Below are 144,179 nucleotides of genomic sequence, written 5' to 3'. Positions count from 1 at the left end.
GTGATAAACTCTTTAGTCTAGACTAGGAGGTTGGGAGGTTTAGAGGAAACAATATGGTTAATTTGTATGTTTATATGTGTGGCGACCCCATAAATTTACTGTGTATGAATTCAACACAGTTCCCTGACCCACTTACGCTTCTAGTTACTAGAGAACTGGCAGGCACTTGCTCACACACACACAAAGAGAGAGAGTGAGAGTGAGAGTGTATGTAAATCAATGCTGGAAAGGAATTAAAGCTTTTATTTCTCTCTGGCTTCTGTCCAGAGAGCAGTTGTTTCTCCTGACAGCTGGCTATAGTTTCAGTGTGTTGAGAAGCAATGAGATTGCATCCACTGTTGGCTTTTCAGCAAGGTCATCTTTGTATTTCAGTTATCCTCCCGAGGCTTGTGTTGTTAACCAATCCTACCTATTTCCATTAGACTCCGATCAGAATTGTAAATCACAAACCTGTACAGTCAAGGCCCTATTGCTGGCTTGTTTCTTACATAAGCTTTGGAATGATTAAACCTTTTTTGATTAGTTCTTTCCCAATCTGGGGGTGTCTACTTTATCCCTTCAACCAGGAACGGAAGTTGCTATATGACCCTACATGACCAGAGATAAAACAGTTTGTGAATAATCAGAATAAGTGGTGGTAGTGGAGACTGCTTTTTTTTTTTTTATGAATGGGATTTAAAACCAAATTATTTTTTGTTACGGGGGAGGGAGATCTTCCATTTCCAATTACTACATCTTTTTCATCAGTGTTGACCACAGCTCATACTAGCACAAGGGAAAGATTTGTAGATACTGTACTAGTTTATATTACTGCCTCAATTGAATTTCTTTGTCTTTAAAATGGTTGTCTCTGTGTTCTGCTCATTCAGTTCTTATACTGTAAGCAGGGGGAGCCACTGACTATGTTGATTAAATACAGTAACTTACATTTTTTTCTACACATAGGGTTGCCATACCTGAGGACCTCCAAACCGGGAAAAATGTAGGACAAGGTTTAAAAATGTAGGACCCTTTTCCCTTTTCTTTTTAAAAAATTTTCTGGCCAGGAAATTAAAAAAAAAAAGTCCTACATTTTTAAACCTTGTCCTCCTTCCTGGCTTGGGAGGAAGCCTCGGCCATTTCCACGGTGGCAAGCGGCCTCCTCCTCCTCCCAGGCCCCGGCATGGCCTTGGAGTACTCCGCGATCGCGCAGCCGCCTCCAAGGCCTGGCTGGGGCCTGGGAGGGAGCGTCTCCGCGGCCGGAGCTCTTCATTTAGACCCACAGCCATATTGGGAGACAATTCTGAGGAAACAGTGATGAAATATTGATAGTGTAAATCCAGTTTTCAGGATGCCTGTGTCTGGCTATCTATCTGTCTATCGATCTCCCATTTAGGAAGCAATTTAATTTCTCTGAGGTAACAAAATCAGCATAAAGCAATTGAGACTGTGTTGGCAAGGACAGCCAAGACAACCCCTCACTGCTGCTGCCAGGAATACTCCATACACCATGCTGCTTGTTTCCTGCTCTGTGTTTGCCCCTGGAAGATGAAAAATTATAAGGGCTCAAGCTGAAAGCATCATTAAATGTTAATCTGCCAGGGCTTCCTTAGTGCCACTGAGGTCAGTTTCGGTGGCTGAATATAGTGACAGATGGAGTGTCCTCTGTGAAATAATGCAGCTTTGCCAAAAGCTGTCAGGACATGAGCTGTCTGTCATCCTGCACATGTTCTCACCATGCGCCCCAGAAGCTGGGTATGTGAGCTCAATGGGAAAGTTTAATAAGGGATCACCAACAGAGCTGGATTGTCTCACCATGGAGCTTCTGATTATGCAAACAACAGCAATAAAAACATGTATTTGGGATTTTGGAGGAGGGAACGTCTGCAGGAAGAAGGCAAGCTGTTCCCAATTCTTAATCCTTATCCCCCTGCAAAAATTACAATGAAATTTAGATATGTATTATTAATCTGTATTATTACACTTCAGGGTAAATAACAATATCAATTTCTACTGCTTCCACTCTTTCCAGAAACTAGGGTAGGATACCAATTTATTATTTTATTAATTTAATTTCTATCCCACCTTTTTCTCAGGCCTGGGAAAAAGGGGGCATATAAACAAAGTAAAGCAAGTGAAATGAAACAAAGTGCAGCTAAAACCCTATAAAAAACCAATTAAATAAAACATGTCTATTAGAAACACTAAACGAAACAGTTTTTAAAGAACATGAAGGTTTTTATATCAGCAGACTCCATCTTAAAATAGATGACTTAAGATGTAGAGGCATTTGTGCCCTGAAAAAGAGGAAGCAGACACTCATTCTTGGGTTAGAAACTGGACCATAATCTTGCTTCATTACATATACTGAAAATAGAGTTCTCAGATCTCCAAGCTTGGCCCTGAGTTTCAGGCCTGGAGCCATTTTTCCAGTCCTCAGAGTAAAGTGAGGAAAGAATCAAAGGATGAGGGCATTGCTTTGAAATGTGTCTGTGTGTTCTCCTTTGATGGATTTGTTATTTAAAAAGAATCACTTATTCTGTGCAACAGTGTTTGATGCTTAATGTGTATCACTTAGTGATATCACAAGGGCCCACCACTGAGTTACTTCATAGGTCTGATCTCTTCCGTGGCTGTATACATGGGTCACGATTCTTCCCCACCAGCCGTATTCTCCTTTAAATTATGTTGTTGTTATTGTGTGCCTTCAAGTCATTTCTGACTTACTGTGACTCTAAGGTGAACCTATAACAGGATTTTCTTGGCAAGCGTCTTTAGAGGGGGTTTGCCACTGCCAGCCTCTGAGAGTGTGACTTGACCAAACTCACCTAGTGGGTTTCATGGTTAAGCAGGGATTTGAACCCTGGTCTCCAGAGTCTAGGGTTGCCATACCTGAGGACCTCCAAACCGGGACAAATGTAGGACAAGGTTTGAAAATGTAGGACCTTTTCATAAAAAATTCCTGGCCAGGAAATTAAAAAAAAGGTCCTACATTTTTTTTAAGATAATCTTTATTAAATTTTCCATAGATTCATAAAATGCATACAATTAAACATACAAACAATACACATAATACAGTACAATTACTACAATCACTAAACTTACAACATCAGACAACACCATACCACAATATACACAAAAGAGTTGAACTTCCAATGGAGGTACTGGGTCATTTTTTATCTTTGCCCCGCTCTCATCCTTAATACTAAATACAAAAGCAATATCCCTACCTTGCGTAGAAAAAAGGTCCTACATTTTAAAACCTTGTCCTCCTCCTCCTCCCCGGCTTGGGAGGAAGCCTCGGCCTTCTCTCAGGCTGGGAAGGGGCGCGGGGGGCCGCCCATCATCGCAGCCATCGCCACGGTGGCAAGCGGCCTCCTCCTCCTCCCCGACCTCACGGAGGCCTTGGAGGACCCCGCGATTGCGGAGCCGCCTCCAAGGCCTTGCTGGGGCCTGGGAGGGAGCCTCTCCACGGCCGGAGCTCCGACTGCGGAGAGCCCTCCCAGGCCTCGGCAAGGCCTTGGAGGACCCTGCGGCTGAAGCTCCGATTGCGGAGCTGCCTCCAAGGCCTCGCTGGGGCCTGGGAGGAAGCGTCTCTGCGGCTGGAGCTCCAACCGCGGAGAGCCCTCCCAGGCCGCAGTGAGGCCTTGGAGGACCCCGCGATTGCAGAGCCGCCTCCAAGGCCTCGTTGGGGCCTGGGAGGGAGTGTCTCTGCGGCTGGAGCTCCGACTGCAGAGAGCCCTCCCAGGCCTCAGTGAGGCCTTGGAGGACCCCGCGATTGCGGAGCCGCTTCCAAGGCCTTGCTGGGGCCTGGGAGGGAGTGTCTCCGCGGCCGGAGCTCCGACCACGGAGAGCCCTCCCAGGCTTCAGCGAGGCCTTGGAGGACCCCGCGGTGCGCGTGGGGGTGGAGGTGGCCGCGGGCGGTGCCATCCCGGTTTTGGCGCCAAACCAGACTGGGACCGGGACAGCACCGCCCAAACAGGGATTGTCCCACCTACAGGCGGGACATGGCATCCCTACCAGAGTCATAGTCCAACACTCAAACCAGTACGCCATGCTGGCTCGCTCCTTTAAGAGCCTCCAATGATTTCTAAAGCCATAACAAATTATTATTGTTTATTGTTTTGGTGAAATATACCTTAGCAGTTTCAGTGTATGCAATATCAGGCTATACAGTACCTTGTGTAATGCAAGGGTGGTCACTGAGAAAAAGATACATGTGGACCTACTGGCAGCTCTCTGGGTCATTTGAAGTAGGTCAGGAAGGATTTTTGACGCTCCAGTTTAACAATGATAGCAACAAAATACCCTCTCCATTAAATTCTGCTGCTAAAGTAAATGAACTAGTTTTGGAGGGAAGTCTTCTTACGGGATGCATTCATCAACATGAGAATTTCCAACAGAAGCAGGATTGTTGACTGTACCTGTGAGCTATTACTTGGGCCTCATTCTCATTTGCAGATAAATTGGTGTGTGATCTGAATTGATGGATCAATTCAACATCAGATCGTTGTTTACACTACACTTGCCCCAGTCACATTTTCTGTCATTTTCTGGCATCAAAATAACCGACTTATGGTTTGCATTCACGAATAAATCATAGCATTATAAAATCATACTGCTTTATCACACTAGGGGGCAAACAGGATTTAAACAAGAGTTAAACAGGAAATGCCTGATGTTTATCACACAACATTTCCTGTTTAACTCTAGTTTAACTCTCGTTTAAATCCTGTTTGCCCCCTAGTGTAATAAAGCAGATAGAGTTGGAAGAGACAACAAGGGCCACCAGTCCAACCCCATTCTGCCATGCAGGAACTCTCAATCGAAGCACCTCCTTTGACAGATGGCTAGCCAGCCTCTATTTAATGACCTCCAAGGAGGGAGGCTCCAGTACACTCCGAGGAAGTGTGTTCCACTGTCGAACAGCCCTTACTGTCAAGAAGTTCCTCCTAATGTTGAGGTGGAATCTCTTTTCCTGTAGCTTGCATCCAGAAAACAAGCTTGCTCCCTCCTCAATATGACATCCTTTTAAGGATTTAAACAAGGCGCTCATATCACCTCGTAACCTTCTCTTCTCCAGGCTAATCATTCCCAGCTCCCTAAGGTGTTCCTCATAAGGCATGGTTTCCAGACCTTTCACCATTTTAGTCGGCCACCTTTGGACATACTCCAGTTTCCCCACATCCTTTTTGAACTGTGGTTCCCATAACTGGACACGATATTCCAGGTGGGGCCTGACCAGAGCAGAATAGAGTGGCACTAATGCTTCCCTTGATCTAGACACTATATACTTGTATTGATGCAGCCTAAAATTGCATTGACCTTGTTAGCTGCTGCATTGCACTGTTGACTCATGTTCAACTTGTGGTCGATAAAAAATTATTTGGCTCCAGCAGGCCGAAGGGCAAATTTGAATTGATTCTGATCCACTTGTGGCTCACACTTTCATTGAATCAATTTGGTGAAAAAGACGTGGAAAAAAACCAATGTCAAAGAGATGCAGGTTAAATGGGTCTGGTGCATGGCCCCTCCTCACTGAATCGCTTCAATGAATCGATTTAAGTGAAAACCAGGGTCATTTGAACTGATTCAAACCAAATTGCAATCCGGTTTAAAAGGTAGTGAGAATGAGGCCTTGAATTCTGGTTGCTTCTGTACATCTCATGCTATGTTGCCTGATATTTTCCTGATCAGCACCACCTTTCCTTTCACATCTCTTTGGCTATAGGTGCATTTCTCTTTCTCCCTTCTTTCTGCCCTTGCCTGCCAGAGCCAGTAATGTCATGGTAGCACTGCCCACTAAGATATTTTGTTCCCATGTTGGCTCATGGCTTCCATCTCATTGGTGCAGCACTGGAAGCCCCATCTGCATGCCTTCAGCTATTCCTCTCAAGCCTCCTAGCCATTCTTCTTTCATGAAGAAGACAGCTATGTATCATATGTAAGACTCTCTTGAACCCCCAAACCTGTATGATCCCCTCGGGTGGAGTGGATGACTCTGTCCCATTCCCAGTGTTGAAGTAAAGTTCATTTTCCAGTTGAGTCAACATCCATTCATGGGATGGAGGGGGCACCATTTTGTACTTTGCCTTGAGCATCAAAATATCCAGGGAAACAAAGCCACTGTGTCTGCTTTGATGGGTTGGGGCTAATGGGAAATGAATTTGTGACTTTAATCTTTTCTCTGTGTGTGTGTTGGGGTTTTAAATTTGGATATTCTGCAGTGAGAAAAAATTGCTATTCATTGTTTTTAAACTGGTCTAATGCTGATCCCCTGAGCTTTTATGCTGTGGCACACTAAGTATATTTAAAATTATAATTCTTCATATTGTCTTGTCCTGCTTGAAAAGAATACAAAGATATTTGCCTCCAGCAAAGTAATTGTGAGTCTGGTTCTAAACCCCAGCCCTGATTTGAAAAAGTGACTGGCAAGCACAGATGGAAATCCCTGATAGGAAAGAAGAATAACGGTTGCTTGGCAGTTATTGCCTCACACAAGGTGTGAGAACTTTCCGGATGGAACTGCTGTGCATGTGAAGATATGATGGCATGGCGTTTGAAAAGGAGCTCTTATTTAGAGTTCAAGAGTTCACATGCTATCAAGAGAACCTGGTAATTCTCTTTTCATAACCACTCTCAATTTATTTTTGTTCAAAGTCCTGTGGCTTTTGGGCAATCCTGATGGAGGGTATTTGCAGATAAGTAGGTATTGCCAGAAAAAGGAGGATTTGCTATATAAGGATTTTTCCTCCCAGTTAAGCATTAGTTCTGTTTGGAACTGGATTAAGCAAGGGCTGGTAAAATCAACTGAGTGTTTGATTCCTTCCATAAACAATACGGTATATTATTTCACCAGTTTTAAAAAAGATTACCTACTGAATAATTTGACACTAATTGCTACTCAAATATATGTTTGGCCTCTTGAAGGAAAAGCTGCATTTCTACTTTTTATGTAATGTCTCTTGCTACAGATTCCATTGTATGACCCTGCTTTGAAAAAGGCTCACATTGTGTGCTGTTAATAATCTAGCTTTTGAATTTGTTTCCATATAATATTTTATATTTTTATTGCCTTGAATGACATGGCTTGTCCTGATAAGCATTGCATATCTATCTATCTATCTATCTATCTATCTATCTATCTATCTATCTATCTATCTATCTTTTATCTATCATCCATCCATCCATCCATCTGCATTTCTGGCTGCAATCCATCCTGCTCTTTACTTTTGCTGCAAAGAGAGAGCCAAATTGCTAACATAACAAGCATGAAAACTCCCCAAGGCTTATTGGCATGGAGGATTGGGGACTATAACCCACACAGGACGTATGCATCAAATGTCACCTTAAATGCACTGACTATTTTAATTTGCCTTCTCTCAGTTTTGTTGGGAAATCTGAGAAGGGTGTGGTCCAAATATCTGAAACCTTAAACCACACCTCAGAGATGGTAATAGTTGATAGCTCAGAAGACAGACTTGGTACTGAAGATGATCCTAGCAGACTGGAAAGCTGAGTCAAAACAAACAAACAATATGAATTTCAGTGGGGATATAAATAGATAGATAGATAGATAGAGAGAGAGAGAGAGAGAGAGAGAGAGAGATTGAAAGAAATTGAGAGAGAGAGAGTACTGTATTAGGACAGGAAAAAAAATCAGCAATAAATATAAGGATGGTGGTATGTAGCTGTGTGATGCAGCAGACCCAAACAAAAACAAACAATTGTAAGTCTAGGTTGCATAGATATAACTCTAGTGTCAAGATCAAAGAGGTAAGAGTACTACTCCATTGTTTTGGTTAGATTTCATTGTAGGATTACCATATGTCCTACTTTCCCCAGATATGCCCTCTTTTTCAGAGCTAAATTTGCTTTCTGAGCAGGTTTGAAAACAAAGATAAAATTGCTATTTAAATACAATGGAGGTTAGGAACATTTCTAGTAGTAATTATTACAGCTTATGTAGTAGAGGTATTTAAAATGAGAGCCATCATAGTGATTGCTGATATGAAGTAACCAGTTGGTAAATGTGGGCCTCTCCAGACCGCCCCAAAGGGACGGGCTGGAGGCACCCAGTTTCCCTCTGGAGGGACGCTGCAGCAGCCAAACTGCGCGGTGTCCCTCCAGACCAAAAAACCCAGAAAAAACAGTAAAATTGGCCCACGGGGATGATGTCATCAGTGCAGCATTGGCGCACTGTGACACGTCCACAACACAAGTGCAGTGCCCAGAATGTAGACACGGTGCTGCACTTGCATCATGCATGCGCACCTAGGCTTCCCATATCCCGCCTGGGGGCGGGACTTTCCCGATTTGGGGCGGGTCTGCACGGTCCCGCCCCGGTTTGGCCCCGCCCCCGGGACTCCCCCCCCCCCAAGCGAGTCCTGCAGGCTTGGCTGGGGCTTGGAGGACGGCTGTCTTCCAAGCCCCAGCCATGCCCAGGGGGCTCCTCCGCAATCGCGGAGTCCTCCAGGCTTGGCTGGGGCTTGGAGGACGGCTGAAGCCAAGCCCCAAACCTCTGCCTGGCTGCCTCCGTCTCTGGGGGGGGGGGAGGGAAATCCCGGGGGTGGGGGCAAAACGGCGACGGAGGCAGCCAGGCAGGGGTTTGGGGCTTGGCTTCAGCGAGGCCCCATTCCCTTGCCTGGCTTCCTCCGTTGGTGACCGAGGCAGCCAGGCAGGGGAAAGAGCCTTTCCTCTTTCTCCTCCTCCTCTTCTTCTGCCTCCTTTTCTTCCTCCCCTTCTTCCTCCTCCTCTTCTTCTTCTTTCTCCTCCTCTTCCTCCCCTTCTTCTTCATCTTTTTCCTCCTCTTCTTCTTCCTCCTCTCCTCCTCCTCCTCCTCCTCCTCTTCTTCCTCCCCTTCTTCCTCTTCCTTCTTCCTCCTTTTCCTCCTCTTCTTCATCTTCTTCCTCCTCCTCTTCTTCTCCATCTCTTCTCCTCCTCCTCCTCTTCCTCCCCTTCTTCCTCCTCCTCTTCTTCTTCTCCTCTTCCTCCTCCTCTGCCTTTTCCACTCTTCCTCCTCTTCAATGCCCAAATATGCTGTTTGGAATGGGGGGGGAGGTTAGCCAGAAAGGGAAGTACATTTCTGCCATCTGTCTAGGAACAATGCCAAAATGTCCTCCATTTTGATCATGCCTAAGAAACATGCATTTATATTAACATTTTTTAAAAAATAATCAATTTTTTGCGTGTCCTCCATTTTTATAAAATGTGTCCTACATTTGAAAATTTTGTCCTACTTTTGTCCTACATTTGTCCCAGTTTGGAGGTCCAGAATTATGGCAACCCTATGCGCACCACATATGGATGGCACCATGTAAAGATGGTGTCAAACCCCTTTATTTCTGCAGTGTGGCTACACCCAAGGTCATAAACTCAGAGGATACCGTGATGCTAGTTTTCAGACAATATACAAGATCTGAGGTGCTGGCCTTGAATGTGCTGAAGCCATTAAGAATGTAAATAAAAAAAATTAATTGAAAGCATGGGGTGGGGAAACAAGTGCAAAGTGTCGACCAAAGACCCACATAGAGTGCATCTACACTGTAGAAATAATGCAGTTTGACATCTAGCACCATCCTATGGAATCCTGGGATTTGTAGTTTTAAAAGGCCTTTAGCCTTTTCTGCCAAAGAGTGTTAGTGCCTTAGAAAACTACAGATCCCAGGATTCTGAAGGATGGAGCTAGTTAAAGTGGTGTCAAACTGCATTATTTCTACAGTGTGGATGCACCCTCAGCCATGGAATCCTCCTTGCCACACTCTCTCTGTCTCTTGCCAAGAAAAACTGCTTGATAAGTTTACCTGAGGGTCACCATAAATTAGAAACAACTTGAAGGCACACAACAACAACATTCTGTAGTATTGAAGAAGGCCGTGTGTGTGTGTGTGTGTGTGAGAGAGAGAGAGAGAGAGAGACAGAGAGACTTTGGCGCGTTACAGACCGCTGAATTGCGGCGGTCTGCTGCTGGCACCACTTGCAGCGTCCGGGAGCTGCAGCTTCTAAACCGCGGGACTCCCAGATGCTGTGAGGAAGGAGCGCGGAAATCGCACTCCTTCCTGGGCCCCGGAAGTGGCGCCGCAAAGCGCAAGGCACGCTTTTGCGGCGTCACTTCCACCGCGACACGTCTGGATGCTAGGTGTCCAAGACGTCAAAATGGTGGCGGCCGTGTGGAACGGCCGCCGTCATTTGTTACGGACAGAGTCCATAGCAGGAGTAGGGGCGTCTAGAAGAGATGCCCCTTTTTTAAACTGGGACGTCCTAAGGATGTCCCAAATGGCGGTCTGTAACTCACCAGAGAGAGCAAGATAAGCCTCCCTCAGACTAAGGAGTCTAAGGTAGTTTGTATTGCCTGTCAAGTTGCCTGTCCACGTGTGGTGACTTCAAGAATTTCATACTATTTTCTTATGCAAGAAATACTCAGAAGTAGTTTCCTGCTGCTCTTTTGTGTGAGGAGTTATTCATTAAAAACCCAAGTTGGAGCAATTGTATTATTTGCTAGCAAACTTATTAGCTTCTAGAAACTATTATTATGGCACTGGGCAACCATACCCCCCACCTCTTCACTGGACTTTGTTCCACTTCTTTTCATGTTTTTTCTGTCTATCCTTTAATGCTTATGCTAGTTTAAACAAGTCCACCTACAGTAGCCTATTTCCTGTGTTTGATTTTGTAGGCTGCTGTCCTTTGTTTTAGAGACCATGGCAACAATTTATTTTTTGGTATGAATCATGCTCAATTTAATGTTACTAAGTATAACTTCAAAGTTTTGCAGTTTCTGGGATTTAATCCAAGTTTTTATTTGCTCTTTGGGGATCACTTAATGCATTGCAGGGGTTTTCTATCAGAAGTCTATACTCCTCTTTAAAGGCTCACTTGGGAACTAGCAACAGTGTCCTTGCAAAACTTCATGTACTTCTCTGTCTAATGTATCGGGGGGGTTATCTTTATTGTTAGCTATTCTCTCTTCTTGCTGCTTGCATTCTTAACTTTATTGCAAAACAAACTTCCATTTTAAAAAGATACTACTTTACTGGCACTGACAGGTGTCTCTCATGTTCACTACATGACCCAAAGTCTGTTTCATCTGGAAAATTCTGAATTGATTCTCATGAGAGCAACATGATTTATCTTACTGAACTTTTCAAATGTAATCTGTTTCAGTCAAATGTACTCATTAATCCTATGGTGCTAGTAAATAATAATAATAATAATAATAATAATAATAATAATAATAATTTATATTTCTTGCTTCTCCCTGCGGATTGAGGTGGGATTACAACATAATAAAATACAAAGTCATAATAAAAGTTTACAATAACCCCAAACCCTCCCCCATTAAAAATAATAGAAATTCAACAGTTAAAAACAGCATCAATAACATAATATAAATTAATCAGAATGGAATGGACCACCTTTAAAGGCGGATGTGGCTATCTTTCTTCGGGGGGGGAAGGGTCAGTCTGGGAAGGACCGCCAGAAGATATATGTCTTGTTTATCATGTTTACACTTGTCTTGCAGGTTTTAGTCTTCCAGTCTGCAAAGAGGGATGTTGGATGCTGGAGATGAGAACATTGGACACTAGCAAACAAATTAGAATACTCTCGGTTGACTGTTGACTGTGCTGTTTCTACAGTGTTACAACTGATCTTACAGTAGCACTCATCAGATATGGCTCCTGAGTTTGGCCCCACCATTAGGCAGAACAAAGTGGCCTTCTCAGGGAACTCCAGCTGGGAAGCCGAGAGCATGGGGAAATGGCTGGATGACAAAACTGCATGCCCTGTGTCCTCTAAACTATTTTGTTGTTCTCACTGTGCAGTGGAAGATACTTTCCCATTGTTAATATTGAAGGAAGAGTCAGTGGGCAGTTTCGTTGGTACTTTGTACACAGAACAGACATTTTGTCTGATGTTACAAATTGCTGAAAGCTCTAATCTTTCAGCTAATTCACTACTGCAAGAGTGGTGATCATGCAGCCCTCCATATGTTGTTGTTGTTGTTAATGACCCTCGAGTCGACATCGACCCAAGGTGACCCTGTGGATGAGAATTGTAAGCCGCTCTGATAGCCTTTAGGGCTGAAGGGCGGGGTATAAATACCATTTATATATATATATATATATATATATATATATATATATATATCCATCCCCAGGACTTCCTGTCCTCTATTGTTCTGCTTAGTTCCTGCAAAGTCATACCTGTGACCTCCTTAATAGAGTCCATCCATCCATTCTCAGCACTCTTCTCCAAATGAACTCATTTTCTTCCTATTGTGTTTCTTCACTGTCCAGCTCTTACATCAATACATGGTAATAGGGAATACAATGGCCTGTATGATTCTAACTTTTGTGCTCAGTTGTATATCTTTGCATTTTAGGATCTTTTCTAGTTCTTTCATAGCCACTCTCCCCATTCTTAATCTTCTTCCAATTTCTTGGCTGCAATCCCGTTCCTATCAATGTTTGAACCCAGGTATGAAAACTCATTTACTATTTCTATATCTTATCGTCTAGGTTGAATTTGTGAAGATTCTCTGTGGTCATTATTTTTGCTTTCTTTACGTTGAACAGTAAGCCTGCCTTTGCACTTTCTTTTTTGATCTTCCTTAATAGGTGTCCAGGTCTGTGAGGTTTTCTGCTAGTATTATAATGTTGTCTGCATATCTTAGATAGCTGATATTTCTTCCTCCTATTTTCACTCCTTTTTCTGTGTTCAAGCCTGCTTTTATGTTTCTGTTCTTATTCCTCCTGCTTCTCTGTCCAAGCCTCCATATGTTGTTAGACTGTAAATCCCAACAGCTTTGGCCAGCTTCATCAGTGGTTAGATATGCTGGGAGTTGCTAAATGCTTTCACAATTCAACATTGACTGATGATAAACCTATAATACATTTTTCTTAGCAATATATATTCAGATGAGGTTTGCCATTGCCCTCCTCTCAGCCTCAGGAGTTTATCACATGAGGCCAGTAAAGCACAATTATAGTAGCATAATAATAGCAGGTATTTATCACATCTCCTGTTAGTCCTCCTGTCTCTTCTGTTACTGCTTTGCATTTCAGTTGTTATAGAGAGAACCTTTTCTTTGATGGTGGGAACTGTCAATGAAAAGGTGCTCTCCACCAGTTATTGAAATGCGAAGCAAGAGCAGGAGAGACACAAAAGTACCTGCCATGTACATGCTATTATCCTACTGTAACTGTGCTTTACTAGTCCTGTCTAATAAACTCCTCAGGGTGTGTAACTTGTCCAAGGTCACCCACCCAGTGGGTTTCCATGGCTGTATGGAGATGGTCTCCTAGAATCCCAATGCTTAGACTACTATTCCACATGGGCTATCATTATGATAATCACAAGATAGTACATGACTTTATAGTGGGAAATGCAAATGATTGTCATTGATCATTAAGGTATGCCAGGATGATGCTAAATGAGAGGAGTGGAGAACAAAAGGATGCCAACATTAAACATGAGCTGTGAGCTCAATTGTATGCCACTCCTAATTACATTAATTGATTGTAACAGGCATTTATTGGAAAATAACTATGAAAAAGCCAGTATCATAGCACAGATGCTAGCGAAACATCAGGAATAAACTCTTCTAGAACATGGCCACATAGCCCAAAAAACCCACAAAAAACTATGGATGCCAGCCATGAAAGCCTTTGACTTCACCTGCAAGCATATTTTGGAACTGGAAGGATGCATCATATTTATCTTCTAGTAACCAAACCATTCTTAGATAACCAGTCAAAGCACACTGCACCTATTCCTGGCCACCCAGAAGTTAAAACTCTTATCGGAAAATAGCTTTAAAACCCCCAAAGCTTATCTGAAGAAAAATACTTTTGCCTGCTGGTGGAAGCACAACAAAGGAGGAACTTGCCTGTTTCCCCTTTGTATCCCAAAGCTGGGATGCCATCATTGAGAAGGCCCTTTTTCATGTACCCACCAAATATGGATGCAGTTGTGGCAGTGCTCAGACAGAGAGGAGTTCCTCTCTCATACAGGAGAATGTGATCTTTGAAGCAGTTTGTTATATAGCCAATTTCTGTCTTATGCCTATGAACTCCTCTCCTGAGTGCTTTGGAACCCATAATTGGTAACATATCTTCAGTACCCTGTGATCGGTCTGAATTACACAGCATATATAGCAATATACCATAACTTCCAATATATCACAAGTTAAAACTAGGATACATGTGCATATGTGGTAGACTTGTGAAACGGTGAAGAAATTTTGGGTTAAAATTCATCATATATTGTGTAAGATTCTTCAGGTAAAAATAGAATTTAAACCAGAAGTATTTCTGTTTAATATGCTAGACACCCAATTAGACAAAAAAAGCATGGCAGAATATTTTTCTATATGATTTCCACTGTCAGAATGGTTATAGCTAAGGACTTGAAAGTAGACATATCACTATTAATAGAGGATTGGATAGTAAAATTATTAGATGTGCTTGAAAAAGATCTGTGCAATACGGAGAAATACTTGGGATGTTTTAAAAGCAGCAGAAAAAGTGGGATGATGGAGGATTAAGTAGGACTGTCCTTGCCAAACTGGGTTAGTTGGAAGGCATGAAACAGCTTGGCTCTTAATACTGAGTTTATTGTTTTGGCCACCCAGTTCTAAGGAATAGCAAGCAAACATGTCAAAGAACATGACTCACAACAGAAGACCAGATGGCAATGTGAGGTGAGAGTTCATTATTTTTTATCAAGCTTATAACAGATTTGACAGATTTATTTCTTTTCCCCAGTACATGTCTACTCAGATAAAAGAGGCACTGAGTTCATTAGAACTTACTCCCAGGTAAATGAATAGAGGATTACAGTGTACATGCAAGCATGCATTTATTTCACATTGTCACATTTTTAATGAAATGCTCACAGCTAGTAAAAAAGTAAAAAATCACTTAAATAAAAACCCTCACATTTGGACAAATAAAGAGCTGAAGAAAGAAGACCAGTTTAATCACATCTCATCCATAAAATGCAAGCATAATAAAGCCCCATTTTAAAAGAATGCTCAAATCCTGAGTGCTCATAGCTATCTCAATAAAATGAATGCAAGATAGAAATTTTTATAATACAACCTTTGACATAAAATAAAAACAGTGGAGAGTCCAAACACAGTCTCCCATGTTTTCCCATCTATTTTCTAAACAGAGGGAGAAAACCCATATCAAGAATGGAAAGATGTAATAGATATCAAATTGCCTTGGAGTTCTCTGTCTAGCAAGTATCTTAAACTCAGACCTTTCTAAAATGAAAAAGGATTTACTATACAGGATGAGTGGATAGATGCAAGAGAGAACAATGCTCCTGCCACTTTTGTACTTGTCTAGAAGGTGGAATTTCAACATGTGTAGCTTGTAATGCAAGATGTAGCTGTTGAAATCCCATATTCAGTACAAATGTGAAAAGGATAGTAATGCTGTCCTCGTATCTGGTCACCTTATAATACTATGGAAGGCCACGAGAAAGAGAAAGATAGATAAGCCTCCCTTAGGTTAAGGAGTCCAAGGTTGTGTGTGTACCTTCAAGTTATCTGTCAACCTATGGTGACCCCCATGAATTTTACAGTTTTCTTAGGCAATGAATACTCAGAAGTGGTTTCCTATTGCCTGTCTCTTAAATACAGCCTACAGTGCCTGGTATTCTTTGGTGGCTCCCCATCTAAACACTACCAAGGCATGGCCCTTGGGGAGCACTGAGGTGGTATATTAAAGATATTTAGATATAATGTATTAGAATGTAAGAATGTGTGTGTGTGTGTATTATATACTGTATAAGAATATTAAATAAAAATGTTATAAAATTAAAAACAAAACCCACTACCAAGGCTTGTCCCTGTTTAGCCTCATATCAGTAGTTTAGATCAGACGGGATATGGTGCCTTCTGATTTTGGCCTTAATCCAAGGTTACAGATTATTGTAATTCAACTCAGCAAAGGATACTGCTTGAACACACTCTTTGAATATTTTGGTTTACCTATATCTTAAGCTCATAAACCATTCTTTATGTCCTCAGCAAGCTAATTTATATGTTAATGCACACAGCCAAAAGCTTTTGCCGCAGCATAAAATTGATCTTCCAATTATTAGGTCTCACCTTTTATTGCTCTTGTGTGTCCAATATTATTTGCAAATAAAATTGGCCAATGCATCCTGTTTTAGACAGATATGGTCAACCACATGGCCTTGCTAATCAGAGTTGTTTTTAAGCCAGTATTTAGGGGGGAGGGAATGTTTATACATGCAGGTGAGGCATTGTTTCTTGAAGTTTCATTGGCCTCGTTTAAGTCTTATTAAAATGAAATGTATTTGGGTGTGATCAAAAGATGCCACCTAACATTCACGCTTTTTGCAAGAGAAGGTAATGTTCCAGTGAAATCTTCAGCACAGCCTTGGATGGTGCATGAAATAAAAATGAGTGAGTGGAAACATTTGTTTGGTTATCAGGTGGTGTAGTGGTTAGGACATTAGAAGGGAGGTGGGGAGACAGAAAATTTCAAAAAGTTACTTTTTTGGACTACAGCTGGCCACTGACCAGGGATTCTGGCAGTTGTAGTCTCAGTTATTTTCCAAGCTCTGGGGAAGCCTGAGTTCATATCCCTAGCTAGCCAGTTTGCTGGATGACTTTGTCCACTTTTCCTGTAAGACACACAATTTTGTATTATGGGAATAAAATGCATTTCATTTCATTTGTATGTCGCCTTTCTCCCAAAAGGGGTCCAAGGTGGCTCAGAGATAAAAACATTTTAAAATATTCAATAAAATTTAAAACAATAAAAACAATAAATTAAAAGAAATTTAATTACAAATTCTAATCTCCTGTTTTATCTTCTTAATCACATTTTAAAGGAAGGAAGGTGATAAAACAGGTACACCACTCTCAGCTCTTTAAAGAAAGGGCAGAATAAAAATGTTATAGATAAATAAATAGATTTAAAAGTACCAGACTCTGGGGAAATATCTTTGAAAAGTGGCTTGTAGCACTGGTGGATCACATGTTTTGCAAATGTAAGATCCCTGTATCTCCAGGTAGAACCGTAAAGTTAGATGTACATATCCATTTCTGGAGAGCTGCTGCCAGATGGAGCAAATAATATCTATTTTATTGTTGTTTGCCTTCAGTTTGACTCTAACTTATCTTAAAGTTTTCTTGACAAAATTTATTCAGAGGAACGTTGCCTTTACCTTCCTCTAAGGCCCAGTGTGACTTGCTCTCAAGGTCAAGTAGGTTTCCATGTCGGAGCAAGGATAAGGAGTCTCACAGACCCGTAGTCCAGCACACAAACTGTGACAACACACTGACTTCCTTAATTCCTATTCAAACACAAGCTTATGAAGTCATACCCTCTGTGGATCTCCTGACAGATAGGTAGATGTTGATAAAAAGCAACACTTTCTTCTAGTTTTGATTCATTATACTATTTTCTACTTAGGTTCCAGACCTAACCGGAAGTGCTCAGGTTACTTAAATAAGGCTTAACTGACCTGGTTGCTTGCTTTCACATGTGCTTATTGCTAGTTTTGGATAAAAGGTTTGCTGAAACATGTTGAGCTGCTTTTGTTTTTCACAGAACAGGGATCTACCCCTATTCTTTCCATGTTATTTCTGCTTTTGGCACCAAAGTAGTGTCCTGGAATATATCTACTTGATTAAATATCTGTAGTGCCTCTGCTGTCGCTGCCTGGTCCAATTAAGGTAGTGATCCAAGATCACTTCTAGCTGGAGCTGACACTGTTTTATTTTCTGTCTTTCCTAAAGCTTTCTGCACTTACAGTTAGCACTTGGATGATTACTTCTGAAAAACAATTAGTTACAATTATTCCAATGGCACAGAAATGGTTATTGTTACTTTTTTTTTTTTTTTTTAAAAAGCTAGTACTGTATTTACTTTCACATTTTGTGAACTTAAATAGTTACTTTTAAAAACATCAGAATGCACAAAGCTTATGGTCTTTGAGTTCTGCAGGTACCATAGACTGCTAAAAAAAAAAACACAAGTTCAAGAACAAATCAAGGTAGAACTTGCCCTAGAAGTGAGGAGAATTAAACTGAGGCTGTTGCACTTTGGACACATCATGAGAAGACATGACTTACTAGAAAAGACAATAATGTTTGGTAAGGTAGAAGGTGGTAGGAAAAGGTAGAAGACTGTAGGAAAAAGAAAAAGATGGATGCGCTCAATCAAGGAAACTACTGCCCTGAGTTTGCAAGTCCTGAGCAGAGATGTTGATGTTAGGATTACTAGGTGGTCTTTCATTCATAGGGTCAACAAGTCAAAGTTGACTTGATGGCAGTTAACAACAATAACAAAAGCTTCCCCTTTTCACATTCATCTCATCATCACTTCAATATCCACAACACAACACAAGCCAATAGTGTAAGACCCGTGTTTTGGGGCATTGTTGACTCAAGCCATATTTATCACTTTGGACAAAGCTCAGCACTTTGACCAGCTCCTTAAAATATCATACAGTCATTCCTTGGTATCCACAGGGGATCCATTCCGGACCCCCCCCCCCCCTGCACATAACAAAAAACATAGGACCTCAAATCATGTTTTTTACTATGGTTGCACTTGGCCACGAGTGGGGCCATGTGCACATACCTCCATTAAAAACAACAGGGATTACCATCCACAGACACTCAGATCTGCAGATGGCAAGCCTGCTGATAACAAGAACCTACCACACCAGAACCTGAAGCAGCTTCACTGCTGCACTGATATTACAGCTACCAATTGCTGGAAGAATGCTTATACCCTGCCTTTTGTTTTAATTAATCTCCAAAGCAGCTAAGATCATTTGTAAAGGCCTGCAGTAAACCTCAATATAACAGATACCAATCTTTTGTCTTTTGTCAGCTTCCAGAATGGCCTTCTCCAACTTGTCACCCTCCACCTGTGCTGAACAACAAATCTCATCATTCCCAGTTAGCATGTCAAATGTTGGCTGGAGATGATAAGATTATTATCTATTTTCATGCATGATCTGGGGAGAGGGAGAAAAGTAGTCAGCATAGACATACTGTGACTTGCTGGAAGAATTGCATAATCCAATTGCATACAGGTTCACCTTAGGGTTGTCATACGTTGGTAGGACTTGAAGGGACATAATAAAAACAATACCCCAAAACAGGAAAGACAACATGTGGATTGACTCCAGACTGTGTTGGATGAATGCTTTATCTTTAAAATGACACTTTAACATGGCAAAATATTCAAGACTGGAAAGGTTTCTTTTAAAAATGGATAATTAACTAGATATTCAGCATATTTTAAAAAAATAAACCTTAACAGTTTTTCATTTTTCTAGGTTGGGTTTGCTGTAATTTCCAATCACTCTACTTGATTATTTTAATCTTCCATCATAAATAGTATCATGGGGAGGGGTCTTTTGTATACATAGCAATCTTTCTACTGCATTTCCACCTGGTAATGGGTTTTGTTGAAGACTTAATTTCTAAATTTCTAATTTTAATTTAGTGCCTTAATGGCACGATTATTGTAGAACTGTAGCCCTCCCCCCGGATTCAAGAATGGGTTGCCTTGCTCAGATTTCACTCTAATATTCCCTTTTTGGGTTTGTCTGTCTATTGTTCTTGGCTCCTCTTTCTAGCTGCAAGATGTACTTTTGTGCACTTAATAAATCATCAGACACCTGATATACTTAATGTCATCTTTCGGTCTGTGAGGGAGAGAATAGGCTGGCCCAGTTCCACCAGGGCTAGCCTGAAGAAGAAGAAGAGCCCTCCCTCCAGTCCATCTGCCTTGGTCCAGGCCTCAGAGGGAGAGAAGAATGCTAGACCTGATCCACTCCCCCCTTCACCATTCCCTTCTCCTTTTGTGTCGTGTCTTTTAGATTGTAAGCCTGAGGGCAGGGAACCGTCTATTATCCCCTCTGTTGTAAACTTCTCAGATTCCCAGTGATTGGGCGGTATATAAATAAAACCTATTATTATTATTATTATTATTATTATTATTATTACCAAAATCAGAAAACAACAGAGGGTAAAGTAATGAATTACATGCAACATAGCTGCATCTGAAAAGTAACTTAGCTAACAAAAGGAAAGCTACTCAATGGGTGTAATGAATAACCTTTTCTCATTACTTTTCCAGGGTATTCTGACAAGAGGTTTTCAAGTTTCATGCCATTCTTCTATCAATCATAACTTTTTCTCAAAAAACAATAACCCAATGTGAACATTACATCACCTCACCTAATGAGTTACTGTTTCAACTGTGCAAGGCGTAATGGGTTATTTTTCAAACATGGTAATGACTAGCAGGAACAAATTATTTTTAAAAAGTGATTTTTTCCAAACTCTGGAAATTGAGATTTCCCCATAGAAAAGGAGAAATTCTAATAAAACAACCTGAGAACATGAAAAGTACTGATTATACAAACCAGGTCCCCAAAGTGCCAATCCAACCCTGCCAAGATTCTTTGTGGTATTGTGTGGATTCTCATCAAGGGATTTATCTAAAGAGTACATTTCTTATTCCTTTCCCACAAATTGGGCCAAGCATTAGCCTCTGTGGTACAACAGGACTATAAATATTACATTTTATAGACTTCATATCTGAAATGTTTCTAGAACCTATTAAAGGGCTTCAGTCACAGTCATATGAATCATATTCCTCCATTAAAACCAGAAATTTGGGGAAAGGAGAAGCATTTGGGTATCCAGCTCATATTTAGAAAATGGATTTGCTGAATATGCATGATCTGGGGAGAGGAAGAAAAGTAGTCAGCATAGACATATGCGTAATTTAGCAATGTGGGAGCTCAGTCTGAGAAAGGCCTGTGTTGATTTGGCTGTATAAAGGGTAAGAAATTAGTTCTCTAGAGGAACCTATAGAGTGACCTCTAGGTATCTGACAGGTATTTTATTGGTTTCCCCCCCCCCAGAACCAGATTTTGGCACCCAACCTTCCCATATGTACAGTATCTTTCAGGAAATGGCTGTTGTGTTAGAGGGCTGTTGTGTTAGCTGTCTCTCAATTCTGCTTTAGCTGTAGAATAAAAAAAATAAAATGCATTTCAGAATAATATAGACTGTGGAGTTCATAATATATGTTCACTAAGCATTTAAGTTATCTGGGAAAGGCCAAAAGAAAGTGATTATATAATGGCAGTGAATGTGGTTGGTTACCAGGGATACATGAGAGATTTTGGAGTGCACCTCGGATTTCCAAAGAAAGCTGACTCTACCCCATCCGCAGTGGGTTCTAAATGTATGAAGAGTGACTGGCTGTTGTAGTCAAAGGATATTAGGCTCAATAAAGCAAAGAGAAGCAAGTACTGTTCCCCCAGAAAAGGAAGGAAGGGGAAAAATATTTATCTCTGGTGTAACAGTGACAAAATGTAGACATGTGTGGGGCTCTCCTGTGATTTCGCTCCTAATCTACCAACCTTTCATGACAATTAAGTACATCTAGCACAAAAGAGTGCACTAACAATGGTTCATGCAGTCAAAATGGAACACAGAATTGATAGGCGTGAATGGTCTTTCATTGAATCACAAATGCACAGGAGGTTGATTATGATATGGAATTATACTGTCAAAAAGGAGAATGAGCAAAGTGACTATTAAGCCTTTGAATCTGAAAATGACCTGTGGACAGATGTCATCCTGCATGACTTATAATGAGAGACAACATTATCTGGCCATGAAAGAGGGGCAGAGAGTATCTTCAGAACATTTTTTTTCCTTTGAAAAATAGACAGTGTTTTAGTCTCATTCATAATATTGAAGATTCTGAAGTAGTTCAAAGAGCAATGATCATTGCCTTGGTTAAAAATGGAAAACCTTAAATGCATCTTAATATAGTGACTTGGGAATATATTGCTCACTCTGGTGGCCAAATGCTAACTGTTGACTGGCAACTGCAAGGTGATTTCTCTTTAGGATTCTTTTATCCTTAAATTGGACTTCTGTCAAACAGCCCTTAAAATAGGGTTAGGCAGCTGTGTCAGCCTAAGCCAGCAGCCCAAGCCTGTAGAGCTAATGATGAGGGTTCATGGAGTTATGGGCCAACAGCATTTGGAGGCCACAGTTGTCTGCTGTGAAAAGAAAACAGAGGTACAATATATGCTAATTTATTAAATGTAAGAATGCCTCATTGAAGGATGCCTTCAAAGGAAGACATGTCTTTGGATAGCCTTTCAAATAGAGGGGCTGTTACTTATAAAGTAGAACATATGACCAAGACATGGCACACTTCGGCCTGCAGCTATGTCCAAAACCATCCAGGGAGGATTTACTTTGATGGCAAATTAGAATCTTTCTCTTTCTCCTTATCTCATCCTGGATGTATATGAAGTACTGTGCCACTACAAAATAGCTAGGACTCAGCTTCATTTCCAGTTTGAAAAGTTTTACATTAATGAAAAGTGTTTTCGTATAGTTAAACACATACAAATGCAACTATAAACCAAGATTCTCTTATATGGGTGTGTAATACCTAATATGCATAATAATAATAATAATTATTAACTTTTATTATAAAGCACTGTAAATTTACACAGCGCTGCACATACAATCTTTTTAATTGGATGGTTCCCTGCCCTCAGGCTTACAATCTAAAAAGGCACGACACAAAAGGAGAAGGGAGTGGTGGTGGGGAAGGGGATGAGGGCCAGCAGTTCTTCTCTAACTCCGAGGCCTGGATCAGGGGAGATGGACTGGAGGGAGGGTGTGGCTTCTTAATGGATGGTTAAGAGGCATAAGAGGAAATGTATCCCCTGCTTCTGTGTTTTGTCTTCTCCTGCAAGTGAAAATGTGCATTATTGAACTGCAAATGTTTGTTTTATGGGCCCAAACAGACAGGCCAAAACAGAGCTGCTTCGGGTCACTTTGGAGGTATGCTATTTAAATGACACACACATCTTAAGAGGCCAGAAGCTGCACCAAAGCTGTGCTTCAGTCCTTAGGACTGGAACACGGCTTTGACGTGGCTTCCAACGTCTTAGGATGCATGCATCAGTTAAACAGCATACCTCCAAACTGACCCAAAACAGCTTTATTTTGGCCTGTCTGTTTGGGCCCTATATTTCCTCAGAAAGTAGTATACATGGGGCTTTCCCATATAGATCCAAATATCCTAAAGGCATTAAATCCCATCTGATCTTGGAATCTAAACAGGATCAGCACTGGTTAGTACAGTACTTGGATGAGAGACCACAAACAAAAAGCAGGTGCTGTAGGCTGTATGTAAGAGGAAGCAAGTGGCAGAACCACTTCTGAGTATTGCTTGCCTAATAAAACCCTATGAAATTCATGGGATTGACATAAATTGACAGGTGACATGAAGGCATATACAAACACATACATTTACATGACAGTTATTTTCTCATGTAATTTTGTGTACTATTTCTTGCACTATATGTCTACTACATTCATAATATAAATTTTGAGGTTACTGACTTCTAAGGCATACATCTTTTCATGTTTAAATACTATGGTTACTTAAAGTAAATATATTAAATGTTAACTTATTGTGCATGGATGTACAGTTAATGAAATCTTAGCTCTATGGAAAAAAGAGAAAATAGCAATGCTTTTTGTTATGCATAGTGACATTGCGGTAGAGGGCATCAAATATCTGTGTGTATAATGAATACCGTGTCCAGTTTTATTGCTTACTGTGGATTGAAAAATCTGTTTTAAACACTACAAGATTTAAGGCCATAATAAGATTAGCATCTAATGAATAAAAAAAATCAAAAGTTCTAGATTATTTATTCTGGGAATGAGTTTCCTTGGCATGGATTTGGTTGTGATGGATAATATATTAATAGATCACCCTGTCCTTATCACACCATGCAAAGACATGGGAACATTTGATTAAACTAAAGGGCAGTAAATTTAAAATGCAATAAAAAAGAATGTTGCTTTAAGTTTCATATAGCAGTGGCCCAGTACCTTCTCTTATAAAAGGTTGCTGTTACTGTAGCTGTGGCTTAAAGTGTCTGTAGGGAAGGAAGTCAAGAATAATATGATAACAAGACAACAATGCAGCTCCTGGTCTTTCTTTTCCACTCAGCCAGGTAAAAGGACCAGCTGTTTTATAAGATGGCTCATATGTCACATGATATGAAAGAACTCTGCCTGAGATTCTGATAAGAAACAATCAATCCAATCAAACACAACCATCACCACCACACTCTGATGTTGGTAGACTGTGATGGTGCTGTTTAGATTGCTGGAGATATGAAGGTCCTACCTTTTCTTCTTCTCTCTCTCCTGATGAAAAAAATCCCCCAACGTGCTCTAGGAGACATGGAGGCATGTTTGCCATATCCCTCCCCCCTGCTTTTTTAGACCCAGGAAGCCTTTCTTTCTACATCAGGAAGTGACCTGGTTCCAAGTCACTTCTTGTCCTAAAATAGTCCAGGGAGACATAAAATATAGGGGAAAAATGTTGTTGTTTGTTTTGGTGGGGGGGATGAAAATGGAGATGCAATTTACTCACTAAATTATGGAGATAGTATCTATATTTATGAAGCTGGTATATAAAATCATATCCTGTAAAACACCTAGGAAGAGAGAAACATTTTAACTTGGAAGTGAAAACTAGGATATTGGCTAGCTTAGACATGCAAATTGTGCAGACCTCTGGATGTTGATGGATCACAAGTCCCAGCACTTTTAGCCAGCATGGCCACTGGTTGAGGAATGCTAGGAGGTGCAGTTCAAAAACATCTGGAAAGCTACATGATTCCACCCTGGTACAGATGAACTAATCTACCTGGACCCCTTCACTCCTTTCCCACAAAATCTAACCTAGTGGATGGCAGCTTCCTAAATTTCCTTCTCTCTTCCCAGATTGGTAGCATGTCTCTTTGGAATATGGCTCAGGTGACACTATGCTGTCCCCTTCCCTTCTCCTGACAGTAATACTACATCCACTTTGCAGCCTGGACATCACCATGTTTTAACTTTATGTGGTAATGTATGGGTGTGAAGCACTTGCAGCTACACTTTGATGCAGTCACTCACCTGGTTCAGGCCACCTAAACACAAATGTCTACATTATATATTCCAAGCAAGACCTGATGCAACAGGACATGCCAAAGGCTCGGATACGTAAAATCATTAAATTCTGAACATATACATATACTGAACATATAGCTCGGCTATTCAATTGTCTTCTTTAAAATCTGATGGTAATTTGAAGATGGAGATGAAACAGGCAGTGGGCCAGAATATCCATTTGCAATGCCCCTGTGTACTTGCCTTGTCCAGTTACAGCAACAGTTACATCATTTTTGGAAAAAATTGAAATATTTAATGTGGTTGTTAAACTATCTTGCATGCACTTAATGAGGAAGCACTGTGGTGTACATGAAAGATGATATGACAAGAAAGGTAACTTCAGGAGGTAACAGCAAGTCATATTGGCTCATTATAATTGGCAACAGATTTTAAAAGCTATTAGGATATCCCCCCTCCGCCAAAAGCAATGGGTATCTTCTTTTAAGCTTTAGTTTTATTGATTAAACCAAGATTATGAATGGAGTAATAACCAGCCTAGCCCCTGGCAAAGAATTTGTGACTACCATTAAGAGATTTTAGGATTTGCAGAGGTCTTTCTTTTAATATGTCTTTCTTCTGGAGAAATGTTAGTCTGTTTACAATTTTAATTACTTCTGGTTTGAGATATTCATATACTATACATATATAATTAATAATCATTGCCCCCTCAGTGGTGGACAGTGGTTTCCAAATCAGGAATGTGGTGAATTTGCTCTGGATTTTATTTTATTCCACATTTTAAGGGAGCTGTCCAAGGAGCTGAATTTCTTTTGGGGATATGGTTCGGCACCTTAGACAACTCTTTTAAAATCTGGAATAAAATCTAGAGCAAATTCATTGAGATGCTGACATGAAAGGCATGGGACACCAGTGCCCTAGGGTGATATACAGTTTTAGTGTTAATTGCCTGTCAAAACAATACAGTTAAGAATGAGATGGCACTTTTTCCAAGCAACCAGAAAATGGAATAAAAGTATTTTTACAAGCTGCCAAGAATCTGTCAAAAACAATAGAGATCATTGAAACATTACCAGTTGTCCTTTTGCTCTTCTCAAGACAACCACTTTGTCCCACTGCAGACTCTCTCTTATGATGATCTCTCTTGAGAGTATCATCTAATTACTGAAAAATATTTTCTGCAGCCTATGAGATAAAACACATGAGTTGGATCAAAGATTCCTCTTTGATTAAAGTACATTAGTAAATAACTGGCTAAGTTTAAACCAGTGAGACCACTACAAAAAGGAGACTTTTTCTTGTGTCTGTGAAGCACCTGGGCAGAAGAGGGCTAGCATGGATTGACAAACTGTTGTATATCTCTGTGTGGCCAATAATCTATGAGACCTCACCACTGTTAGAAGAAACTGTTCCTTTGCACTGAAGAACTGTAAGAAATTATAAAGCAGATATCTTTTTGCCATCAAGCTGTGTTTTTTTTTTGGTTATGCCAGTGCCTCTCCACCCAAGACAATTCCTTATTGAATTATTACTGTTTTGTATATCACAAAAATATCATGCTACACTGTTATAGTGCTATTATTCCATTTAATGTTATGCCTGACTCCTGTGGCATTCAAGGGTTTGTAGGTCAGTGAGGCCTCTCTTCCTGAGAATTTTAAATGCCCTTCCCTAAATGGCAAATCCCAAGATGCAGCAGTGGCAGTAAAAATGTAGTGTGGTGTTGTCCTCAGTGTGTTTCCTGTACAATACCACATCATCAAGTGATGCCATGCCAACAAAGTATTCATCCTGTGGTGAGCCCTTGTGTATTGCCAGAGGGAGACGGTGAAAGTAGTTGCAGATTTGCATATAATTTGAAAAAGCTCTTCTGAGAATGCTCTTTTTTATTGTTAACTGTTTATACAACCTGAAGTCAAAGGTTTTCATGGCTGGCATCCATAGTTTTTTGTGAGTTTTTCAGGCTATGTGGCCAGATGCTGATGAAATGTCAGAAATAAACTCTTAATAGAACATGGCCACATAGCCTGAAAAAACCCAGAAAAACTAAGTTCATACAACCCCTTAAAACTATCATGATGAGTACCCATGGGTTACATCACTGGCCATATTACATATCTCACTCTTAGTGCAGATATTTTGTGCTGAAGTAGAGAATGGCAAGGATAGAGATATCATAGGATCCACATTTCCTTGCATGCTTGAAATACTCTAGCCTTGAGTACATGACATGGGATATAGAATATGGAGGAATGAGCTCCATTGGCCCTCTCTCTGACCTCTGTTCAGCATGGTGTGCTCATAACAGTGTTGGATCTGGGTTTGGGATATTCAGTTCTATCACCATTCAGTCATGAAATGCACTGGGCTTCATCCTGGGCCAATCAGCCATGCTAGAGCTTGACCTACCTCACTGGCTTGTTATGAGGAAGTGGAGAAGAGAGAGCCATGGATGCCACCTAAAACTTACTGGAGGAAAGGTGGGATATAAATATAACTGCTAAATTATAATAGCAATTACATATTTAACTGGAACTTCTGAACAAAGCCTACAGTGTGTTGCAAATTATGTGCTGTCTTTCGTGGGCATTCAGAGTCCATGTGGGGAGGTCAGAAATGTGGTCTGGGTGCATCATTTCCCTCTCCCCTCCACATTCATTGTATACATCCTGTCATGTGATGAGAGCTTACTGTTAGCTATCCTTCTGCATTCAATATATTTGGCATAGTGATAATAAAAGTATGAACTTATGGGGGGGGGGGGGGGAAGCTAGACAGACAGAGAATGTATGTGTTGGCATTATGATAAGCAACAATACAATTGTTCATAAGAAACAAACAAACAAAAATCTTTCTCATCTGAAACTACTGCTGTTCCCCTGCCTTTCATATTCACATTTAGAAAACAATTTTAAAAGGGCATCTGCAGCTCTTGACAGATCAAAGGCAAGAAGGATTACATCTGCTAGTGGAGGTAAAGCAGAAGTATAAATTACATCTTTTCCCTTTATCCACTGCTAATTAATGGTTCAGAATCTAGTCCTTGTTCGATGCCATGAAATATTCTCCCTTGTGCATGACTGTAGAATCCATGCTACTATGTAATTATATGCATCAGATCAGGGTGTGAATTCTATGCTTCTTTAGATGCTGTAATTGGAAGAGCACATAGTCAGCATGTTTGGGGAAGGGCTTTCTCCACAGGGAAGGGCTTTCTCTTGGGATTTTATCACATGAGGGTTGAAAAGTGGAACTAGAGCAGGATTGTAGTGCCTATGGCTGTACATTATCACATGATCACATGACGCTGTGTTTGTCCAGTAGCTGATCCACAATCCATCCATTGCTGCAGTGCTTTTTCTCGTTGATGGACAAAACCCATAAATGCTTTCTAACCCCATTGCTTTTCAACTGTTGATGTATATATGATAAATTCCTCCCATGCAGTTCTGATATGCAAGCAGTCATATGATGCAAGTGGGCATGATCATGCTCCTCTTCCCACCTCCTGTCTCTTGCTTTTCCCAAGCAGGCTGTTCTTTTAAAAAAAATTTTTTTCTTTTCTTCCTTTATTTTTTATGTAATGAACTGCCATGCAATTGCACTAAAATAGATACATAACTAAAAACAGACACAAAGGCATGCTGGGAATGGGTTAGGACAGAGAGGTAGGGCTTGGACACAAGTGTTCAGAAGACAGAGGTTGGGACAGAAGCATCACTATAAGACTTTTAAAGAGCTGTGCAATAATTACTGTCCCCAACCTGGTATGTTTGTATTTCTTGCACAAATACTATTGGGAAGTCTTATGAGCCTGTTGTGATAAAGTCCTTGGTCTCACCACCATCTCAGATCCATCTGGTGAGACATGAAAGACAGCCTTCTGAGTGGCTGCTCCCAGGCTGTGGAATTCCTTCCCATGGGAAGCTACACTGAACAGCACTCTACTCTCCTTTCTTCATCAGGCAAATACCTTTCTGTTCATAAATGCATTTAATGATTAATTGGTTTTAGGGAGTCAATTTTATGGGCCATGTGTGCTTTATTGTTAACTTTATTGTTAATTTTAAAAATGCTTTTACATTTTTTAAAATCTAATGGCATTTTAATATGACAGCTTGTTACTTTCTAATTCAACCTTTTATTATTGGATTTATAAAACCCTTTTCTTGTTTTAGCATTTTTGTAAGCTGCATTGGGTCCCATGCAAGATGAAGGCAGGATATAAATAAAATAAAATAAAATAGATGTCTATTATGCAAAGGATGACTTTATTCAATAAGATCATTGAAAAGCATGAACATGAGTGCCATTATGCAGCAGCACAATCTGTGCTCTTCAGGAAATTAAACTTTAGCAACACATATCACCTGTCATGGTGCAAAATATGGTGCTATCCACTGGCTTGGTTTGGAGGTCAGATTAAACCATAGCGTAGTATGATGACAATTAGTGACATGGAAATAATAATAATAATAATAATAATAATAATAATAATAAATTGGTAATAATAATAAATTGATAATAAATTGCAGCTAATCTGGTTTTCTGTGTCTGGCGTAGATTATTTCCAGAGGATCTGAGAGTCCGGGGTAGATTATATAGGGAGAGGCAAATAACCAAGCCATGCAGGGCTTTAAAGGTGATAACCAACACCTGCACCCAGAAGCTGATTGGCAGCCAGTGAAAGATTTTTAAAACAGGCGTTATATGATCGAAACTGGATTTGCCAGTGACCAGTCTGGCTGCCATGTTTTGGACCAATGGAAGCTTCAGAATGTGGCACAAGGGTAGCCACAAGTAGAGCGTATTGCAGAAGTCAAGACGAGAGGTTACCAGCTCATGTACGGCAGCTTCTAGGCCCCCCTAGTCCAGGTAGAGTCACAGCTGGTGTATCAACTGAAGTTGATAACAAGTGCTCCTGGCCGTCGCATCCATCTAGGATGAAAACTGAAGGGATGAGTCCAGGAGCATTCCCAAGCTGCGAACACAGTCTTTTAGGGGAAGTGTGACCCCGTCCAGAACTGGTTGGCAAATCTCCGATATGTTTCACCTGTTGCCTCCTCCTCTGGCACAGCTCTGAGGAGTTCAGAAGCTTTCTCTGACAGTTTAAACTGACCACAAGTTATTATGCTGTTTCAGCTTGACCAAGTGTGGCTGTTTCAGCTTGACCAAGTGTGTTTCAAAGGGAATGCAAATACATCCATAACAATATGCATCCCTATTATCAGATCTCCCTTATGACTGACCATGAGAATCTCTATCTTGTCTGGATTAAGCTTCAGTTTGTTCATCTTCATCCAGTCCATTACCGCCAGCAGACAATGGATTAGCACTAAGACAGCTTCATTTGATTTATATGCCAAGGTGAGGTAGAGTCGAGTGCCCTCATCATACTGGAGATTCTGAATTCTCAAACTCAGGATAACCTCTCCCTGAGGTTATAGGTATTGAATGGTATGAGGGACAAAGCTGAGGCCTGACTTAAGCCATGTTGGTGTCACTCAGAAGTTCAGCACTTGTGAACTATCCAGTGCTGCACCTTCAACAAAATGGATGCACACACCAGGAGTTTCTGGTCTGATCATCCCATGACATGAGGCATCCTTCCCTTGCTCAGACTGTAGGTATCAATACATGTGGAATTGGCCCTCAGTACCTGAGTAACAAAATAATCTCTACTATATCTCCAGACTTTGAGAAAGAAATCTTCAGAAGGACGAGAAAGACAGGCACAGCTTCAGGAGGAAGAACAAGAGGACAGAAAGCAGAATTCTATGCTGCTATGCTGAACCAGTGTTTCAAAAAACCAAGGCATGAATTACTCTACAGTTTCAAACTGTGCATTATTTCAAATGACTTCCTTTATTGTGTTCTATCTGACAGGAACACAACTCTTTTCAGAGTGCTGTCTGAGCTCCACTAAACAAACTGCTGAACCCCTGAGAAGAAAATGAAGAATTATCCCTGTAGGTACCCATCATGCTGGTTTCCCACTGTTTCACTAATAGAGGCCTCTGAGTTGGCATGTGCTGCTGCCCAGACTGCCACACAATGTTTTTCCTTTAGAATTTATATAATCTGTTTCAGTTTTCCTGAGCAGGATTTGTAGGGTGTTGAGGAAAGTCAGAGCATTATCATATGTCCTCTTCAGGTGGTTTTATTTCATCTCTGTACCTCATCCCAACTGTAAGTAGGACTTAACCATCTTTTTACTCAATGCCCTCCTCCTTTTCTCTTTTTCTGCTAAAACTGTGCAGCGCTGGTGATGTTATATTATGGGACAAGCATTACGGTACATGTATGGTGACTTCCCCCACTTTCTAGTTCATGTTGTAATGAAAGTGCTTTGCAAAAGTCCCTTAGCACATAACATCATTTTAAATGGTGCTTTACAACTGGGGAGCTAATCATATGGTCTGCTGCATTTCCACATTATATACTTTCCTGGTATTATTCTGTAATGCCAAGACCACCGTTGCAGCATCAACAGCACACAGGGCCAGCCCAGTACACTTTGCTGCCTAAGGTGAAGCAGCAGTCACAACTATCTGCTGCCCTTTCAGGACTCTGGTGGGTAAGTTACCTCATGCTGTCTCACAGTAGCAGTACCATCTCCATGCATATGCTGCAGTGTTCAGAAGGGTATAAAATGTGCTTCCAGCCTTATTAAAAAGCTTGATATGTCTATATTTTGTTTATTTTCTCAACATTCCCTCTTCGTTTGGTATTTAAGGGTGGATGACATTGGTTATGTAACTACCACCCACATGCAAGAGGGATGTATCAGCAGGCCTGGAGGAGACCTAGGAGTTTATCGCACTGCGTTCTGAGACCGTTCTCATCACGTGATGAGAACGGAACGCATTTGAGTATACCGCACAGTATGTGTTCCAATCGGGTTCTCAGAACGCTTTAATGCGTTCCAAATGTGTTCCAGGAGGGTACAGATATGAATGTGTTCCCAGAGAGCTGGAACGGGATGAGAACGTTCCAACAGAGGTGTGTGCGGTATTCTTATGTGTTCTCAAATCCGTTCTCGCATTCCTCCGTCTCCTGATTGGCTGAAAGAATGACAGGCAGGGAGGGAGGCAGGCAGGCGAGCGACTGCAGTGAGGGAAGCTGTGTGTGTGTGAGGGGGGAAAGAAGGAGGGAGGGAAGGGAGGAAAGTTGGGACAAGTGAGAGAAGAGGAAAGAAGGGAAAGAGAGAGAAAGAGAGAGGGAAACAGGGGGGCCAGAGCAGAGATCAAGAGGGAGAGGGTCTGGCTGCTTCTGCGGGGGGCCTCTAGTGTCATGTCCAGCGGGGCTCCTGTGCTGGCAGCCTGCAGGAGGCAAGGATGGCAGGAATGCCCAGGACCTTCTCCTCCTTCCCTCCAGGAAGGAACCCACAAAAGCTCCTCTGTTTGGAGCAACACACAAAAGCAAGCAAACAACTCCCAGAATTCCATAGCAAAGAGCCAGACAAGAATTAAAGCGGGGAGGGAAGCTCACAGGCCCCACCTGGAATATTGTGTCCAGTTCTGGGCACCACAATTCAAAAAGGAGCGTGTCCAAAGGAGGGCGACTAAAATGGTGAAAGGTCTGGAAACCATGCCCTACAAGGAACGACTTAGGGAGCTGGGGATGTTTAGCCTGGAGAAGAGAAGGCTAAGAGGTGATATGATAGCCCTGTTTAAATATTTGAAGGGATGTCACATTGATGAGGGAGCAAGCTTGTTTTCTGCTGCTCCAGAGACTAGGACCCGGAGCAATGGATGCAAGCTCCAGGAAAAGAGATCCCACTTCAATATTAGGAGGAACTTCCTGAGAGTAAGGGCTGTTTGACAGTGGAACACACTCTTTCCTCAGAGTGTAGTGGAGTCTCCTTCCTTGGAGGTCTTTAAGCAGAGGCTGGATGGCCATCTGTTGGGGATGCTTTGATTGTGATTTCCTGCATGGCAGAATGGGGTTGGACTGGATGGCCCTTGCGGTCTCTTCCAACTCTATGTTTCTATGATTCTATGAAGGCACACATTACATGCGCACACACACAGGAGGCAAAAGGCTGACAAGCAGCCAAAATGGGGAATTGGGATGACAGCAGAGGACTCTTCTTTTCTAACCGGTTTAAAGAGCTTCTTTTCTAACCGGTTTAAAGAGCTGCTATGGCTGCCGGGGCTCTGCCATTGGCCCAGTCCCTCCCTGGCAACTTGCTTTTCTTCGGCTTGAAGAGACCTGCATGGAGCTCCTCCTTCTTCCCAGCCTTGCAAAGGTTTGGGATGTAACTTGCAAGGCTCATCTCTCCTCATTTCTCTTTCTCCCTGCCTTCCTCCCGATCCCTCCTTCTTCCCTCCCTTCCCTCCCTCCTCCTTTCCCCCCTCTCTCTCTCACACACCCCCCTTCCCTCACTGCAGTCGCTCGCCTGCTTGCTTTCCTGCCTCCCTGCCTGTCATTCTTTCAGCCAATCAGGAGACGGAGGCGGCCTTGGTGGAATATGTTCTCGGAACGGTTTCAGGAATCGCTGTGCGGTAAAATGCAGTTCTGATCACGGTCTGATCACGTTCTAGTTTACTAATGCAGTAATATCTGTTCCAGGAAAGTTCTCATCACGTGATGATAGGAACGTTCTCAGAACGCAGTGCGATAATCTCCCTAAAGTTTGCAGAAATGCAAAAAGTGGAATGCGAAAGCCCTCAAGGATGCAGGAACTGACTGAAATAATCCAGTATAGGCCACTGTATGGTCAGCTGTCACAAAAAGCTGACTGACTGTTGAGGAGGAAACAGAAAACCAGGTGGGAAATATGGAATGGAATATTGTGGAAGAGAGTATGACTGACTGGAACAGTGAATTGGAGTACTCCACACTACAATATTTTGCTGCAGTATCTTCCTCTCTGTTAATGCTTTCTTTTCGGCATATTGAAATGGGAAACATGCTAAAATATATTTGTCAGTAAGCCTACTTTCAGGAAAAGAGAACATTGCCAGGGCTACTAAATGAAAGAGGTGTCTGATGAACAAAACGTAGGTCATGCTTATCTCATAATGTATTTATTTGCATCAAAGAGTGTTACAAATGAAAGAATCTAAAAAAAAATCCCTGTGCTTTAACTTGGCTGTTCTGTACAGAACTTTAAAAACTGAAGAGCCTCTGATTTACCCCTTTTAAACTAAGGGTGGGCAAGGCGCAGCCCTCCAGATTTTGTTGGATCATTAGGGAGGGTCACGGTGGATGTGGACCATGCTGGCTGACACCTCAGAGGGGGCATCACTCAGTGTGTTGATGAGAAGGGACTAAGGGTCCAAACAGACAGGCCAAAATAAAGCTTCTTCGGGTCACTTGGAGGTCTGCTGTTTAAATAACACACACATCTTAAGAGGCCAGAAGCTGCACCAAAGCTGTGCTCCAGTCCTTAGAACTGGAGCATGGCTTTGGTGCAGCTTCTGGCCTTTTAGGATGCATGGATCATTTAAACAGCATATCTCCAAAGTGACCCGAAGCAGCTTTATTTTGGCCTGTCTGTTCAAGCCCTAACTTCTGGGTTTGGATGCTCTTCTGGCTGGGCAGTAAAGAGAGTCTCCTCCCTGTCCTGCCTGGCCAGCAGTTCTGCCAGACCTGGAAAAGGCTATTGAAGAGAGGAGAGAGGGTATTAAAAAGATTTAGAGTGGGTGTCAAATATACTAGATACACTACTGACAGCAATTCTCACTATTCTCACTAAACTTCATTAGTAGCTACTCTGGCTAGTGCTGATGGAATTTGCTGTCTGACAACCTCTGGAGGGCTGGACTTTGCTCACCTGTTTTTAAACACATTTTAATGGTTTGTATTTTAATATATTATATTTTAACTTGTAATTGTGCTAATCTTTAAAATTGTTTAATTGTTTTTAAAATTGTATATTTATGTATTTTAACATTTTGTATTGTTCTTAATTTGTATTGTTTTATACTTGTTCACCGCCTTGAGTCCCTATATTAGGAGAAAGGCGGGATATAAGAAAATAATAATAATAATAATAATAATAATAATAGTAATCACTGCATTTAACAATGCATGTGATAAGTGTTTCTTCACTTAGTAAAGAGCATAACTTTTGAAAAGGAGATGTATATCTCCATATACAGAATAAACACAGGATTCCATTTGGAATCTTGAATTTCAAGTAGGAAAGGATGTAAACAGTGGAGTTTATCAGACAAGGGAAATTGGAAGTATAATCCAATGGCAATCTGAACGCAATCATGGGGTTTAACGTTATTGCATGATAACCCACTACATGCAAATTTGGGCAATGGGAAGTCAGTCCGAACGCAATGATGTGGTTTCACATTATTGTGTGATAGACTGCCACACGCAAATTCGGGCAATGGCATGCTATTTTTGGGCAATGGGAAGCCAGTTTGAACGCAATGCACATTCACGTAATTGCGCTAAACTAGCGACTTTAAGTGAATGTGTTTTGGCCCCACTTTCTTTTCATTCAAATTTAAGAGAAATTCCTCCTGTTTGATAAACTCCAATGTCTTTTTCATTTGCAAAAGAAGTCAGTGCTATACATTATTTCACCTTAAATGTTCCCAGTGGTATTACAGTTTTATTTGAAGCAAATCTGTTACAGGTTAGTGGAAGAAAGATTAAATAGCTGAAATAATCTGATACTTAATTTTTCCAGTGTGCAAATGGCAAAGCTCTTTGATTGTAGTGAAAGCCTACTATACAAAGCTACATAAAAACACTAACATTAAATCAGCAAGCAGTTGAGAATTCCATTGTCTGTATTTAAAACAAAAATGTACACTTGTTGGAACAGCGTGAGACATCAGTGTTAATCATGGTGGTGACTGTTTTATAGTAGTCAAACTGAATGATCTTACTCCTTTCTTAGCTCCAGTCTATATTAACTGGACAGCTTGCTATAGTGCCTTTGTTTCACCTAGTGTTTAAACCATCTGTGCTCTTGGAACAGCTATTTTAGCTGCTGCATCACACTACTGACTAATGTATAACTGTGGTCTACTAGGTCTCCTAGATGATACCTTTCACATGTACTTTTGTCAAGCCAGGTGTGCCCCTTCCTATATCTGTGTATTTCATTTGCCCCTTCCTGTATCTCTGCATTCCATCCTGTACTCTGGGGTATTAGCTACTCCTCCTAATTTGATGTCATCTGCAGATTTCATAAGCATACCCTCTATTCCATCATCCAAGTCATCGATAAAGATGTTGAACCGCACTGGGCCCAGAACAGAACCCTGTAGCAACCCACTGGTCACTTCTCTCCAGGATGAAGAAGGGCGATTGCTGAGTACTCTTTGGGTCTGGCTGGTCAATCAATTGCAAATCCACCTAACAGTTGCATTGTCTAGCCCACATTTTACTAGCTTGTTTGCCAGGATATTGTGGGAGACTTTGTTGAAGGCGTTACTGAAATCAAGATATGCTACATCCATAGCATTCCCTTCATCTATCAACGTGTTATATATTATAGATTAGTCTGGCATGACTTGTTTTTGAGAAACCCAGGCTGACTTTTAGTGATTATGATGTTCCTTTTTAAATGTTTACAGACTCTTTGTTTAATGATCTGCTCTAGAATCTTTCCTGGTATTGATGTTAGGCTGACTGGGCAGTAATTGTTTAGGTCCTCTTTTTTCCCTTTTTGAAAATAGGGACAACATTTGCCCACCTCCAGTATTCTGGGACTTTAGTTCTTCAGGAATTATCAAAGATTATTGATAGTGGTTCTGAGATTACATCTGGCAGTTCTTTTAATACTTCTGGTGTGCCTGAAAAATGACGATACAGCTGGGGTGGTGGTGGTACAAGTTGACCACCACAGCAGCCCACCCTTATATTATAACAAGTTTTTTTTAATCTGCCCCATTATAATAGTTATAAATTGAAAACTACAGCATACTATTGTAAATTTTGTAGGCTATTATTTGAAAGGATACATTAGCTGAAATTAAATTAATCATAATTAATTTATAATTTACAATTTACAATTTACATTCTACGAGGGCCTGAGTCAGTGTAAGAACTACTTCCATGCAATGTCTTTTTCAGTGATATAGATTGTATTTATCATATTGTTTGATGAAAGAAATATGTTTTGAAGACAGTCTACAATTTAGGGGGGGGAATCAATCAAGTTTTGAGCTGGGCAGAAATCTGACTTACCTCCCCCACTTTAAAATAAATTCAAATTTTAAAGATTTGTAACATGTTTTGAATAGGGAATTTGAAATGTGCCTGTTTAAGATGTGGAATTACTGGCTTTTGCATTTTGAAGAGAGACCAAATGTACAATATCAACATGGGCATTACTTTCATATTATAAAGAAACCAAACTGCTCTACTTGTTATTACTATGAGGTTTAGGGAACCCTATGAGGCTGCTTAAGAACACTATTAATAAGATCTCATCTCTGCAGATAAGAACAGAACAGTGTACAAGATATTATGCCCATAGGCCATGAAATCATTTCAAAAACATTCCTGTGTTTGCGAGCCAATAGTTAAATGCTCAAAAAGAGCAAGTGACAAACTAAGTCAAATAAGGGAAGCTGCTGAGCATAATTGTAATTATTTTTGTAGTTCTCTTGTGTATTGCTGCTATTTAAAATAATATTTCTCATCCTTTTCATAGCATGAAATATGAGTCAGTTGTCCATGAAATTAAATCTAACATTGTTTTTATTGCAAATTAAATAATAATTGGTTATTGATCACACTTTTTGGCATCTCTCCATAACCATCAATTTTTGGACATGACCACCATATAGGCATATCATCGCACATCTTCAACACTTGTAACACACATCTTCAACACTTGTAAGTACTGAATGTTTATCTGTTTGCTTATTGTTGTCAAATGCCATTAGCAGTTCTGCTTGTACTAATCCTATTGAAGGAAGACTGAGTTTACAGTTCTTCCAGGATTAAGGAAAGGTTATTTTGAACCTTTATCTTTAAAATAACACCAGTAGATTCCCTATCAGAATTAAATTATTTTGATGCAATAGAATACAATATTTCAGAAGGACAGTATTTAGAACAAATTAGAAAACAATGATGGGGTGAAAATCAGTGAAGGGTGGTGTTGGAAAAAAGATTTTTTATAGACAATTGATCTACTATATTTCCCAAAAAGACTTGCTAAATGTATAGCACATTCTTCAAATGTGGTTTAGAGTTTGCTGCTGTCATCGGACACTTGCAGATTAAAGAATATTGTCAAAGTTATAGTGGCTTGTGGTCTGTTGGTTTTTAAATTGTATGAGTATAGGATATATATGAATAGATTTGATCAATGGTCTACCTATTTCATCATTCTGTTTCCAATGAAGGATAGCCAGATGTTCTCAAACTGGAGATGCTTATTTCCTGATTTGTCCTCAACATCTAATGATAAGAAGGAAACGACTTCTGAATATACAGGTTCTATATTTAGCTATGATGGCTGCTAATAGCCATTAAGATCTATGCACCATGATTTAACTCTAATCCTCTTTCAAAGATATTTAGGTTGGAGGCTGTCACACATCTTGTGGCTATTTCATAAGTTATGTGTATGTGACATATGGTGAAAAATAGTTACTTTTGTTTGTACTAAAACCAAGGTCAATCAGTTTCATTGGGTAAAGCCAAAATTCTGGGGTTTTTTTGGGAAGAGAATAGAACTGGTCACGCAGATTATTTTAGTTACGTGATGTGGTACCTTCTCTAGCTGTACAATAATCTTGTTCATATGGAGTGATTAGAATTGTACTGCATTCTTACATGTGGGTGTGCTATAGATTTATATAATGGCATTATAAGATTTGTTTTGTGTTAAATCTCTTCCTCAGTAATTCCCAACACCAAATTTCCCTTTTAAACTGCCACATCATACTGAGCTGTAAGGGTTCCCCTCTTTCCTGAGTACTGAGTGGCAGTTTTGCCCGTCAGGATATATGTGCATTTAAAATGCAGCTGAGGAATTGCTCCCATATTTTCCATTATACTGTAAAATCATCTGAGAATACCCCCTTTTATAATCTATATTGCAAGGGCACTGTGAAAGTTATTCTTCAGGCTAGATCCTCAGTTGTGGCTTTCTCTCAAACTGGGTGTGCAATCTGTGGCCCTCCAGATACTTTGGGTGTATGACTTCCATTATCCTTCACCAATTTTAGTGCTGGCTAGTACTGATGGAAATTGCAGTCTAACAATATCTGGAGGGCAGCTGATAGTTTTGGCCCAATTTGCACATGTACAGGCATTACTTGCTTTCTGTAACTGGTAGATATGTGAACTGGTACCACTCATAAGCATTGTATTTGAGGCAATTTAAGGTGATAAGAAAGTGATGTATCTTTTGTTGATATATCTGTTACGGGCCATTCACGTATGCTAACAATTATAGTAATCATTACATGAAGAACCTAAAAGTGTGAACATTTCCTGGACAACAGAATATTATTCTATTAATTATAGACTACTGTAGTAGTATTCTAACGATTATGGATTAGAGGAATACAATGACTATAGAGGACAGCATAGACTGATTTCAATTTAAAATACTAGGAAGCTTTATATTTTCATCAATATTTTATGCAATTGGTTTATTTTAAGAATGTGCCCCATTGGAAGCGGTAGAATTAATTCCTTCTGAATTAGTTATAAAAATTGTTATCAAACCCTTGCTCTATCTTGGCTGGCATTTCTTGCTTGCCTGACCAGCATCAAAAAGCTTCCTAGACTCTACATTATGAAGTAAGTAGGGAAATTAGTTTTATAAAGGCTTGTTCTCTTAGCCTCAGAGCTAACTTTGATATTCATTTTTCACTGGCACAGTTAGCTTTGAAGTTTCATGGTCACCAGAATATTACAAATGTCCAATCTTTCCTTGAATCTCAGTCTCCTGATCTCTGAGACATTTCTTTGGTAATGTCTAGTGTCCACTATGCATGCTTTGTGATCAGTCTCTTCCTTTTATCAGTGCTGAATCTATCACTTTTCAATTTCACTGGAATAATCTCCAGTTCTTCCGCTGAAAGATAGAAAGAATTGTTTTCTTTGTGTTTAGAAAGTTGTTACATATGCATTCAGTTTTTGGCTCAATAGTTGATAAACTGCTAATTTTGCCATGATACTTTTTATGCCATTAATAATTTTTGCTGACTTTTGGTTCTCTTAACAAACTAAGAAATAATCATTCTTTCTTTCTTTCTGAAGTAAAATATATATTAAAAATACTGTTTATATTCTTACATTGCAAGCCTATGTTTGAATTACTGCTGGTGGATGAAATCAGAGTTGCTACTAAATTGCCTTATGACAGAAAACCACAAAAATATGTTCACTTAGTAGATTTATGGACAGTCCGATGGTACCATGGGTGTCAAGGGGGAAATTGAAAGTATTAATAGGTGGAATTGACAGTATTTGAAGGTATGGTAGAAATACAGGGGGCAGATCCCACCCTCCTAGCACTCTGTGTAATATTGTAAGCAAAGCAGGAGAAGGCCTGGTTATTACCTGGATGGATGATTGCCAGGAACAACCAATGATCACTAGGTATTTTGACGGAATGATTATGATTTATTACTATCCAACCCTATATCAAGGGGATTCAGGGTGACAATAACGACAACAACAACAACAAAATCAAAATAAGATAAAACTACAGTGGTACCCCGGGATACGAATTGACCGCGTTACGAAATTTCCGGGGTACAAAAAAGTTAGATTTAAAAAAACTGTTCCGGGTAACGAAAGATTTTTCGGGTTACGAAATTAATTTTGGCGCGTTTCGGTGCGAAATTCAAATCGGAAGCGCGGCTAGCGGCTTTCCAGCGGCTTTCCAGCGCCTTTTCGGGTTGCGAAATTTATCGGGTTACGAACGGCGCCGCGGAACGAATTAATTTCGTAACCCGAGGTAGCACTGTATTTAAAAACGTAAGGCAATAATCATTGGCTGGATGGTCATCTGTCGGTGGTGCTTTACTTTTGAGTTCCTGCATGGCAGGGGGTTGGACTGGATGGCACTTGTCAGGTAGGGCTAGGAACAAAATTGGTTAATGTCAGCAATACTGGACTTGATGAACCAAAAACCATATTTCTGTTTCACAGCCAGAGTGGTGTAGTGGTTTGAATATTGGACTACTTTGGGAGAACAGGGTTTGAATCCCTGCTCAGCCAGGATCTTGCCCAATATCACTGCATGGTCTTGGACAAGTCACTCTCAGCCTCAGATTAAGGTAATGGCAAACTTCTGAGTAAATCATGTGAAGAAAACCCTGAGATAGGTTTGCCTTATGGTGGCTGGATTGAATGACTTGAAGGCACACAACAAAAACAGTGTTTTTTTGTACCATGAACTTATTTCCATATGGAGGAAGACACAAACTCTGATTTCTAAATTTCACTATCCACATGTAGTTTGGCTTAGATGGTGATCCACCACTGATGATAGTGATTAATGTATGAGATGCGCTACTTTATCCTGGTTTTCCTTGTTAGACAGGACTCAGAACCTGCCTCAGGCTCCACTTTATTGCAAGCCATATGTTTTCTTCAGTTAGGTCAAAAACACTGCAGAAATAATCCATTTTGAGACTGCTTTAACTGCCCTGGCTCAATGCTTGGGAATTCTGGAAACTGTAGTTTTTTGAGATATTTAGCCTTCTCTGTCAGAGAGCACTTGTGCCACAACAAACTACAATTCCCAGGATTTCCTAGGACTGAGCTAGGGCAGTTAAAGCCATGTCAAATTGGATTATTTCTGCAGTGTGTTTTGGACCTAAGATAAATTATTTTCCAAACACCACATGCATGATACAGATTTTTGCTACGCCAAAGTAACAAGGATGAAGGAAAAACTATACAAATATTGTAAAGTGAGAAGTGGTAGGCCAAGACCATGAGGAAAAGGATAGTAAAGAGGCTAGAAAGCTGTATATTGTAATGTGGGACCATTGCAGTTTGCTTTGTATGCCAGTTATTATGAAACAGAAATACAGAAGGGCAGGAAGCACAACTGGCAATCACATTGAGTTGAACTCAACAGAATAAACTATTTTATATTTCAAAAAGCTGTTCATTCTGCTTGCATAGTTACAGGCATGCCTAAATACCCTAAGGGCATCAGATCTCATCTGATCTTGACAGCCAAGCAGAGTCAACCCTGGATGGGAGTCTGCCAATGAATACAATATGCTGTAGGCTATATTTCAGAGTATGAATGTGGTCAAACCACCAAAGAGTATTCCTTGCCTAAGAAAACCCTATGAAATTAATAGGGTTGCCTTAAGTTGACAGGCAATTTGATGGCACATACACAGCACACATCAGTTACAAGTAAGGGCCTGTACAGATGGGTGCTGGATGCTGGCCTGGGCCCAAACTAGGGTTGCGCAGTGGCTGAGCGTTTACATGCTCAGCAACCCTACTGCACACCCTGGCCGCCATCATGGTGTGCACCCATCCATATGGGGCATGCCATGATGACGTCTGCGTGGCGCAGTGCCCAAACAGCGCCGTGCCACGCTGACATCATCATGGCATGTGAGTGCACCAATGGTGCCCTGCACGCAGCCTAAAAACAGGAGGGGGTTCTTTTTAGGCCTCCCAGAGGCCATGGCGTTTGGTTGCCGCAGTATCCATCTGGGGCAGAAAGGGGAGGTGTCTCGCTGCCCCTTTATGCCAATTTGTCCAACCCCTAAGTTGTCCTCTGCAACATATATCCTTCACTGATTTTGGGACATGGTATCTCAAACTAGTCAGCTTCTGTCAATATTTAAAATCAAACAAACTTCTGCCTGTGATAAGTGTGTGAAGTACAACAGTAATTATTTTGTGTATTCATCTGCACTGTTACCATTACCATTTCACACACAAGTGGCTCTTCTGCTTATGTATTCTAAAGTGTTTATTCTCTTCCACCTGCAGCTTAGTAAACATTTTTTTCACTGAATATGCAAAATAACCCAGCATGCATTTTTGTATGGCCTGAATCTGTAAAATAGTTGCTTGGTCAAACCATCTGCATTTCTGCTCAGAAACAATTTTAAAAAATCATTTATTTTTTTTAGTTATTCTCATCTTAGCCTCAGGTGTTTGTTGGCCTAAAATTTCAAGAATATGATCTTGTGCTGCCTTATATTGGTGAATAGTATGGCTGCTCACTACTGGATACAAATATTTCTGGTGCTTCTCGCAAAGGACATACCAATTTTATTATCCCATTGTTCTGGTGCTACGAATGTAGCCATGATCTTATGCACTCTCAACAGCAGAGAGACAAGCACAACAATAGCTGTAGAAACAAGAGATGACTTAGAACCAGCAAGACATTCCAGTAATGTTCTGGTGGCATTCTTGCAATTTCAGTCCATTCCTCCTCCCCACAGTCAGTGTGCAAACATGCTGTCAAAAGACCCATCCACAAAGCACATTCTCTGTTAATGGCCTCTAAGTCCAGCAAATAGGTAGTCAGCCACTGATAAGTATAGGGATAGGTGTTCAGACATCCTGGCAATTCAAATGCAGTCAGCATCCGTCTGAACAAAAAGAGTGTTCAGGGCCACAGATTAAGTGAATACTTGAAAAGGTGTCTGCCCACCAGCTGATACTCTTCTTCCATATGCCCCTGCCTCCCTCCTGATCAGCAATCTTCAAGTGTCAATGTTGGCTGCTATAGGACATAATACAATAAGTAAGAGCCGTTATTTAATTGATTATTGTGCTTTGATCATTCTGCACTGGATCTAGTTTTGCAATGAACTATGGGTTGAGTGTTTGACCAGCAGTATTAAGCTTCAGTGGAATACTTGGCACTTACCAGGGTACTTAGAGGACCGCCTCTCCCCGTACAATCCGCCCCGCACACTCAGATCAACTGGGCAGCAATTGTTAAGGGTTCCAGAGGCCAGATTAGTTGCCACCACTAAGAGGGCCTTCTCCATCTCAGCCCCCAGCCTCTGGAACGCGCTGCCCTTTGAGCTCCGCTCAGCCGCCTCCCTTACCCAGTTTAGGAAGGGGTTAAAAACATTCTTGTTCGAGCAAGCTTACCCCTGACTCCCTGGCCCCTAAAGTATTCTCTCCTCGCCCCCTTCGTCAGCATGTCAAGCTGGCACGAATTGTGGTACTTATTGTTTTATTGTAAAAGGTTTTTAATGCTATGTTTTGATGTTTTTATATTGCTGTATTGTTGTATGTATGTTGGAAACCGCCTTGGTCTTATAAAGGCGGTATACTGTATAAATAAACTTTTACTTACTTACCAACTATGGCACCCCTACTTTTCATGCTCTTCAAAATGTATTATGGAAGTACATCTAAATTTGGAGAGCTGTGCCCAAAAACTCTCTCTCATCTGCACAGTGTGTGTTTTCTCAGTTTAAAATAAAGAAGAGATTTCTGGGATTTTGGCTTTTGAAAGATTGTACACAGTTTGGGATAATTTGGAGGAGGAATGCTGTTTAGGAGACATGCTCTGAGCTACAGGTTTCCAGCTATTGCTTTCTGGATGTAATTTCAATTTCAGCTAGCTTGTTTGTTTTTACTTAACAGTCTTAAACTGCCCTCTGGCATAAGCCTCTAAGAGTAGTATACAATTAAAGCAGTAAAAACTAAACACAATAAAAATTAAAGGTATGTAGTAGTGGAATTGATTTGTGTGTGTGTGTTAGTTTCTCCAATCCTACACTACAGCCCCATTCCCACTGTGCAAAAAAAGCAGCTTATTTCACTGCGATTCTGACTTGGATTCTGACTCGAATCTGACCCATCGTTCCCATTAAAAATGAGTGCAAACAGACCCAGGGTTTTTTACCCCTGTTTTTGTTCCCATTGGTATTTTCCCTGTGGTCATTTGAAGTGGTTTATTTTGCTCTCCGTTCCCATTACCCTTCCGGAACCTCTTTTTTTAAAGCAGCTGTCAATCAAGCACTTAAGAGCTTGACATCACAGCCAATCAGCTGCTTAGGCACTTTTCCCCTCTGGGAGCCTCTATTCCCCTCAAATCTATTCTCTGGAAGAGAGAAGGAGCCACTATTCCTCCTAAAGCCCTCTGCATCCAAGGCTATTCTGTGTCTTCCCAGACTCTCTCTGGAAGAGAGAAAGAGCCAATATTCGTCCTAAACCCCTTTGCATCCAAGGCTATTCTGTGTCTTCCCATAATTCCTCTGGAAAAGAGAAGGAGCCTCTAATCCCCCCCAAATCCCTTTGCCTCCCCCATCGCTCCCTGGGCTGTCTGGGGGGCGATCATTCAGTCATGTACTGCAAAGCCCATCTGCTGCGCAGGCGCTCAGGCAGAGGCAAAAAAAGAAAATAATAATAATAATAGTAGTTAAAAATGGGTCTGCTCACACATTGGTCTATGAATGTGGAGCAGAGGGGAGGTTGCAGGGGGAGTAATGTGTTTACTGCGTTTGGAGCTCAATGTAGTGCGATCGCCTTACCCTGCTCCTAATCCACTGGGGGAAGGCTATGCGAATGCAAGAAAATGGTGCCGGCAATGCAGAAAGAGAACAAAGAGGATGATACCCCCAGGCCAGCCCCTTGAACGCTGCTCCTCCCATCTCCAGGTTCCCGAATCAGACACCCTTTCGTTCCCATTCATTTGCCCCAAATCAGACTCAGGAGACACAGGAAAACTCGCTTTAAAAAACCTGTTTTTTAAAACCGATTTGTTGACCTATAATTCGGGTTTTCCTAGATAAATCAAATCAGATTCGAATCTCAGTGGGAACGATATCAGAGCAATGCGGGTCGGATTCGCGCTCAAATGGAAATGATGCACCCATGATTCGCATCCAGACCCACGTTATAGGCCAGTGGGAATGACCCCTACACCGGTAAGCATTCTACAAGAACGATTGCTCATTGGCTGATGTTGTTTAGATGACAACCTATGAGGAATGACTTAGGCAGCTGGGGATGTTTAGCTTGGAGAAGAGAAGGTTAAGAGGTGATATGATAGCTTTGTTTAAATATTTGAAGGGATGTCATATTGAGGAGGGAACATGCTTGTTTTCTACTGCTCCAGAGAACAGGACCCGGAACAATGGATGCAAGCTACAGGAAAAGAGACTCCACCTCAGCATTAGGAGGAACGTCCTGACAGTAAGAGTTGTTCGACAGTGGAACAAACTTCCTTGGAGTGTAGTGGAGTCTCCTTCCCTGGAGGTCTTTAAACAGAGGCTTGATGTCGGGGATGCTTTGATTGAGATTTCCTGCACGGCAGGGGGTTGAACCGGATGGCCCTTGTGGTCTCTTCCCACTCTATGATTCTATGACACTTTATTCATGCAGAGTTCCTTTTTACCAAAACTTCCACTTGGGAGAAATGTGATAAGAGTCCTATGCCATGTGTCTTAGTGTATGATCTGTCCATTTTGTATGGCCAAATGTCTGACAACTGTGTCAATCCCTTACGTGATTGTCTACAAAGACCCAAGTGACAACAGATTCTGATTAACACATAACCAATTGCAGTGTACTAAAAAGCACATAGAAGGCTTAGAAATGGAACTGAGATTTCAATATGTGTTTAACAATGGAATCAAAATTTCAACACATTAAGACGTATGCCATAGGACAATATCACTTTGTCCCCATGATTTTAGAACTATGGGCACACAAACATATTCAGTGATATAACAGTACACAAATACCCACCAGCCAGGAGGCATTGAGGAGGGGAGAGGATGCTCAGATAAATAGTTGTTTCCTCATAATTGTTACAATTGTCCTGTCTCAGGACTTTGGACACAAACACCCACCGGGAAACAACTGACTACAAGGTCAAAGCTAGACTAGGGGAGGAGAGTTCATCAGAGAAAGGGCTCAAAGTAGGATTCCTGCATGCTCTCTTCACCGGCTCCCAAGAGGAGAGATGGATGTGAAGGACAAACATCTCTGGGCAGACCATCCATCTCTCTCCTGGAGAACTGGTGTATTAAACAATTATCCTTTATACAGCAGGTTGTAACTCAGACAACTTTACATATAGCGCCCTGGTGCAGAGTGTTTGAGGACCTCCTTGAAGCTAAAGGGGGAAAGCTTGCCTGCTTGCTGCTTTACCACCAAACCACCTGGAACCCTCTGCAAGTGCTTGCTTGCTACCTCTTCACAGGACTAAGACACTGATGTTCCAGTCTCTGCAGGAACCATCATCCATCCCCACCTGGACTGAGCTCCAGGGGGGATAAACCTATGCCTGGTGGGGTTGCCAACAAAGGGGAAAAACAAAAGGAGGCCTCCCCTTTGCAGGAGCCACTCTGATGCAACATGAGTTTGTGGTGGCCCCGGAGCAGAGCAGAGCCAGGTTTTTTTTTTACAGTGTGGATGTAGCCTTTGTTTTCCTTTCACCTCAGGTCAAGACTTTTTCCCCCCTGCAAGCTTTTGGAAACTAATTTTAACAAAAAAAGGGGGCTTCTGTGTTGCTGTACTGTTTTAAAGTTAACATTTAATTCTTTTTAATTATGTTATTTTAATGTTAATATTAACATTCTATGTTTTTAACTACTTGTTTTAATGTATTCTCTGCTTTTGTTGGCTACTTTTGTGTCCCAGCCAGGAGGAAAGGTGGGATATAAATACTGATAGATGGATGACATATGCATGTATAGAAATACAGTGTTGGCCAGTATACTCAGCTTAAGCTTTCCTTATGCACTGCTGAAATGAATGGACAACACAGGTACTTTCGCTTGTGATAAACAAATGGTGCACTCCACTCTGCTACATTCACTATCCTAAGAGATGAATATCCAAACAGAGACAAAGGAGGAAGTACTCGTGGGAGAGGTAAAAACTGACAGTGAGGCTTAGATACAGGATGCCCAAGTGACAGCACTCTCTGTCTCTTCCAACAATGGGGGGGGGGGGGTAGTTACCAAATACTGTATTTTCTGGCGTATAAGACTACTTTTTAACCCAGGAAAATTTTCTCAAAAGTCGGGGGTCGTCTTATACGCCGAGTGTTGTCTTATAGGGCTGAAACTTCCGAGCCGGACTGGAGAATCTGTGGTCGCCGCATATGGTGGGGGGAACTCAAAAACGGCTGCAGCCGCATACCCTCCATATGTGATGACCATATGAAAGCAGCAAGGGCGGCACTGTATAAGTACAGTAGAAGAAAATCTTGGCGACAGGGAGGGCTGGGCAGGCAGGGAGAGCTGACCAATCCAAGCAGGCTTTGTATGCAACAAGTTTTCCTGCTAAGTACCTGCATGTCATAAGCATTTGAATTAGAATTACCATATTGAAATCAAATCTGATGTTTTTTTAATTTTTATTTGGTGTGTGTTGGAAGAGGGGTAGTCTTATACGGCGAGTATATCCCAAACTCTATATTTTAACTGGAAAAGTTGTGGGTCGTCTTATACGCCCAGTCGTCTTATACGTCAGAAAATACGGTATGTTTCCTGTAGCTGCTGCTTATTATTCACACCTGTCCCAAAGTCTCTTGTCTCTTTCATCGGCAACAGTTCAAGATACACAGAAGTATACAGATGTGATCTAATAACTACATATAAAGGAACTCTATGAGTTGGATTCCAACTACTATACATGCTTATGAGTCACTAAAAATCAATGGGAGCAAAGTTAATCACGACTAGCACATGTCCAACAATTTCAGTGGGTCTGCTCTAAGTATAAGTTAGTCAAGATCCTAGTCAATGTTTGGGAAACCCTTCATGTTTGGGAAACTTGCATTAAGAGAAAGGCAATTTCTCTTAATGCAAGTCTTAAGAGTGAAAAGAATAGGGAAACAAAACTACACAACTGGAGTCACCAGATTGTGGCTTGTTATATACTTAACTGACATAGTTGTAAGCAACTGCGTCAAAATGGGGGAACTGCATTCAAGTTAAATAAACTGAGAGGATCATTATCACCTGCAACATAGCTAGGCATTGTATAGAAGATGGAACTGATACAGGTTTTCCAACAGAACTACAATTTAATTAGAACTAGAAAATGACAAGGAAAAAGTAAATAAATTTTGAATGGTATCATATTAGACAAATAAAAATGAAGGAAAGCTGAAGTCTGAACTGAGAAACCTCATTACCAATTATTTATTTGTATTCTACATATATATTTTTCACCATTACTCATTATGATATCCTGTGATTCTCCCTCCCTTTTACTGTAATATGGAACATAAATTCTACTATAATGTAGAAAATAAGATTAATCACACATAATGAGAACAGTATTTAAATAATATGTACATATAAATGGGGAACAAAGGATATTTGTTCCCTTTTACAAAGGATGTGACTACCTTCAAGTAATAGCTACAGAATTTTCAAGGAAGTGGAGTTGGAAGAAGCCTCAAGGGTAATCTAGTCCAACCCCCTGCCTTGCAGGAATACACAATCAAAACACTCCTGACAGATGGCCATCCAGCCTCTGTTTAAGAATCTCCAAAGGAGACTCTACCACTCTCTGAGGCAGTGTGTTCCACTACTGAACAGCTCTTACTGTCAGGGGGTTCTTCCAAATGTTTAGGTGGAATCTTTTCCCCTGTAGTTTGAATCTTTGCTCTGTGTCTTAGTATCTGAAGCAGCAGAAAACAAGCTTTCTCCTTCTTTAATATGACATCCTTCCAATTTTTAAAACATGGCTATCATATCATCTCTTAACCTTCTCTTCTCCAGCTCCAGCTCCCCATACCCAACTTCCATAGCCATTCCTTCTAGGGTATGGTTTCCACACCTTTTACCATTTTGATCACCATCGTCTGGACATGTTCCAGCTTGTCAATATCCTTCTTGAGATGTGATGCCTAGAATTGTACATAGTATTCCAGGTGAGGTCTGACCAAAGCAGGAGAGAGCGGTACTATTCCCTTTATCTAGACACTATATTCCTATTGATGCAGTCTAGAATCCCATTGCCTTTTTTAGCTGCTGCATCACACTGTTGCGTCATGTTCAGTTTGTGGTCTACTAAGATTTCTAGATTCTTTTCACATGTACTTTTGTCAAGCCAGATGTTGTCCATCCATTTCAAAATCCTTCAGAACTGTAGGCCATGAGGAAAAACAGATTTAAACTGAATCCAGACAAAACGGAGGTACTCACAGTAGCGGCCCTGAACCAAGGTTATCGGGATACAACCTCCAGTCCTAGATGGGGTCACACTGCCCTCAAAGGTTCACAATCTGGGGGTGCTTCTTGATCTGTTGCTCCAGATGACAAATCAGGTAAATGCGACAGTCAAGAGAGCCTGCTATTAGCTTTGGCTGATATGCCAATTGTGCCCTTTCCTGGAAGTTAGGGACCTTGAAACTGTGGTGCATGTGCTGTTAACCTCCCGTCTCAATTTCTGTAATGCACTCTACATGCAGGTTACCCTTGTGCTTAGTTTGGAAACTCTAATTAGTACAGAACATGGCAGCCAAGCTGGTCTCAGGTAAAACTAGGAGAGACCATATTACACCGATCTTAAGATCCCTCCACTGGCTGCCTATTAGTTTCTGGGCACAGTACAAGGTGTTGGCTATCACCTTTAAACCCCTAAATGGCTTGGGTCCAATTTATCTTCGGGTCTGTCTCCTTCCATATAATCCACCCCATGCACTCAGGCCCCCTGGGAAGAATCTGTTGCAACCTATGAAAATTAGACTGTCTGCAACCACCCAGAGGACCTTTTCAGCAACCATTCCCAGATTATGGAACGGCCTGCCAGATGAGATCCATCACATTATCACCTTAAACAGCTTCAAAAAAGCTGTTAAGATGCATCTCTTCTGGCAGGCCTTTCCCAAATAAGTTGAACCTGTTCTCTCTCCCACAGTCATTGCTGATCTGATTTGTTTATTATTTTAAGGTTTGTTTTAATCTGTAATTGTTTAATTGTATTTTAAGGGGGGTAGGTGGTTTACTGGGATATGGGATTGAATATTTTAACATGTAAGCTGCCTCAGTTGTGTTACACAGACAGGCGGGTATAAATAAATTTGATAATGATGGTGATGATTTCTTTGGGATGAGGGCAAGGAACCTATTGTTCTCCAGAAGTTAAAGTACAACATTACAAACATATCTATCACTTGTCCAGATACGTGGCTGCAATTTTTCAAAGCTGAGTTTTCTGTTCAACCGGAAAGCATAGACAATTAATGGTTTAATGACACACTGCATCACCAGAGTTGAGCTCATGCAATGTGAATATCTGAGTCCTTTCCTAAACATTGTGCCATTTCCTAATTTTGTGGGCTTAAACTGGAAACTGGGACTATGCTCAGTTGCACACTAAATGGTAGTCTTCTCACCCGTTACAAATTTTACTTGGCCACCTAATATTAAGAGTATGAATGAATTCCAGAATGACAATGTTACTGTTCATTTTAAACTAATATAGTTGAAAAGATCTAAAAAGCTACATAGTGCAATTCCTTCTAGATTTATAACTTCTTGCATTAATCTGTACCTAGCTTTTTCATACAATTATTTTTCATTTTCCTGAATATTTGTTGTTCTTGTCATCATTTATATCCTGCCTGTTCCCCAAAACAAGGACACAAAGGAAACTCAAATTTAACATGTGGATTGTTTTTTTTATCTTAAACCCTACAGCCCAAAATATGGAGCAAGCAGGACATGCTCCATCAGCTCTGCTGAGAGGCTGACTGGAAGGATTTGACTGCTCTTCTCCCTGAACACTTGCTATTCAAACTGGTCATTTTAAGTTTTCAACAACAACACTTTTCCATCCCAACCTTTTTTTCCTTTTGTCATATCTTTCAGGCTGCAAGTCTCAGGGATGGGACTTTGTTATTTTACAAATATCTATCACCATGCATGGCAAAGAAGAAAGCACTAAAATATTCCCTGTAGCACAAGTGAGTCCTACTTAAAATGTAGGGGGGGAATGCTGAGCTAGTTATAATTAAGATCCTTGGTCTTTGTAGAATCTTTTAAATGGTGAAAGGTTGCTGGATGTCAGATATCCAAGTCCTATACAAGAAGCTCACATTACTTTTCATTTAAAAATAAAATCCAGAGACAGTTGCCACCTCATCTACAGGTTGCCATGGCATTCTCCAACCTGATAGCTCATACTTGGGGCACAATGAATTATTTGTTTTGTGTAAATCTTAAACTGCCATCAGAATATAATCTCGCAAATCATATGTCTGTTACAAGTGAAAAAAGACACACCTTGAGAACAGTAATATATATTTTTAGTGTACCTAGTAATGCCTGCATGACAAACTGCATCTGCAAAAACACTGGAAGAGGTTTTCTGCTGCTATAAATTAATTGTGCCAGTATGAGAAGCATCTTGACAGTCCTTGGATGAGCCATGTGAATCTATAAACCTGAATAACCCTCAGTCAAATGCAATAAACTCGTGTGTGTGTGTGTGTGTGTCTACTCAGAAGGTCCGCTGAATTTAAAAAGACTTGTGCCCAGGTGTGGCAATGTCGCTATATTTCCTCTCTTCCATGTTGGCAAATGAGCAAAAAGTTACCTATGCAGCACTAAATATTGGTGTCTCATTTAAGGTGGGCTGCCTTGCTTCACATGGTGTTACAGCATACAAGATCTACAGCCCAGGCAGCTTCCAGACTGGAATGCTATTACTGTACTACATACAAATTGGTTACCAGTGCAATTCTTAGAGATGAACCAATTGTAGTAGAGGATTAGGTACAAACTAAATCAGATCTCAGAGGGCTATAGGCAGAGCATACCTGCCAGTAGAACTAAAAGGGATGGAGGAGGGGTGGGACAAAGGAATTACAAATCAAGTCCATGATGCAGCCACAATGCCTAGTCAGCTAATATAGAGTTGTCTCAAGTAATTTCCAGCATCCCTAGACATGATAGTATTTAGCCATACTTCAGCAGGACTAGCTTTGGCTCAGCTCACTCTTTGCCAGTTGAAACAGCATTCTAAATGCCTAGTTTAAATGTAGTATCAAGATATGTAATGCTGTGCAAAAGCATACTCGTATATACTCGACTATAAGTCGATCTCATGTATAAGTCGAGGACAGGTTTTGGGGCCAAAATTATGGATTTTAATATGACCCTTGGATAAGTCGAGGGTGAAATTTAAGGACATTCAACAAAGGATCTAAATGATGAAGCAAAGGAAAACAATGCCAAAGAACTCACAAAATTCTGGCAGGCATAACGGTTTTATCTCACACTAAATGCTGGATGGAAGAGAGAACAGAGGGAGGTCAGTGCCTCTAGGACAGATTGCACCCTTGCCTTTCACCAGGGCATGGTTCCCTTTTTAATAAGAGTTAAAGTATAGTATTTACATTGACCTGTGGATAAGTTGACCTAGGTTTTTGGGGGCAATTTTTTGACTAAAATTTCTAGACTTATACATGAGTATATACAGTATTTACACTCACTGGCAAAACTGTTTCTTTCTTTCTTTCCCAGAAATTCTCCAGGGACTTGCAGTTGAAGGACTGTGGACTGGCACCAGCTCAGCTTTTAGCAGAACTGGGCTAGACTAAGTGAGACTTAAAATTATTTCCATAAGCTTATAGTATCCTGAGAAATCTGAATATATGTATTCCACATTTTTGCACCTTTCCTCCCTTGAACACACTGCCAACGCTTTTGTTTCACAAGGGAGGGGGAGCAGGCTTACTTTTCTGAAATGCAAGTATGCATCCCTCAGCGAGCAAAACACTGTGTTTAAGTTTGCACCAAAAAGATCCAGATTCTTAGCACAAAGAGCCCTACATGAGTCATGTGCGTAAATGGGAAGCTACAGGTCTGCAATTCAAAGACACCCCATGTGCCAAAAGGACACACAAACCCCTATGGGGAGGGAAGTTATTACTGTGCAGGAATTTCATCATATCTGAAAAAGCTTCTTTTGAGGGGCAGGTTGGTTTGTTGTTGTTATTAACTGCCTTCAAGTCAACATCGACCCATGGTGACCCTATGTATGTGACACCTCCAAGTCACCCTATCCTCAGCTGCCTTGCTCAGCTCCTGCACTCATAGTCATGGTTTCCTTGACTGTCTATCCACCTGTAATGCGGCCTTCCTCATTTCCTAGTGCCCTCCACTTTAACAAGCATTATAGTCTTTTCTAAGTGAGTTCTCTCTTGTCATGATATGCCCAAAATAGAACAGCGTCAAAGAACCTGAAAGATTTGTGCTTCCAGGGGGCATTCAGTGCAGGTTGGTACTAGTTACAAAAGCAGAAGAGATGCCTCCCCAGTCTTTACTACAGCTTCATCTAGCACAGCATGCTTCCATTATGGAGGTCAAAGTCTGTTCCTGTTGAACTCCTGCTTCCCTCACAAATGTGAAAGTGTCCTCCTCACAGTCTGTGTGTGTGTGTGTGTATATGTGTACACACACACACACACACACACACACACACACAGACAGGATGGCTTTCCAGTTGAAGTCATTTCCTCCTTGCAACAGGGTCATCAAAATTTGGTGGGCCCTGTCACTCCTACCTGCATCTGAGTGTATTGAGAGCCAGCATAAAGGAGTGGTTTGAGTGTTTGGTTACAACTCTGGAGACCAGGGTTTGAATCCCAGCTTGGCCATGGAACCTACTGGGTGACCACTCTCTCAGCCTCAGGGGAAGGCAGGGGCAAACTTCCTCTGGACAAAACCTTGCCAAGACTGAGGCTGCATCCACACTGCAGAATACAGATGTGAAATACGCTTTAACTACACTCATCCCTCCACATTGGCTGGGGTTAGGGGCACAGGACCCTTGTGAAGGTGGAAAAACAGCAAACAACAAAAGCTCCTGCAGTCATATTATCCACATTACCACACCACCCTCTTATAGTGCTGCTGTTCCATTGTAACTGCTCTGGCTGCCTCCCGTTGCATTCTGGGGCTTGCAGTTCAGTGAGGCCTAAGAGCTCTCTGGCTGAGGATTCTAAATGCCTCTTCTGAAACTGCAAATCCCAGAATGCAACAGGAGGCACCCAGAGCAGTTTAAAGTGGAATAGCAGCGCTATAAGAGTGTAGCGTGGTAATCTAGTATCTTTTTACACCTCTAGGAACCTCTAGGTCCTCCAGTACAACTCTGTGGTCAACATCTGCCAGACATTGAACATAGAATTTGCTGGAGGAGCTACAAATGCCTACTGGAGTGTCCTTTCTAGGTCTTTCAGTGCCACTTTTAGTTAAAATTGACCACAGAGTTGCGCTGGAGGACTTAGATATTCCTAGAGAGGTGTCCTCTCAGGTTAAGAAACCATGGTGTTCTTGTTATTTGCGTTTCTTCCCCCCACATTCACATAGGGGTCTTGTGCCCTTAACCCTAAAGAATATGGAGGGACAAGTGTACTTCGGTTTAATGCTATTCCGAAAACTGTTTGAAAATTCTCTCTGAGAGAGAGAGAGAGAGAGAGAGAGAGCGAGCGCTCTGGTGCCACAATAAAAACTACACTTCCCATGATCCTCTAGCACTGAGCCAGGGCAGCCGAAGCGGCCTCAAAAGTGGGTCGTTTCTTTTCTGCAACAGCTCAGGTTCTTTGAACCCCACCAGCCGAGGGTTTGCGTTTGGGTATTAGTGTGCCTGAAAAACAATGTCCCTCCCCGGCCTCCGTTTCCCCCGGATGTCTCAGAGCCTCTTCTTGGCAAACTCCCACAAGGCCGCTCGCTCGACGTCTAGGCCGCGGCTCCGTCAGGAAGAGGAAGGAAGGAAGGCGGGAAGGAGGGAGAGGAGGAGGAGCGGGCCGCCTTTCTCTGAGCGACGGGGAAAAGAGGCGTTTCCAAGCCGGCCTACCGTTGCTGCCGGACGGCGACGGCGAGGTCGCGGCGGCGACGGGGTCAGAGGTCAAAGGTCGCTCCCCCAGCATCCTCCGTGCGGGTTGCTCAGCCATCTTGGATCCTCGGGACAAGAAAATTCATGCGGTGAGTGCGGCCCTGTCCTCCTCCCTCCCTCCCTCGCCTTCCTTTTCTCCTCCTCCGCTTCTCCTCCGAGCATCTCCCCCGACGCTCCAGGGAGGCCTCTTCCCGGACTCAGGCGCCGCCGCGGGCCACGCTCGGCCCCCTTCGCTTTTGTCTCTCTCTGGCTCTCTTTCTGAGCCAGAGATGCGCCCAGAGGAGGCCTGAGGCGGGAGACCCTCAGCCCGAGCCGCCGGTGAGGAGGAGCCCTTCTCGGCCTAGTCGATGCTGCTGCTACTACTACTACTACTACTAGTCTTTATTTGGAGGCGCCTCCGACTAGGGATGCATCCACACTGGGGAAATAAGCCGCTTTGGTCCCGCTTTAACTCTAGCTGGCTCTTTGCTATGGAATTCTGGGAGTTGGAGTTTGTTGTGGCTCCGCTCTGGGCCCCACAACAAACTCCAACTCCCAGAATTCCATAGCAAAGAGCCAGACAAAGTCTTAAAAGCGGGGCCAAAGCGGGTTATTTCCCCAGTGTGGATGCATCCTTGTTATTAGACTGCTTTTAACTGCCCCTGGCTCAGTGCTGGGGGATCCTGGGAATTGTAGCGTCAGACAGAGAAGGCTTGAATGTCTCACAAAGCTGCACTTCCCAGGGTTCCTTAGCACTGAGTTTTTAAAGCGGCCTCGAACTGGGATCATTACTATTATCCCTGGGGGGTGTTTTGGGGGGTGTGCAGTTTCCCAGGATTCCCCAGCCATGAGCCAGGCCTCTCGGAGCGGATTCTTCTTCTTATTATTATTCCTGCAGTCTGTTTTAGACTTAACAGTTTCCAGGAAATGCGGCGTCAAAGCGGTTTATTTCTGCGGTGGGGAAGACTAGGGACGCGGATGGGGTTGTTGTTGTTGTTGATGTTGTTGTTTTGGGAGCCTTGGCTTTTCTGTTGATGTTGTTGTTGTTGCAGAAGAGGACGAGAGGCTCTGGGGCCTCGAGGTTTTCCTGGCGGGCGGAAGAGGCAGAGAGAGGGAGGGAGGGAGGGAGAGAGGGAAAGAAGCGCTGGGATCCTTTGTTTGCGTCGGAGATGCGTGTCGTCGTAACGCCAGGAGCCTCGTCCTCACGTTTTGGGGAACGGGAGTCATCCGTCTCGGGGAGGGACTTGGGTGCCCTGGGCCCATCCAGGCCCACAAACTGGGCTCAGAGTTGCCTTGACTCAGAGGTTTATTCTTCATTGCCTTGCGCTTTTGTTGTTGTTATTGCTATATGTGCCTTTTAGCCCAATCTGGTCGCAGTAGAACTACAGGAGTTGAAACAGTGGTCCTTGGAGTGTGCCCTTTGAGAGATGTTGGACTCCACAGGCCTCAGCCATATTGGGTCATAGTCTGGGATTCTCTGAGCTGAAGTCCAAAATCCCTTAAAGGGCACACTTCAGGGACCACTGATGTAGAGAGAGATCTTGTAGCACCTTTTCAGACTGACTGAAAGAAAGGAATTGGCAGCATGAGCTTTCCTAGACTCAGATGCATTTGGATATAATAAATAATAATGATGATGAGATCTTGTCACACCTTTGAGATGAAAGGAAGAAGTTGGCAGCATCAACTTTCCTAGGCTTCGGTCTATCTATTTCCTCAGATGCATTTGGATATAATAATAAATAATAATGGTGATGTAGAGAGAACTTGGAGCACCTTTGAGACTGACTGAAAGAAAGAAGTTGGCAGCATGAACTTCCCTAGACTTCACTCTGCTTCCTATCAAATGCATCTGAGGAAGTACAGTGAAGTCTGGGGATGTTCAGGCTGCCAACTTCTTTCTTTCCGTCAGTCTCAGAGGTGCGACAAGATCTCTCTGTGTAGTGATTCTACAGACCAACACGGCTATATGTTTGAATTCTACCACTGTTGGCACATCGCTATACAAAGGGATCTTGTAGCACCGTTTGAGACTAAATGAAGAAAGAAGTTGGTAGCATGAGCTTTCGTAGACTTCAGCCTACTTTTTGAAATGCGTGTTTTTGGAGTGGAGATCCCATCGTTTACATTAGGGTACTGTATCCAGGGGTAGTTGGGTTGGCCATAAAGCAAAGTTCAATATTATCCAAAATCCACAAAACAGTGATAACTTTATGGGGCCAACCAAATTGCACATTATACATTTTGTAACCTTTAGAATCTCCATTGGCTTCTTCATAAGGCAAAAGGTGTTAAAATCATTCAGAAAGTAAGTGGGATAAAAACATTGACATGCTAGTCATAGCCTTGCATTTGGTCAAGATGTGCCTGTTGTCCTCAGTTCAGAAGGGTATTCATGCAGGTGCTGCTAGGGTCCTAAAGGTAGTTTCTGGCTTGGGCACAGTCCAAGCTGCTTTTATAGAGATGCGCCTAATTTAGGAGACTGGACTGTGAACTCCTGACACACAACCAGCTTTCCTTCACCCCAACAGCCTTAAATCTTAAATAACAGTCTTACATTAGACTATTTCCAAAATGTGCAGGGGGAAAATGATTTGAACCCAGCTTGTACAGTTATGAAAACTCTACAGTTGTTGATTATTTGGGAAAAGAGAGCAACAATGACCCATAGTCCTAGTAGTGGAATTTGAAATTACTCTTTGAACTTGAAAGTGTGTTGAATGTATGCAGAGAATTCATTTTACTGTGCTATTTTTCTTTAGAAAATTTGATTTTAGACGAAGTTGTAGATATTTTCTGTTTTTCTAGCCACAGTATTAAGCGGTAGGATAAATGTCTGATAAAGATGGTTGCTGCCTTCATTAGACTTCTCATGTGAACTAAAAGTTAAAGCAGGGTGTTCTGTACTAGCAATGGTTGCTTCTTTCAGAAATTTCATCTTGAGATCTGCATCTTTACAGAAATTCACACTGTATTAAGTCCTAAATGTTGGTCATATAGCTGTAGATATAAATGGTTCAAGGAAGGAAATATATAGCGTTTGTGTATTGTCACAGAAAATAGTTACTTGTTATTATCCAGTACATTGTACCCTTCCCATTCTCAGTGGTTCAGTTCCGCTCCACGTCTCACGTGGATGGGGGAAAATGTGGATGCTCAAGCCCCATATTATTCATTGGGCAGCAATGTGTCCACATCCGTGAGCATCCACTGCCATTGAATAAAATGGGATGTGGCGAGCTGCGGATGCTGCAGTCCGCTCATAGCCAGCCTTCTAATGTGGTGGGCCCACTGTTCTTACATTCGTAAGTTATGCTTTTACTCTAATGCCATTGAGTTTTTATGTAACTGAAGCTATGTTTTTCTGATGTCTTCAAATGTTTTTATGCTCTACATTTTGATTTACGTAGGTGAGCCTTGTGGCAGTAGGCACAACGTTTTGAGCTGCTTCCCTAACTATGGCCCCATACAGACAGGCCAAAATAAAGCTGCTTCGAGTCACTTTGGCGGTATGCTGTTTAAATGATGCATGCGTCCTAAGAGTTCGGAAGCTGTGCCAAAGCTGTGCCCTAGTCCTTAGGACTGGATTGTGGCTTTGGCTTGGCTTCCGGACACATAATAAGCATGCATCATTTAAACAGCATCTCTCCAAAGTGACTCGAAGCAGCTTTATTTTGGCCTGTCTGTCTGGAGCCTCTATAGGAAACCATGAAGTTTGTATTGGAGAAACTAAAAGTTACCTAATGTATGATAGTTGTCTTGGCATGCAAATACTCAAAAGTGAAGGGTGTTGGATGCAGAGTCAGTGATCAAAGAAAAGACTCTGGTCTGGTTGAAGCTCTTGTTGGTGGCAGTTGGAACGATTTTTCACTGATTTCCTATGTAGCCCCCCATGTACTTGCCAGATTCTATACATGTGCATTCAAAAGTAACTGCTTCTATGTCCCATAGAATTTATTTCTGGAAAAATGTATGAAGGATTGAGCAGATGTCTCAAGTGGATCCCATCCAACATTATACAGTGTGCGTCTAACCATACTGCTCCCCTGGTAAGAATAGCTACATTTCCCAAAAGATAAATGCTAAAAGCCATGTTAGCACAATACCTTTATTAGATCAGCTCAGGGGTTGCAAACCACTGTTCTTTAGAACTTTTCACTAATGGATATTATTCAAAGCAGAGTTGTCAAGAAGGGAAAAAAGTGGAGGTTGTTCAAGCCATGGCATGTGTGTCTGATTGCATCCTTCATACTGAAAGTTGGAGAAGTCTGCAGACATTCAATTCAGGCGTGACCTGTTTCAGTATACATCTGGGACCTTTCTAAAGATTGCTGAGGAGGAGAAACAGACAATAATAATAGATACCATTTTAAAAAAAATCTGACAGTTTTTTCGATCATTAAGCAAAACCACAGGTTCCTTGGTTGGTGGAACCAGTTGCAGAGAGACGTGCATCTGGTTTTGTAGTGACAAATTTAAAGATAATTTCAGTTGGTGTGCTAAGTGACGTAGAAGTCATGTTGAACTCAGTGCGACTTATATTTGAGTAAACATGCACAGAAGTGCATTGTATTTTCACTAAAGTATCTGAAGTGTAATTGCCATGTATACTCAACTATAAGTCAACCTTATGTATGAGTACAGAGCAGGTTTTGGGGCCAAAAATTACAGATTTTTATATGACCCATGGATAAGTTGAAGGTAAAACTTAGGGGCATGTAACAAAGGATCTAAAGGGTGAAGCAAAAGAAAACTGTGCCAAAGAACAACTGTTTGTGTTCACCCTAAATGTTGGATGGAAGAGAAACTAGAGGGCCAGTGCTTCCAGGACAAATAATGCTCTTGTCTTTCAACGGGATGGTTCCTTTCTAAAATAAGAGTTACGGTACAGTGCTTAATTTGTCACATGGATAAGTTGACTCAGGTTGTTTAAGTCAATTTTTTGATCAGAAATTTCTAGACTTATATATGCGTATATACAGTACTGCTGATTAAAAAAATACTTCAGAATAGGATATGGCTTTGGGACCAGTACTGTCTCATCCACTGCATTCAGCTGTAATGATAATCCAGGCCTCTTGGTTTAATAAACTACAGTGCATTGCATGCTGTAGCAATAGCAGCTTCATTTATATGCCGCTTCATATCGCTTAAGCAGTCTCTAAGCAATTTACAACTGTAAGTGAATTGCCTTCAAGAAGCTGGGTACTCATTTTAGCGACCTTGGAAGGATGCAGGCCTAAGTCGAGCCTGAGCCCTTGGCTAATATTGTATTTGCTACTTTATGGTTTGTGAGTGAGTGGCTGCAGTACAGGCATTTACTCTAGCAGATACAGCCCATTTGCACTTCTCTTTACCTGACATGGGGATCCTGGATTATGGTTACTTGTGACAAGACATGCCAATCAGACAACAAACCAAGATTAAACCTAGTTTGTGATTTTGGCTTGTTTGTCTGCATTTAATCATAATCCTAGGTTCAGATGTTACATATCATACTCTATTCTAGTTTGTTTGTCTGATTGCAAAAAAGGGAAAATATGAAAGTTGATCACATAGTAGTTTTTTAAGTTAGCATTTCTAGTTTATTGTTACATGGAAAGTGTGTGTGTATTTTTAGAAAACTGGTAGTAATTTGCAGCTAATATAGATGTGATTTTTTTTTTAAAAATGAAAGATACTTGTGCAGCTAAAACCATAATACACAGTGGTTGTTTATAATGGTGTCTAATATATTGTAAGTTATCTAATGTTGGCAGTTAAGATAAATCAGTGTACACTGATGGGCAACTGCTTCCCAGAATGTGCTTATACAATCAGCCCTCCTCATAGGCGGACTTGCCTTCCGCAGCTTTGAGCTTACACGGAAGGCAAGCCCCATTAGAAGTAATTAGGTGTGTACCCGTGCCATGCACCCTGTGCGTCGCCATGTGCACGCGCCTAATTCTTTCCTATGGGGCTTGAGCGTATGCTATTTTTCCCATACGTGGGGGAGTCCAGAACGGATCCCCCGCGTATAGAGAGGGCGGACTGCACAAATCTACTGTATAACCATTCGCTATTGTGAATTACAAGTGACTTTGCATACTGCAGCTTACATGGTTGTTCTTTTTCTTTTTTGCACACAGTAGATAATGTTTGATGCTTTCTCTGTCCTCTGAAACTCTCTTACACTTCCTAGTTCAATATCCTAGTACACATTCCGATACACTAAATATGTGTCATGAAACTGAAAGAAATAAAATAGTTTTTAAACTGAGATTTCAGAGAAATGAGGAAATACTATCAGAATTACAAAGAGTAGGCTAGTTAATTGATGATCATTGTATTGTGATGATTCTGACTACTCTCACATAATAGTGTAGATATTTGCATGTCTACTCAAGTGTTTTATTTTTATTGTTCTAGCTGAGGGGTAGAACTGGTCACTGATGGGCGCTGCAGTCCAAAGGTATTTGGAGGGGTGCAGTTTTAGCTTTTCATTTATTTCTGTGCCCTTAGCAATATACTGTGCGATCCTTTACATGGCATGTAGAAGTAAATCTCATTGGATTCAGTGAGACTTAATTTATATTACCGGGTTGTAGGATTGCAACCTCAGATATTGTTTGTATTATCAAGTTGTTTTAGTGAGAAAATAGAAATATTGCATGATATTGCATTATTAAACTCCATGGTGGATCTGAGTCTCTTGCTAGTTTAAAGAGACATATTCATTGATAGTCTATAGAATTGATGTAATTCAGAGTTTTGCGTGGGAACTGCTGTACCCAAGATTTCATGTGGGAGAAACAGTTACTTATTCACTTCTAAATAGTGAATAGTCTGCTGCATAGGTGATAGCTTCTATAGTGGACCCTAATATTTCTATAACTTGGAGGTCTTCTAGAGAGGCCCTTCTCTCTGTCCCACAACCTCAAGCTTAGTGGGAATAAGGGAGAGGGCCTTCTCAGACTTTCTACACAAAAGTTCAAACATTCTTGTTCCATTAGGCTTTAAGAAACTGAATAGAATGGACTTTTAATTATGTGCTATATAATTTTATCGTTTGTATAATTTTAATTAATTTTAATTAATTTTAATATTTTTAACTTTATAAAATGTTCAGTTGTCTTTTTAAAAACTTTTTTTATTTTTATTGAAGCACGTGTATAGTTTAAAAAAAAACCTATATTGTTTTAAAGAGGTTGTAAGCCACCTTGCTCTGTTATTGGGAGAAAGGCAAGATATAAATGACTATAATACAAATAAATATTGTCTTTTCAGTTCCACTAACATTTTGGCTGGTATCAGTATCGGTATACTAAGTACACTAAATCAGAGGGGCTAAAAAGCATTCTTCCAGATGCAATAACTTGGTTTGTTTGTTTTTAAACACACAGTTCTAGGACTTGTTCTTTTAAATGTAACATGTTACTTCAGAAAGAAAATCTGAGAGATTTATTTTGATGTTAGTAACCATGATTTAATTATTTAAAGAATGTATATACCATCGTTCTGCAGAAACTGCAAGACAGCAGTTATGATGGGACATATTTTCTGATCTGAAAAACTGAGACTGAGCTGCACAAATTGTTAATACTTTTGTTCTTATGGAGGTGTAATTTAAAGGTTGGACTTTTCTACTTTGCATGAAACATATAGACTAACATTCTTATTCACAGTTTATTAATAAATGTATTACAGTCATTTCAAGAAATCAGTGGAAATTGTTTTAAAGGTGATTTTTGTGTAGTTTTTGAAAATGTATGTTATGATATACACAAGTACTCAAAGGTTTTTTAAAGCTAAAACCTGTCAAAGGCAGAAACTATTTTTAGGATAGACAACTATTACAAAAGTCTGACTATTACTATGCAAGAATCAGCAGGGAAACTTTTCACAAAGGTAAGTACTATTAGCTGCTAAAGCCTGCACACGAGATTGCTGTTATGAAGGACAGGAAAGGACTACCTATTGTGAGTGATTTAGGTTATCTCTGTACAAGAGATAAAGGTCACATTTATGAAGATGGCACTATGTGTATAATACACAGGAGCTTGAAATTGTTTGCACTATTAAGTTGCATAAGGATAAAGAGAATAGACTCAAATATCAAATAGAGAGGGCAGGGCAAGTAGTATCCAGTAACATTTAGCTAGAGATTATTGTTCTTAATGGTGCCTTGGAAAGCTGGGTAGTTTTGGGCCAGGTGATAGTAAAATATGCTTATTACCATTGAAATGTTTAACCAGGTGCTATGTGTATCATCCATGCCATTGTATTCCCCATCACCATATGGATGTGAGAGCTGGACAGTAAAGAAAGCCAGCAGAAAGAAAATAAACTTATTTGAGATGTGGCTCTGGAGAAGAGTGCCAGCCAAAAAGACAAACAAATAGGTCCTTGAACAAATTAAACTTGATCTCTCCCTGGGAAGCCAAGATGAAAAAACTGAAGCTGTTGTATTTTGGCCACATTATGAGAATGTATGACTTATGAGAAAAGATAATAATGCCAGAGAAGGGAGAAGGCAACAGAAAGAGAGGAAGACTGCATGCTAGATGGATAGATACAATTAGGTTGACCATGGGCCTGAATCCACAGGAGCTAAGCAGGGTATTGGAGGATAGGGGGTCCTGAAGATGTTTTTTCCCACAAGGCTGCCATGAGCCAGGGCCAACTTGAGGACAGTCTAACAAAAACAAAATGTGTTTAAATCTCATTAATAGAATTAAGTTCTTATCAACATCATTTTACATTAGTAGGATTATAACCTGTAAGGTATTGTGGTGCCTAAAAGCCTTTTGTCTTCCATTTAAGCTGCTTCAAACATGTTACAAAATTTTGTGTATGTGCTTAGCTTTCTTAAGCATACTTATACATTTAAACACATTCAACTTCAGTAGTTTATACCCTCAGTTGTTCTAAAAATGTATGATTGTATGTAGGAGTGATTAATGGAGTCTTATTGCAGCATCAGCTAAGCTTTAGATCAGTTTGTGGGGTAAAACGTGGCATAGGCGCGGGACAGATGGGCGCGATAGGGCGCCCTCATCATGTGCGAGGGGACGACACTTCCAGACGCCCTTTGCACGTGATGAGGCGTCAAAATGGCAGCGCCCTGTACAAATGGGCGCTGCCATTTTCACATGGTGGATGCTTAGCGTCTGCACGTCACGCGCCATAATGATGTTACGAGGGCACCATTGTTGCACTGTGGCATCATGGCGCTGCAAAAAAACCCCTGCTTTTTGCAGGCTCTTTTTGCTGCGTGAGGAAGCCACGGGGTTTGTCCGCTGCAGCTTCCTTGCGCAGCAAAGCAAGGCACAGGCAGACTGTCCATTTTGGGCGGTCTGTACCAGGCCATAGTTAACAAAAGTAACCTGCATCTGATGAAGTAGTCTGTACTCCCTGAAAACTTCTACCAGTAAAACTTGTTTGTTTTTAAGGTGCTGTTAGAACCTTTGTTGTAATATTTAAAATGATATACCCCTAAGGCTATGTTAGAAAATCCCATGATAGGTTCACCTTAGGGTTGTCATAAGTCAGAAACACTTGAAGACAAACAGTGATAAAAACTATGTTAGAAAAGGTACCATTTATTAATAGACAGTGATCTTAGCACTTTTACCTGGAAACAAGCTTTATTAAAGGGATTCTTGAGTAAACACTAAATACATGAGAAACAGGAACCTTCCCCCCCCCCCCCATTTTTATGTCTAAAGTGGGAAAAGTAAAGGAGTAGCATTTCTGAACAGCTTTTAAAAATAGTGATGTGGATAATATTTTACATTGCTAATTTGCAATTCTGCAACCGTCCTTGTTGTTGTTGTTGTATACCTCCAAGTCCTTTCTGACCCTAAGATGAACCAATCATGGGATTTTCCTGGCAAGTTTCTTCAGAGTGGTTTGCCATTGCCTTCGCCTGGGGCTGAGAGCATGTGACTTGGCCAAGTTTACCCAGTGGGTTTCCATGGTCTCAAGAATCAATAGTCCAACGCTGAAACTATTACGCTATGCTGGCTCTCAGTACAACTGTCTTATCAAGGCAGTAATGAAATGTAAGTGATGATACATTTGCTACTGTGTAAATAAACATGGAACACTCTTGGAACTTTATGATAGGAAGGTTCTTTCTAATGTTGCAGAGAATAGTAATCTTTGGGTTTAATGCCCCAGTGCCATCTAAGAATCTCCCCCAGGATCTTGCTCCTGCAACATGGTGGCAAGCCACTTGTAAAGTAAATTGCTGCCACACTGCAAAATCAATTCAGTTTGACACTTTTTTAATTGTCATGCTCCTGTTAATCCTGAGTATTGTATTTGTTGTGGCACCAGAGCTCACTGCCAGAGAAGGCTCACTATCTCACAAAGCTACAAATCCCAGATTTCCATAGCATTGGACCGTGTCAGGTGTCAAAATTAATTCTGCAGTGTAGATGCAGCTGCAGTGTGGAGATGCCTCTTGCTTTTTACTTGACTCGTTGTCCTCTATCTTCTGTATCAAATAAAGAAATGAAATTTTAGAAAATACAAAGAACAGGTTATTTGTTCAAACTAAGTTTTCAGAGGTCTGTGGAAGCTCATAGTAAAGTTTAGAATTGGAAGCAAGGGATTCTGATTAGAAAAGTTTCAGCACTGTGACTAGTACAGCCACATCATGATGCTTGCAGTGCATCATGTATAACAGTAATAACTGTATAACAGTATTTTTTTTACTAGTTTTATAAAGGGTATTTGAAGCCCAAACCACAGTTAGTCCCAGTAGACTATGCTGATTGAATCAAGGGAAATTGAGATCCAAAACACATTGCAGAAATAATCCACTTTGAGTCTGCTTTAACTGCCTTAGCTCAATGCTAGGGATTTTTGGGAACTGTAGTTTTGTGAGACATTTAGCTTTCTCTGTCAGACAGCTCTGGTGCCACAATAAACTACAATCCCAGGATTCCCTAGCACAGAGTCAGGGTAGTTATACTGGTCTCAAACTGGGTTATTTCTGCATTGTGTTTTGGGCCCAAATCACTGTTTATGTAGGTTTTGTTAATTTACAGTAGTTGGGAATACACTTGAATATAAGTCCAAGTTTCCATTGATTAAGTGGATTTGTTTTAGCTGAGGCTAACCACTAGATTTAAGTCTGAATATTTAGTGTTTTTGTTATTAATTCCAATTTTTAGCCCCCCCCCATGAGCTCTGCATAAGAATGTTGCATTCTAAATATCGTTTCTAAGCTTTTACAACTTTCCCTTTACTTGTTTCTGAGATCTTTTTTTCATTTTCATTTTATTTTCATAGTGCAAAGTTTAATAAAGACTGAGTGAGTATCCCTTATCCGGAAATTTAAAATACTCAAAAATGGATAGCTAAGATAGTGAAACCTTTATTTTCTGATGTTTAAGTGGACACAAACTATTTCATGCACAAAATTATTAAAATACTGTGTATAAAATTGCCTTCAGGACATGTGTGTAAGGTGTATATAAAACATAAATGAATTTTGTGTTTAGACTTGGATCCTATCTCTGTGGTACCTCATTGTGTATATGCAAGTATTCCAAAATCCCCCCCCCCACACCAAAAAAAAAAATTGAACCGCTTCTGGTCTGCAGCATTGGAGATATTCAATCTGTATAAATATTTAGGTATCATGGATGTACAATAGCTTGTGCCTCTCTTAATAGTACTAGATATGCTATTTGAGAAAATTTAAGTACAGTCATCCCTCCATATTTGCGGATTTGATATTTGCGGATTTGATTATTCATGAATTTCATTAATATGTTCTCTCTAGGACTGTCTAGGTCCTCCAGTGCAACTCTGTGGTCAACTTTAACTAAAAGATGCACTGAAAGACCATTTGTAGCTACTCCAGTGCCATTCTATGGTCAGTGTATATTGGACATTGACCACAGAGTTGGACTGGATGACCTAGAGATTCCTAGAGAGGTGTTCTCTCAGGTAAAAACAGTGTTTTTGTTATTTGCGGTTTTTCCATTTTCACGGGGGTCTTGTTCCCCTAACCCTAGCGAATATGGAGGGACAACAGTAATTATGTTACCAAATACCATACCAGTCCAACTTTATATAATAGTTTAGACCCAGACTTTGTCATGCTAGAACCATTAAAATCAATGAGATATAAGTTAATCCGAACAAAGTCTGGATCCAACTCAGTACATTTCATGTTGTTAAACTACTACTAAGTGCTTTGGCACACTTTGGTGTTGGCCCCTTTCTACTGTGTTCTTCAGAGAGGAGTGTGCAAGAATATGAGATACCATGTAATATTTGTGGTCTTTTGGCTCCTGAATGTATTTGCTTAAATTTTACCATTAGTAAAATGGTACTTTGAATCCCTAGTCAGCCATGGAAACCCACTGGGTGACCTTGGGGAAGTTGCAGTCTCTCGGTCTCAGAGGATGGCAATTGCAAACCCCCTCTGAAATAATTTGCCAAGAAAACCCTTTGATAGGTTTGCCTTAGGGTTGCCACAAGTCAGAAATGACTTGACAAACAGCATACACACGTCACTAAAGATTTCATTAAAGTTTTCACTTGAGATATGTTTTTAGGGTAGTAATAGAACAGCCACTTCATACTTTGTTGTATTGACATTAGTTATTTTGGTTTGCTTGTTATTTGCAGACCATCACATTTCTTAAGCTTCTGGCCTCACGTGGGTGTGGCAGGATGCTTGAAAGCATTGAGAATTAAAATTCCCCTTCTGAACTTCAGGACAATTGTATTTGCTTCAGAAAAGAAAATACATGTGCAAGTGAGGGGGAAGAAGTTTGCAGATGAGTGTGTATGTATGCTAGCTTGTAGCCTGACCAAAGTAATTAATCCTTACTATATACTGGGTTTGGGTGGGTGGGAGGACTTTCCTCAAATATCACTTTGCTTCATCTCCCACCTCCCAAAACAGGACTGTGTGAAAAACCTGGAAACTAAAACCCATAGTGACTTATAGTCACCTCTGGGACAGAAACGTCATCAGCTTACAGCCAGTTTTGGGTCACTGTGGCCCACTGTAGAAGTGCCTGGGCAAGATTTGGGTTCCCTGGAATTGGCCATGCCACTATAGATAGATGTCACAGTCCTTCTGATGAAGTCCAGACTGCTGGTGTATTGATTCTGTTTTCATAAAATAATTGCTCATCTTTTCTTCCCATTAGAGAGAGGTTCTTTTTAGATACTCAAAGTTACTGGGAACTGCAAAAACATGTGCACCACTACTTGACAGAAAACACAATTATTAGATAGTTTGTTTTATTCTCAATCAACAATGCCTCAAATTGAGCTGTGAGTCTGCTGGGGCTATATCCACCCTTGTTAACCCCTATTGACTCTTTCACTTCATTGAAATGAAACCTTATTTGACTGCTTTCCTTGGTTTTGCCACAGAAATCCTGTAGAATGCATTCCTGACACAAAAGCCAGTTTACAAACCTGGGGACACCTGGAGTAGTCTAGGATAGTTTAGTCTCAGTTGCTAGCAGCTCTGGAGGCTTAAAGCTCTTTTTTCCATTATAGAAAATATGGCCTTTAGGAAGAGGCACATTGGTTTTATGGACTTAGTCCTGCAATGTACCATGTCTGTGCTTTTCAATCTAGAATCTGATTTTCTTCACTTGGTTGCATTTTGAAGTCCTTTCATTCGTTCAAGCTTGCATGGCAAATTGAAAGATATCACTGGTGCTTTTTCTTTTATTTTTACCACTGAGTGCATCTACACTATAGAAATAATGCAGTTTGGTACCACTTTTAAGTGTTGTAGCCTATTAAATAATGGGATTTGTAGTTTTACAAGGTCTGTTGCTTTCTCTACCAGAGTGCTGTCTGCTTCACAAATCTACAAATCCCAGGATTCAGTAGGATGAAGCCATGGCAGTTAAAGTGGTGTCAAACTGCATTATTTCTATAGTGTAGTGCATTTGCTGTCTCAGATAGAAGGTAATGATGTAGGCTTATGTGTGATGCAAGACCCATTAAGTTAAGTGGGACTTATATCCAGACTAGTGTGCATAGGAATTCCTGAAGTAGTATTTCTGGTTCCTGGATCACAGTTTAAATAACTGGAGTTGCAGAAATGTTTTTAGAGAAAACCAGTGTAGAATTGCTTTACAGAACTTTGTAATACTGTTATAGCTTCCTTCCTTCTGTAGAATTTGAGATTATTTCCTCGTCATTTGCAATATCTTCTATTATTGCCCTTCATACACTTGCACTGTGAGAAAGAAGCCTAGCAGAACACTTCTAACCTCCTCTGACAGCAAGAGAAATCCATATGATTTTAATCTTGTTCCATTTGTGTGTTAGCACTAATGTATGTGTTTTTATTTTTAAACGTAGCTAGCTAGGTAAAAACATCCTTTCACCCAAAATCTGTGAAATTGGTTTGGAAGAATATGGGTTAGCTCTTAATTGTCCATGAGAACATTAAAAAGTGAAAGCATTTTAAGCATATTCTGAGAGATGGAAATAATATTTACATGCTGAGATTTCAGAGCCCTTGTTTTTGAAATCCAGAAGCAGAATATCTGATTTTTAGTATCCTGTTTGCATAGATACTCACTAATCTTGTACTAAAAGTAAAAGTGTCTATGAATTAGGTGGAATCAACTTCCTTGAAGTGCTCTGACATTGCAAAAAAAGGTTACAATTTTTGGGAAAGATTTAGTATTGTAAGAAATGTTCACAAAAAAGCACCACTACCTTATCCTATATAGGGGGGAATATACTTGGATTGTTTTATGAAAATGAAATATGAGTTTATGTTTTAATTTTCAAAAATAATATATATATATATATATATATATATATATCCCAAATTTAAAGAGTGTTTAACTTTGAGACACATACAACTTATTCTCCCCCCCCCCCCCCAATAATGTGCTTATTGTAGAACAGCTATTTTAAAGGGTTTCCTTAATGCTAACTCCTAAAAGGCATAACACTAATTTGTATAGGGGAATTGTTCTGAAAAAACCCCGTTGAGAGGATGGCTAAGACTGTGTTAAATTGTGACAGCTGTTGATTAACATCATTTCTATAAAAAGACTATGGCGCGTTACAGACCGCCCCTTTGGGGCGGCCTGTAGTCGCGCCTTTCCCCGGTGTATCGGGGCCTCAGCAGTCAGAACGGCAGCCGCTGAGGCCCTGATCCGCCGCTTCCCTGCAGCCTGGAAAGGGGTGTCCTTGGGGCTTCAAGCCCCAAGGACACCCCAACGGCACCCGCTCGGCCCCTTTCTGATTTGAGTCGCTGGTGCAGCCTTCACACGGCTGCACCAACGACGCAAACCAGGAAGGAGCTCCGTTTCGTCCTGAAAATTGAGGGCTGTATTTGCTTTGATTGAGTCTATCCATCTGTAATGTGGTCTTTTCCTTTTCTTACTGGCTTCCACTTTTACTTTACCAAGCATCATTGTCTTTTCTATCCATAGAACTCTTCTCCAGCACCACATCTGAGATGAGTTTATTTTCTTCCTGTCAGCTTTCTTCACTGTCCAGCTTCCACAACCATACAGTGAAATAAAAAGTTTTAAAAATAACTTTAAGAGCTGCAAGATTTAAAATACAATTCACAAGTAAATTACTTGCACATTACTAATGAATTACATCAGAGAATGGGTAACAGTGCAGATAGAAAGGACTCAGGCACTTCCATAGATCTTAAAGAAACATTCATTATGGAGTGCTAACATTTAAAAGAAAAGAAATTATTTCTCTGAAAGCCTGGCATTTTCTACCAATAGCTTCTTAGATGACATATAAGGACTATATTTAGTGTCAACTCTGGCTTACATGATGGGATGATACACTTAAATCTGTTTGTTCCAAGTGCAGTAGACCTAATGAATCAATGAACTTACAAAAAGGTTGATTTACCAAGTTCCCACTGATTAAATAAGTCTACATTAGCTGGGACTAACAACTGGAGTCGGGTCATAAAACTATGTTACAGGGATATATAAGTCACATGTATGTGTGACATACAGTTATGTCACATAATCTATGCATAAGGGGAGGGAGAGAAGGAAGCAGTCTTGTACTTTTTATACCACAGTAAGCCAGTATGCACTATGTGATTTTTGGCTCAGTTCAAAGAGAGTACTAAAGCACAGTGTAATGTTATGAAAGGAATTGTGGTGAACTTTTTTTTTTACTTACGCACTTCCTTTCTTCACATTCTAGAAGGAACTGACAGCGTTGACTTCTGTTATACATACCGTATGACTAAATTAACTAATTCTCACTACAGTTAGAAGAAACAGGATTCCAAAGTTCAGACACAGTGAGAAACACAGTGAGAAAGTTTTTTTTTCAAAACCAAACATGGAAATTTTCTATGTCCTTTCCTTACTGCAAGTGTGTAAACCTGAGCCCTCTGCTATTCAATCTCATAATGCAGAACCATTGTTTAACCAGATTTTTGACGCATTAGAACACAATTGCTAGGACCTGCTTGTTTTGCAAATTATACTCAATGAAACTACTTTCTAATTAATACATGCTATAATTTTTAGATTAGGGTTTTGTTTTGTTTTTGGGTTTTTTTGCTTACACTTTAAAAGACACAACACAAATGGATAAATAAATAGAAGCAAAACAAGCAAACTTGGAGTGGTAACAATTATTAAAGCTACAATGTTCTTTTAATGCCAGCTACAATTAAAATAGTTCTGGTACCACATAAGCCAATCTCTCCAGTGAAGTTGATAATTCAGCTCTTACTTTCTTTTCCTTCCCTCCACTGAAGCTTGATGGAGTAACTGCTATAAGGTAAAACATATGAAGGGAAAAGCCTAAGAAGCTGGTCTCATCAACAATGGAGTAGCCCTGCTTGCCATTATTCCTGTGCAGTAACCATAATTTCCCACTTACCTGGTAATAAACCCCACTGTACTGAATGGGATTTAATTTTGAGTAGACATATAAAAAGGTGTATAATCCAGTGAATATAGAAACATTTTGGTTTTCACTGTGAATCTACTGTCTGAGCATGTTTGTATGGACAGCAATTTCAGTTTAATTACAATCCTTTAAGGGCTTAATAGTATGCTGAGTACTACAGTCGTCCCTCCCTTTTCGCAGACTTGGGATCTGCGACCTTGCTCTTCACAGACAGCGAGCAGGCCATTGAAATGCATGAGACCCCAATATTGGCAAGTTTTCAAATCTGTGGGGGGAGGGGTCTGGAATGGATCCCCATGAATCGGAAAGGATGACTGTAGTAACAACGAATAATTACAAGCTGCAAATCCGATCAACAAAAGAGCTGACAAAGGTTCACTCAGAAATAAGATCCTCTATGTTAAATAGGGTCCAATACTAGGTAAGTGTGTACTGATTTGCAAACTCAGTTATATCACTATTTCTGATTTTAGAAAAGTAAATGAAGACCGTAGTCAAGAAAACAGAATAAGACTACTGTAAGTCTTGGAAAGGCAGCCATGAAGAAACTAAATAAGATCTTCAAGTGTAAAGACATAACTTAAAATACTGAAGTCAGAATCGTCCAGGCCATAGTATTTCCAATTTCTATGTATGGATGTGAAAGCTGGACAGTGAAGAAAGCTCGCAGGAAGAAAAATCAACTTATCTGTAATGTGATGCTGCATAAACATTCTATGGATGCTATGGCCCGCTTAAAAACAAATGAACAGGCCTTAGAGAAAATCAAGCCTGAACTCCCATGAGAAGTGAAGATGACTGAACTGAAGCTGCTGCTGTACCTTGGACATATCATGAGAAGTGGAAGAAAGCAGGGAAAGAAAGAGACTGCACTGTACATGCACTGATCCAAATCAAGGAAGCCACAGTTCTTGAGTCTGCAAGACCTGTTCAGGGCAGCAGATGACTGGGGAGACAGCCCATTTAAAAGGTCACGATAAATTGGAGTCAACTTGACAGCTAACAGCAAAACAAATCTTGAAACACAAGTTTTTAAAAAAAAAATATTGATACCTCACATCAACAGTTTTCTGTGAAATACTTGCCAAGAAAATATATTACAAGAAAAGGCTTTGCTCTCTACATAACTGTTAGTGGATGTGACATTGACATACTGTATATATGCAATTATAAATTGGCCTCATCTGTAAATCGAGGGCAGGTTTGGGGGCCAAAATTATGGATTTTGTATGACCCATGGATAAGTCGCGGGTAAAACATAGGGGCATACAGGAAAAGATGTAAAGGATGGAGCAAAGGAAAACAACGCCAAAGAACAAAAAAATCTGGAAAACATAATTATTCACCCTAACAACCATATAGATGAGAGAGCAGAGGGGCTCAGTGCTTCTTTTAGGTGCTCTTGGGACAGACTAAACTCTAATCTTTCATCACTCTACTTAAAGAAGGGGATAGATCCTTTATTTGATTAAGAGTTAAAGTAAACACACCCGTGGATAAGTCAACCCAGGTTTTGGGGTCAATTTCTGACTAAAATTTCTGGACTTATACATGAGTATATATAGTTTGTCTTAATTGCCTCCTGTCTGAATTACCGTAATGTGCCGGTCTAGTGAGCTGCAGCCTGGCTGCTAACCAGGGCTGGTTATGCAGATCACACAAGTCCCTGATTACAGCACCTCCACTGGTTACTTGTTTACTTCCTTAAAAATTCAAAGTGCAGAGTGTGAACTACAAAGCAGAACATAAGTTGATCCAGGCTATCTGAAGGACTGAAGTCTGCTACCCAAGTCTGTCCAAGCCACAGAGCTTTGTGGGTGCTGAAACACTTCACAGGTACATCTGGTGTGAATGAAGGAGAGGGCCTTCTTTGTGGCTGTCTTTAGGCTCTGGAACATCCTTCCTATGAAAGTCAAACTGGTTCTTTCCTTGCTGTTCTTCCAGGCAAAAACCTTTATTATATTCCAACAGGATTTTCAAAACTGAAAAAAACACCGTTTTTGATACAGTATTGTTCTAATGATTTCATTCTAGGCTTTCAGTATTATTTTTAATGATTTTAATTACATTTTAATTATTATTTTTGTATATTTTACCAACTTACGTTTCTATTTGTGCCTGTTTCAACTGTTAAAAGTTACCTTGAGTCCTGGCTCTGGGGAGAAGGTGGAATTAAAATTAATAAAATTATTATTCATATTCATATTATTAGTTTGCAGCAACAGTGAGGATACAAAGATGAAGCCCACAAGCCACATGTGTTCTTCAAAGGTTGTTTTTGAGCCCCCTTGGTCCTCCAACCCCAATTAAATAAATGTCAAGTAATTCATGCTCCCCTGCATTTTCTATGCTATTATAGACCAGGGGGAGGGGTCAAAACTGGATGTAAATTTTGGTTTACTTGCTGGTTTGAAAAAGAGGCTAAAACAATCAAAAGGGATCAAAAATATGGGAAAGCTGCCCTGCCCACCACACCTTACCAAGTACAAGAGATCATTTTGAGTTTTTAATTTAAATAAACGGTTCAAAAACCTCTAAAGTTTTGTAGGATGGGAGTGCAACAGTCCTCTAAGGTCCACTGGAGAATATACACAGCCTCCCAGACTTGGGAAAATTACCCACCCTCAAATGACTTAAAGCACTTATTAAATAGGATACCTACATGTTCTCTAACTTTTGGAATTCTATGGTTTCTTTTTGTCATTTTATATACATAAAATATATATTTTATATCGGCAGGTTACAGACTGCCATTAAAGTACGCGCGGAGCACGTACTAGGGTTAGGAAGGGGCGGTGCTTCCGCACTCCCCTAACCCTAGCATGTGCTCCACGTGCACAAAATGGTGGCAGCCATTCCACACAGCTGCCACCATGATGGCGTCACGAACGCGCCGCCTCTAAACGAGGACGTGATGCCATCGCTCTGCGCGAGGGCACTTAATGATTTCTAGAGCTACCATAAGTCAGAGTCAACTTAATGGAAATTGCCAGCAATGTAAGATACAAGGGGAGTTGGGTTCTGTTAAGTAATATTTAGTTGTCATGGTTTTTGTACCATGGCTTAAGGGTCTTCATATTAATTTGCTCTAAACTTTGTATTTTATAAGAGCTGGTCTATGACTCAATAAATTGTGATAGATTGAATAGCCCCATAACTATGTAAATAACATTGAAAGTTACAGTAGTGCTGTAAGAGGAATGAAACAGTCCCTCATTCAGTTTCAGTCATGATATAATTATTAGTTGTTGCCTGTTGTCCCCCTCCTTGACCCATGGGGAGAGGCGTGTAAGAAATAATAATAATAATAATAATAATAATAATAATGGGAAGGAACTGATTAAAGTTAACAAGATACTTCCAATCATGTAAAGATGTGCATTAGTTTATAAATCCAGGCTTTGGGCATTACAACAGAAGGAATACAGGGATTCCATATCTAGGTTTGTGTAATTTTGTACTTGGAAAGTTCCTGATGTTTGGATTTCTCTTTCTGTGGTTGTGCATCAGTTAGAATGTATTTACTATAAATTCATCTTCATATGGGAGAAATGAGTTCTATAACTTCTTATGTTGTCAACGTACAGAAAGTAGGGAGAAAAAATGATTGAGATGTAATATTTGCAATAAGTTTGATCCAGTTAGGAGGATCCTGACATGGAGAATGAAATCGGGGAATCATCTAGAATTGGAAATGTAATAATGGGTGACTTCAGTTAATCTCACATTGATTTGCTATCAGTCTACTCTGGTCATAACAAAAGAAAAAAACCTGAATGCCTAAATGAATATGCCCTAGAAAAACTCCCCTCTGGAACCAACAAGAGAGGAGGCAGCCTGAATTTAATCCTAAATGGTATTGCCTACGCCCCCGTGAGTGTAATTGTACCACCTGGAAACACTGTCTGCAATGGTATGTGAATGGGAAAGCACCAGGGAATTGCAATCTTACTTGGTTTCAGAGGAGGAGATGTATATAGATTGTGGGAACTGGTAGAAAGAAAGTTGAAAGGGAAAGTTAAAAGGATTGAATCTCTCTCAAGATGCTTGAGTACTCAAAAGGCAAATTAATAGAAGCTCAGCTAGAATGTATGTCACAAGTCAGAACGGGACATGTGAAGTCCAGACAGGGTTACTACCATGGCTGATAAGAACTGTGAAGGATTAAAGATAAAAGGGATTCCTTCACAAACTGGAAGGCTTGCCCAAATGTAGTAAACTTAAAAGAACTTGAGCAAGAACCTCACAGAAGGAATTGCAAATCAAAAATTTGAGATTAAAAAAAAAAGGGGGGTGCATATTGCTAATAGCATCAGAATCAACATAATATGTTCTTTAAATACATCAGAAGCAGAAAGAGACATGGATCATAGGAAAACAATGAAGTTATAGGAGTTGGTGTAGTGGTTTGAGCATTGGAGACCAGGGTTTGAATCCTGGTTTGGCTATATAAACCCACTGAATGACCTTGGACAAGTCACACACTCTCAGCCTCAGAGGATAGCAATGGGGAACATGCCAATGGAAGAAACATGCCAAGAAAACCTCATGATAGGGTCACTTTAGCGTTGTAATAAGTCAGAAACAACTTGAAGGTGCACAACAACAATAACAAAGAAGGATAAAGTTTTTGGATGGAGAAAGAGAACTGCAATTTCCAAGAGAGAAGAGTGAATTGCTGAGACAAATGACAGTGACATAATTGGGCATAATTAGAAATAAATAACAGTGTGCAGATGTATATAGGTATATATGCCTTGAATTTACTTGCTGACGTATGGTGACCCTATGAATTTAATAGGGTTTTCTTAGGCAAGGAATACTCAAAAGAGGTTTTTGCCAGTTCCTACACACTGGGTATAGCGTAACACACCTGGTATTTGTTGGCAGTCCCATCCACATGTTAACCACATCTGACACTGCTTATTTCCAAGATGAGAGGGGATCTGGTTCCTTTAGTATTGGTGTACCAACTGTGATGACATTGATAGACTTCTGTCACTCATATAGGCATTTACGGCACATAATCTGATATCTGCATTTTTAAAGACAGCCATATAAAGAATGAATTTACGTCATAGCTTTGAATTTTGAAAACAGTGCTTGGAAAACTGCTGTGGCAGTTCAACCAAGAAAGAATTTTACTTAACAGTTTAGTATATGTTTAATAGCTGTTATTGAATGAAGTAGGCCATTCTAGCTGAAGCAGATCTTCTCTGTGGACATAATATTATGATAGCCCTCAAATTTAGATTTATGGGCTTAAAATCCAACTATATTGGATTCCTCCCCCCATTTGAATTAAAAGTGTTTACCAAAGAAACAGTATGAAATAACTGGTAGTAATGCTAACTACTCATGGTAGAAGTTCTTGTCAGAATAGTCAATTTAAAATGCCTTCTGTAATATATTTTATGAACTCTGACTTTTTATAGACACGTGGGCTTGTCCAGAGTTTGTAGCTGCTGGAGAGAAATTTTGGAACATTTTTGTTTTCCACCCACCTTTTTAATTATAATACATTGTCTGTAGCATTTGAACATGTTTTGATGGCCTCATAGTCTCTTAGTATTATTGTAGTGTATTATGTTTATTGTGTCAAATCAATTGTAATAATATAGTTTTCTTCATTTTGTGTTCCCATATGCTCCCTGAGTGTTGAGATGACAGCAGAGGTGACAGCCAGCCACAAATACTTCTCCTAGGCTGATTATTTTAAGCTTGCTTGATGATTCCAGCCTCATAGGCAGTTTTTGAAATTAGTTTAGGCATTCTGAAAGCTGATTAGAGATCCATGTTAACTTGTTTCCTCAAGGATTGCTTATTGTGTCTGAATAACTAGTGGCATTGCAATGTACTAAATCATTTTAGGTTGTCTCAAAATGGAAAGAAATTAATATTTTAGAATATTTTAATATGTGTTTCTTATAAGTTGAATATGTAATGCCCCTGTACTTAAAGTGCTTGTTCGATTTGGCGCATACATTCTAAGGAACTAGGAATTAGACATTTGGGAGGTTGGTGTAAAATCTGCCCGTTCAGTGCATTTCTTCTGTTTATTGGGGTGAAAAGGCAGTTAGGGGTTTATTTCATTTTCTCACATATTAAATGTTTGATTCTCCCCATCCTCCTCAACTGGAATTGTGTAGCATTATTAAAAGTTGTCAAAATACAGGAGTTATTTTATATTTGGGTAGTATTTGCAATATCTTCAGAATATTTTGTCATTTTCTTATGTGTAACTGGATCTAAAAACACTTTTTAAAAAACAAACTTATATAGTACATGAAAAAGTAGAATAGATTTATGCAAGTATAGTTGTGCATGCACAGAGGTAACACATATGAGCAGTCATACTTAATAACAGAAGGAGTTTGCATCCTTTTTCTTATACGCATGGTATATCTTTGTCTTTTTTTTAACCCTTTCACCCCTTTCTAGATTACAGTAGACAATATTGATTCTGCTGTATTCATAGCCTGGCTTTTACCAACTAAGCAGTGATAGTACTCTATCCTCCTCTATCCAACTGGTAGTATATCCTTTGAAATTAACCATGGGAGGGCTTTGTGTCCAGTTGATGGGCTTGCCAAAAGTATCTTGGCCTCTGTCAGAAACAGCAAGTCACTGTGGAAAGTCGAACTCTGGATTAGGTGAATCCAATAGGAAGCAATCGAAATAATCAGTGTGCAGATTATGTGTGTGCATGTGTGTCACCTGTCAACTTGGCGATCCTATTTTCATAGGATTTTCTTAAGGTAAAGAATATGCAGAGGTGGTTTTGCATTTGATGTATAGCCTACAAGCTGTGGGACAGTCTAGAGTGTAATCATTTGTAAATATTTTGCCGTTGTGGAATTCCAGGTGAATTCCCAGGTTGGGGGAGGATCACTTTTTTGGGGGGGGAGCACAAACCCTATTCTAGGATGAAGATCTTTTTCAAATTTGTGAGGCCCAGTATGATGTTTCTTTTGTAATTTTTTTGCTGGGGATTTTTCCTGCATGTTGTTGATCCTATCTGGATGCATAGTGTGTTTATGAGTGCAAACACAGGTTGAGGCTCCCTGATCAGAAAAATCTGTAAATTGTTGATTTCCAATATGACAGAACATCAGTGGAGGAGGTGGCAGAAAGCTTCAGCTGCACATTCTTTGGGCTCTTATCTTCCAGGGTAAGGAGAAGAATGAGAGGAAAGGAGGGAGATGACATGGCTGATTTTACACAAACAGTGGCCATGGGTGGCAGCGGCTGCTACCGCACCACTGCCACCCTCCTCCAAGCTAAAGTGAGGATTTGACAATGGCAGTTGTTGGCCACTGTCTCTAGACTTGGCCTAGAGGAGAGCCACGTGACAAAAAACAGCCTCCTTGCCTCTCTTTTTCCATCACTAGATTGCAGATCCCAGTCAGTGCCTTTCCTACCTGTATTCTGTGGATAGGAAGCCAGTAATTGCAGCCAACTGCAGCAGTAATAAGCACAGGCTCCTGGTTCTGCTGGAGCAGGAAGAATGACTCTTTGCTAGCATGAGGGGACTTGACTTGCAGCTTTAGCTCTTTGAGCCTATGCTTCTGAGTTTTTAGGTCACTAAATAATAAACAATAAAAGTAATAAAAGCTTTACAGCCACAGAAAGCGTATAGAATATTCCAACTAAGATAAACTTTGAATTGTATTTAGGTAATGCTGGATTGTGGTTAAGATCATGCTGTTGGTTTCATAGACGTAAGGAATCTCCCACTACTACTGTTACTCCTACTACTCGTACTTCTACTGAGGAATCCCCCTACATGTCTCATGCCCTTTAAAGCTGTATAACTGGTTTGAGTTGGAAATACTGCAACTTTATTGTAGCTTTGTTTCAAGCGTGTAATCACACTGGGAATCAGTGTGGTTGTAGTAATGTGGGTGTTGGTTTAGGAGCCTGGCAACCTGGGCTTGAATCTCTACGGAAACCCACTTGTCAAGATTTAGGGCTGCCATAAGTTGGAAATGACTTGAAGGCATGCAACAACAAAAATCACACTTTAATGTATACCAAAGTCTTTAAAATTGTATTCTGTTTCTGAGGTGCTCTTTATCTGACAATGTCATATTGCATTCTATTGATATTTCAATTCAAATGAAAATTAATGTACAGTCAGCCCTCCATTTTCATAGGTGATCCGTTCCGGACCCCCTGCGAAAATGGAGACTCGTACATATTCAAGCCCCATAGGCTTGAAGGGAGTGTGCCCCCGTGAACACATAGGAGGCACATGCCACGAGGATAACGGAGCTTGCCCTCCGTGAATAATCAAGAACGCGGATCTCAAGTCTGCGAGAAAGGAGGGGCCACTGTATAGCATTGGGGTATATAAATTGTTTGTTATTGTGTGCCTTCAAGTCATTTCCAAATTATGGTGACTATAAGGCAAACTTGTTGGGGTTTTCTTGGCAAGATTTGTTAGAGCATGTTTGTCTTTGCTTATCTCTAAGGCGAAGAGTGTGTGATTTCCTAAGATCACCCAGTGGGTTTTCATAGCCAAGCAGGGATTAGAACCATGGTCTTTATAGTCGCATACCCATGCTGGCTTTTCTGATTATAAACATGTGTCACAGGTTACACGTTGCTTTAACAATACATTGATTTGTACTCTTTGTCTATACAAGTTGCATATTCTTGGGCTGACCCTGTGAATACTGTTAAAGAATGACAGATTAAAGGAAGCAAATCTGGGTCACTTGTTTATCGTAAAAGAAAGCTTAGCCCTGTAGCAACTGTACTGTACTGAGTCAAAGGAGTGCTTTTCATATGTGGGAAAAATGGTAATTCCTTTGAATTGTTACATTAGGAATGCACTTCACCTCTTCCTTTATTCTTGTGGGCTAACCCAGTCAGGTTGAAATTCCTGAGACAGAGAAGGACACATAGAACACTCTTGCTTGATCTACTGTCTTTTTACATTTCTGTTGTAGTGGTAGCAGAAGACTAAGAAAAATGCCTGGCAGGTGGTAATAATCATAGTCCTCTGGTTTTGTTAAAATAATGTGTATGCATTGAGGATGTAGGGTGACTGAAAAAAAATAATGCTTCTTATCAAATACTAAAGGACACTTTCATGCATTTTAATTTTAAACTGTTCAGTGAGCATATTAATTAGAAAAATGCTTTGCCATTAGAGAAAGCAACCATGATCATTGGTGATATACCTTTTAATTTATAAGGCACCACTACCAAACATCTTGAGAGTCAAACTTATACATACTGTTTCCTTGAATTCAACCACACATCTTTTTATAATTTTTTGTCTGAGGGAACAAACAGAGGAAACAGAGGAAAATGCTTTGCTCTTGCTGTTAACCATGGTAAGTTATTAAGAACTGTGTGCGAGACTAAAGCCATCCATCCATATAATGGATTCTGCAGTCATGGATTCAACCATCTATGGCTACAAAATATCCTGTCCACAGCAAACCTTGATTTTGTCAATTGATATGAGACATTATTTTACTGTGAATATAATGGAACTTCAGCATCTATAGATTTTGGTATCCGAGCTGTGTGTCCTGGAATCAAACCCCAGTGGATACCAAGAACCCACTGTATGGTGGTGTAGTGGTTAAATGTAGAGCAACGACTCTGAAGAAAAGTGTTTGAATCTCTGCTTGACCATGGAAACCCACTGGATATTCTTGGGCAAATCACATACTTGCAGCCTTAGAGGAAGGCAAAGTCAACCTTCTTTCTGAACAAATATTGCCAAGAAAACTCCATGATAGGTTTGTTTTAGGATCGTCATGTTGAAACCAACTTGAAGGTGCAGAACAAGCAAAGCCATATATTGGGTTTTATGCTCTATGGGCAGACCTGTTCTGAACTGTACCTTTTACATTTCTTGAATGGCATGTCAAAATTTGTTCTGTTAGAGAGCAGTGCCAGTGCCTGCTGCAGCTTTTGAACAAGTCAGTGTCAACTCCCAGTGACAAATACTCAGGACTTTACTTTGAGTTCCAGGTAAATTGATGGAAGAATTAAACATGCAGGGTAGAATTAAACATTCCCATAAGAAATTCTTTGAGATTGATGTACTTAATTATCAATAAATTTATCAAAGTCAGAAGTGAAATATGGAATAATCAGTTTTGCAGATGATACTCAATTATTCAGGATGATAAAATCCTAACTTAATTGTAAGAAGCCTCAAATTTATATCTCTAATTTGGGTGACTGACAGTGGAATAGCAGACTCACTGAAACTGCATGCACAAGAATGCACTTTAGATGAAAATACCTTATGCTCATGTAAATAGATGAATTCAGAATTCTAACAATCTGAAAAGGAGAAAAAGGCAAATGGACTTTTACGAATTATTATGTAAGAGTTTGGATATAAAGCAACAGATACTGTTATGCCATAAATCTTTAGTATGGAATATTGTATATAGTCACGCCATCTCATTAATGATACTACAGAGTTGGATAAGAGTGGCTAAAACAGTGAGGGCATTAGAACAAAAGATGGACTTTACAAGGTTAAGACTTTTTTGTTTTTAGATGAAAAGGAAGATAAGAATTCAGGGATTGGCAAAAAATGAGTAGAGAAAATTATTTCCTCAGAACTACTATTTGAATAGTCAAGGGAGATTTGGAATAGGATGTGAAACTAATAATGGGTAAGCCTTCCTTATCCAAAATGCTTGGGACCAGAGATGTTTTGGATTTTTAAATTTTGTTTTAGAATACTTGTAGTTGCATATATGTACACAATGAGAGATATCTTGGAGATGAGATCCAAGCCTAAACACAGCATTCATTTGTTTCAAGTACAGCTTATGCACGTGGCCTGAAGATAATTTTATACAATGTTTTATATTGTTCTGCCCATGAAAAGTTTGTGCACACTGAAACATTAGAAAGCAGTGGTGTCACTATCTCAGCCTCCCATGAAAAAATGTTTGGTTTTTGGAATATTATGAATTTTGGAATTCCAGATAAGGGAGACTCAATCTGTACTGCTATGGAATATAGTTTGCTGTGCATCAGAAGAGAGTATCAGATACAGGAAATTTTAAGACCATGGACGTATAAAACGTTGTTGTATGCCTTCAAATCGTTTCTGGCTTATGGCGACCTTAAGGCGACCCTATCTTGGGTTTTGTTTTTTTGTTTGTGCAAGTTTTTCCAGTCGGTTTACATGGCCAAACTGGGATTTGAACCCTGGTATCCCATTGTCCTAGTCCAATGCCGAAACCACTACATAATGCTATTAATTATGCATATATGTTAAACATATCCTCTCTTCGCAACTTAGACATAATGCAGCACATAATTGCCTTGTGAAAATCATGGCTCACACGATTCATTGATGGACATTAAGTTAGCTCTGGTTCAGACATAGTAGTTCACTTGTGTTTTTACCAGAAGCCAGAAATCTCATGCCCTTGCTGAAATTCCAAGTACAGAGGTAACAGCTGGAATCTTCTTTCCTGTATGCTGGCTCAGCCATGTGCAGTACTACTACCTGCTGCTCTGAGAGATATGTGCATCTAGAATGCAATAAAATCTGAGAAGGAAACATTTTATTGGGAAAGCAGCCAGTAAATTCTTCTAATAAATAATTAGCCAATCAATGAATTGGGCCACTACACATTTAAGAGGAATTGGTTTGCATGGTGACAAGCAAGGGCTTTTCAGTGGCAAACTTTGACATGTCTATACTTAATTTGGATAACTTTAAAATGACCTGCAAATTAGCGTGGGGGTTAATCTTTTGCTATTTGTTAACCGTTGCATTAAAAAAATGAATCTTTGTGTTCAGAGCCGATATTTTTCACATTGTCAGATAATTATTTTTTAAAAAGAATACTTTTTGTCATGCCATGTCTCAGAACTTTTTTATTGGGATTTGGCTGGGCAGTACTTCGAAGACAGAGTTCTAAATTAGAAGGTTTTTAACAGTTAGCTTGGAGAAATGCAATTAGTGTTAGATAGTCTCTTTTAATCCTGTAAAATAACAATATTGATAATATACTTTGTCAGTGGAGAATTCATCTTCATTTCAAAATTAGTAATAACCATAATGTTCTTGATGAGTCTTTCAGAGCTCCTGTAAGTAATGTATATGTTATCCTTTCCCTTTCTTAAGAGAGTGTGTGTGTGTGTATGTGTATGTGTATGTGTGTGTATTACACACACACACACACACACACACACACACACACACACAACTTTGTAACAAAACCTATTGTTTTTGCTAATGTTATATCAAACAACTTTTCTAATAATTTAATTTACTTCATTTACAGGAAGTGTCCATCAAAGCTTGCTTGCTTCAGCAGACACAAAAAAATTAATGGGCAAAAGTACAGTTTTTAGGTAGGTAGACATTTTTGTAGTGTGTATTAGGTTTTTCTAGGAAGAGCTTAAGTGTATGTAAAGAGATGATAAGTTATATCTCTTTTAATATTTGATAGAGTCTAGAATGAAAAAGTGCCTTTGAAATATGTAGGTGTATCTGTGTGTCTCTTTAGGATGAATGTTTTCCTTAAAATATAAATTAGAAAGAAATGGAAAGTAAAGAAAATGCCAAAGTGGGAATTTTGCTTCCAAGATTAGAGTTTAGGGAAGGCAATGACACTTATATTTGTACATTTGAATATTTTATTTGGTGTCGATTGACTTGCATTTTTACAAGTCATACTTACTGATGATTGTGATGTTTGTGCTGATATAATTTGGAGCCACTTTACTTTTAACAGTTTTGTTATTGGCATTTTATAAACTATACTGAGGGCCCATGCCTCAAGATACATGTCATTATTCTCTTTATTTTTGCTAACCTTCACATTCTTATCTTTTGAATTCTTATTTAAAAAGCTGTGCTCATGAACTATGATCTTTCACTTGCCATGCATCATCTGTAGTTTGGGCTCAAATCCAAATTTTATGAAAAGGAGAACAGTCTTCCTGATTCATTTGTATGTTTATAATGTTGAAGGTCGCTATGTTCCACCCATCCTATCTTTTCTCTACACTAAAAGACACTGGATACTTTTTTCCTTTCCTCAAAGGAAAGACTTTAAGGGATGGTCCAGTGACCTTGCCCCTTCCAGTTGTGGGTAGGGAATGCTTTTGAAAGCATAGATTTGGATGGAACATCACCTTAAATGCATCCTACTCTTTATGCTCATACAGAAGAGGACAGTTCTTCCTGCTTGGCAGGATCAGCTTTTGAAAGCATTTCTCCAGTTGAATGTATGTATGTAGCTTTCTCAAATGCCAGACCCTTCCCTGCAAGGCAAGGTGGTTTAGAAAGAGAGGGTAGAGTATTTGTACATAACTCAAGTGGGAGCTGCAAGGACATTCGCTTGATGCCACCACCACCCACCCCTGTGACTGCTGCTTTCAGAGCCATTGCTGCATTAGGGGAGGTTGATGTGGAAAAAACCCTCTCCAAGGGGAAAAAAGATCTGCTTCCAACCTAGACAGGGCATGTGATTACTTCCCACCTCTTCTTAACTCAAAAGTTAGGTCCTGAAAACCCCTCCAGCACTGATGAGCAAATGAAACATGTGGTTATTTTGTTGGAGGAGATTACTGTACTTTAATTTCTCAGGACATGTCCCCATAGCATTTATAAGAGTCAGATTCTGCTACAGAATTCTCTTCAGAACTGCTCAAGAGGAGATGACACCTAATCTGCTTTTAGAAATGGGGTATATTCTCAAGGGATGACCTTCCAAAAAGCACCCACATCTTCTAGGTTGAAAATGGCTTCATGAAGCAATTCTCTGAAGGAGCTCTGCAGAATGGGGAAGCACTGAGTGTGGCGGTCACCAATTAGAGACTGTGTAACTGGAGATAATTGTTCCCCTAGTATGGGAAGTTCAAAAGTAAACCTCACATGCATCTGGTTCCTGTTATGTGCATCTCTGTGTACCCCTTGTGTAGTTCAGATGCAGGAAGAGTGGAAGGGATTGAGATAACATGCTCCTTGCTGTATTCAAATCTTTTGGTGGAGATAATTCAACTTTCTTAATTGCCTCTTAAGCATGATATAGAAGAAATAGAAATTAAGGAGCTTGCCAGTGAATGAGGATGATGATCTCTATAGGTAACTTCTACAGATATAAACTGAATATATTGGGAAACATTTTTGTCCCAAAATACAGCTTATTTAAATGATATTTTAAAAGCAAGAAGCATTTAATTGTGGAAAAAAGTGGAAAATAAACCCCAAACTTAGTGTCCACTAAAGGCAACTATATTTGGACTTAATTTTGCTGCTCAGTAACTTGACATGGTACTTAAAGGAAAGAATTGTTTCATTTACTTGCTTCTGATAATACCAAGATGATCTTCTTGCTCTGCAGAGATGAAGTGAACTGACAACTGAGAAACATGAGCTCAAACTGATACAAGTTTATGTGAGAGGGCCACCCCATTTAAAGAAGACAACAGCAGAATCTTGTGCATAAGCAGTTAATTGTAGTTAAATGAAAAAATATAAATAGCCTGTAAGAATTCAGATCAGACATTTGAGATGATGGATACCAGACAGGTGATTCTGTATTAGTTCAACCAGATGAGAATGATGATAAGGAATTCATTTTCAGACGTAAAGGACTTGAGTTTACAGTTGAAGGACGATGTTAGATGGTCAAAGAGGCATTGGATCAACCAACAAGCCAGAGAACTATGGAAGTGGAACAGACAAGTAATGGAGGAACTAATGTTGGACTGCTGAATCTGGATTCACGTATAATGTCACCTTGATGACAGTAGGACGGGGAAATGGAGATTAATTTAGACAGCAAGGAAAGGGTTGAAGTCTCTGTGAAGAATATTACAACATGACCTGATGAGGTGAAAGGACAGATACTAAATATGGATGACTATGAAATTATTTCTCCAAAAGAAAGTTCTTCACAGAAAGATTGATTTAGCATCAGTGATGGCAATAATATATGTTCGTCAGGGCAAACCTATGGCATGTGTGTCAGAGATGGCACACAAAGCCATTTTTTCAGGTCACATGGAGGGCAGGGAAGAGGGAGAACAGGTGAACCCCAAGCCTTCAGCTGTCTTCGGCATTTTTCTTTTTCTTTAAAATGTGGGAATTTGTTAATAGCAATAAAAGTAGCAAGTACTTTTCTATACCGCTTATCAGTACACTTAAGCACTCCCTAAGTGGTTTACAAAGTGTAAGCTAATTGCCACCAACAAGCTGGGTACTCATTTTAGCAACCTCAGAAGAATGCAAGCCTGAGTCGAGCCTGAGCTCTTGGCTGATATTGAACTCGCAAGCTTATGGTTTGTGAGTAAGTGGCTGCAGTACAGGCATTTAACCACTACACCACGAGGGCTCCAGCAGGGTTAAGAGAACATATGTCAAATATAAGTACAAATATGACATTGTTTAACTTGGTTTAGTCTACTAAACTTTAGTAGAACAATTAAGAACTTTAAGGATTTGGCACATTTGTATGACAGGAAGATGTATATACAGATTTTTAAAAACTAAAAATAGAAAGTTAAGATTAAGCTGCAGTTGGTCTTAAATAGAAAAAAATAGGAGGTCTAATATTTGTGATGAATATAATAATATAATTTGTCTAAGTGTTTCTTTTAAGGGTATTTTCTTAAATGCTAAGAAATTTATCTTATGTCAAATATAAATAATATTTTAAATCAGTATACTCTAAATGGCTGGGATTAGAATCACTAAGGATAGAAGAGCAACGTTATGATCATGTTGTTTAAGCTACTTATGTAGATATTAATATAAGTTATAAGTAGAAGCCTTTTAGGCAATGCTTTTCAGGAGGTAGCATTAGTAGATAACTATCACCAATAGTTGGCATGTTGGGAGGCAGTTGTCTAACGTGTTTATCTGATTCATACTCATGTGACTGGTCAGACTCTGGAAAGCAAGAGGATGCTTCCACAGGGAGACATTTTAACCAAAATGACTTTGTCCCATTTTTGCCTAAGGCTGTCCCTCTTATGTGTAAGGTTGTAGCAGGTTTTGGCTTTCATGAACCAGTCTGACTCTTCTGCTGCTCTAGTGACAGCAGTCTAGCTGTGTTTCCAATGACAAACACTTCCTTGTTTGTGGCTCAATTTCTTTCTGATTTTAATGGCTTATTAAAAGCAGAATGGTCCTCTCCTAAACAGGGTGGAAAAGTGACCAATATAGCTCAAAAACCACACTCTTCCACCAGAGCCCATGAACTTATTAAAACCTGTTTTATTGATGGACCCATTTCTGCTCTTTTGATCCATACTCTTGTCCAAGGGAAGAGGACTCATTTCTTAAATCCCCCCTGCTCTGAGTACAACATACGTTTGAAGCTCAGGACTTGGATGCAAAATCCTTCCACGATACATTGTTTAAGATTTTTAAATCTTTAACCTTTGTGGCTGATTCCACCAAACATATCCTTACTTTTTCCTTCATTCCCCAAGGACACTCATGTGGAATTGCCCCATCAGGAAGCCAGTCTTCCAAACACCAATCAACTGTGTGATGATCCTCCCCATCAGATAGGCACACGTTCTCTCCTTTTTTACAGACATGGGCCACCTCAGTATCAGATCAGTGGATTTTGCAGATAGTGAATTAAGGCCCGTTACAGACGGGCTCTTGAGGCGCCCCCATCAAGTGCTAGGGGTTGGCCGGGGACCTAGCGTCCACACCGGCCTCACCCCTAGCACATGACGGGGGCGTAATAATGGTGGTGCCCTATACACACAGGCGCTGCCATTATTACATGCCGGACGCATAGCGTCCGCACGTCGCGCGGCGCTTATGACATTGCGAGTGCGCCATTGGCACCTCGCGGCATCACAATCGTGCCGCAGGAAGAAGTGCCATTTTGGGGCTTCTTTTTTGCTCTGTGCGGGAGTCGCACGGTTTGGCTGCTGCGGCTCCCTTGCAGAGCAACCAGCAGCGCCGGCAGACCGCCGCTTTTAGGCGGTCTGTAACGCGCCTAAGAGTTCAAAATAGAATTTAATCATCAACCCAGACACTGGTTCCTCTTTAGTGTCCAGAAGCATTTTAAAGAACCTTGCAACCCACCAGGCTATTGCTCACCTCCTAAAAATAGGAGCCATTGAACAGGTTCCACCAAGCAAGAAGTTTTAAACAAAATATATTCAATTCTATTCACATTGCCCCAAAATAGGTGTGTGTACACCCAATTCTGGACCTCAAATTTCTCAACAAATTTATCAAATGCAGGCATTTCTGGATGGAAAGGCATCTTTCAAGGTGATTACCTAATATCAGTAGATCTTTTAAACTTATCCACTTCTCATATTGCTGGTTCCTTCATTTCTGTTAAGTCCGTGTCCAATTCAGAGCCACCTTTTGAGCCATTAAAATCTATTCTCCTCCATGATCTCCTTATTGAGATGCTTTTCCTAATAGCTATTACTTCAGCAAGGAGGACCTTGGAAGTGGCAGCACTGTCTGTGGATCCCTCTCATTGCAAGTTTGAAGTTCAGTTGATTTATCTTTGGCTTGTTTTGGGGTTCTTGCCAATGTAAGTTATTATTTTTGTCACTCACAGCCACTCATTTTACCCTCCTTTTGCCTACATCCTTTAGGGAAAAAATAGCATTAATTGGATGTCAGGCACAACCTATTAGATGTACCAGGCCTCTTAGGAGGTTGGTAGCACTTTTTATTTCCTTTTTACATACCTCTCTGGGGTGAAAGATTTAGCTTGTGAGTCCCTTGGAGCCACAGCATTTCAGTGATCATTGTACTGTACTAGTCAGCAGATACTTCTGCAGCCTTCTGAGCAAACACCCCTATGGAGGAAATTTGCAGAGCTTCCAGTTGGGTCACTCCTTCTACCTTTACCAGACATTACAGATCAGATAAATTTTCCTCAGCCCATGCATCATTTTTCTGCAGCATGCTTTAGAATGTTGTTTCTCATTTATTATTTTCTCATGCCACTGCCCTTTTAGGGATTGGTTAGGGTAGGATAATTCCCTTTCCTAGATTACTCCTTCTTTGCTGGCTGAGAGTGGGACAGTGGAAGACTTGCTATGAATGTCCATTCTAGCCAAGGAGAATGACCCATCCAGCCTCTGGTGGCAAGATTGTACTTCTGTTTTCTTTTAGGGATCTTTTCTACCACCACCCCCTGCCAAGTTTTGTAAAGAGGGCTGAGGATCAGGATACCTTGCCTGGGTGGCACCTATAATTAACCCTTTCCTGGATGGCTCCTTCTCTTTGGTTAGAATGGAACTTTATGCATGCCATTTTCAAAGCACAGTGGACCCTTGTTATACGCTAGGGTTTGGTTCCAAGATCCCCCGTGGATAACAAAATCCGTGGATACTCAAGTCTAATTAAATATAATGACATAGCAAAATGATGTCCCTTATAAAAACTGGAAAATCAAGGTTTGATATTTGAAATTTAGACTTTTTTGGAACATTTTCAAACTGTGGATGCTTGAATCCTTGTATTAAAAATCCTTGCATAAGAAGGGCCAACTGTATGATGCTTTCACTACTCACATGGAGAGGAATTAGGAGTCTTAATTCTGTAGACATAGTCAGTGGTGATGGAAGATGGGAGCTGTAATTCAGGAACTCAATGGGCATACATTCCCTACCCATGCAATTCAAATGTTTCAAAACATATGTGAGTATTTAGGACAATTGTGCTATTACTGATTTTCTAATTTACTTTTATTTTAAATTATGTTTATTATATAATTGTATAATTGATTCAAGACAGCTAACAATACAGATTTAAATACAAATTAAAAACTATACTAAAACATTAATAAAAGTGTAAATATAAGATTAAAAACAGTTAATAGGATTAAAACATTAGATAGTAAAAATACTAAAAAGTTATTTAAAATTTGTCTTCAAACCTTAAAAAACAGCACCACACAACATTAAAAGTAGAACCATAGTCAGTTTGTAAAAAGCTGATGGTATAAAAATGTTTTGATTTGCTGGTGGAAGGTGAACAGGGACAGGGCAATCTTGGGTCTCCCTAGGGAAGGAGTTTCAAAATCTGGGAGCAGCCACTGAGAAGGCTCTCTTTCTTGTTCCCAGCAAATGAGACTGAGAAGGTGGTAAAACAGAGAGAAGGGCCTCTCTAGATTATTTTAGAACTCTAATAAGCTCATAAAGGTAGATAAGATCCTTCAGATAACCTGGGCTCAAGGTGTAGATGTCAAAACCAACACTTTGAATCGAGCCCCAAACACAGGCCAGCAGCCAGTGGAACTGTTGCAACAAGGGAATTGTGTGCTCCCTGTAGCCAGCTTCAGTCAGCATCCTGGCTGCAGCTCTTTGGGCCAACTGAAGTTCCTGATCACTTTTCAGTGGCAGCCCCAAATAGGATGTAACCAAGTCATGCACCACTATGACCAGATCAGACTGGGCCCAATTGGTGCAACTAGTTTTAAGTGCAAGTGCACTCCTGGCCACTGCTGAAACCTTGAAGAGGAATCCAGGAATACGCCAAACTGCTGAAACTTTGAAGAGGAATCCAGGAATACGCCAAACTGCAAACTCCAGGTGGAGTATAACCCCATCTAACACAGGCTAAATCTCTGTTCCCAGATCTGTCTTCCAACTGACCAGGAGCTTATCTGAATGAAGCTTCAGTATGTTTGCTGTCATCCAGTCCTTTATAGAACAGTAACCTTGGAATTGGGTGGAAAGTTGTGACATTGATGTTATGCCAAAACTCCAGACAGCCGCTTAGGTTTTGCATAATGTTAAATAACACAGGAGAGTTTTTTGTGGGTTTTTCGGGCTGTGTGGCCATGTTCTAGCAGATTTTCTTTCTGATGTTTCGCCAGCATCTGTGGCTGGCATCTTCAGAGAAGATTCTCTGAATCTTCATTCTCTGAAAGGAGCCCTGGTGGCGCAGTGGTTAAATGCCTGTACTGCAGCCATTCACTCGAAACCACAAGGTTGCGAGTTCAAGACCAGCAAAAGGGCCCAAGCTCGACTCAGGCTTGCATCCTTCCGAGGTCGCTAAAATGAGTACCCAGACTGTTGGGGGCAAATTAGCTTACTTGCTAATTAGCTTACTTGCTGTTCACCGCTATGATCTTTGGAATAGCGGTATATAAATAAAAAAAAACAAAAAAAAAATGAAGATGCCAGCCACAGATGCTGGCAAAACGTCAGAAAGAAACTCTGCTAGAACATGGCCACATTGCCTGAAAAACCCACAAAAAACTGGATGCCGGCCATGAAAGCCTTTGACTTTATATTAGCACAGGAGACTTCACAGGCCAATGCCCAAGAGATTAAGCAGGAATCTCCCAACACCACCCTCTAAGATCGCAGGTCCAGGAAAGAACAGAGCCACTGTAGAACAGTATTGCAACTAACAGTATCAGAATATTGCCCAGTTCTCTTTTTTATGTAAGATGTGGAATGTTGTGGTTCAGGTGAACATCAGCATCCTTAAAGAGTGTTACTGTTTTGGAATACTTGAGATGTATTTCATAGAAAAACCTACAAAGTTTCTTTATCATGAATTTACTGTACAAGAAATATTATTGAAAAGAACAAGTATGGTGGAATGGCTTGAGCGCTGACTACAACTTTGGAGACCGGACTTTGAATCAGCCAAGGAAACTCGCTGGAACATCTTGGGCAAATCACACTGGCTTAGCCTCAGAAGAAGGCAAAAGCAAACCCTCTCTGAATACATCTTGCCAAGAAAACTAGATGAAAGTGGGAAAGGGACTTGAAAAGAGAAGCGTTCCCAGGCATTGCATAATTGTCACTTGCTTTTTGTTGTTCTTTTGTTGTCTGTTTTATTGAATCATTTCCTGTATTGCTATGTATTTTATATGTATTATCCTACTAGAGAGGCCCCTTCCCCACCATCTTTCCCTTCTCCTTTTGTGTCGTGTCTTTTTAGATTGTAAACCTGAGGGCAGGGAACCGTCCAATTAAAAACATTGTATGTACAGCGCTGTTTAAATGTACAGCACTTTATAAATAAAGGTTAATAATAATAACAACAACAACAGTAACAACAACAACAATATATTTTTGAAAAGCACTCCTTCCCACTCCTCAAACTTTCCTTGAGCCTAGTTAAGCTTGTGCCTGATTTAGCTTAGGAAAATCAGGCACTATATGAATGAACCTGGTGATGCTTTAGGCTCATATGTTTCCTTCACCCATCATACAAAGTGATGCTCTAGTTTGAGGCAAAACATCATTTGCTTTAGTGTAATAGTGGTCAAACTGTAATGGCGTTTGGCTGTTGAGATGAACCAGAGTTGCATTCTAGAGAATCACTATGTGCTAGAGGAGAAGGACACATATTAGCCAAAGATTTCTCTAGGTTTGTTGTCAAAATACAGTCTAAATATGCAAAACTAGATTTACTTGTGTATGGACCTTGCTGGGCATCTGTAAGTGCAGTTGCTTTCACTGATCCACTATTTGGGACTGCATGATATAGTCTTTTAGAAGAGGCTGCCGCTCATCTGTTTGGTTCAGTTTTCCAATCCTTGGTTTCCAGTGCAAGCTGAACAGCAGGATTTTAATCTTTTTTGAAACGGATCTGAGTAGGGAGCACTGAGTACTACACATGCATTCCAATATTTGTGACAGCATGTTTTGTGTAGAAAAATGTGTTTCTGCTTAAGGAGTCCCTTGACCTTTACAATACAAATGCATACATATTTGCTCAGGAGTAAGTTCCTCTGAGTTCACTGAAGCTTTTGTCTAGGTAAATGTGCCCAGGGTTGGAATTCTAAAATTCTAAATAACTTAAATTTTGCAGACCTGAGTGGGATTGGTTTCTGTTTATCTCCATGGTCATTTAGATTTTCTAGGAGCAGTTTCATTCATGAATGTTTCATTCCTTATTTTAATGGTTTTGATTTAATGAAGTTATCAGGAAATTGTCTTCAGAAAAGCATGTTTGGTAGATTTGATTTTTATCAGGCCTTTAATAAGAGGTGAAAGTTACAGGTTTGAGATCCTATGACTGTGTTTCAAGGCAGTTGTGTCAGAATAAAGGGATCTGCTATTGGATCTTTTTTTTTTTTTTTCATTTAATGCTTAATAATTACCGGGCACTATAAAAGATAAGATGTACATTATCTTAGGTCCAAAATACACTGCAGAAATAATCCAGTTTGAGATCGCTTTAACTGCCCTGGCTCAATGCTAGGGCATTTTGGGAACTGTAGTTTTGTGAGACATTTAGCCTTCTCTGTCAGAGAGCTCTGATGCCACAATAAACTACAATTCTCAGAATTCCCTAGCATTGACCTAGGACAGTTAAAGGGGTCTCAAACTGGATTATGTCCGCATTGTGTTTTGGACTGTAGTTGTAGAACATCTTTGATTTTTATTTAAAAAACAAAAGAATTAGTTTTTACTAAAGAAAAATGTAGTTTAATAATTGAGACTGAGGTTGTTGTTGTTGTTGTTGTGTGCCTTTAGGTGGTTTCTGGCTTGTGAACCTAAGGCAACCCTATCATGGGGTTTTCTTGGCAAGATTTGTTCAGAGGGGGTTTGCCATGCCTTCCTCTGAGGCTGAGGTTAGGAAGGTAAAAATATGTTATCCTAACAAAATCTCCTTCAAAGATACATGAAATGACAAAGTACTTCTCATCTGGCCAGAACAGGAGAGTGAACTATGAATGTTTCATAATTTGTGCAAATGTGGAAACATTTCGCATTAGTTCTTTAAGTTTACTTTTCACTTAAAGAAGCTAAATGCAGACAAAAAGCTTGGATTTGACACCTTCTGGGTGTTTTTAACTAAAAAAAAGTGAAAAAGCCTTGTTTACAGGGATTTCATTTAGGAATAACTACTGCCTTTCTAACTGAAACAATATATAGAAAGTAAAATAGTGTCTGAAGTTCTCAAAAACGCCTGCTCAGACAGATCAAAGATTTTTAAAAAATTTTTTGCTGCTGCTCATATGCTTTTTAAAATTTAAACTTGTAAACAAATTCCAAATGTGTCATATGTTACTACAAATATAAAAGTGACCATATAATCTAAATTAACTAAGAAAAACCTAACATTTGCCATATAATACGTTGTGTGTAATATACTAAGAACAGAATTCTATAAGTATATTCTCACAAAGCAAATAAATCATAGTTTATCAGATTCCTTGGAATTGTTTGGTCAAAAATGAAAAAAAAATACATGCCACTTGTTAACTAAAGCAGATCAGGAGTGTATTTGTCCTTTCACTGATATATAATTATGTCTGCTTTCTGTGCTCAAACAATGTATAACTCTAGATACAAAGATAAATTCTGTGTACTAGGGATGTAGCCTAAGAGGGGGGGAAAGCATCTTTAATAAGCAGAGATGATGTACAGTTATAAGAATTTTAGCAGTAGTTGGCCCCGTCAGAACCATATGAAGAAGTAACCTCAGTACATCTTCAGGAACCAGGGTTCTATAAAACATTTTCTGATGTGGCCAATAAATACTACATTAGATGTTTATGTTGTTTTATTCTCATTTTAAGATCAAAATAAACATGTGCCATTGTTTTCAAAACAATCCCCAGTTACGCATGTGTCACTGTTTTCAAAACAATCTCCTGTTAAAACAATCCAAACCCTTCTGCAACAACCAGTTAATACCCAAAAGCTATTATATTGCATAAGGTTTTTGCCTGCTCCTGGAGAGAAGCAGAAATGAGGTCAGTCTAGTCTCATGTGGAAAAGAGTTCCACAGCCTAGGAGCAACCAGTCCATCAAAGTTTACATCTCTCATGGTAGTAGATGCAATATAAAGTTTATATAAAGTGTGATATAAAGATTTAACTCAAGGATCTTAAAACCTGGCAAGGTTCATTTGGAGAAATAAACTCTTTTAGATACTCTGTACTGGAACCATATAGAACTTTATAGGTCATAACCACTTTGAATTTGGTATTCAGTGAAGCTGTGGCAGTAAGCGAGTTCTGTATTCCCTTTGAACAGACTTAGTCAGTAGTCTGGCTGCAGCATTTTGTAAAAAGTCAAGATTCTGAACAGTTTCCAAAGGCAGACCCATGTAGAGTGAAATAGGATTTTTTCAAGATGTGGGTCACTATAATCAGACCTGACATCTTCAGGAACAGGTGCAACTGGTCACATGTTTTAAATATGCAGATACACCCCTGGCTAGCATGGCGTAGTGGTTTGAGCATTGGACTAGGACTCTGTAGACCAGAGTTTGAATCCTGGCTCGGCCATGGAAATCTAGGTAACCTTGGGCAAATTGCACTGAAGAAATAGTAATAATAATAATGTTTATTTGTATCCCATTTTTTCCCCCAGAGCGGCTTCACAACATTAAAAAACAATACAATTAAAAACATAGAAAAGAGGTGCATTAAAAAAGAATTAAATTAAATACATTTTAAAAAGATAAAACTGTATAAAACATTTTAAAACAACATCCCAAGCCGGTCCTTTACAACCATTCCATTTTAAAAGCCCGTCTGAACAGGTAGATCTTAGCCTGCAGGTGGAAGCCAACAAGGAGAGAGCTGTTCTGGTCTCCTTTGGGAGTTCCAGTGTCTAGGGGCAGCCACAGAAAAGGACATCTCTCTAGCGTTCCCACCAACCGTGCTTGTGATGGTAGGACGGAGAGAAGGGCCTTTCCAGAGGATCTCAGAACCCGGGCCAGTTCATACAAGGAGATACTGCCTGCCAAATAGCGTGGACCTGAGCCATATAGGGCTTTATGGGCATCACCAGCACTTTGAATTCTGCTTGGAAACAAACTGGCATCCAATGGAGCTGATTCAACCAGAATGTTGTGTGGTCTGTGTAGCCTGCCCCAGTTAATAGTAGTAGTAGTAGTAGTAGTAGTAGTAGTAGTAGTAATAATAAAAATATTTATTTATATCCTGCCTCTTTCCTTTTGGGGGTCGAGGCAGGTAACTACAGAAGTTAATACAATACAAAATAATCAACACAACCCCCCGACTCCCCCAACCCTCACCCTCCCTCCCTGAATAAAATTACCACAATAAAACCATATTTAAATACAGATCACAATAACAAATTAAAATCAGTTAACAGCTTGATGCAGGAATTTGGATCAGCTGGACTTTCTGAACACTCTTCAAAGGCAGCCCCACATAGAGTCCATTGCAGTACTCCAAATGGGATGTAACCGAGACATGTATCACCGAAGCCAGATCCAGAGAAACCTGGTGGGCAAAGCTGAGAGAGATTACCCCTCCCCCCAGCCTCATCCAACCAGGTCTCCATTATAAATGCCAGATCAGCTTTTTCCCCCCAAGATGAAGTCCTGAATGACAGCTGTTTTGCCATTCACTAACCTAGCATTCAGCAGCAACATTTTCAACCTGGGGAGGGGGAGGGGGCTGTCACCAAAGCTGTTCACACTATTTGGACTGGGAGAAAGCTTGGGGACCACAAACATCCTCTTGTGCTCCCCTCTTACTTGGTACTGTATTTTAATTGTCTCCTCTCTCCATATCTCCCTCTACTCTGAATGACTCCAATAGCTGCTCCCTGACTCTGTACATCTTGTCAAGAAAACGATGTGATGGGCCCAACCTATTTGAGGGATCACCTGCTCCCATATAATCCGCCCCGCACACTTAGGTCCTCTGGGAGGAATCTATTGCAGCCTTTAAAAACCAGACTAACTGCTACCTCCCAGAGGGCCTTCTCTGCAATTGCTCCCAAACTATGGAATGGCCTGCCGGATGAGATCCGTCAAATTTCCAGCTTAGAGAGCTTTAAAAAAGCTGTCAAGATGGATCTCTTCCGGCAGGCCTTCCCTGAATTAAAGTACCCAGCCACAGAATGACTGCACCCCACATAATGTATTAGCCCACCGCTCTGTCCTTATATCTGTTTTAATAGATATTTTAATTGTAACATGTTTAATCCTATTTTAAGGGGGGGAATTTGGGACACAATGTTGTAAATGTGGATTTTAATGTGTTGTGAGCTGCTTTGATTGTCTCGTCACAGAAAAGCGGGATACAAATAAAAGTTTTATTTTATTTATTATTATTTATGCCTTAGGGTCATCATAAGTTGGAAACGACTTGAAGGTACACAACACACCACTGAAACCTGGATATTCAGGCTTGGAGCTGAGCACAGGAGTTAGCCCAGGCTACAGACCTAAGATTTCAGGGGGATAGTAGCCCCATCCAGTGTAGCCTATTCTTTGATCTCCATTTCAGCTGCCCAGGACTCTGGTCAACATTAAGTTTCAGTTTGTTAATTCTCATCAGGTCTGTTATTGATAGCAGACACCAGTTAAGTACCAAAACAGCTTCCTTAGAATTGGAAGAAATGGAGTGATAGACAAAATGCAATGCATTTCAACAGGGGGAAGTGTAAGGTGCATACTACACTGGCGTGGGGGGAGATGAAATGCACAGATACAGGATGGAGGATATCTGGCATGACAACATTACATGTCAAAGGGATCTAGGAGCCCTAGTAACCACAAGTTGAACATGACTCAACTGTGTGATATGGCAGCTGAAAAAAGCCAGTGCGATTCTAGAGGTATAGCGTGTAGGCTGAGGGAAGTAATAGTGCCACTCTATTCTGCTTTGGTTAAGCCTCACCTGGAATACTGCGTCCAATTCTGGGCACCCCAATTTAAAAAGGATGTTGACAAGCTGGAGCATAAGAGGACAACCAGAATGGTAAAGGGCCTCTGGAAACCTGACCTATGAGGAGCGACTTAGGGAGCTGGGTATGTTTAGGCTGGAGAAGAGAAGGTTAAGGGGGTGATATGATAGCCCTGTTTAAATATTTGAAGGGGTGTCATATTGAGGATGGAGCAAGCTTGTTTTCTGCTGCTCCAGAGAATAGGACCTGGAACAATGGATACAAGATACAGGAAAGGAGATTCCACCTCAACATTAGGAGGAACCTCCTGATAGTAAGAGCTTTTTGACAGTGGAACACATAGTCTTTCTAAAAAATGTTAGTGTGACAGTGGAAGCGATGAACAATCTGTTTTCTGATTAACAAAATCAATAAAAGGAAACTGCTGTATGAAAAATATCTGTTTAGCAGGACAAATCAATATATTTGGACCCAATAGCTATCGTTTTTAAAAACTTTGTAGTGAGTCTGTAAACTGTGGAATGGAGTTATTGCGAATCATTTCTTATCTGTTAAAAATACCTTACTAAACATTTTGGGTATGACAGTGGAAGTGATGCAAAATCTGTATTGTGAGTAACAGAATCAATAAAAGGAAATTAGGTTGTATAAAAATCTATGTCACTTTGTTCATTTTTGATGTTTTAGATGGTAGACATATGTGTATGATTGTGTTGAAAAGAAAAATGGAAGTTGGTTAGCACTGACATTTGGTAGGCCCCAAAGTGACAAATGCACCAAATTTCAGAATACTTTTGTACTCTGGTCCAGATGTTTCTATGAACATCTTCCCAATATTTATAAATAACTGTTGGATTTGAGTGATAATTTATGGCAATGTAATTCTGTATGATTCTAGGTTTCATAATGAATTTATGGAGTAGGCACACATGGCCATGCTCCCTGCTGAATGATTACTGAGAGAATATAAGCCTTTTAACTTGAAAATACAACATTTTATAGTGGTGACAAGCAATGCTGTGGTAGTGATGCCCCTTCCATAATTGAAAACAACGAGTATTATGTCTGGCATCATTACATGTGGGTTAGTTAGTTTGGTTGACTTTGATCCTCTTCATGTTCATCTGCTATTAAAGATTTCTCCTCTCAACATCATTTTGCTTTGCCAGAGTAAAAGAGGAGATAATCCCCTTAGCCTGTTAAATACTGCATTCCATTTTTTAGGTGATAATTACATTCTCAGATGATTTGTACAATGGGGGTGAGCCAGTCCTGAAATGAGAATACTTGTTTAAGTGTATTGGAACAACCTGAGATATGCTTTTGTATAAAATAGAAGTTAGTAAACAGTGTTTACTGAATTAAATGTCATTAGGGCTTGGATGCAGAAGAACCTGGCAGAATATGGGTATCGCCGATATGACTTGCATTTTTCACCATTCAGGGTTAGCAACTGTGATTACTTATAAAAAAAAGCAAATCATATCTCATGTTGCCATGAAAGAATGAGCGAAAAGGGGAAATATTGTGAGCCCAAGGGTCATTCCAATAACGCTATAAGAAAGCAGAGCCATGGTATAGTACTGCATCAGAAAAATGCCATTTATTTCACTTATTCTTAAGAATTCTTAAGAAAACTTCCTAAGGAAATGCTTTGTTTGTATTGTGTAAAATAATTGTACAAAATAATTGTGCAAAGAATAATGTCATATTCTTACATCTAGGTGACAAACAGCATGTTTGGTGCTTCAAGAAAGAAGTTTGTAGAGGGGGTCGACAGTGACTACCACGATGAAAATATGTACTACAGCCAGTCTTCGATGTTTCCACATCGATCAGAAAAAGATGTAAGTTTTAGAAACCCTAAAGTCTTCTTTCTTTTTGTGTTAATCTTTTAAAAAGATATGATTTTATAATTATGGGTATGATTCTAAAATTACATCCATTTCTCAAGAGTATCTTGTTTATTTGCATTTCACCCAAAGGGTCATTTTGCACTCAGATCAGGGTGTAGCTTATTTGAAAGAGATTTTATAAGATGTTCAAAGTCAGGCACACCAAATTGAACAGCTAGAAAGATAAATTTATAGCAATTGAAATTTATAGCAATTAGCATTAAAATGCTTAGCGTACATTATTGGATTCTCCAAAACTTGGTAAGTATTTCACATTCATAGACAGTATCAGGTACACAAATAGGCACATTCTTGGTGATGTTTTAGCTCTACATTTTTGTCAGTAATGATCCATATGTTATACTTCTGTATAACTAAAAAGGAGCTAGAAAACTGGTAGGCTGATTGGTATTAGATCTGGGTATTTTTACAAGTTCACACATAGGGCATGGTTGTGATTGTCTCCCCCAGCGTACAATGGTTGTACTTCATCAGAATATGGAGGGCCCATTTTGCTGCCAGTTAATGCCCCATTCTATTGATTTGCCCTTCATTAATTTGTCAAAGCTGTGAGATGCAGCTGTTTAAAATCTAAATCCTCTTTTGTTTGGGTTAATGTAGTACCTCCTACATGTTCCCATTGACTTGCATTGTAGGAATTACCCCAAATGTCAAAATGTTATTTACATTCATTGAGGTTTTCATTTTTATATCACTACTTAGCTTGTCATATGTCCACACAGAGATATTGCTCGTTTTAAAATGATTAGTCTTCTTTACCATGCATATTTATTTACAACAGGCCTTTCTTGTGCCTTGAAAGAGGGGGAAAAAAAGAGAATTATATTTTCCAATTTCTGATTGATTACTGCAGTCTGCAGACAGTATTCTAGTTTTCAGTGAAGTGATAAATTTATTACTGGTTTGTACCACTTCAAACCACAGCTAGACAGCATATATAATTAAATGCTCCATAAAAAAGTCTAAACTTGAACATCCTGACATTAGATTCTCTGTGTAGAGGGAACATGTATCCATAGAAGAGCATTATTATGATGTAAGCGTCCACATGCAGTCTAAAGTGCGGAACAGTTTAGATACCTCAGTGAGAACTGGACCAGTGATATTTGGTGTATCTGATCCTCTTATTCTATGCATCTGTGTTCTCTGTAACTACAATTAGTGATAAGTTTGGAATGTGTCAGACATTAACATGTATAATAAAACAATACAGTGATGTAAACCTTGGATACTAGGAATTGATGGCAAGTAATCTTGAGTGCTAACAAACCTTTATAGCCTTTCCATTTTGGATATATGTTGAGAAATTAATCCTTTAACTTCTTGCATCAAGATGTTTTTTAACCCTGATGCACCTGATTTTAAATAAGAAAAATGTGCACTATGTGTATTATGTGATATTTTCTGATCCTGATGGGAATTCTAGGGCAGAGAGGTTGAGGATTATGCATTATGGTTGGGATTAAAGGTTAGCTTTCCCAGTGAGAATTCTAGTGTCTCTTCTATTCTTGAAGATTGTTTTGATTTTTTCTCAGTTGGACCGAGCTACTTATTACCAGAGCATATCATTTATTTACTATATTATGGTTTGCTGAAAAACAGCATGGGACATTTTTGCCGCAGTTTGTCACTTCAACTGGTATGGTGACAAAATGTAGTAAATTTGTGGGGAATATTTATTGTTCTAGCTGGAATTTTTTTGCAAAGACACCTCTACATTGAAAATGACAGAAATTTGGGGAAATACAGTAGTTGTATTTATCCAGGTGAAGCCAAAATAGAATCTTGCCTTATAGATTGGGGGGTAAGCATGATCCATTGGCAAAGTTGCACTGCGAAAACCTTTTGAGGGCCTCAACATGCCATCTCACCCTTATGAGTGACTTGATGTGATGTCATATCACTCCTGGACACTGCTCTGGGTGTTGTGCAGTTGGTGGTTTGGGGCTGTTTCAGGGTAGAAGCCCCTGAAACATAATTATTTGATCTTACTCAAGTATTCAAAGTGGGGTACGTCTGGCCAGAAAAAAATTGGGGTCGGTATTTGGTATGTGTGTGCTTGGAAGGGTATCAGTGGGAGTCCCAAGGGTTGCATTGGATCATCCCTTCCAAAAGACTCCAAGTGTCCTAGTCCTGTTATAGATGTTGTTCTGTGTAAGTTATGCAATACAACATGACTGTGGTCTAAAATATCCTGTCTTGGTATATGAAGAATAGGTGTAACATGGTCTCAGTACAGTTGGCCCTTCTTAGACATGGTTTTTTTTGAACACGGATTCAAGGATCCACGGTTTGAAAATGTTAAAAAAAAAAGTATAAATTTCAAATATCAAACCTTGATTTTCCATTTTTTTATAAGGGACACCATTTTGCTATGCCATTATATTTAATGGGACTTGACCATCCACGGATTTTGTTATCCACAGGGGATCTTGAAACCAAACCCCAGCATATAACAAGGGTCCACTGTATTTCATACAGTCATTTTACTTATTGTCCCATAGTTCGGCCAGCTCCTTCCAGGGACCATGTGCTTGTACACATTAGGAGTCTTCTAACTTCTTGTTTGTACTGCAGTTCCTGCTAGTGTGTCAGAAGCTGCTCCTAATTTTTCTGGAGGAGCTTTGTGAAGGAGAGAGCCCATGACCTCTGTGCATAGACAAAAATTCTGCCTGTTGCTCAGAATTCCAATGTATTGTGTTATCATAGCATGTCCATTTTTTTCTCTCCAGTTTACTTAGGAGTATGTAGGTGGACAATGTCTGTAGTTACAATATTGCACTGATAAACATTATTGTTAGTTTTACTGCAGTAGTACTGCAGTAGCCCTTCTCGCCGTCCGAACACCATCACAAACACGGTTGGTGGGGACGCAAGAGAGGGCCTTCTCGGTGGCTGCCCCTAGACTCTGGAACTCCCAGCCCAGGGAGATGAGAATGGCTCCTTCCTTGATGGCCTCCCGCCGGCAGGTGAAGACTTACCTATTCACACAGGCTATTTAAGGAATCGCTATAAGAGCAGACTGGGATATTGGACCATTTTAAAAATTTGATACAGTTTTTTCTTTATATATATTTATCTTTTTAAAATATGTTTTATTATTTTAATAACTGTTTTAATACTGCAACAATTTAATTCCTTTTTAATGTACGTTTTTTTAGAAAATGTTTTTAATTGTACTGTTTTAATGTTGTGAAGCCACTCTGAGTCCCAGTCCTGAGAAAAGAGCAGGATACAAATAAATATAATAATAGATCAATAAATTAATTTTAATACCTGCCTTACTTTTCTTAAAAGAATTAAATGTTGTAAAAAAACCAAAACCAATCCACATTCTTTTATCATTGAACAGCTCTTTATTTTCTAATTTAGATGCTGGCATCACCATCAACATCAGGTCAGCTGTCTCAGTTTGGGGCAAGTCTATACGGGCAACAAAGTAAGAATTCTTTTTCTTCTTATACACCCCTTCAGTGGGAATGGTTTGTGTGAGAGAGGAGATATCCTTTGAATATTAACATGATTTCATCATATTAATATCCTCTTAGAAATGTATAACCTTTCATTTCCTAGGATGTATTTGAAAGTAGTCCTTTTCAGATGAAAATTCAATAAATCAAGATTATTTCCAGACCTAGGCAGAAGTGAAACTAACAGCAGGAATTGGAAGTGAAACTAGACATAACTGAATTCTTTAATCCTAAAGGACTATCTAGCTTCTGGAAGCAGATACTACAATGTTTGCAGCTGCCCACAACAGACACTTCTCATGATTTAACAGCATATCTGGTATTGTTTGGCCTCCAACATTCAACAGAGCTTAAGTACTAAAATGCCACTGTTGTTACATTTTATTCTTTATTCTTACAGTCAGCAAAATCACAATACACTTGTCCCTCTGTATTCATGGGGTTTAGGAATGAAGGAACCTTGCGAATTAAAAAATTTCATAAATAACCTCTCTCCCCAGTTTCAGAGAGACAGGGATGGGTTAGAGAGCGTGTGCCTCTCTTCCCTCCTCGGATGCCTCAGAGAGCTGTCATGAGCTCTCTCAGGCATCATAAGGAAGCCGGAAAACTTGCATGCGCTGCTCTCACCCCTCCTCATCACCCTGGGCAAGCCCTCTGAGGCACTGAGGAAGGGAGATAGAAGTGCACCCAACATTCCCCCACCTCCCTTCCAATGCTTTAGAAAGCTTGCCTCAGCTGTTTGAAGCCTCAGAAGGAAGGCAGGGTACTCGCTCTCCCTTTCTCTGGCCACTGCTGCCCTGGAAAGCCTTGGGGGAAGCCTCCCTCAAGCCCTTCCAAGGCGGTAGGGGCTTGGGGGCAAGGGGTGCTCCCTGCCTCTGGCACCTGTCACCCTGGAAAGTTTTGGGAGAAAGAAAAAGAAGGAAAGAGCTTGCCTTTCTTCCCTCTCGCTGTCACCTTTTAGCTGGCTCAGCCGGGCTAGTTACAGAGTGGCAGGGAGGAGATGGAGAGGAGGGGGAGTGTGTGTGCATGTGGAGGCCTTGACCTCGCGAATGATAAAAACTGCAAGTGCCAAAGCTGTGAATACAGAGGGATGATTGTACCTTAGAATACTATTGCAACACACCAGTTGTATTCATAAGAACTGAGCATGTATCAGAAAGACAGTTGCTGTTTCTCATCTGAAATCTCTTAAAGAGCTAGCGGGATTGGTAAGCAGTAGAACCTTGACCAATCCATACAACTTCAAATGATTGTTTTGGCATTCAAAGCAAGTGCTCTGAGAGCTTTTTCCAACAAAGTATTATCACAGGCCTACTAGCAACATATAACATTCCTTAGCTGTTGGTGTCTGAAGTCCTGAACACACATGGATAAAGTGGTCCCTGTAGACCATTATTGACAATGCTCCTTGCTTATCAGGGAGATGGATATATGCATACCATTTAAGCTGCTAGAGCTCCCTGTGGCAAAATGACAGGAACTCATGAAGTGCTCTTTAATTGACTTTTTATTGTAACAATTAATCATTATATTCAGCAGAATATATGTTGCAGAATATCCAAATTAATGACTCTGACATAGTTTATTGCTGGATTACATGTTTCAGTGGTTATAGAGAAATCTGATGTTTATATGTTTTTTTATTAGTAGTAGGAATTATGTATGTGTGTGTGTGCATGTGTGTGTGTTTATACACTTCACACAAATACGTAAGAGTTCCACAAAGCCCTTACTCTTTCCTGCTTCTAAAAATACATGGCATGATAAGTTAAAAAACAAACAAACCCTAAACCCCAGATTTTTTAAAAACCTGCACCTGACTTCTTTTTAAAGTGAAAATTTAAAGTAAGTCATAATGGATTTCTTAAGATGTGTATGTACTTAAGTTTCTCACCAAAGCATGATGTGTAGCCTGATTCCATGCCAATTTTACTTAGAAACAATTCCAACTTAAACCTTATCTAAGGGTTCAGAAAGGGGCTTACCTGAATGCCTGAGTGGAGAATGTAGGCTGCCTTCCACCATTAGTTGTTGCTTTCTTTGTGTTGCCAATGCTGGTCCAAAAAATGGAGATCATGTGCTGTTCATGACGGATTTTTATGTGATCCAGAACCCTGAAAAATAACATATGTAGTACATATTCTCCTTTCCACACTGTTCTCAGTTACTATCAATGTGAAAAGGGTAGTGAGCGGGGAAAACTAGCCTAGTTCTTTTTCTCATGCACTTGTTTTAACTCCATTTTAAACAAAGCAAAAGGCTTAAGTTCTGTGATACCTCGGTCTGCATACAGCATCATACAGTATAGTTCTGCTTGCACAGCAAAACATCTTCCTTTCCTCCTCTTGTTACTAACTTATCCCAAATATGCTCTGGAATATCCTCAAGTCTCTGCAGCTGATTTTTGGGAACATGTGGATGCAGGATGATCTCTGCCTAATGGGAGTTAAAATCCTTTCCATCAGACTCTGTTGGATATAGTCCATACTTAAATGTGTATTAAACTTGCAAGTGATTTTTGCCTTACATACTTTTTGGAACATCAGTGTAAGTGGCATAACAGTCTACTAGTAAATATTTAAAATGTGGTATGCTTAAAATCCTTATTTTCTTTTTAAAAAATTGAAATAGTTGAAACTGTTTGAAGCAAAATTTTGCCTTGCCCTTGGATTTGTCTAGGAAAATGAACTAAAGCATCATGGAGAAAAAGCTGTGCATGTATAATTTATGAAGCTTCCAGATGAAATCCACTGTACCCTAATTTTTTCAATTAGAAATAGTTTAGAAACGGAAGCCAGTTAAAAATCTGTTAAAAAGACTGTCTGGGTTGTGTGTGTGTTTTTAAAAAACAACAAAAATCCTGCATTTCCCAGCATAATTCTCTTACAATTTTACTTCCCTGCATATTTTCTTAAAATACCATTTTTGGCTGTCAAATCAAAATGAATTCCCATCACCACAAATTAGCTAAGGCTGTTCCTTAATTTTGTACGTTCCCACTCCTCTGAATTTTTTTCAATAGGTGCACTAGGCCTTCCAATGAGGGGAATGAGCAACAATACCCCTCAGTTAAATCGCAGCTTATCACAAGGCACTCAGTTACCGAGCCACGTAACGCCAACAACAGGGGTACCAACAATGTCACTTCACACGCCTCCATCTCCAAGCAGGTATTTATTGACAGCAAATATTTCTGCAGGGCGTTCTCAGATATGCTGGATTTTTAATGAAATATTACTTTGGATTCTGGAATTTTTTAAAGGAAAATGTATATATATTCTAGAGCAGTACAATGGGTGCTGGGGGAAAGCTTCTAATGCAGTATTGATCACCACCTACAGAAAATACTTCACAGTTAAATCACAACATCTATATAATTAGTACAGAGCTCCTAGGATATCACCTTGAACTGCTGTCTAACATACACTATTTTAATAATGCAATGCAGCAAAAGGTGAATATTATTTTGAAATTTGAATGATGTTAGTATATTTATCAAAGCTATGCATTTGGTTTGGCAAGCCCTGTTTCCTAAAGTTAATATGTAGCTTTCATAGACTGTCTCAGGCTTGACTGTTAATGTGATCATTTTTTTTAAAAAGGTGTTTAACAGAATTTGGGAAGACCTGCATGTGAAAGAAATGGTGGTAGTCATGGCCAGTTAAGATGGATAGTAATGAGCTAGATCTTACTCTTTGTGTGCCTTCAAGTCATTTGTGACTTATGGCGATCCTAAAGCAAACCTATCACATGAGTTTCTTGGCTGGATTTGGTCAGAAGGAGTTTGCCTTTATCTTTGGCTTCCTCTGGTGCTGAGAGCATGTGACTTGTCAGAGTCACCCAGTGGGTTTCCATGGCTGAGTGGGGATTCAAACCCTGATTTCCTGAGTCATAGGCCAGTGTTCAAGCCATTACACTATGCTGGCTCTCCTATCTTAACTCATCATCCATCTCTTTATGTGAATTTTACTTAGAAGCAATCCTGAAAAGCTGTGATGTATAGTCAGGCTACTTGTATGACTAGGTTTTGACAGCCTGAAAAGAATTTTATTCAGCTGAACATATTCATGTCTGTTGGCTCATCTTTTTCAGGGGTATTTTGCCTATGAATCCTAGGAATATGATGAACCACTCCCAAGTCGGTCAGGGCATTGGAATTCCCAGCAGGACAAACAGCATGAGCAGTTCAGGATTAGGCAGCCCTAACCGAAGCTCACCCAGTATAATCTGTATGCCAAAGCAACAACCCTCTCGACAACCTTTTACTGTGAACAGGTATGATGGATTCAGTATTGCTAACTGTTGGTGATTGTAGGGTGAGCAGAATGTATGCTAGATTTTTATCTAAAGGCTGAGGTGGGTAAATCTTTTATGGGGAAATAAATTGTTCTGTTTTTAAATGTTTTTATCATGTTTTTCAGCTGTACAAATAAAATCTATGTATTGAATGAAATGTGTTTGAATGATAACATAATATTTAATACTCAGAGCTCACTTTCAACAAATTTACATGGAGATCAGGGAGTTGTAATAGCCTCAGTTAAGTTGCAGGGGCTGCCCCAGTCCAGAGATACATGTGGTGAGCTCCTTATCTGTGACAGGTTGGCCTTCCTGTCAAACCTTTTGGAAGCATTAAATATGGCCTCTAACACAAATGGAGCCTTGTGCAAGTGTTACAAGGATATTTGGACCCGATAGTTCTGTCATGTATGGTTGAAGAAACTGAAATAAAAAAGGCATATTTTAAACAAATGCATTCTGGTCTTCAGTCTTGTTCTCATCTTTTCAAAGTAAGGGACTAATCCTTTCCTCTGGCAGTAGACTACTTAGATTCAGACTCTGATGCTTGTTAACTTAAAATAGCATTTAACACACAAATTTTGTGTCTATATAATTATGTGCAAGATAACATGACAGTACCTATACTTATAAGTAAGAGGAATATTTTGAATTAAATATTTAACTTGCAGGATAATAAAAAAATAATAATAAATTATTTGTGTTTCCCCGCCTCTCCCAATGGATCGAAGCGGTGTTACAGGCTACTAAAATCGAAATACATACAACAATCTTATAAAACACTAAACAGTAAAATGTAACATCAATAATTTATCAAACCATCAGACATCCAGGGGTAAGGGCAGAATATCATTGTCAGATAGGGCATATCAATTATCACTCATGGGGGGGGGGGAGTTTGGTGAAAGAGCACGGTTTTAAGTCTCTTTTTAAATGTTTCCAAGGGGGTCATAAGGCAGAGCTCATCAGGAAGGCTTTTCTACAACCTAGGGGCCATTATTGTGAAGGCCTTTTGAGATGAGGAGACGTATTTGGAAGATGGTGTTTCCAATAGATTCTTGCCAGATGTTCTGAGTGTGCGGGGCGGATCATATGGGGAGATGCGGTCCCTCAAGTAACTCGGGCCCAAGCCATGTAGGGCTTTATAGGTAATAACCAACACCTTGTACTGTGCCCGGAAGCGAATGGGCAGCCATTGAAGATCTTTCAACTTAGGTGTTATATGGTCGAATCTAGATGTACCGGTGACCAATCTGGCTGCCATATTTTGTACTAACTGAAGCTTCCGGACTTGGTACAAGGGTAGCCCCGTGTAGAGCGCATTACAGAAATCTAGACAAGAGGTTACCAGAGCATGTACCACTGTTTCAGGTCCCTTTGGCCCCAGGTAGGATCGCAGTTGGCGTATCAACCAGAGTTGATAGCAAGCACTTCTGTCCGTCACATCTACTTGAGATGTCAACTGCAGGGACGAATCCAGAAGTACTCCTAAACTGCGAACTTTGTCCTTTAGGGGAAGTGTGACCCCGTCCAGGACAGGTTGATAAATTTCCTTCCCTGGACCTGGAGAAACCTATCATGAGTACTTCCGTTTTCTCTGGATTCAGTCTGAGTTTGTTTTCCCTCATCCAGCCCATTACCGACTCCAAGCAGGCATTCAGAGGAGAGACGCCATCCTCAGTCACTGCATCAGGATGTTTAAGTTAGATTATCAGAAGAATAAGTAGATATGTGATCCATATAAGTACTAATAAGTATGTTATCAGATTTTGATGTGAGGATGAACCTGTGCTTGTTTGGATGAGGTTTTTTTTATTATTATTCCACTTTTGGTTTGAAAATAGTTATGATCATTTTCTGGATGCTACCTCTTCCTTAGGCCTTAGGCATAAAAAAGCTTGTATAGATGGTTTTTATCAGTGTATATGTAATAATGTCCCTTTTCCCTGTGCAATATGTTTCCAAAAACTCTTTATCGTGGATTGAATCTTTTAACCAATATAAAACTCATTTTATATTTGTTTGTTTTGTATAGGAGAGCTGCAGTATTGATATCTCTTCTTTTGTGAAATATGTCACTCATATTTCTAAAAGACATAATTTGCAAAGACAGTGTTGGTATATCTCAGACTGGGTGGGGAAATTTCAGGCTTATTGCATCTGCTTTTGTTTTTTAGTAGAGACTCAAATGAGAACTCGGCACAGAAGTCTCAAAGAATGCTTTAATTTGTTTTTAATACCAGAACTTGAATACAAAAATCTACTCTTGGTTACTCCAAGCCTTCTTCATGTTGGCAGTATATTTTGCAGGGAGGTGATCATTGTGTTTTTTAACTAAGTGGGATTCAGAAATTCTTAATGGTCTACTACAGCTCATCCAGAGAATGAGTTGGGAAAACCCTGGGTATGTATCTGCTACATATGTTAAATGGGACTTGTTGTAAAACCAATTTAACCAACGCCAAATAGATGGAAGAATGAATTCAGAAATGGGGGGGCAGGGCAGCTAGAACTGTATCTTATTAGACACTTACATTTCTAGCAGTTCCAGGCTGCTCATTTCTAGAGTAGTGGCTTGTGAATCTGTCATCATAAAATTCAAGATATACAGTATTTGGAATATATTTCTAGATAATATAACAAAACAAAGTTCCTTGTTGCATGTGATCTGTTATGGATAACAAGTAAATAGCTTTCCTTTTACTCTCATGGTTGTTTTGTCCCCAAAGACAGATATTGGGGATAAACCAAATGACAGACTGCCTTGAACTAAGTGAGAAACTGGTCAAATGAAAAAAAATACAGTTAGTAAAAGCAAGGGTCAGGAAGACAGATGTGAATATGAAAATAGTTCTTTGCTTATGGATATGTCTTAAGTCTGAAATAACTAAAATGCCTTCTTTAAAAAAAAACACATACTGATTTGTTTTCAGTATTATATGTGTTCTCACTGCTTCCTGGTGAGGTTTTCAATTTCCTTTGCTGTTTTGAGGCCTTGCTTGGGTGATTATGCTTTGCATATCCTCAGAGTTGCACTTCATATATTGTTCTGTTCGAGAGTTTTCTTTTATCAACAATGCCAGTCTAATATTTCTTCATGATAGGATTTGTTCCAGACAAAGCAATCTTGGCATCTACTCAGTGCTAATATAAGTTTTTATTTCTTGGCATTAAGTTTAAAATTCCATCCATTTTTCATAGATGCCAGATAATTCTTTAATATTTGTGCATGATTATACTATCAGATAATTGTGTGTGATTATACTATCAGAGGATTTAGAATTTTGGATCTTCTTCTGGATTACTCAGGTTGGTTGAGTAACTCCATGTGATCTTAGCTGTAGTCAGTAGTAGTTCTTCAAGCAATCACAGGTGGGTCGATAGATTGAATTTCTTCAAGCTCAAAAAAGTCTGAACATCTAACCACTTTCCAGTTGGAGGCAGTTAGCTTTTTGTCTGCTAAGCCAATATATTCATAGAATATATTGATCAATTCAGTGCTAACAGTATTGTGTATCATTAAAAAAAATCTGGGTGTTTTTTCTTGAGCTCATTTATTTATTCACTTATAAAGCAAAGCTGTATTTATATAATTCTGTCATATTTAAAATGATTCATTGTAAGGTATATTATAAAAGATAGAGTAAGGTGCTGTTTGTGTATTCTTTTCTCCTTCCATTTCCCTCTGGTTAAGATACAGTAATTTAATATATTAAATTTCTCTACCTCAACCCTTTCTTTTTTCTTTTTTCTTTGGCTTATATCAGTATGTCTGGATTTGGAATGAACAGGAATCAGGCGTTTGGAATGAATAACTCTTTATCAAGTAACATTTTTAATGGAACAGGTAAGCTTATTTTAAATTTGTACTTCTGAGCCTTTCCAGGAAACATATTTAAATATATTTTAGTCTCTTTTCTGATTACAAAATTTACGTAGGAATTCCTAGGCTCATAGACTTGACTCCAGTTTTCACTCATACCAGCACAAGAGGAGGACCAGACTTTCTCCAGTTCCCTTTGCAACCTGTGGTGCCCTCTAAAAATCTATTTGGAAGGTTTGAGGATGATCCATAATAGCTTGGGAGATGGCACAAAGACTACAACAGGGAGGAGGAGTTCACGAATATTATCTCTGGATTAAGAGATTCCCAGAAATATTTTTTTCCTTTCAGAGAAGACAAGATCTATGTTAACTCATGCTGTTTGTTCATTCAATTTCAAAAATCTTAGATTCAGAGTGCTTCTTCGAATATGGATTTTAAATACATCTATAATAGTCTTCTGCTGTGTTTGCAGCCCTCTTTCAGCATGTTAGCTTTAAAAAGGTCTTAACATCTAACCATCTTTGCAGTTGGAACTAGTTAGCATTCTGCCTGTTAAGCCAATATATTCAACACAAAATTTATACTAGTGAGTAGTGGCTTAAGTGTTTGACTACAACTCTGGAGACCAGAGTTTGATTTCCAGCTCAGCCATGGAGAGCCACTGGGTGACCTTGGAAGAATAACACACAGCCTCAGAAAATGTGATAGGTCACCATAAATCAGAAATGATTTGGAGGCACACTACAGCAACATAGTGCTGAAATTGTAAGTATCTTGTTTCCAGACAAAAGAGTAGGAATGGGGAAAGTGGGTCATACCTATTTTTTTTTTTTTTTTTTGGTGGACTTCAAGTGCTCCTCCATTTTCATTTTAAAAAAGTCAAAGTGCTCTTGGTGGGCAGTTTTTGCTACTCCTGCGCCTTGGAGTATTCGAAGCCTAACAGGGTAGGGCTAATGGTTTTAAGTTACAACTGAGTTGATTTTGATTGAACATATTGCAATCAACATGTACTAATGAGTAGATTTTGATTGGACATTGGAAGGGATTCCTTGCCAGATTGATTCAGCAATGGAACCAATTGCTTATAGAGGTGTCAGGGTCTCATTCTCTGGATAGCTTCCAAAAAAGGCTGGTTATCCACCAGCTGAGGATGGTTTAGCTAGAGCTCCTGCATTGAGCAGAGGGTTGAACTCAGTGGCCCTGGGGAGCCCTTCCAACTCTTTGATTCTGTGTATAAATGTGCATGTGATTGTACTGTGAATCTCCTTTTCTATTAAGAGTGTGGGACTGTAACCTTTTCTCCATTTTAGTATCTCTTGTATTTAGCAAATTACCAGTTTGCGGCTATAAGAGCGTTTAGGACTGAAGAGGGGGTATAGATACTGTAAATAAATACATTATTATTTTATGATATATTGTTTATATCAGTGCATCTTAAACTGTCTGATGTGGGGGACCAGCAGTTTATTTTTTCAATGTGCCAGGGATGCCCTCATTTGGAGTATTTATCTCCATTGAGAATTGTTTCTTTCTTTCTGGGAAACTCACCAGAGTTTGGCAACCAATAGCTCAGGGACTAGCACTGTTCTACTGGCTATTACGTTGAGTATAACTGATCTACATATTTCATGCAGAATGTTACTATAAATTGTAAAGTACTCAATCTCTTTTTTTTTTAAGATGGCAGTGAAAATGTGACAGGACTGGATCTTTCAGATTTTCCAGCACTAGCAGACAGAAGCAGAAGGGAAGGAAGTGGGAATCCAACCCCATTAATAAACCCTCTGGCTGGAAGGGCACCTTATGGTGAGTGTTCACTTTAAAAGCATTGGAAATATATCAGTTTATCATCACAGGGCATCATGGTCTGTTAAAAACAGATTTTGTTAAACTTGCAACTGAGTTACTTTCCCTTTTGTTGTGAAAGAAACTTAGCATTCCTGTAAGGAATGGAAAATGATGTTATGATTTTTAGACTGCAGTTCTTTAAACACTTACCTGGCAGCTAGCTTCTTAGAATTCAGTGTCAGTTTGCCTTGTGAGAGTTTGTTTCTAGTATTATCCTTATTTCTTTGTGATCTCTGTGACTCACACAAACCACAGTACTTCAGACATCAGTACCAAAATACAAAATACACAATACAAAAGAGTCTGAATTCATAATGTCAAGGATGCCCTCATTTGGAGTAGTTTAAGAAGAGAGAATTGTCAGATCATTTGTGCTGTATATTTTCTTGCTTCATCCACTTGTTTCACTTGCACAGTAATTTGCAATTACTTATTTTTTAAATATTGTTGAAGGCAAATGCTTTGTCTCTGAAGTAGTAATCATTGTTGTAACAAAGATTGCTGCTTTTTACTCCTAAAATTCCATATTTCAAATCTTGAATGACTTGGCCTACTTTTCTGAAAAAACTTTTTGTCCAGAGGGTATCTATAGTCACATTTACCAGTTAAGCACTTGCAGTTTTTATCTTGAACATAATCACTATAAATAATTTACAGTGCAGTAGATTGTAGTTAAACAATTTTGAATACACACACACACACACACAATTCACTTCATCATGTTTCTTATTAAGCAACTTGCTGTTACTACTGGTAAACATTTGTTCTCTGACAAAATATTTTCTTTCCCCTATAGCAGTGATGGTGAACCTTTTAGAGGCCGAGTGCCCAAAATGCAATCCAAAACCCACTTATTTATTGCAAAGTGCCATGTCCCTCTGTCTTTCTAGTAACAAACTCTGGCAAACTCTGTGCTGGGGTGACAGCACATGTGCCCACAGAGAGGGCTCTGAGTGCCACCTCTGGCGCGTGTGCCATAGGTTCGCCATCACCGCCCTCTAGCTTAACAATGTATTAAAAGAATGGACTTAAAGTCCAATGTACAAAGAGTCCATTAGTAAACCTATACAGTGCGCCCACGTTATACGCAGGCGCACTATACATGGATTTGAGCGTATGAGTTCAAGCCGCATGGGAGCGCACGGGGCGTTGTGTCGCATTCAGATGGATGGGGGCACGTGCCACTGCGCACACGATCTCAAGCATAGGCAGAATTTGCCTTACGTGGGGGGGGGGGGGTCCGGAACGGATCCCCCACATAAGGCAAGGGTCCACTATATTCATAATCATTTCTGCAAACTAAGGATATATTTTTATTTTATCTTGCCTTTCTTCCAAGATTAGGATGTAGACATACTTTAGACACTGTTTATATTGTTGTTATTTTTAATTACAGTATCTAACCTTTGCTGATAATAAAACAATTAAATTTTGGTGATAAATTTCAGTGATAAAATGAGCTCAAATTGGCTTACAACGTGGAATTTAAAACAAGAAATAACAACAAGTCAGCGCCCTCCCAGCTAGCTACCAAAGTGAACAGCAACACAAAATATATTATTAATATGGCATATTTATCTTCAACACAGTTGGAATGGTAACAAAACCAGCAAGTGAGCAAACCCAGGACTTCTCAATACACAATGAAGATTTTCCAGCATTACCAGGCTCCAATTACAAAGATCCAACATCAAGTAATGATGACAGTAAATCTGTAAGTTTCTCCTATGTAAAAGAGAAAATAATTTAAAAAAAGAAAGAAATGTTTTTGAATCTGTTTAATTTACTCTTAAGCAATTTGTTCATATACCCCTATGCTGTCCCTGGCAGAAGGTATCCTATGTATAAACGTCAGCCCTTTGTTATACAACTTTTAGAAAATAATGTATTTATATTATAATTAATATTTGTATCTTGGAATACAAAATTCTTGTTTTTCATTCCTCAGCTCTTTGGGGTGGGCTGCTAGTCTTCCCAACAGGCAGGAGAGGAAGGGCTTTGTGTAATCAGAGTTGCATATTGCCAGGAGAAGTTGCCCCTCTCTCTCAGGAAGGAGATGAGAAGGCAGCAAGATATAACCCTCAGCAACTGCCAGCATTGCCACTAACTCATTGTGCCCAATCAGGGGCTGGTGGTGGCAGACTTTCCAGAAGAAAAGGGCCCAAAGAGAAGGCCTCTATTTCTCTCAAGATTTTAAAACACAGAACAACCTGCAGGATGAGGTGTGAGTGGAAGAAATCTTATGTAGTTTCTTTCATACATTGCTTGTTTCCTGATTCTGGGGATGAGAGGGAGAGGAGTGTGTATATATGAAGGAAGAGACCACATTTACTTTGAGAATCTCTAGTCCCTCTGCTTACTTATTAGGTGAGAGGGGAAGGGAGTTGGGAGAGATGGCTGCTAGAAGCACTGGTTGCTAATCAGATAGTGTGCCTTGCAGCTTGTTGAAGCTGGAGAAAACTGAGCTTTTTAAGATGCTTTGCTTCTGTGTTGGTGAATGTGGGGAGGAGAGAGTAGGGAAATGAATGGGATAGTTTTCTGTAGCTAGCAAGGTACAGGAGTGGCTGATGTGTAAATGGATACATACAGTCGCTGTGTTCTCCTCTCCAAACCACTGCCAGGCACACATGGCTCGCTGGGGTGTGAGAGGGAACATCATTTTCTTTATTTTTCTAGTTTTTTGAGAAGGAGGCTTTGCTTCACCGTCATGAGGAAACCTTTATTAGCTCTCATCAAGCCAGTTATGAAATCCCAGACAGCTGTTTCTGAACAACTATTTCCTCACCCCATTTATATATAAAGAAATACGGTCCGATTTTTTATACATGAATTCAAATGTCCAAAAAAAGTATACATTTCAAATATCAAACCTTGATTTTCCATTTTTTATAAGGGACACCATTTTGCTATGTCATATATTTAATGGGACTTGAGCATACACAGATTTTGTTATCCACGGGGGATCTTGAAACCAAATCCCAGCGTATAACAAGGGTCCACTGTATCAGCATATTGATCTTGCTGCAAATTTCATTCATCTGTTTCATATAGATTGAGAATGCTATCTGACTGCAAGTCCCATGATTTCTTATCACTGTATGTTGGTTAGGGCTAATGGGAATTACAGTAACAGCTAGTGGAACACAGATTGCCCATTCCCAGTGTAAATGTTGGGAGCATCCAAATCCACCTCTGACATAAAAAGCTAGCAATAGAAAGAGAAAATGAAGAAATCAGTATGGCCATATACATATCCAACCAGGCTCTTTATTTTTGCAGCTTAAGCAGGCATGTCCCCCCCCCCATGTTTTCTTGGATGTCATTCCTCACATACATTTTTTTTTTTGCACTAGAATTTGAATACATCAGGCAAAACATCTTCCAGTGCAGACGGACCTAAGTTTCCTGGAGATAAAAGTTCAACAACGCAAAACAACAACCAGCAGAAAAAAGGGATCCAAGTGTTACCTGATGGTATGAGTAAATCTGCTCATTTTTACTTCTGAATTTTCTTACAAAAATTTTGGAATTTTTTATTATTTTTTATTTCCATACAGTGAGGTTAATCTGGTGGTTTGTTTGACCAGGTCGAGTTACCAACATTCCTCAAGGGATGGTGACAGACCAATTTGGCATGATTGGTTTGTTAACATTTATCAGGGCAGCAGAGACAGATCCTGGCATGGTACATCTCGCATTAGGAAGTGACTTGACAACTCTAGGTCTCAATCTCAACTCTCCTGAGTAAGTTGTTTTCATCTTTAATTCTGTTTATAGTACTTAAAGTAATCACTTGACTTACCTTGAACATCTAAACTTGAAAGAGAGTTTGCTAAAGTAAACTGAAAATGTAATTATAGTAAAGCAAATCATAATAATACATTTAGCTTCAGGGTTTTAGAGTGCAGATGCACAAGCTTTCTGTAACTCAGAATCCCTTTTTAGTTCCCTCCCATTTTAAGGGTGGTTCATTACATCATATAGCATTTTTTAAAAACACAGCTTCAAGGATGCAGTTGTAGATGGCATAATTTCTTTTGTGTATTTGTATTAGTTGTACTACATTGAACATGATCTTTATATAGCAATATGAAGATGACAATTTCTTTTTTACTTATTATGTAATGGCTGCTTTTCTTGAGTCATTTGTTTGGCTGAGCCTCAATTTATATGCCCTTATTGCTCTATGGGATTTATATTGTTCGTCAGATTTCACAACTTGTGCAAGCGAAGCCAGTCTTAGCTTTGATCTTCTTTGAGGAGATATATTCCTTACTAAATTTATAGGCAGGGTCAGTGGTACTCAAACCTTTTACTCTTGGGACTCCCCTTTACATCTACATGTGGACGTGCTTGCCCCAACTCCTACCCCCACTTGATACAGTATATGCATAAAAATATTTTGTTTATTTAGTGTTCGCCTCCAACCCCTCTCTCCTCACCTTTTCGTTTTCTAGCCTTGGCACCTGATTCAACAACTTGAATTTAAACTTTCAATGCTTACTTGAACCTTTGTTCCTTTTCTTTTCTTTTCTTTTCTTTTCTTTTCTTTTCTTTTCTTTTCTTTTCTTTGTCCCTGAGTGGGGGTAGATTGTGTCATCAGCCTCACAAGAATGTCCAGTCTTGGTAAGTGTCAATCATTTGTTCTCTGTGAAGCTGAAGACACAGTCCACAACACATGGGATATATCCAAGCCACCAAATCTTAAGGACGGTCTAAATAAACTGTTGATTCACAAGAGCCTGGAAGACTGCCCTCCCAAAGGCTGCTTGACTAGATCTGAATTTGACTAATTTATAGTGCTTCGCAAAAGTTGACGGTCCTTGCTAGCCTGCAGCCTTATATATGTTCTCTATGGAAGCTGCTACTCTATAGGCTGTTGTTGTTGCCAACATAAGAAGTTTGGGAGGAGGAGGAGGGATCAGGACCTCCAAGTCTCATGCCCCCCTACCCCTTGTGCAACTTTCACCCCCCTTCCCAGCCCTCCCCCCCGGGTTTGAGAAGTACTGGCAAGGTAATAAGGATGTAAGAGAGTATGACAACTATGTAGCCAAAATGAAGATAAATTCTTCCTTTTATTGAATTTATCTGCTGTGTATGTGATAGAACAGGATATGCATCTTTTATTCACATTTTGGACTGTATCAGTGAACATGATGGAATCTCTGTGCTACATACATGAAGGCAGTAGTCTGTTCACTGGTGTGAAACAGGGAATACTCCACCTGTAGTATTTGCACTGCTCACATAGACCTGAGCTAGGATTCCTAGGACCTGCCATTCTCACTGCATCTCACCATGGACCTATCATTCCAACCACATCATTTCATTCTTTTCTATCTGTGGAAAAATCACCTCTTAATTTCTTTTTATTTTATTTTATTAAATATTAAGAAACACAATCATAAAAACCTTAACAATCATAACAAAGGGAATTGCCCCATCATACAATTTGTTATTCCAATTGTTTGACCTATTTCAAATAACGATGATGGCCATCCTCTCCATTTCTTCTTACAATTCCATCAATTTAGTACCTTTCCTTATTCCTTTCTCTGTTATCTTCTCTTACACATCCTCAATCTTTCCTGTCTTCTTCTTCCCTTCCCTCTCTCCTTATTCTTTCATCTCTCATCCTTCTTCCTCTTCTTCTCCTACCCTTACTCCACTCCATGCCCTCGCATTCACCCTCTAAATCTTTATTCTTTTCTTTACTTACACTTCCCAACTCACTTACTCTAACCTTCGATCACTTTTCATTTACTCTCTACATTCATACCTTACTTCCTTTCCATCATCTGCCAATTTATCTTTCCCTCTGTTGTTAACTTTCTATTACTATTATCTATTGCAAATCTCACCTGTTTAAGTTGTTACATATACACAATTCGGTTTTTGAAAGCTTGCTCTTATGTATTGATAATTAATTTGTCTTATTAAATTCATATTGTTACTATTCCATTTCCTTATTTTCTTTCATAATAGTCTGGCATTTATACGTTCTTTCTCTCCTGTACTGTACTAGCACTTAAGGAGATATATTTATTATATGGTCTGAGAGAAAATAGTAATTTAATAATTGTTTGTTTAGCCATAATATTTCATGCTGCTTATTTTACTATTTTGGTACCTTTACAACATCCTATCTTGTTAAGTTATGAATATTTTGTCATAGTTGCTAAGAATCTTTTATTTCTTTCCTTATATACTATAGTTTCTCTATTGTTTTCTTTATATTAAAGTTTCTTTTATTTCTTTTCCATGTTGTTCGTTACCTTTGCTGTATATTCCCCAAAAACAAAAAAACAAAAAACCTTCTCACTCTTCCCCTTATTCTTTCTTACTGCTCTCACTTTTTTTTTAGATTTTACACATTTTGCTTAAATAATTGCCCATTGGTTGCCAATCATCTTTTACCTTATCTCTTTGTTTTCCCTTTAGTAACTGAGTCAGCTTATCCATTTCCATTGCATCAATTAATTTTAATAGCCGTTCATCATTATCCGGGACATGGTCAGATTTCCATTTTTGTGCTAAAGCTAGTCTTGCCATAGTAATCATATAAAAAAGTATTTTCCCAAATCTTCCTTCCAAATCTTTATCCATCATGTTCAATAGGTAGGTTTCTGGTTTCATTTGAATATTTATATTTAATATATCCTTTATCATGTTATTCACCATTATCCAGTACTTTTTAACTTCACTGCAGGACCACCAGCAATGGTAAAAAATCCCCAGTTATTTTTTACATTTCCAGCATAAATTATTTGAATTTTTATGTATTTTTGAATTTTTTACTGGAGTCATATACCCACGAAAGTACATTTTATAGCAATTCTCTCTCATGTTTTGTGAGGCAGTGCATTGTATTGTTTTTTAAATTAGTTTATTAGGGTCTCCAATTAGAATTTTATTTATTTCAGATTCTTCAACCTCAAATCCTACTGTTTTATTGTCCATTCTATGCCTTTCTTTAATTTGTCTATATGGGAACCAGTTTATGTTGTGTCCTTCTTCTCTCAGTTCCTCTTGTGTTTTCAGCCTGGTTAATCCTTTTTGTCTTGTTAGTAATACTTTATACGTTAACCAATTTACGTTGTGTATCATGAAAAATCGCCTCTTAATTTTAAAGGGCAGTTAAAGCTGCATATGATGCAGGAGGAAGGCTTGTGACCAAAAGTAACATCATTAAGTCTTCCCTTTCTGTACAGAGGTAATGGATTCTAACTGTCGAATAGGGTGGGGAAAACTGTCTCCCATTTAATTTTTAAAACCAATAATGCCTTCTGCACTTTTTGGGAGTATGGTGAACAATTACGCCATGGACACTTTATTTCACAACTGGAAGTGACATCTTCAATAGAAAAGAGCCACCTCCCACATAGTGAAATTGCTACCTACTGTATACCCCATAGAGGGTGCAGGGGACATTTTTAGTTTAAAAAATGGGGCATGCAGTCCTCTAAGGTGTAGGGGTCAGGACGGAGAGACCACCAATAACTCCCTTCTCCTACTATAGTAGAATGCCAGTTTGCTGGGCTGGACTGTGTTTTAAATAAGTACAGTGGGACAGATTGCATCTGCAGTGTAAGAAGGAAACTGACTAAGCTGTTATACAGTTGCATTATAAAGGCTTTAGAACTTAAGCAGGGGACATTCACAGTTTTAGAAGCTGGTACTTCTTACTTTTTATTGTTTAGTGGAGAATTGTGTTTGTTTGCACTTCCATTTTAACAGAAACTAGATAAACAGTAGTCCCTGCATAAAAATCATAGCTTTCTTGGAGTCTGAACAGTTATTCTTCCTTTTTCTGAATATAGCAAATACCAGGAATGCACCATTCCTTTCCAGGAAGGTAGTAGCATGATAATTCTAGGCCTGGGGTGTATCACTAATATAAGGAGTGACCACTATGATCAGGCAATTCTGTGTGATTGCCAGTTGCATATGTTACCATTGATATCTGGAGCCATCCTACATGAAATCAGTTCTTCAGTGATTGAAAAACAAAGTTGCCTAGATAATGTGTGAATCTGGCCTCTGTATTTAAGTGTCAATTAGCATTGTTAAAAATAACAGAAATGTTGGGATAAAGATGGATCTTTATCAATTCAATCCATCCTTTTCTCTATGCAGAAATCTTTACCCTAAATTTGCATCACCATGGGCTTCTTCACCTTGTCGACCTCAAGATATAGGTAGGGTTGACTACTGAGTCAGTAATTGTATTTTTAATATAAAGTTAACATTCTTAAGTGAGGATCAGTGTCATAGATTAAGAATTCTCTCACTTCTCTTTCCTTTATCTAGATTTCCATGTTCCATCCGAATACTTAACGAACATTCACATTAGGGATAAGGTGAGTATGTCTTGTTGTCCCTTTGTAAAACAAATTTAGAAGTTATTTTTTAAAGATGTTTTGAGAATTAGGTATGTATAATAGCAGAGGGTTTGAACCATGAAGTTTCCAATTAAAATCTTGTCTCTGCCATTATGCCACTAGGTGACCTTAAGCAAAGCACTCTTCCACTCTTGCCACACAAACCCTCCACTGTTGCAGAAATCTGAAGTTGAGGGTGGACATACATTTTTTGGTGGGGGGGGCGGACATTCCAATGACACACACCCCTAAAGTGGCCAGAGGTTGCTCCAACGCTGCAATTGGGTCCTTTGGACCAGATCAAAAAGGAGTCGGAATATTTAGGCTCTCACAGCATGCATCTTGGGATGACAGGCAGTGGCCTTCTTTGAGAGGAGTGGGCCATGTGGTCATGGTTGGAGCAGCCTCTGACTGCTCCTGGCAAGCTGTCTGTTTCGCCCCTAAGATAATGAAAGTTAAGCAGTTTGAACACTCCAGGTAATAGTTGGTAATTAATATTATTTGTGTTTAGATGCCTTTGACAAATACAGTATGTGTCTCTTCAGTATTATTATGAAATAGAAGAGTGTATTTAAAATGTGAGGCATCTCTCTGAACAGTTAGGAATTTTTTCCTATTTGTTTTTATAGAAAATGGTCACAACAGTTCTCAGTTGAAATTTCAGGAGAATGGATTATATAGTTCTTTTTGTTACTGTAGTAACATTTTTATTAATATAGTAAATAGTATTTATGTATGGTGTTTCTTGTTATTATATGGCTTATTATATTAAACAAAATACCCAAACCAGGTTTGATGAGTTCAACAAATTTTGAATTTTGACTTCTAGCTTAGATTAAATTCTTCATTCATTTCCTAGCAAATAAATTCAGCAAAACATTTAGGCACATATAGGTAGTACACAGTTCTGTGATCTAAACAACTAATGCTACTCATATAAATAAATGGAATAGTCTTACAAAATTGTAAGACTAAACTTTTGTTCTTATGTGCTTCCAAGTCATTGAATTATGGCGATCCGAAGGTGTACCGTATTTTCCGGTGTACAAGACGACCAGGCGTATAAGACAACCCCCAACTTTTAAAATTAAAATATAGGGTTTGGCATATATTCACTGTATAAGACGACCTCCTCTTCATTTAAAAACATCGCATGCAGGCAGCCCCCTGGCCTACTAAATGGCTGAGTTAAGGGGGCCTGGCGCCTACACGCACTGGCATCCAGGCCTCTGGAGGACCCTGAAAGCCGGCAGCAGGCTGTGCGCACGTGCGCAGGCATCCAGACTTTCGGAAGCCTGGAGGCCGGCAGCAAGCTGTGCGCGTCGGCTTCAAGGGACCAGGGAGTCCTGGAAGGTAGGAGGAGGCTGGCGGCGAACACAAGGCTCTCTAGCAGCCTCAGTGGCTGGGCTTAACCCTGCGTATAAGACAACCCCCAATTTTTAATGCAATTTTTGAGCGTTAAAAAGTCGTCTTATATGCTGGAAAATACGGTACTTGTTAAGGGATTTCTTTTGCAAGATTTGTTCAGTGGAGATTTGCCTTTGAATACCTCCAAGCCTGAGAGAGTGTGACTTGCCCAAAGTCACCTAGTCAGCTTTCATAACATTTAAACCACCACACTACTTTAACTCTCAGATTAAACCCTTGGTATCTCATTAATTACAGTGACAAAAACAATGAGGTAAAAAGGAAGAAGGCACTAGAAGGAGAAGTAACTTAGTTTATTTTATTGCTAAGAAAATAATTGGCAGCATACTTGGCGACCAGTTTGTAAACTAGCTTGTCTGTTGGAATTAGGCAAGAGTTCTTAATATTTGCTTAGTCCCTTCAATATAGTAGGAACACATGTCAGATTGGAATTTAGTGCCTGTATGCAATCCTCTTTTTAAAACATGTTTGTTTTTCCCTTTACAGTTGGCTGCAATAAAGCTTGGCCGCTATGGGGAAGATCTGCTGTTTTATCTCTATTACATGAATGGAGGAGATGTATTACAGCTATTAGCAGCAGTAGAGCTGTATGTTCAGATTTTAGTTAAATTTATATGGTGGGTGGGGAAAAAATATTTTAACTTTTTTTAAAAAAAGTTTCATTGCAAACTACTTTATATACCACATGTGGGGGAATTTCATCTCAGCAAAAAGGACCTTCAATATAGACAAGGTTCTGTTTGTAGATTTTTTTCACCATCTGTGCTTAAAATGGTAGTTGACATCTTCATTATCCAATGCATGTGGGTGTGCACGTGTTCAGCAGATGATAGGCATCAACCACCCATTAATATGAGGATGTAAAGTGTGTATGAGAGTTTGTTCAAATATGTGCATATTGATTGTAGCAGTAAGCATTCAGCCTCCCACTTTAACTTCTAGGCTGGGAACTTTATCCAGAATCATAACCAGGAGCCTGAAATCTCTAAACCACAATCTAGGATACTGTATATAGTAATGAGATTTACCTATATTGTAAGAGAATTCTTTGTGTAAGATTCTGGAGAAAAAATATTTTATTACTTTTCAGGAACTTTGCTCACAAATTTCTTTGATGCACAAACTTCCTTTTCAAAAAGGTCATGTTATTGTGTAACATACAGTAAAACATTTAGCACAGTATTTTTGGGAAAAGACATACTGATTTTTAATGTTTTTTATAAAATGGAAATAAGTCCAATTTAACAACATCTTTTTTCTTTCTGGCTGGATAATGGTAGATTTAACCGAGATTGGAGATACCACAAAGAAGAAAGAGTATGGATTACCAGGGCACCAGGAATGGAACCAACAATGAAAACCAATACATATGAGAGGGGAACATACTACTTCTTTGACTGTCTTAACTGGAGAAAAGTAGCTAAGGTATTTGTTCCTCAGATAAATATAAAATCTGCATGCAAGATAGTAGACATTTTTTTCTGTTAATTTCCTATGTTTACTTCTGGGCATGTTCCCACTAGTACTAGTGTCATTAAAAAAAGGAACATTCAAAACTATGCTAGTAAGGATTTTGTTTCACACTGAAGGCTAAATCAAATTGTTAGTCCCAGCTAGAGCAGAACTGTTGAATCACTGTAGTGGAACCTACATAAGTATTGACTTCAGAAATCCCATTCATTTAATATGTCTTCTGTAGCTGGGACTGACAAATTAGCCTTAAGAATTGTAATTACATGGATAGAGATTCTTTGGGGGTGGGGGTGGGGATGGGGGAAAGTGGATGAATTAGATGCTTGCCAGCATTTGTTACCTCGGGTCACTTACAGTTCACTGTGTTTCTGTTCTGACCATTACCCATCCTTCACATGCCTGAGATAATAACTAGACATTGTGAAAGAAATCAAAAGTACAGTATGTCAAAATCTTGAAGTTCAGTGGGAGTTTTTCATCCTCTTCAATTTATTTCAGCCTTAGATTAACCATGCATTGTGATTCAAAGGTACTTAGAAGATTGTGTTGGGGAGAAATGTTAGTACAGTTGGCCCTCGGTATCCACGGGGAATTTGTTCTGGATCCCTCTGTGGATACTCAAATCCCATTGTCCTCAATGGTAGCATGGCCACATGGCCGTGCCACCTTTGGGAACAATGGGATTCCCTGCCCCCAGCCACCCAAAGCCTGCCTTGCTGCTTTCACTGTGACAGGAGCTGCCTCTTCCTCTCCTCCCCCCCCCCCCACTGCCACTTACTTCCTCCTCCCTCTCCCCCTGGTACTGCTGCCGCCGCCCCTGATGCTTCCTCCTCCTCTTCCTTCCTCCTCCTCCTCTTCCCCCAGCCTCTGCTTCCTTCCTCCTTCTCATCCTCCTCCTCTTCCCACAGCTGCCTCTGCCTCTTCTTCCTCCTCTTCTTCCGTCTCCTCCTCTTCCTCCTCTGCTGCTTCCCCTCCCCCCCATGTGGACTTGCCTTCTGTGGATGCTGGAATCCACATATGGCAAGTCCACAGATATGGAGGGCCTACTGTAATATAATTATGAAATCCTTGAACCAATATCATTTAAAAATCCAGTTTAAAAAAAACAAGCCACAAAAGCATTGTGATAGGGAAAGGACTCTAAAAATAGTAGTTCACTGTCACTTTCTGTGGAGGTAGAAATACCCTAAATACCACATCTTGTCTAATCTTGGAAACTAAACCAGGTCAGTTCTGGTTAGTACTTGGATGGGAGTTCATCAAGAAATACCAGAGGTGTTTTGCCAGTTTCTTCAGAGGAAGAAACTGGCAAAACCACCTCTGAGTATTCCTTATCTAAGAAAACCCTATGAAATACATGAGATTGCCATAAGTAAACAGGTGGCTTGAAGGTGCATACACACACGCAGAAAATTTTATGTGGTTTGTGTGTGTGTGTGTGTGTGTGAGAGAGAGAGAGAGAGAGAGAGAGAGAACCTTGATTGAAATGTAAGTGTGAATTGCTGTTCAAGTATAGCAGCAATATATATAGAGGGACACATGATTCTCACCCTTGCTTCCATACTACACCCTTTGTGTGAGCAAAACCTTGTCTTGAAAAATCATTGTACTAAAAGCAAAAGAAAAAAGTCTTATAGGTGTTATTTTTCAGTGTTCCTCTGAATTTTCAGTTGGGTAAAGGAGGAGGGTCTCCATTTAGGTCTTTTCATTTGATGTTGTGAATTGAGATTTTGAACTTAAATGAATACCTCATGAAAGACTGCATGAGTGCTTTGAACTATGTTGGGAAGTACAGACATTTACAGTTGCTGTGTGGCTTGGGCTGCATTGGCTACAGTGAGGGTGTGCGTGCAGAGATGTTGCTGAAATTAGGTGGATGGGAAACTATTGTATTCAGAGAAGCTGTCTTTGATCTGAAGAAACATCCAGACCTTAGAATCTGTGCCGACCTTTCTTTGGCATGGCATTCAGATATTAAGTTCTCGCTTTCTTTATCCTGGGTGCTACATTTTTATGGCTGGGCACTAAAGTCAATTTATGTGTGCTCTTGATGCTGTAGATTCATTGGCTCTCTTTGTTTTTTCTGTACAGTTTCTTGCAGAAATATTCACTCTTGTTCGATTGTATAGTTACTACCTGTAATTGAAATGAATTTAATATTGTTGACACAATGAACACTAAACACTGTGAATGTGCAAAATATTTTTGATGTTATGCAAAGGTTAAGTAAACAAACACAAACTAACATTTGTTGATTGTATTAGCATTCATCCCCTTTGCTGTGACATGCTCAAATAAGGTCTGGTGCAACCTACTGCCTCCAGAAGCCTCATAAATATTTGAAATGGAGTCCACCTGTGTACAATTGTAGTGGCACATGATTTCAGATTAAAGACACATGTTTCTGGAATTTGTTGGAAAGCATATCTAAACTAATAGCATCATGAAGACCCAAAAGCTATACTAAAAACATCCCAGAAGCACAAATTAGAATTGGGTCATTTTGAAAAAATCCAAATCAATGGTAGAAAAAGACTGTCTGAATGTTCCAAGAACTGTGCTTTATAGAAGAGTAGCAAAACAAACCCATATCTATTTGAAATTTACAAAAAGGTATCTGGGAGACACAGCAAACATGTGGGAAAGATTATCTGGTCTGATGAGACAAAAATTGAACTTTATGGCCTTGTCACAAAATGCGTGTTGATTGTCCTAAGAACACAATTCTCACAGTAAAGCATGATGATGCTAGTGTCATGTTGTAGGGATGCTTTTCTTTGGCAGGAGCTGAGGAACTGGTCAGGACTGAGGGAAAGGTGAATGGAGTCGAATACAGGGCAATTCTAGCAGGACACAGCTGTTATTGATTCCTGGCAAGTATTGATTGAACCAACAAGTGCCAGTTTTTGTTTACTTAATTTTTGTGCCACACTAAAAATATTTTGCACCTTCACAGTGATGAGTATCTTGTGTACATCATGTGATAGCAATGCTATTTGACTTCAATTTCAGTTCCAGGCTGTAACACAACAAAATGTGGAAAAGTCAAAGGCACTATATATTGATGCTTTTTTTTTGTCTTTTGTTTTGTATATTTCTCTTTATTTTTAATTTTATTAATGGATCAAATTGTTAGCCACCTTGAAAACCTCTCTCAGATATAGTGGAAAGTAATTACTTGGAATAAATAAATTGCACACTGAGATTGCTCAGTTCTCTCTCACTTTGACACTTTTGTACATACCACAAAATCTGTATAACCCCTTCCAAAAATACCCTAGCTTCTATACAGTTTTTCCTGAAAAAAGAACTCATTGGTTTAATACTTCAGAGGCAGTGAACAGGCCAGCAGTGGTGTATATTATTTCATAGATAACACAATGTTTTCATATTCAGCCATTGAAAGTTTTTGACCAGTTAATAATACAGTTGTCACTCTATGTATCCCATTTCACTCTGATCCCACCCTCACAACCATGTAATTGTTTTATGTGTACCCAAGGTTCAAATATTGTACTCTAAGCATCTGAGGAAGTGATTATGATCCTTGAAAGATCATTTAAAAATAAACCTGTTAGCCATAAAGGTGCCATAAGTCTCCTTTTTAATATTGTTATTGTTATTATTGCTGAAACAGACTAAATGGCTACCTTTTTGAAATCAGTTTTTTCAGCATGGAACTCTTACATGTTACGAGGGTGCAAGGGAGATTATTTTTTTAGAAGCATTGACAATGCAATGGAAAGCTAATTTCTTATTTCATAAACTTTTGACATAAAAAGGTTTTATGGCTATAAATATAAATTTTGATTCTTAATTCTGAATCACCTGTGTTTTACACTATGGACAGTCCCGTACTGTACTCGCACCACATGATGACAAACTTTATATGCTAGAGTTTTTCTGTAACAGTTAACCTATTTCTTCATTTTTAGTCCACAAGTAACTAAATTTGTGCCATCAGGAAGTGTTTTATTTTCCTGTAATAGGATTAGGAGGAAGTGTAAGGGTATTTATTATTCATTCTGTCCCTAGAATAAGCCATGTATATTTGCATAGCGTGAAAATGAATGTTGATTAACTTTATTTTGAAATACAACAGGGGGAAAAGGGTAGACAGACAACTTGGTCAAGACAAGATCTACCAAATTTATTTGTAAGATACAACATTTTTCTTTGCTGTAAGATATGTTATCAACTTAAGCCTATAGAATTTAATGGGCCATCTGCTAATAACAGAATACTCACTTTTTTATTTTACTTGTAGGAGTTCCATCTGGAATATGACAAATTAGAAGAAAGGCCTCATCTGCCATCCACCTTCAACTACAACCCTGCTCAGCAAGCCTTCTAAGACTTTCCTTGTCTTGGGGTATGGCTGTCTCAGCACAATACTCAACATAACTGCAAAACTGATGTGGCTCAGGCATCCTGGTTTTAATTCCTTTTGAGGATCTGGCAATTGGCTCATGCAAAAGGGTCACCATTTGAAGTCCTGCCTTACTAATTATGTGCTGCCCAACAACTAAATTCATAATTTGTTTTTCTTTAGTTTGAGCAGGGTCGGATTTTTTTTTTAAATTTTTATTATTATTATTATTTTGCCAGCAGACAAGCTTGAGTCTGTAAAGACAAGCAAGTACACTGACAAAGTTTACCACTTAGTTTCCAAAATGTAAAAGAGAGAGAGAGAGAGAGAGAGAGAGGAAAAAAGCAGAAATAGACAATAAAATTTGCATTGTTCATTGTAGCACTCTTGGTAATAAAAAAAAATGTTTGTGCATTTTTATGTGAAGATCCTTCTCGTATTTCATTTGGAAAGATGAGCAAGGTCTGCTTCCTTCATTTTACTTCCCCTTCAGTTTTTGAAAAGGCAGTTCTCGCCAACTTAATGCAAGAATATCTGACTGTTTAGAAGAAAGATATTGCCACAACTGTTGGTTCATTTCCAAGGTTGTGTGTTACTGAGCTTCATCTTTCCAGAATGAGCAAAACACTGTCCAGTCTTTGTTACGATTTTGTAATAAATGTGTACATTTTTTTTAAATTTTTGGACATCACATGAATAAAGGTATGTATGTACGAATGTGTATATATTATATATATGACATCTATTTTGGAAAATGTTTGCCCTGCTGTACCTCATTTTTAGGAGGTGTGCATGGATGCAATATATGAAAACGGGACATTCTGGAACTGCTGGTCAGGGGACGTCTTTGTCGCCCTGTGCACTAAAGGGCCAGATTTCAGCAGCCAAGGACATCCATACCCAAGTGAATGTGATGGGACTTAACGAAGTGAACTGAGACAATTCACTCTGGCTGTTTGAACAGCAGCGTTTCATAGGAAGAGAAAAAAAAAGATCAATCTTGTATTTTCTGACCACATAAAGGCTTCTTCTCTTTGTAATAAAGTAGAAAAGCTCTCCTCACTGCAGTGTTGACTTTGATTTGAGATTGTGATACCGCTCCTTCAGCAATGAAAAAATATATATTAAAACAGTTGAAATATTAAACATACAAAACTATAAAGTAATTGTGGCACTTAAAATGAAGAGTCTTTTTGCTGTTGACACTTCATTGAATAAGAATTGCATACCTTTTCACTGTAGGCTTGAACTCCTGATCAAACGTGTTGTCATGTCAGAAAAGGCTAAGATAATAGAACAATGTGTTTTAGCAGTGGGGTTGGATAAGATGTGCAATCATGGAAGATGGTCCAAAAATTCACATTGAAATAACTTTCTTTTGTCATGAGTATGTTGTTTTAAATTTTGAGAACAGAAGCTACTTTTCATTTGATGCCTACTTTTTCCCCTGAAGGTTCAAATCCAAATAAACCAACATGAATAACATTTTACTTGTGAAAGACACTGTAACTATTCTCCAGACAGAAAGGGGATGGGATATTGTGATTATATTGCTATCACGTTTTACAAGTTGGTACAGCAAATTGGAAATTACCAAAGTAGTAACAGCAAACTATTGTCAGTGAACTGTTTAGTTTTTAACCTTTTTGTATGTAGCGCAAAAGAAAATTGTTGGCTTTTTTCTTGAGTGACATTGGGAAATCAGCTGCTAATAACCTTGCTATATTTCTATATCAGGTGTACAGCAAATATAAATTCTACATTTTATATGTATTTTTGGTTAAAATGCCAGACATAAAAATATAAATGACAACTGTCATTATTATTATTATTATTATTATTACTATTTAAAGCAAAGTGCTTCCTCCAACTGAATAGAGCTAATGCTAGTAATGTACATAATAAGAAACATTGCTGTTATCCAATTTTGTTTTTCAGTTGAAATACATCTTTACTAATTGCAAAGATATCAAAAGGGATGTCACTGAAAATTTTCTTGCTGTCTATTAATTAGTGGACCATTGGCCAATAATTATAGGAAGTCCATTAAAAATCTCATAGCTTCAGTTCTTGCCCATTTTTGACGTCTCAGATGGCTTCCCCCCAATTTTTGCTTAACCAGTACATTAAAATGTTTTGTGGAATCATAGGTGGCGGTGACTGCAGAAAGGCACATCCATACCTATCAATGTACCCTCATAAAGAATGTTGCTGTTTCAAATGCTTTTTGTTTCTTTTGATATTTTTAGAAGTATAATTTTAGATGCACTTTATTGTGGCCTAGTTCTCAATAAAATGTATATGATCAAAACTTTGAAATGAATGAAACAAGAACAGGATCGATAATACAACGATGCTAATGCTAACATAATAAAGCATTACATGCTGCCAAGAACAGAATTCTATTTTAGCCTGTCATTGATGTAGAACTGAGGGTAGAGAGTGGTGATTTATATAGACAGTGATAATTTACCAAGCCATTGTGTCCTTTATATTAATACATTTTACTTATTTAACATTTGAGTTCAATTTAATACAAACAAAATGTTTGTGTATGACAAAGAGAGGTCTTTTTCATTAGACTATTTTAGCTTTTTATGCAAAATCAAGAGTTAGATTTTTACGTAAGGCATAACATTAAAACTGGAAGTGCTCCATAAGGCTAGGTAGATAAACATAAGTGAATATATATGGTCTTGTTTTTGGGGTTTTTTTCATGTTCTTATTTCATTGTTCTGGTTATTGAAATAAAACCCAAGTTGCTACACAGCTACTCTGAAACTTTCCAGGAGAAAGGAATAGAGCTGTGCTGGATCCAAGAATTACAAAATAACAAAATACTGATTATAGAAATTTCACTTGAGCGTAGCAACAGTAGACATTCCATAATTATTTGTTTAGACCAGTGGTTCCCAACCTGTGGGTCGGGCCCCTTTGGGGGTCGAATAACCCTTTCATGGAGGTCGCCTAAGACCATTGGAAAACACCTATTTAATTACAGTTTTGAAGTAGCAATGAAAATAATTTCATGGGTTTGGGTCACCACAACATGAGGAACTGTATTAAGGGGTTGCAGCATTAGGAAGGTTGGGAACCACTGGTTTAAACCAATACACTTAAATGTTGATCTGCCTTTGGTGAAAAATCTGCACTGCAATACACAAGGTAAGTTTTAAAAGAATATAAATTTTTCCATGTTAGTACAGTTTTCTAAAGCTGTTTCCACTGTTTTTCCAATTTTCTCCTTCATATTAATCGCTATTTCTCAAAATGGAAGCCTCTTTTGGACTGTGGAATTCTGCTTTGTATGGCTATCACATATATCCTTCTCTTATGCAGTAAATAACAGGACACTAGCCAGTTCTGTTTGAATAGGTGTCAGGAAAAGACACTGACAGGAGGACAGCTGTGTAGGGGGAAAAACATAGCTTCCACGCTCTGAAGAATTCAGAAGAATGTGCATATAGTTCCCAGGCAATTTCTATTCAATAGTTTGATCTGCTTGGTTTCAAAAATAGCAGTATATATCTTCATTGAATAGTGCCCAGATACATGAGGAAATTTAACTTGAAATAACAAATACTTCAACCAAGATGGTGTTTATATTAGAAGAGCCCTGGTGGCACAGTGGTTAAATGCCTGTACTGCAGCCACTTACAAACCACAAGGTTGTGAGTTCAACTCCAGCCAGGAGTTCAGGTTCAGTTCAGCCTGGGATTCTTCCAAGGTTGCTAAAATAAGAACCCAGATTGTTGGGGGCAATTGATTTACATGTTATAAACCACTTTGGAGTGCTTAAATGCACTAAGTGGTATAGAAATGTACTTGCTATTGCTATATAGTACTCTTATCTAGTGATGTAATTGGGTTAGTGCAGGACTCACCACACCAATAGTTTTGTGTTGTCAGAATTACTGTATATATTCAGGTATAAGTCTTAAAATTTTAGTCAAAAAAAATTGACACAAAAAACCTGGGTTGACGTATCCACTGGTTAATGTAATGTATAAGTGTATAAGTACATGTATATAACTATATAGGTATGTAAGTACTTATGGAACCGTTCCTTTCCCTGAGTGGTGAAAGGCAAGAATTTGGTCTTTCCTGAGAGCACTTAAAAGAAGCACCAAGCAAACCATTATACTCTCATCCATCTAGCATTTAGGGTAAGCACAAATAGTTACACCTGCCAGATTTTTGTAAATTCTTCGGCATAGTTTTCCTTTACTTCATCCTTTGCATCATTTGATACATGTCCTTAAGTTTTACCTTCCAACTATTCACGAGTCATATCAAAATCCATAAATTTGGCCCCCAAACCTGCCTTCAACTTACGTGTGAAGACAACTTATAGTCAAATATATATGGCAGTTCAGGTTTATTATACATGTCAGCCTAAAAGTGAATCCCATTTGATTTCAGTGGGAAAGCAAATGTGTATAGAATCAAGGGCTTAATGATAACTGAAGTTTCTCAAAGAATGAAGAATACTGTAACACTTTAAAAGCTAATGCACACACACACTGTTGTCCAACAGAAGGATGCAACCTTGCACAAGGAGGAATAGCCTTTAGTTTGAGACATGAAAGGATTAAAAACACAATGTGATACAGGTGTGAGAGGTGGACACCTTGTGCCTGCCACTTCCCAAGTGAAGATACCGGCACCCTTAGGAGTTATCACCTGCAAGACTAGGCACTTACTTGGGAACTCTGACTAGTTTTTAAGGAGTCAAGCACAATTAATGTATTTTATGAGCCAGATGAACCTGAGGGGCATGCAACTATGGCCCCTTAGTTTGGGGTGTTTTGTGGTCTTGGGGCTCTGGCACACAAATCTGTTAATATTGATGAACTTTGCAGTGATAAATTTTTTTATCAGGTCTAAATAGCAAGTGTGTATTGGCTCAGCCCTGAATTATGGGGGTTCATTCTTTGTGAGTACCCACAAAACACTTACTGCTTTTGTAATACACACAGATACGGATTAGTCCAGATGAGACTGGAGATACTTTGCTTTATGGAACAGTTGTTGGCCTCCTACATCAGCAGTCATCAGCCTGTCTCCAGATGGTTTGGTATCTGGTTTCCATAAACCCTAATGTGTTCAAAATAATTAGGGCACTATGGTGAGGGTAGTCAGGCTTTTAAAAGAAAATGATTCAGTTTGCTTCCCTTCACCCTGAAGAAGTCTGTGAAAGTATATGAACTAGTACTATGGACTTGTTTCAAGTGTTTCATATATACCTGGATTCAGTGACTCTCAACTCGTCAGGTCTGTTATTCAACCCATAGTTAATCTTGGACCTGTTCATAATGTTTTTGATTTAACATTAGATGTTGGAATCATCTAGCTCTCCAAATGTCAGGCTGCAGCTCCCATTGGCATTAGAATTGACAATAGTGATAAATGAGAATTGCAGTTCAACAATATCTGCAGGGTGGCATGATACCAGCCCTTGATTCTAAGAGGTCAGCACCTTAGAAAAGGTGGAAGGTAGTATTTGCAAACTGCTTTCTTGTGAAGAATTCCTTTTATTTTAATAAGCTTGGTTTGAAATGCTTAATTTTGAGACTAAATTTCCCATATTTTAAAAATAGCCTTTAGTATTGCTTTTGTGTTACCTTTCAGTGTTCTAATTTTTTCATCCTTAAAGTGTATTTCTATGTAGTAGACATTTATTAATGCTTAGAACATAGGCCATTTGCATTCAAAACAAATTAGTACAATACAAACTATCCCTGTTTAAATTAGCACTGTTTACAATTCAAAAGCAGGAACCAATTTCTAAATAAAATAGCTAAAAGATGTCTATCAAGCTCTAGTACATTGGTTTTTAAATTCATTTCAGCACTGTTCCCTTAATGTTAATTAAAGTACTTACATTCTTATGTATATTTACACTTATCAAAATTAAATGCACAGTAAATGTGACTAGCAACCCTCCTTGAATGAAAAATTAATTCAATCTAAATATTATAACTTTGCTGGAATACATAGTTTTGATTAAGCTTTTTTATTCAGAGAGAATTTCTGAATTATATAAAAGGTCTAATGATGCAAACTTTGCAAACCACTTTTGATGAAGCTAGATACACCTATTGAAATGTATTAGAATTAAAGCACTCATATTTTCTATATCATAGCCGTATGTAACACAAGTAATTGGTGTAAAGAAAAACAGTGTTTGGGAATTGTTAGTTAATATATAGAATCCTGATCATTAGCTTTGAGAAGAAGCAGATGAATCCAGGAATAGTAAAGTAAGAAATCCACAATTGGTACAGAACTGCAAAAATGTTTTGGGAACTTGATGTGAATTGAAAAGATTGGTCAGTGGCAAGGAAATGTTACCTCTGCCCAGATTTTTTTTCCATTCCTGTAGTTTGATGGGTTTTTAAAAAAATCATGCAAATACTAAAAGAGTTGGGAAGAACTTGGTTTAGCCATTAAGCCCAATGTGTACCCTGTCTCCAAAATACACAGTTCCCAAAGAACTCCAGGAAAAGGTTTGTGCCATTTTACATTCCAATTTCCCCCATTGCTGGTGAGAAGGAATAGACTACCCAAGAAGACATGGACATGGTATTGAGTTAACCAGCCTCTTTTTTTTTTTTTTTTTGGCATCCAAACAACTTGATATGAATTTCCATCCTTTTAATCCGAGCTCATTCCTTTTGGTTTCCAACTCTTAGCATATGGATTGACAAATATTTTTGCTCTTTTTTTCCTTTTTGTATGTGATTACACTTAGAATTTTTCCAAATGGAATATGCCCATTTCCTCCATTTTCACCTTGCAGGGTTCTGTTTCTGTCAAGTACCATTTCTATTTGTACAGTTATCTGCATCCATTTAGATAAGTTAGATAAAATGGGCCCGTTTTGATTTATGATGTTCTAAACTGAACACAGCACCTCCAAGTGTGATCTTAGCTGTGGTTCTGTGGCCAGCACAGGTGTCTTTGAAATCACAAGTACATAATTAAACATTTGAGCTACTACAGCTCAGGACTTTTCAACTACAACATCCCATTAAATCAGAGTTTCCCAATGTGTTTGTCTTTCTGGTGTCAGCTAGTGAAATGGGTTGCACAGACATGAGTGCATCCACATGTATCTGCACAGTCCCATCCCACTGTTCCCGTCTGAAAGCAAACTTGATGGATCAGTAGAGGGGAAAGTGTGGCATGTGGACCACATTCAGCACTTGGGCCCCCAAATTTCAGCCCCTGAAGCCTCCCAATCCCCTAAAAATGTGTTTTGTTTTTTTACCCAACTGAAAACCACTGAAACCAGCTTTGCTCCCTCAAGCCACCCTCATCCCACATATCTTAAAACATGTGAGAACCCACAAATATTGGCCAAAACCAAAAGTGACATTATTTACTTCCTGTTTCAATTTTGACCAATTGGGTTGGGAGGTCTGACTTGTTTTTAAAGTATGAGGGATACTTGAAGGAGGGAGAAATGGGGTGGAGGGACAAAAATTGTACAGAATATTGTTTGGGGCTTTGCTATACCCATATGGCCTGCTTGGTAGGGCACAGGGACAAAAATTGGCCTTCTTGTTGTTGCCAACCCCTGGACTAATGTTTCAGGTTATGTAGCAAGTTAATCAGCTTGAGCTGCAGAGAGAACTGGATGGATTGATTCTAGGTTCAGTGGACCACCTAAAGCTGAAGGCTTCAGCTTTGCACCTTGCATTTTTTTTGGGGGGGGGGGTATTTTTTGGTTAACTTGCCTTTCTTGTATTGTTTCTGCTGTGCATCACAAATTATTCTTAGTAAGGCATATGTGTGTCCGTGTGCGTGTATGTGTTAAAGTTGCCTGTCTACTTATGGTGTCCCCATGAATTTCATAGGGATTTCTTAGGCACGAAATACTCAGAGGTGGTTTCACCATTCCTTCCTCTGAAATATAGCCTGTACCACCTGGTATTCTTTAGTGATCTCCTTTTCAAGTATGAACCAGGGCTGAACTTTTGGGATTTTGAGGCCTACTGAGGAGTACATCTCATAGAACTCAGTGATGAAAGATGTTTAATTACTGTGCCCCAAGTTGAGCCTATTGTTCAGTTAACATTGACTGGATGATGGGATTGCTGCAAAATCCTCTATACTGGTGCAACGTCAGAAACTAGTATCTATTAGTATAATAAGCTACTGAAATAGATGTCATAATTACATGCTTTCCTGTTTGACATGATGGACATCTCAAGATGATGTGCTTTCTCTCAAAAAAAAGGGGAGGCCCCAACTATGTTACCCAATGATTCTATAACACCAGAAATATATACAGAGCCCAGGGGTAAAACTACATTTTAGTTCAAAATACCAGACAGTGGAGTATGAGACACTTTCATGTGAAGCTGTGCCAGACAGAGTAGATAAGAAAGTTGGTCCTTCATATCCATGGATTCAACCATCCACTCCTTGAAAATATTCAAAACGTAAATTCCAATAAGTGAATGGATGATATAAAAAGGATTTTGCCATTTTATACAAGGGACATCATTTTACTATACCATTGTCTGTAATGGGACTTGATCATCTATGGATTTTGGTATCCACGGCAGGTATCCAAACCCCAGTGGATATCAAGGGCCCGCTGTACCAAGCTTAAAAGACAAATCTAGATCCCGCATAGGGAGAAAGGTGGGTAAATAAATAAATAGGAAATAGACTGAACTGGTAAGAAGTTTCTTCCTATGATCTTGTACAACAAGGGTGCACAGTTTGCATATTAAAACCTGCAATATCCAGGGGAAAATGGAAAGTATACTTCTCAATCTTCACAGCAGGGAGGTAGGATAACTCATGGGCCACATGCAGCCAAACCCCTTTCCTTCTTCTTTCAAGTTTTACTTCCAAAAACAAAACAAGACAAAACAAAATTATTTGGGGCAAATAAATAAATAGGGCCCCTAATGCCTCTCAGAGTAGCACCGTGCCTCAAAAATTGTAGAGGAACCTGGAAATGCAAACGAGAGATAGACTTCTGGTTTGCATTTTTGTCCCCAAATACCCTATATTGGCTGCCACAGTTGACCACCCCTTCTTCACAGGACTGCTCTCAATTCACCTGTAATATCAGGTGCTTCATAGGGAGCTAAAATGGCAAAGGTCTCCACACTTGTAAGCCAAAGAAAGAAGCACAGCAGGGACAAGAAGACTATTTCAAAGAGGGACTCCTGAAAACCCATGTGATGGAGACCATTCAGAACACGTATGGTTGTAGGTTTACCTCCCCTCTTTTCAGGTTGTGGGAAAATTCATTGGCTTACATCTTTCAGAGGTAATAGTCTACCACACAGAAAATACAAGTTAAAGTTCATCCACAAATGATAAAAGCTGCTCTGTCTGGCAACAAACCCACAAATACAGATACTTTGTACTGGGAATACCAATGGAAAGCATAGTTGTTCAGTTTCGTGTAGTTTGTACCAAATAATTCAACATCAAGGATTTCATCCTGGCCATGGTTTTGCTACTACAACACCAGCAAGTGACTGTTCCTTGCAAGGAACTGTTAATCTCTATTTTCCTGAAGGGACAGCATTATGATTGGAAGCCAGCAGAATCCTTCCCAAGGACAGGACCTTGAAATGGGTTTAACGTTTACTGTTTAACTGCTGTTCCTTCTCCTCTTCCACCTCTTTCTTGCTCCTTTTCTCCTTCCAGTGCTGCTGACAAAGCCTGGGATCCCAGGTTATTGTAATGCTCTAAGGAGATTGTTGTCAACTGTCTTCCAGTTATGGTGTCCTTGTGAATAGAGGAGGTCCTCTGCAGAGATATCCCCCATCACATTTTCTGCCCTAGTTCTCATTATGGATGGCCTCTGCAACTCCCTTCCTAGGGAGGTAATAATCCCTTTCACTCTCCTTCTGTTGGCTGGCAAAGACTTCTATTGTGAGAAGCTTATTTGGGGCCCCCTGGATTTCACACTCTTTCCACACTTGGCTACACTACCAGCATAGATGGCTTTTTAGGGGAGCTCTGCTGAAAACGGGCACATTGCTTATTGTGCCCCAAAAGTATGCTGAGAATCACACCGCCCTCCAGATGTTGAACTACAACTCCCATACTCCCTCATTGATTATGCTGGCTGCGACTGATGGGACTTGCAATCTAACAATATCTAGAGGTCTGTATGATTCCTACCCATGGCCTAATCCCTCTCCCTGCTACAGCAGACCCATCATAACGGTTTATGATATTTTATTATAGTATAGATGGGGCGGGGGGGAGAGAAGTAGTAGAATGCATTTTAATATATGTTGTATTCTATATTGTATTTTATTTGATATTGTAAACTGCCTCAATCCTGTGGGAGAGGCAGGATATAAATAAAATACCATCATCATCATAATCGTCATCATCAGATCAATTGAACTAATGAAGTGACCAAATCAGCATTGATTCAGTAGCTTTATTTGCCCATAGGATTCTTTAGTTAACCCTTTAAAGCACTTTGTTGTTCTTGTTTTTGTATATTCAAATCATTTGCAACTCATGGTGACCCTAATCATGGGGGTTTCTTGGCAAGATTTGTTCACGGGGTTTGCCTTTGCCTCTGAAGCTGAGAGAGTGTAACTTGCCCAAGATCACCCAGCACTTTGTTGTTGTTGTTGTTGTTGTTGTGTGCTTTCAAATCATTTCCGACTTATGGCGACCCTAAGGCAATCCTATCATAAGGTTTTCTTGGGAAGTTTCTTCAGAGTGGGGTTGCCTTTGCTATTCTCTAAGGGAGCACAAATATAATATGTGTGTATGTGCCTTTAAGTTGCCTTTCAATGTATGGTGATGCCAAGAATTTCATAGGATTTTCTTAGGGAAGGAATACTCAGAGGTGGTTTGAACAGTTTCTGACTCTCTTCTCCCCCTTGCTGAGCTGAGTGCAAACTATTTTGCAAACTATTTTGAATGTCAAATGTGCAGCAATTGAAGTAAGTCTAGAACAAAGGGGGGGAAATGGGAGAAGGAGACAGAAAATGGGATATCTTAAAAGAAGCTGGAAAAGTGGGATGACGGAAGATTAGCTAGGGCTGTTCCTGCCAAATCAGGACAGTTGGAGGAAATGCTATAATAAAAGTACATTAAACAACCATTTGCTGCCTTTTCATGACAATTAAAACCAGTAGCATTCCAGTGGGATAGGGATCAGTATGGGGAAATAATAGGCTAGCCATCTGGCCAGTATCTACAGTGACTGGTCCACAACTTTCCCCAGTCTTTTTAGCTTTATTGCTGCTGTGTTGGTGAGAATGCTACTTTCTCTACAGGCTATCAGCATTCTTCATCCTTAACCACAGAGGTGGCGACACTTAATTTTTCACTCCCAGAGACCAGCAGTACACTACAGGGAGTCAATAACCAATATATCACTTGAGCTGGCTACTTTATAGATCTCCTTTCCTATGAACTCAGCTGACTCCTGCAGTTCCTGGAGTAGGCAGAACTTTCCTGCCTGAGCTGCAGTTATTGGGTGGCTGGGAGGGAAGATATTTTAAAAGCCTGGTGCCAGGGATAGACCAGAATCCCATCTGACTAGGCTGAACCCTAAATGCAGAATGTGAGAAGTCAAGAAATGGACAGCCCTGGAAGCCAATATATACAATTAGACTTACGAGTGCTGCCTAAAGACTAAACTAGACATGACATTAAGTGTTCTTTTGCACTCAAGGTTGCAACACTGGTTAGGGGAATTCAAATTGCATCAGCTGGTGGATGAGCTGATAAATAATGGATGAGAGCAGGCCTGGAAAGGGAATGTAACCTTTTCTATATGTGCTGCGGTCCTGATCTAAATCTCTCATCTGAAGCTGGTAGGGAGAAAATCCCATTTTTATGGTGTTTCCCCTTTTATGTCCTTCTACTATGAATGGGTGAGGATATTTTGTCATTGTGTGCCATTAACTTGTTTCCTATATATATGGCAACTTTAATGCAAATCTATCATGGAGTTTTCTCAGCAAGGCATTATTCAGAAAGGTTTTGCCACTGCCTGCCTCTGAGGCTGAGATAGTGTGACTTGCCCAAGGCCACTCAGTGGATTGCCATGGGTAAGCCAGAATTTGAGCCTTGTCTCTCTGGGAGTCCTAGTCAAATATTCAAACCACTACACACCACACTGGCTATCTCAATGGGGGAAGGCCAATAAAAAAAGATCAAAATACAACAAGCAAGAAGACATAGTGGTTGTGCTTTTTATGCCTTAGTCTATGCAGAGGCAAAGTTGTCATGGAGGAAGGCCCATCTTATCTCTCAAATCTTTCCTCAGCTATTGAACCAGGGCTGGGGAAGGTGCCATTGATGTTGTTGGACTGCAACTCCCATCAGCCCTAACGAGTGGTGAAAGAACGTAAAAAGTGCTTGGGCCCTGCCCCTTTCATACCACACATTTATACTACTATGATTCCAGTAATTATCATGGCAACATCCTAGGGAGTTTATGGTTTGGTGAGGCACTATTGCTCTCTGGCTAAGAATTCTAACTATCCCCACAACTGCAAATCCCAGGATTCCACAGGATCCTACCATAGCAATTAAACTGGAATCATAGTGCTGTAACTGTATAATATAGAAGGACCCCAACAACACAGAGGGCCATGCCTTCCCCATCACCACATTAAATTGTTGCCTGTATGAAAACAAAATCAAATGTGGCGTGTATGGAACAAGGAAGCACACATAGTTGCTGTGATACTAATGTTACTACCCACTACAAGGATTTTTCTGAGAAATTATGGGCCCATTCACACTGCAGAATTTCAGTGCTATTTATTCCACGTTAACTGCTATGGTTCCATCCTATGGAATCCTACAGTTTGTAGTTTGGTGAGGCACTGCAGCACTCAGGCTGGGAATTCTTAATGCTCCTCCCTAGATGCAAATGCAAATCCCAGGATGCCATAGAATGGTGACCAAGGGCTCGTTCACACACAGAATAATAGGGCTATCATTCCACTTTAACTGCCATGGTTCCCTTCTATGGAAGCCTGAGTTTTGCTCCAATGACTCATTTGTTGTTGTTGACAATTTATTTCTGATTTATGGTGACCCTCAGGCAAACCAAACTTGGGGTTTTCTTGGCAAGATTTGCTCACAGGAGGTTTGCTATTGAACCAAGGCTGAGTCTCCAAGACTATGGACTTTATCACATGGGGGAAATCAGAGGAGAATCAGGGGTTTAAACAGTGTTTATCCCATGAAAATCGCATGATAGCAATTAAGATTTTCACACACATCGTGCTTAAAGCATCATTATCCAGGGAATAACCAGCAACAAATCATTCATGGGATTTCCCCGTGAATGATTTGTTGCTAGTTATTCCCTGGTTATTCCTGAGATAATGATGCTTTGATCGTGACATCATGTGAAAATCTTAATCATGCTCATGTGATTTTCACAGGATAATCATTGTTTAAACCCTTGGTTTCCCTGTGTGATAAAGTCCTGTGACTTGCCCAGGGTCACCCAATGGGTTTTATGGCTGAGCTGGGAATTGAACCATGGTCTCCGAAGTTGTAGCTCAACACTCAAACCACTATGCCATGCTGGCCACACCAAACTATAAATGCTAGCATTCCATAGCATGGAATTATGGCATTTAAAGTGGAATTATAGCACTATAATTCTGTAGTGTGAATGGGCCTCAGAGACGATAACTGAAATCCAGTTCAAAGTTTATGAATCAAAGAACACTGTGGTGTTATAATCCACAACAAAATTAAATGAGAGCGCTGTTGACAGATTTTGATTTTATTATTTATGATCATTTTATTCATTTATGCTCCACCTTTCTCCTGATATAGGGAGCCAAGGAGGCTAACAACAAATCTGAAACAGTACAAGTCAAAAAATTATACAAAAGCATTGAAAAGGAGATACAAAGTTTAAAAAGCAAACAATTTTGAAAAGTGAAAAGCATCAC

At 39.6% G+C, this 144,179-nt stretch overlaps 1 protein-coding gene across 7 annotated transcripts; it reads left to right on the top strand.

The window, feature by feature from the left end:
* The first annotated feature begins 55,649 nt into the window (after window positions 1–55,649).
* Window positions 55,650–131,307, top strand: CNOT2 (CCR4-NOT transcription complex subunit 2). 7 transcript variants are annotated; one of them, XM_089524122.1, is made up of 17 exons: window positions 55,769–55,857; window positions 84,931–85,000; window positions 100,960–101,082; window positions 104,524–104,590; window positions 107,644–107,791; window positions 108,714–108,896; window positions 112,688–112,767; window positions 114,427–114,552; window positions 116,184–116,308; window positions 117,948–118,068; window positions 118,182–118,338; window positions 122,731–122,792; window positions 122,905–122,954; window positions 124,890–124,990; window positions 125,684–125,828; window positions 129,979–130,032; window positions 130,144–131,307. In XM_089524122.1, the coding sequence occupies exons 3-17, from the start codon at window positions 100,972–100,974 to the stop codon at window positions 130,228–130,230; spliced, it is 1,617 nt and encodes a 538-aa protein (XP_089380248.1). In that variant the 5' UTR covers window positions 55,769–55,857; window positions 84,931–85,000; window positions 100,960–100,971; the 3' UTR covers window positions 130,231–131,307. The 7 variants fall into 7 exon arrangements, with proteins under 7 accessions (XP_089380253.1, XP_089380254.1, XP_089380248.1 ...); XM_089524124.1 differs by having other exon boundaries at window positions 129,979–130,057; window positions 130,144–130,226; XM_089524127.1 differs by lacking the exon at window positions 84,931–85,000 and having other exon boundaries at window positions 55,650–55,857.
* Window positions 131,308–144,179: the final 12,872 nt, after the last annotated feature.

This window comes from Sceloporus occidentalis, unplaced genomic scaffold (genome assembly GCF_023333645.1).
Source record: "Sceloporus occidentalis isolate IW3139 unplaced genomic scaffold, rSceOcc1.0.p SCAF_5, whole genome shotgun sequence".
NCBI lineage: Eukaryota > Metazoa > Chordata > Lepidosauria > Squamata > Phrynosomatidae > Sceloporus > Sceloporus occidentalis.
Note: the sequence above shows the minus strand (reverse complement) of the source record. Positions and strands in the feature narration are given on the sequence as shown.

What these genes read in the sequence shown, in the direction of transcription:
- CNOT2 (XM_089524127.1), top strand. Translation starts at nt 100,972, where the DNA reads ATGTTTGGTGCTTCAAGAAAGAAGTTTGTAGAGGGGGTCGACAGTGAC. An exon ending in ACGCCTCCATCTCCAAGCAG is followed by an intron (nt 107,792 to 108,713) that starts GTATTTATTGAC and finishes CATCTTTTTCAG; the next exon opens with GGGTATTTTGCCTATGAATC. An exon ending in CTATTAGCAGCAGTAGAGCT is followed by an intron (nt 124,991 to 125,683) that starts GTATGTTCAGAT and finishes GGATAATGGTAG; the next exon opens with ATTTAACCGAGATTGGAGAT.